This window comes from Marmota monax, unplaced genomic scaffold, assembly GCF_021218885.2.
Source record: "Marmota monax isolate L192 unplaced genomic scaffold, Marmota_monax_Labrador192_F-V1.1 WCK01_AAM20220418_F8-fsc00029, whole genome shotgun sequence".
NCBI classification, from domain to species: domain Eukaryota; kingdom Metazoa; phylum Chordata; class Mammalia; order Rodentia; family Sciuridae; genus Marmota; species Marmota monax.
Window position 1 is genome coordinate 2,765,042 of NW_026693024.1, and position 144,179 is coordinate 2,909,220.

At 40.1% G+C, this 144,179-nt stretch overlaps 2 protein-coding genes across 7 annotated transcripts; one reads left to right on the top strand and one right to left on the bottom strand.

Annotated features, from left to right (window-relative positions):
• Positions 1-8,192: 8,192 nt before the first annotated feature.
• Positions 8,193-83,638, bottom strand: Mylk4 (myosin light chain kinase family member 4). 4 transcript variants are annotated; one of them, XM_046453598.2, is made up of 14 exons: positions 83,434-83,638; positions 32,555-32,633; positions 31,771-32,218; positions 30,197-30,498; positions 28,612-28,717; positions 25,006-25,099; positions 24,800-24,909; positions 23,350-23,491; positions 20,687-20,757; positions 19,753-19,881; positions 18,998-19,150; positions 16,017-16,095; positions 11,763-11,832; positions 8,193-8,414 (listed from the first exon to the last, which is right to left on the bottom strand). In XM_046453598.2, exons 1-13 carry the CDS (start codon positions 83,626-83,628, stop codon positions 11,788-11,790), a joined length of 1,953 nt encoding a protein of 650 aa, XP_046309554.1. In that variant the 5' UTR covers positions 83,629-83,638; the 3' UTR covers positions 8,193-8,414; positions 11,763-11,787. The 4 variants fall into 4 exon arrangements, with proteins under 4 accessions (XP_046309554.1, XP_046309555.1, XP_046309556.1 ...); XM_046453599.2 differs by lacking the exon at positions 83,434-83,638 and adding an exon at positions 77,763-78,191; XM_046453600.2 differs by lacking the exons at positions 30,197-30,498; positions 31,771-32,218 and having other exon boundaries at positions 83,434-83,629.
• A 22,131-nt stretch (positions 83,639-105,769) lies between these two features.
• On the top strand, positions 105,770-126,702 carry Wrnip1 (WRN helicase interacting protein 1). Of its 3 annotated transcripts, none has more exons than XR_009227614.1 (7): positions 105,770-106,734; positions 108,934-109,125; positions 110,404-110,645; positions 119,899-120,128; positions 124,220-124,375; positions 124,687-125,212; positions 125,809-125,877. XR_009227614.1 is itself a non-coding variant. In XM_046453438.2 (7 exons), exons 1-7 carry the CDS (start codon positions 105,922-105,924, stop codon positions 126,082-126,084), a joined length of 1,989 nt encoding a protein of 662 aa, XP_046309394.1. In that variant the 5' UTR covers positions 105,770-105,921; the 3' UTR covers positions 126,085-126,702. The 3 variants fall into 3 exon arrangements, 2 of the variants coding, with proteins under 2 accessions (XP_046309394.1, XP_058438329.1); XM_046453438.2 differs by having other exon boundaries at positions 125,133-125,212; positions 125,809-126,702; XM_058582346.1 differs by lacking the exon at positions 124,687-125,212 and having other exon boundaries at positions 125,809-125,995.
• Positions 126,703-144,179: the final 17,477 nt, after the last annotated feature.

Consider the following 144,179-nt stretch of genomic DNA (forward strand, 5'->3'; position numbering starts at 1 on the left):
TCTAAGATGTCTAAGGTGCTGTCTTTCAACTAACTCTGTCCAAGGGAGAAGAACTTATATGGAAGCGATTTGTGGGTTTGGTCTTTGTCTAATGGAGTGAATCCCAGTAAAACTCACAGGAGATCTATGAAGTTTTTAAAAGGCTCATATTGTCAGACACACCACCGGCTTGGACTGAAACAGCCAGAGAGAGCAGAAAGAGGAAAGAGACCTTTGTATTCTCAAAGTAGGCTGAGAGACCCACACTAGTGCACACACAGACTAGCTTTCATGGAGAAGAATTAGAATGACTAAGGGGATTAAACCAGGAGCCAGAGGGTGGATCCAAGGGTCATGGAGATGACTCCTGGGAAGGAGTTCTAGACACAGAGATCCCAGTGTTTATCCCATTGAACTTAAGATTTGCTGTGGACTAGTGAATCTTGAGTATTTCCCTTTTCCTTCTTTTTGAATATGATTATTTTTAGTGGCTGTCTTATGCCTGTTCACCATTGTCTGATATGTGTATGCGATGGAGGAGGGATGATTTTCCCTTTAGTTTACATGTGTCTGGATCAAGATCTATATTCCAGGAACTAAACTTAAGGAACTTCACTGAAGAAGACTCATCCACAATTAGACTTGACACAGAAGATAAAAATTCTTGCTTCTGGGCTGAGGCTATCACAGGATGAGTGAGGGGACTTTGGAACAGGTGGGTGTGTCTTGCACGAGGAGGGACATGCATCAGTGGGAATGTAGAGGATGTCTTGTCTCTAACATAGGCCCAAATGATTCTCACTTTCTAATCCATCTTGCCCTTTGTAGTTCCTTTCCACATCAAATAGGGCATTTTGGAAATTAGGGAATATTACTGTTGAGATATTCTTCTTACTCACTTTTTGATTACTGACTTTGAGAAACCAGGTGTCCTGTGATCAGCCCTGTGGAGAAGTCCACCTAGCAAGGCACTAAGGCTCTCGTCAGAGCCTTTCCTAGCACTGCTTATGATAAAGAGAAATGAACTGCCGATTGTCTGAATCCTTTATTAATGTTCTAAAGGCCTTCTAATCCAAATTTTAGCAAACTATAATGTCCAAAATGATCCACATCTGGAGGCCAGTCTTGGATGGGGATGCCATATCACCAGAGACCTAGGAAATAGTCCCTGTAGGTTTAGAGGCCAGGGTGTGTGTGAGAAATCTCGCAAATGAGGTTGAAAAGCAACCCTGTGAATATATCCAGGTCTTAAAGAAGACACTCAGAATTTAAGAAAAAATTTCAGACTACTTTCTAATCTTAAAAGTGATCCGATTAGATCACTTTTTTTTTTTTTGTATTTTAAAAATAAAATGATCATCAATGTGAGGAGAAAAAGAGAGGATCTAAGGAGAACAATGATAAAACCTGGGGAGATCTCTGAAGTGAGTACCAGTTAATGCTCCCCAACAATAGAACTGAGGAGGAGGGAAGGAGAAGAGGGCAGCAGATGGCGATTTAAGGAAGGTTATGTCTATCACTAGTTCAACTCCCCACAGAAAACTGCAGGATTTCATTTTAAGAGGAACATAAACTCAGAAGGGCCATTCCCCTGGTGAGCGTAGCCCTAGAATCCTCTGGAAAAGCAAGAGTCTTCTCTGCTGCCTCATGTCCACTTTAGGGGCATGTTCCATCACACTGCCCCAAGGAAAGAAAATGCTCCTCCTTAATAACGCCTCAATGACTCACGAGCACCAGCTGGCTCTGGGGCACAGAGGTATAGAGATCATGGGCAGGGGCTCGGGGTGCAGCCGGGCCTGTGGGCTTTGTGAGATGTGTATTTTGGAGCAGCCCACGACTCCAAGGGAACAAAGAGAGAGGAGGAGAATCTGGTTCATTCCTGGGGACTTGCACGTTCCTCAACCAGCTCAATGAGGGATCCAGGGCAGAATCTGAAATTAAAGTTTTTTCCTAGAAAGGATGTGTAGTCCAGCAGTATGATCTTGTCTGTGACTTACTATAAAACACTGTGCTGCAGAAGTTAGTTAATATTGGAAGAATGTTGACCGAATCAAGAATATTCACTCCAGGGGTTGGGAGGTAGTGTTTTAAAATTAATATTGGAAGGCTGGGTTTTACAATCTTCTCCTCTTTCTCTATGTCTATTCAACACCATAAGTTTTAAGCTAGCATAACAGATACTAAACATGATTTTTAAATAATTAGTGAATTAAGTAGTGTTTTAAGTGTGTGGATCAATTGGAATTGTTGTACAGATATGTGCATCCTTAAATGGAGAATTAGAATCTAATAAAAGACTAAGAATATATATAATCCTTTTCTTTCTTTAGAACACATGATCTTTCTATGTTGCCCAGGATGGCCCCCAAATTTTGGGCTCATTAGACCCTCCAGCTTCAGCCTCCTGATTAGTTGGGATTATGGGCACATGCCACCATGCTGGTCTCATGTAATATCATTCTTAAATAATGATGCAAGAATCTAGCAAGCACAGGAGCCTGTCCTTGGAGAGTGGTTCTTAGTCCTTAGAATTCCATTGAGTCCTTTGAGGGTGTTGTCACCTGATCCAAAAAAGATAGTTAGATATTATCATCAGAATCACATGGTTTACTTAACACCGAAATCACATCAGTCTTGAGCAAACCTTTCAAGCAAGATACTTTCAGAGGGCCTAAAAGGCCAGAGAGCTGGGACTTCACCAAACTAACAAGTGGTTTGTCTACCTATGGCTGCATCTGCTACACATTTTTTGTATGTTCAGGAAGAATACAGCCTGAACTTTGTTCTCATTGTGCCAAATACCACCTAGCAGACAAGTGATGGGGCTTAGGGGGAGATCTATTGTCTTCACTTGTCTCTAACTACTGGCAAGTTTGAATAGCTCCCAAGAAGATCCTAATAGCTGATACGGTCCCGTTAGCTTGGGTTTGTTCAAGCACAAGGTATGAGGCTAATACTAGGCGACCATTCTTTTTTATTCTTCTTCATGATGGTGTGTGCTGTGTCAGTGTGATGGGAATCTTGGGAAGGATTTCTTACTGCTACTTTGAGGGCTAGCCTCTGGAGGGGTGCTCTGTGGCTACATCATTGTGGAGGAGTGGGGAAGAAGGAGGATGGTTGGTCAGGTGGTGCCCTTGGGTGGTGTCCTGCCAAAGAAAGCCTCTCTCCCAGACAGACTGGTTCCTAGTCTTGTGTAAGAATATTTTAGAGGTGAGCTTTGATGGGCTCAGAAGCCCCAAATCCTGCACTTGAGGCCATGAGACAGCTCAATACAGCATGGTATCTTTCATGTGACCCTATTTATATCTAGTGATATCTGAAGAAAAGATCATGAACTCTTGGGGAAACTTTATATGAGAAGGAGTAGAAAAAGTTACTGGAGGGAGGAGCCTCAGGAAGCACTCATCCTCCTAATGGGTCAGAATCATGAAATGGGGTTGGTGTCCCCTTCCCGACTCACCAGAGAGGAGGGGAAGTGGCGCAAGGGTCTCCGTGCTGTGCCCTCCTTTTGTGGTATGGTAAGGGAAATGGTCATAGCCCTCTTTGTCCCAAGAGAGGCAAGGTGAAGGGCCAGGGACAAACATGATGATTCTCAACTCTGAGTCACTGGTCCGAAAGTGGAGAATCTGTTCCTGAGAAAGGTTGGAGCCATCTGCTGAGATCTCTTTTTCATCCATACGGAGAGTCAATGAGGTTTCCTCCATTTGGAGACAAAATCAGAATGCCTTGCCTAGAGGTTCAAGGGAGAGACTGGATTGTTTGCAGGAGAATAAAAGGAGAACCCCTCGGTCCCCACTTGCAACTGAGGTGGTTCAAAGTCCAGTGGGTCTGTCTCAAGCCAGGGTGGTTGAGGGACTCTTGCCTCTGGGAGAGCTGATCACTGCTGGGGCACTGTTGACCTGGATCCAAATGTCACTAAGGTTCATGTGAACCTGGGAACTAAACAGTCCCATCTCCAGACTGGACGCTGAACCCAGAAAGGAACGCTGCTACCTTGGATAGAGCAGACGCTGTGGTAGTTTTTCCAAAGCAGCCAACGCCTGAGGAATAGTCTCTAAGCTACATTACAGGGATGAAATTGCTGCAAATTGCCTTCATCATTCACTACAGACTGTTCTGGCACTGGATGTTTTACATGTATCTCTGTCAATATTTTTATATTAATAGGAAACAAACTCAGAATCCATGTTGATACATCATAATCACCATGTTTTCAAATGGGCAGTTGCATTTCCCCAAAGGGATGGCTGGTATCCTGTGGACACCTCTGAGCCCCTATAATTATGGCCTCCTTTTAAGGTACTGTGGGTTCTTAATGTGGTGGGAATTGTCACATTGTCAGATCCTGTCATAAAGGAGAGAATCTGTGTTGTATATGACAAGTCTACTTTATTGAATAACTTAGTTCATTAACAAAGGATAAATAAGGTCCATGTTTGTTCTTTGGTATAATACAGACACATGTTATAGTACATCTTTATAAGGCAAAGAAATACAGTTGAATGCTCCTATGTTCAGAAATAAAACATACACATGATGTATGCAATCAGCACATTATGAATCCATTTTCAGTTCTTATCTACAGGGATAAACCTCATCAGAAGGACTTACTGACCTCTATCAGTTGGTCAAAATACACACACATCCAACATCTGCACAGTGGGGCCCAGATGTTTTCTGCTCTGTTGAATGGGCATTGTGGTTGGGTCATAAGCCTTCAAGGAAGGTGAAACTGCCCCAATTATACAAAACAGGCCTCACTTAAATGGAGCAGGGAGACATACACAACACATCTACTGTCAGAAGCTGCAGATTTCAAGGTATGTGAGGAAGTCATCTGAATCAGTTGCCTCTTGGAAATAAAATTTTCATCTCAAAAAGTTCTGGGTAGTGGTGGTGTCTGGGGTTGTAGTTCAGTAGTAGAGCATGTAGGAGGCCCTGGGTTTGATCTCCAATGCCTCCCTCCCAAAATTAATTAATTAAAAATAATAAATAAATGAACCAAAGGCCTTAGCGGTGTATCATGATAGAAAATATGGATTTGGGTTTTAACTTAAGTAAAAGAGAGAAAAAAATTTGAAGATGAAGCAAACACAAAGTAGGGAGAATTGGAGACAATGAGAAGCAAGACTCAGCCATGTTTCAGCCCCTGTGGATGGCAGAATTGCCAGGGACCACAGAGATGAACTGAATCTAACCATCACAGCCCACCAAGATCCCTGCCTGCCTCTTTCTGTCACTTACAATTTTACAAATGAATTTGCTAAAGGTGCTGGTCTACAGCCCAAACTAAAGAAGTGCAGGTAGGCAGACTGGCGCTCTTCGCCTAATCACTGGGTAAGGGCAGAGGCAGCATCAAGGGGAAAAAAGGAATAAAATGAAAAACAGGATATTCTTGTTCCTAACATAAAATCCATATTTTGATTCTAAAATGAGAAAAAAAGTATACTAATTTCCATAAAATGGATGAAAATGTAACTATTCACACATCTTTTAACACATACATCCAAATATGCCATGTCAATAGCACCATGCCTATTTACATTTTTTTTAAGGAAAGAAAGCAAATTAGTATTAAGTCGGAAAAAAAGCAACTAAAAACAAATCTACAGGACTCAACAGAGATATGTGATACCCAATTTCAACCTGGAAATCATTGTCCCAAGTTAACTCAGATGACAGTTCCTGCTAAAGTTCTTTTATGCAACAAATGGGAGCATGACATCTTTTCTCCTATTTTTAAATATCAACAGACTCTGGGTGAGGGTTTGATGTCTTCCAAATTACAAAACGTGGGGACTCTCTCTTCTTAATAATTTGTAGGTTTATTTCTCTCCAGACAGTGGGAAGTGCCACATCAGAGCTTAATTTCCTCCATTTGCTAAAGGAATGGGAGTAAGCAAAGTCACATTGTTCATTAAGAAGGTGGAGGAGAAATACGGCCTCTCAAATCCTGATGACTTCTTGGAAAAATTGATCACAATAGCCCCAGTCTAGCCAGACTTGGATTCTCTGGTCCACACTTGTGTCTGGTTTGATTCCCCGGCTTTGCAAAGCCCCCTTTCCCCCAACAGAGCAGTAATCTACCACGTTACAGGCTCTCGCTGGAGCAGCCATTCGTGGGTGTGGAGTGAAGGGACAGGATGAACACTAGACTGATAATCTCCCCATCATGGTAACCCTAGACTGCACTCACCGACTCTGCAACTATCCTCAGCTCTCCTATAAAAGGCGCCCTGCTGGCATGAGGATGGCTTCCCATCCAAGCATAGAAATTGAACTACAAATTCAAACAGCATTCATTCTCAAAGTAGAGTTTCCTTTCTAAACCTCAAAAACTAAAAAATATTTTTAAAGTTTAAAAAAAAAAACACATCCACAGGGTCATTGAATGGTTTAATTTGGCAAAGAAATTGTGCCTGTATTTGACCTGAGCTGTCCCTGCCATGTGTGGCAGGGCCTGGGGAAAGTGTATCTGCCAACGTGAGTCAGAATGGAAGCTGGATGTAAAATGCACATCCTGCAACAGACCTCCTGCTCAATCTGGTAGAGAATTCACGCCACAGGACCGCAGGACCACAGGACCACAAACGCCCTTCCACGCGGGGTTTCAAACCAGACCCTTGTGTCCTATTTAGCATTTGAGTGAGTGCCAGGTCTCTGCGGTCTAAGAGTATTAATGCATGCTCTGGCTTGTATTTTTCCAGACTCAATGAATAGCATCAGCTAAACATAGCACAGTAATGTAACACTGCAGTCACAGGACTGTGTGTGTGTGTGTGTCTTTGTGTTTCTTTTATTTTTTTAAAGAAAACATTTTAAACAAAATCACATAACAGGAATATAAGAGAAACCATCCTTAAATTAATATATAGGCTAAAAGAAAAAAGAAATGTTTTTAAATAATAAGAGCGAAGTCTAGAAAGAAGTTTTATACCTAGCACATGACCTTCAATGAATTGCACATTTCCCTCTACTTCTTCCTCCCCTTTACTTTAAACATGACAATAAGAATGTTGTACATTAATTATTTAAGGACGTGCTACAAGGATGCTTTAAGTGGAGGTGAGAGAGAATGGAGAACAGTGGGAATCAAATCTGCCCTCACTGATAGAACCACCAAGTTATTCTGATTGTGACAACAGAAGCCTACAAAGATTTATGGCTAAAAATAAGGGTATCTCAACCCAACACTTATTTGGATATGGAAAGTTCCCCAAGCTGAGTGGTGAGCAGAGTGCTGGTGTGCAAGGGGACTCCAGTGGTCTTGGCATTGTCTCTCCTTTGTAAGAAAATAATATGCACATTTTGTTGTTCACATCTCAGTGTCTTTCTGGGCCCTAAGTACCACATGCAGTAACACTTATGTCCCTTATTAAACAAGTGTCAGGAAATGGTTCACAAACTTGGGAATAAGAAGATTACAGCTGGAAATCATGGTCATGCCCAAAAAGTGAGAGAGAGAGCCCCCTCATCTTTGGTATCTGCTTTCTTTACAATCCCCAAATCCCATGAGATTCTGTGTAGGTGCTATTTGTTTGATGACACAGAGAGTGGACAGCTACTTCCTGGTCACTTCAATGTAGGAAGCCAGCACTGTCCTTCTCCAGAAAGCACAAGTCCAGCTATTCTCACGGACAGCCCCCATGACTGTCGAACTTCTTCCTAAAGGCTGTAGTTTTAGGACTAACCATAAGCAGATAACTTTCACATCGCCTCCCCAGATGAATGTACTTCAGGCAGATGAGCTGAGCATCACAGGAGAGCTGGGAGAGTGCTGCAAAAACACACTGCACCAATATGAAAACAGAAACAGCCATTTGGAAGACACTCACGCACTTGGGGGGAGACATCAGAATAAACAGAAGATATGATGTCTGCTGCCTCTTGCTTCAGAACTCTAAGAAAGCCAGCACATAGATTATTTAATCATTGACTTCACCTGATTTTGGAACAAATCAAAACAAGAAATGGAAATAATATTCAAGGGTCTGCCAAACAGTATTTTTTCTGAAAATATGATCACCGCTCAAGTGGCATTGTTTAGTTACTAGAAGCTGTTTGCTCCCTCTAAATGCATCCTGCAGGTTTTTAAATCTCAAATAAATCTCAAGACAATTGCTCTAGTAATCTGAGAAATAACGAACATAATGCACCTCCTGTCCCAGTAACTGACATCCAAAAATAAAAATAAAAACTCAAGAAGGCCGAGAAACATCTTCTCAACGTGTACTACATGGGATGTGGGGATCTCTCTGAGTCCCCTGAGAATGGGTGCCTGGTGCCCCCTCTATGTTCACAGAGGTACTCCAAGTTCAAGTTTAAGTTCAAGGGCTCCCCCTGCTATAGCCGCCAGTCATCATAGGGGTCAAGGCATCAGAACTGCTGGTTTTTTTCCAAGTCTTCTCAAAGCAGCAGCAACCACAGCAGTTTTCCTGCAAAGCAAACAAAATATGAATCTTGTTAATTCAGCAGGACTTTAAAAATTGTAATTAGTTGGTTGTGCCCCTTAGGAAAACCACACATGGCTTTTTTTTTTTTTTATAATGAATGTGTGTATGTGAAAGAGAGAGAGAGAAAAAAAGGGGGGGCAGCGGGGGGGTGGGGGAGAAAAGAAACCTCTTGATGGATTGCACTGCTTACCCGGGTTGTTTTTTTATTTTTAGCTTATGCAAGACATTTTAGCACTATTTGCAATATCGAGGGACAAAGCCGCTTTGTTTCATCTAGAGCTCAGCAGCTCCTGAACTGTTGCCACCAGGCCAGGTCAGCTTGATTCCAGCATCAAAGTGAGAATGCGGGTTACTACGTAGGGAATACAATTGTCTCTCAGTATCCATGGGGGATGGTTCCAGGACCCCCCATAGAGACCAGAATCTGCAGATGATCAAGTCCCTTATGTAAAGTGGCACAATATTTTCAAGGAACCTATCCACAACCTTCTGCATAATTTAAATCATCTCCAGATTATTTATGATACCTAGTATAATATAAATGCTATGTAAATCGTTGTTATCCTATGTTGTTTAGAGGAAAATAACAAGAAAAAAAAGTCCATATAGACACAGATGCAATTGTTTTATCCAAATATTTTCAACCCACAGTTGGTTAAATCTGAAGGCATGAACCTGTGGACATGGAGGGCGGATCGTATTTCCACTTAACTTTACAAACATCTCTGACCTAGGGCTTGCACACTGCTGCCCTAAATTATTCCTATGGATCTAAAGGGGGGTCCGAAATTTATATTTCAGAGGCTGGCAAAAGATGCAAGGGAGGAAACAAACCAAGTGCCGCCAGGTTGACTTTGGGACTGTTTCTTTGATGCATCAAGAAACCTCTAACAAATTGAAGGAGATTTATATGCCTCAATTTACATTGTGGATTATGCCTTATTCATAAGGCCTGGAACTTGTTCTTTTTCCACAGACATAATCTTTAACCACCAGATTTTTAAAATCAATATTATCTCAAACTTGGTTTCACTCATAATACATCTTGCCAAAAACCTCATCTCACCCTCCTGGCAGGGAATATTGTGAAGAGTGATTTAAAAACAAAACAAAACAAAACAAAAAACTTTTCAGATGCATTTGCTCCCAGAGTTCATATCTTAAGGTTTAATTTTTAAATAAGTAGGGGCTGGGGTGTAGCACAGTGGTAGAGCACTTGCTTAGTATGCTCGAGGCCCTGAGTTCAACTCCCAGCACCACAAAAGAAAAAAAAAAAAAAGTAAGAAAGTAAACTAGGAAGCATCTAGGTTCTGCGGATCTGAAGCGATTCTCCCTTGGCCTGAGGTGAGACCTAGGTGAATTTCTGTGGTCAAGTGGGGCGGAAGGCAGCCAGCCCATGTAGTCATCAGGAGGCAAACGTGACATGACTGAGTCCAGAGAGGTCTTCTCATCCAGTACCAGCAAAGGCTGTATCTAACTGTGCAGGGGACCAGCTTCCCTCTGTGTCCTGTCACTATTCAGGCTGACACTGTTTGCCATTGCATTGAAGTGCCAGCTTTGTCATGGAGGGGGTCTACGTCCTCTTACCACCACTCCTCCTCATTCTTTCCCTGCCAGGCCCTGGCGACAGGACAGTCTTGGAATGCACCCCCCTGTCACCCAGTGAATTTGTTCCCATCAGGCCTCGAAAGTGACTCCAGTATTTCTGGTGGGAAGGTGGTTTGTGGCAAACCCTTGGGGTTTGTGGTGACTGGGGACAAAACTGCTTCTGGGGGAGAGGGTGAGGGAGGAGAAAGGGAACAGACACAGGCCTGGCTGCTTTGAGCCCTGGGCTCTCAGGACTCATAGCAAATGCAGCTCTCAGAGTGCTGAAACCCATGCCTGGCACCTCCTACGAGTCCCAAAACTTTAATGCCTGTGCTATTTTTGACAAATAAGAAGGGTCCTTGTAAATTGAGAGCATGAACCTTCTGCTGACTGTTCATAGATTTCCAAATAAGTGACAGGCTCATAAGTAAGTGATCCTTACATGGAAAACCAAGTATTTTCTCAACACTGGTTTGTGACCTTGAGTACAATGCACTGAGTTATTCCTACCCCTTCTTATTTTACAAAAGATTTGAGGCAGTTTACAAGAGTATATTCAGTCAAAAGTAGATGAAAACCCTAGGCCCAGAAAAATACAGATTAGAATAAGGGATCCAGACCATGGAGTCTAAGATTAACTACTATGTACAGGCTCTGGGTTCAATTCCCAGCCCTGGAAAAAAAAAATGGGGGATGGTATTTAAGACCAGTGCACAGCAAGAACACAGACTTGTATATCTTAAGTCTTGTGCAGTTGTTAAAATTTAGCAACTGCACAAGATACTGTGGACTTGCTGCCTGAGATGAGGGAGATGACCTGCTAGAGGGTCAATGTCCCCCTTTGTAATCTTGGTATTTCTAAAAGTTCTTCTTTATCAGTGCAGTGTTACTTCTTCAGTCTTCTCCTCTAAGGCATACCTGGCTCTAGATTATGAATATAAAAGAAGGTATTCATGTACAAAACTATCCCTTAGTAATTCTGACAAAACTCTAAGTCAGAAGGGAATATATGTGAGTTTGTATGGAAGTGGCCTTTCTTGGGGCCAGAGAGTGGGGCCAAGTTCACAAACAAAGTAGTGGGGAATAACATGGGCTTTATCTTTCAAGACACCAGAAAAAAATCATGCTTTACCATTTCCTAGCTACCAGGCCTTGGGTGAGTTATTTATTTTCTGAGTCCCTAAAACCGAGTTTCTCCATCTATATCAAAGAAGGTACCACTTCCTCTAAGCTTACACGATGGTAAGAAAGAAAAGACCTGAGACAGTTTCTGTTCAGATACTGGAATCTCCTGAGCTTATTAGTGGGTAGGCACCAGTCCCCGTTCTCAGGTTTTTATTGAATTATCTCATCATAGCCCCCTAATGAGCTCAGCCAATGAGTGATACTGTCCCCAACCCACCCAACAGGGAACTGGGCTTGCTCCACCAGAAAATGACAAAATCAGGGTGCAAACACAGCAATCTCAATCTGGGACCCTCTATCACCCCACCCCCACCCCAACTGACATATGGCTCTGCTTCTCATAATGTCTGTGCAAGGAACATTGGATTTCTTTCTTATTATTCTTTTTGCTTACATCTTGAACAAATGCCTCTGTAGGAAGAGGCAGGCAGAGCACATTCTCAAGATTTCTTGAATCTGGGCTTTTCTGGATTGCCATCCTGATTAGCCCCAAATGAGTAATTTTCTTTGCTCTTAGAGTGAAAAAAAAAAGGGTGTGGGGGGGTACCTAAGACCAACCTTGCAGGTGGACGCCTTCCATGGACTATTTTGTCACGAGGTTCTGAGCATCAGAGCTGCGATTCCTTTTCTAGGAAAACCAGGAGACATTTGGGGGAAGCATTAGAACTGTTTTCATCAGTTCCTGACTTATGATATGAGGACATATAGAGAATCAGTAATCTCCTGCTGAGTGGGAAACAGCCTTTAAGAAGACATTCTTGAAGCCTAAGTTACTGACAACCTCCTGGCAGACACACAGTCCAGCTTGAGCACATGTCCACTCCTGTAACCCTCCACTATTACTTCCCTTCCTTCTTATTCAGAATCAGGATCAATACAATTTGTACCTACTTATGCTTTATTTTTACACTTGTGTGTTTTGTCAAAGCCCACTTTGACAAAGTGCAAGAGCCAGGACTTGTGATACTGGAACTGCACTGACTTCAAAGATGAATCAGACACTAGAGGTTTCTTCCAAAAGTGTTCTAACCTAGTCAAGGACCCAGGTGATGTAAGTGCCGCAGGGAGATTCAAGAAGACAGAGAGAACCTCCAGTCTGGGTATGTAGAAAAGCCATCATAAAGAAGATGGCATTTGATGTCAGCTTTAATCAGTAGGACTTGGACTGATCTGCAAGGAATAATGGAAACAAGTCCAGAAATAAGAAATAAGAGTTTAGGATGTATTGGAGCAGCTGTCATTCTAAGTGTGTTTGGTTTGGTGTGGATAATGGGGGAGGTGTGAGGATTTTTTTTTAACCAGGAATTGCTGTAGGTTAGATCTTAACTGCACCCCAAGGGACAGTGTGTTGAAGACTTGGTCTACAGGGTGGCATCATTGGGAAGTGGTGGGATCTTTAAGAGGTGGGGCCTAGTGGGAGGTCTTTAGGTCATTGAGGCAGGTTCTCAAAGGAGATTATGGGACTCTGCTTTTTCCTTTTTTTGTTTTCCAGCCAGGAGGTGAGGCTTTGTTCTACCATGAGCTCCCACAATGACGTGCTCCCACCACAGGTACAAAAGTGATGGAACCAATTGGTGATGGACTGAAACCTCCAAAACTGAGCCAAAATAACCTTTTTCTCTTTTTAAGTTGATTATTTCAGGTATTTGTTACAGTGATAGAAAACAGACTAATACCAGGAGTAATATGATCAAGGTTGTAATTAAGGAAATGATGGCTTGATGGACTAGGGAAAAGAGTGAATGGAGGTTGGCTATCAGCTAGCTCATAGATGCTTTATTAGTTCATTAAGAAAAGGGCGTGAACTAAGGTAGTAGCACAGAGAATAGGAAAAAGGTTAGAAAGTGTCTTACTTCTGGGAGAAAAGAAACTATGCCATATTTGTTCATATTTCCTTCCTCTGGCCCCAAAGCATTTAGGAGTTCTGTAGGAGGAACTCAGAGAGTCCTAATTGATTCAAGGTTTAGAGTGCTTTGTTCCACCCCAGGTGAGAGCTGTTTCTGATGGGAGACGGGATATGTTCATATAGTTGGGAACATAAGAAAAGATGCAACCACTGCATGTCATCTTGAGCATAAGACAGAAGGCAGAGAATTTCAGGACCTTAATTTCTAAGAAAAGAACATGCTTCTTAAATGACTGATGATAGGCTTACTCATCATTAGGCCTGATGATAGATGATTAAGGCCTATGCTATTAAGCATAAAACGATTAAAAGAAATAGATAAGAATGCATAAAATACAAGTAAAGTAGAATTTAAACTGATAAGTAGTTTGGGTCAGAAATGTTTGATATAAAGGTAAATTCTTAATTCAGAGACCATATCAAACCAAGATTATTGCAAAAATGAATCTTCTGAAAAAAATTGAGTCTCAGTACAGATTGAGCATTTCTAATCCAAAAATCTGAAATCAGAAGTGCTTCAAAGTTTGAAGATTTTCCAGTATCAACATGATATCACATGTGGAAAATCCTACATCTGATTTTATGTGATGGGTCACAGTCAAAAAGAAGATGCACTAAAAGTATCTTCAGGCTATATGTGTAAAATGTATATGAAATATAAGCAAGTTTTGTGTTTAGATTGAGTTCCATCCCCAACATATCTCATTCATATGCAAATATTCCAAAAAAATGTTTTTTTTAAAACCCCAAATTTGAAACATTTCTGGTCCTGAGCATTTCAGATAAGGGATACTCGCTTGTATTTCATTGGAAAACATAAAACATAATGTTTGTATATTGGCTTTTCATAACACCAAATATGTACAACCCAAGAATGATTCTGGAAACGTTGTGCACACCCCTTTTCCCTAGTAGGATGGTAGAGCAAGAAAGTTCAGCTCCAGACTCTAGAACTCACCCTCCCTTCCTCAGTGTTCACATCTACATAATGGGGATGAAAATGGTGCCTGTTTCATAGGGTTGGCATGAGGGTTTTTGTAAAGCGGTTAGGGCAGTCTCTGTCACAGAGCTGCATAATTATAATTTTAATGATGAGATTTATATTTTTTCTAAAATTGTCACTATTCTTGAAATATTTATTCACCTCAGGTGCTAGCAGTTGGATGAAATAACAAAAAAGGTGATTTTTTTTGTTGTTGTAATATGGTTTAAGAAATATTTTTAAACACTTTTTAGATCCTATAATGTCATTAATTCTCCACTGTGGTTTCTATATTGTCCTGCCACGTCAAAGTGTATTTGGACACCAATAAGCTTGGATAAAAATACACTAGTGGAAAATGGGCTCAAAATAAGTTGGTCACCCTAATAAGCAGTTTATGTAGTCTGGGTGAGGTACTGGCTAGGTAATAAGTCTATTTTTACTTGGCATCAGTACCAATTATCAAGGAAAGGTATATTCAGACACAAATAAAACTCAGTGCTGATGCTGAATTTAGAAGTAGAGTTAATTTCAATAAAAACTGGATGTGGAAAAAGTGAGTACCTGAAGCATAGTCATTCCAAGGTTTGTTGGTCAAGGGAAAAGTTCCATTCCAAAACCCCAGGGAGTGGGGAAGATGAGGAGAAAAGGTGGAGGAAATAAAAATGTGTCACACACACACACACACACACACACACACACACACCAGACTGGGGCAATGGCAGAAGCCACGCTAACTGATGCACATATCAGGCCTGTCACCTGGGAACCTGAAGCCATAGAATGCTTATTGTCCCTCTGTGCAACTTTTCTGGTTGAGCATCCTAAGTCCCAAGTAAAGTTACTTAAATATTATTCATCTGTTTCTGTGTTATTTCTAGAATCCACAATTATTTGGATGGAAACAGCATGAGGGAGTCAGAGAAGCCAGCCAGGAAGCTACTATAGCAATTCAGGAGACAAATGTCCCAGGCCAGGACAACCGCAGAGATGGAGAGAATTGCAGATTCCAGAGGTAATTGGGGAATATTATGTACATAACATGGAGGTAGTTAAATATGAGATGGGGAAATTGAGGGAGAGGGAGAAAACAAAGAAGATGCCTGAGGTCTAGTTGATGCCACTCAATGGACATTCTTTTCTGGAGGATGGTTGAAGATGAGATGAGGTAGGGAAAGGCAAGGGCTGAGAAGATCCAAGTAGAAGCATCTTGTACCTAGGTGCATATATGAATCTAAAGCTCAAAAAAGAAATCAATGCCAAAGAAATAGATGAAGGAATCAGAATATAAATGGTAAGGCAGTGGGAATAGAGAAAGATTTCACTATAAGAAGTAAGTCCAGAGCATGGGGTCAATTATTTGTAACAAATATTTCAGTCTTTAGTCTGTGGTACAAGTCTCCTTCACATATACTTATAGGGACATCTAGACCAAGCTGAATATCAGAGTTAAGATTTGGTGCCCAGAGTAGATTAAACCAGGTAAGCAAAGAATTTATAATACTGAATTGTTTTAAGGAGGGATTTATCCTGAACGTTTATCAGCATATCTTCTCCAAAACTTTATGTATGTATATAATATTTTAAACACACACACACACACACCAAATGGGGTGTGTGTGTATATACATAGAATTTTGATGTGATTTATTTAGTAAAGGATAAAATGATTTAATAATAAATAATTATGCTGAAAATAATACTCTATTAACCATATATAAACACCATAATTAACATTATTTTTTAAATGCAAAATACTCAATAAAAGAACCTTAAGCAAATTAACACTAGTACAAGATTTGAAGACTATGAGAAAAGGCATTAGAAGGAACATTATTTAAGGTTAAGGTGACAGTAGCATTATGTCCTCAAAACACAAGAAAATAGGAGGGAAAAAAAAGAAGAAAGGAAGAAACCTGGTTACCTGTGCCTTGAGTCTGGAGTGGAGCTTGTGGTCTGACAACCAGGGGTGTTTGAGAGCTTCACTGGCACTTATTCTCCAACTAAATGGAAAAAAACTCATTAGTAGGAACACACCAAACAAGGTCTACATTTGTCCCTCATCTTTGGTGCTGGTAGACCAGATGGCCAAATGTCAAATTCACAGTAAAGTGTATCTTTTCTAGAATTGTGTGCTGAGGATGAGGGCAGAGGTCACCATCACATCCAATCAGAGTAACAGCATTGGAAAAGCAAGCAAGACAAATGATCAAAATTCTTGTTAATAATTGAATACTTCCAAATATAAGAAATAGTTCTTGTGATATCTGAGTCTCATAAATTGAGTTCCTAACAGTTGAAGAATAAACCCATATTTATTATTATGAGAACAACAAACCACAATGATTATTGATTATTACAAAAGTAATTCAGGTATTATGTCTTTTGTATATGTATTACTAATGTTCAAACAAAGAAGTTTTGAAGAGTTAAATAGATAAGGAAATATGGTTAATATAATTATTCGAAGAAAGTAGGAATACTTTATGAAGAAACTATCTGCTTTTGCAGCTACAAAAAGAGGTTTATACAATTTTAGAAAATAATACTCTCTTAACCATATATAAACACCATAATAAAGATGATATCACATTCTAATTCTGAAATTTGTAACTTGTTTGGTGTACTAATATGGATCACATAAAAATAACTTTTCAAAATAAAAACTACAACTGAGTGCAATTTCTGAAAAATATCAAGTCAGTAGTTTCAAACAATCATAAAGCTTCAGTTTGTAGGATTAAGTCAATATAATTGCTTCATCAGATGCCAAATATTTAAGTATCAATTTGAAGAGGAAATATGTCTTTAGTGACATTATTGACAGCATCACCATTACAGGACCATAACCAGACCGAGGTTATTAATAAGAAAAAACTCCTCACCTCCTCCAACCACAGATGGAAATGTGATTGTGTTTAGTACCATAAATTTCCATTATTAGATGTCAGAGAATTGCAATAGTGGACAGTGCTGAAAAATGATTATTCCTGCACTGTCAGACTTTTAAAATCTTAACATTGAAGAGCTAATAATAACATTTTACTCATCATAAAACTTTTAATAACATTTCAGCTTTATCTTTGTACCCCAGAAATTTATGCTACCATGGTAATATGTGACATTATTTTATCCAACTATTGACTTCAAGACTAAACCAGTCGAACAAATGTTATGGGATGCATCATAGGTATTAAACAAAGCCCTTAGACTGCAGGGGTGAGCAAGGCATAGGCATTGGAGTCGCTGGTCCTGCTCAGGATCTGCTCTGCCTTAGCCCCAAGGCTTCATGACTCTCAGCCTCAGTTTCCTCATCTGTAAAGTACTGATGGTATGTCCATATACCACTGGATTTTCCAGAGGTTAAATAAGGTAATACATAAAAGGATAGATAGATCGATCGATCAAATATATTTATATAATATATATGTACAATAGGTTCACAGTAATTGTGGATTTCTCATCCCCCAAAGTTTCATAGGGTTGGCACTTTCTATCTGTCCACTGCCTATAGTACAATAATGTGCAAATAATAATAATAACCTTAGCTATTATTGTGCCCTTTCATTAAGGACAAAGAAAATCACAATACAAATTGTCCCTTCTCTTAGACTGATGCTCTTAGCCTGGCTAAGTCTTCACCCTTTAGGGACTCCATTCTGGTCTTATCTTTGTGTTGACCACATTTGTATTATTGATTTTTAAAAATAACTATCTCTTCTATTAGATCATGCATTTACTAAAGCAGGACTAGGTTTTGTACATCTAAGATGGATGCCCCAATTTGTTTGCTGGATTATGGTAGATGATCAGTGAAATACTTGAATGAAAGGATTTCCCATTAGGCCCCACATCAGACCCACTACCCATGCTGTTACCCTACTCCACACAGCATCCCTCAATCTATTGATTTGTGGTCATGCTTATTAATGGACCTAAAAGTCAAAAAGACAATAAGACAACAAACCAAGTATTACTGGCTCTGACAATCCTAAAGACCACCTACTGTTACATGGTTTGGGCATAAAGCCATCTGAAATAGTATGTTTGACAGGTTAATCACAATGTCCCTCTCCCTCTATTATTCTAAGATGCAAGTCCCTGTATTTCAATATTGTTCTTTATCCACTGAACTTTGAATGAATGTGGTTTTAGCATTAGAGAAACTAGAAGGCCATGTAATACACAGCAGCTCAGTGTGTGGCCTTGGAGGAAGGTCAACTTGTGTTTCAGTATCAGTTCTGCCCCTTAAAAGCCATGTGACTGTGGGCCAACTGCTTAGAGTCTCATCGATAAAATAGTAATAATCAGAGTTTCTACCTCTTGGAGGAGGAGGCAAGATGGTGACTAAAAGAGATAATATCTAACTGACTTTTAAATGACAGAACCCCAAAAAGCATCTGGCCCCCAATAGATTCTCAAATGAAATGGTGGTTATTCAGCTGCCCAGAGCCATGCATTTGGCTTAAATGGGTGAAAGGGATTAAAGATGAATAACTTGGGGCCTAACAGGAGACCATGATTGCTAGAGCTTTGTTGCAAAAGGCAGAAAGACATAAAATGATAATCCTAAATGCCTCATGAACACAGTAGCCCCAGATTTCAATAGACTTGCTAGATATCACTAGAGGGATGATTTTCTTTCTTGGGGTTTGAACTCAGAAGTGCTTTACCACTAAACTACATCCCCAGCCCTTCTCATTTTTTTTTAAATGTTTTGAGACAAGATTTTACCAAGTTGCTGAGGCTGACTTGACTGGCCTCCAACTTGCAATCCTCCTGCCTCAGCCTCCCCGTCACTGGGATTAGCCCAGCATCCGGGCTTTAGGGGAATGAATTCTAATAAGCCCAGTGGTACATATTGTTTCCCTACTTTTCCCAGAGCACAAGATGAACTTAGGTTACCTCTTCTCCTTGATCAGGAGCTTGGAGATGAATTCCCTGGCCTCCTCTGAGATGTCCTGAAATTCTTCATCCTCTAAGTCCCACCTGCATGCCAGGATGTTGTTCAGTGTCTCTGCATCATTATCACCCAGGAAAGGAGACAAACCGCTAAGTCTACAAGGTGCAGGATCCAGAGTGAGTATTTTTTAAATAGCCTCAAAACCTTTACAGACAGTTTGCTTTTTGGGGTTCTGTCATTTAAAAGTCAGAAGGGGAAAATAACCTAACAATGGAGAATAATAATTTTATAATATATCATTGCAAACAAGGAAATATTTACCTCCCCCACTGAACTCCTAATTCAACAAAGGCAACTGTGAAAGCTGCTGCTACACTCAAATATGAATTTTCAAAAGATAGTAATTCCTTGTTAAAGCATTTTGTAGCTAGAAAAGTACTGTTGTATACTCAGAAGACAAACACCAGGAGTGTCACCACCAAGTCTTTCTCTTTCTTTTTAATTCCTTTTAAAGCTTCAGGTGGTATCAGCACTCAAAGTGATTTGTGAAGACACACACATTCACTTTTTCAGATGAGGTGGGGGAGAATTCACTCTTTTCACCCACAAGATTCAACAGAACCTAAGAAGCCACAGAGTATGGTATGTTGTTATTTTTAAATGACCTAAATCGGGGCTGTTATTCAAAAATAGCTAAACCTCTTAGAATATGCACAGATTTAGGCCAAGCATACGAGAGACCTGCACAGGGACTTACAGCATGTAGGCGATGACCCCCACACTCCACATGTCAGTCGGAAAGGACACAAAATCATAGTTCACAACTTCAGGGGCAAGAAATTCTGGGGTTCCAAAGTTCACCTTCAGCTTCTCTCTGGGTTTGTATCTGAAATTGAGGAGACAGGATGGAAGGATGGAGAGTGTCAATCCAAACTCCAAAATCGGGATCACAGAAAAGAGATGCAGTCTATGAGACGGAATAACTTCAGCGATCCAGCAAATTCAAAATAAATAGACTTTAAAAGAAATCCTGTCTTTGTACCAGCGTCCAAAACTTGTGAAGAAGTCCCAGGGGTTTCAAGAGTCAAAATTTATACTACAAGACCGTAATAATCTGAAACAGTTTTGGCAAAAGTCACTCAGAATAATTAGAACATCTAAATTATAGAATATAATGTAAAATGATACAGTCCTTGACATGTACAGGCTTGAATAAGCCTGCATTGACGAATAAGGAAAAGACTGCAATAATTTACAACACCCATTTTATATGCATCGTTAATGTGCTGAATTGTTAATGTGTCCATGTAAACTTTTTATTCCCTTAAGAAGCATATATGTGCCAGAACCTTTGGCAATCTTGTTTAAATTATTAACATTTTAAAAGTAAATCTGCTTGTCACTGATGGAACAAATATAAAAGACCAAGACAAATTCTTAAAAATCTTAAACTAATGGCTTCTAACTTACTAAACTTCATTGTATTAGGTTTAAATTTATCATATTTTTATTACATGCATTATAGAGACTTTTAAAGACAAATCTCAAATTTGACAAGGTAAGAGAATGTAAATTTCATAAATTCTAAATGTGGACGTGAAACCAAGGAGTATATCAGATTTACTTTGCAAAGATTGATCATCGATCACGTCCCCTAATCCATTCCTACACCTATGTCCGAAGAGACATACCTTCTGGCCAATCCAAAATCAATAATTTTTATTTGTTTAGCATCCCGATTCACACACAGGATATTCTCAGGCTGCCAGGAGAAAGAGACACATTAGCAATGAAAACAACAATCCTTTACTCAAATTGTCCTTGAACCACAACTAAAAATACAACGATGCTCAGGAAAAACATATCAGGCCTTTCACTTGGGGGCTGGCTTGTCTGTGTGGGTATTTTCTCCTTTAATTATGTGGTGGATGAGGTTGCGGGGACACTGCCAACCTTGCATTACCCTGCCTGTCCCTCTCCACAGCTTTGCAGTTGACCATAATGCATGAGTTCAGGCAGAGGCCTCTTTGAGGGAAGGAGGAGGCTGTTTCAGGACTTCCCAAATGGACTGGTGGAGGCCAGCTAGATGTGACATTGGCCCCTCTAAAATTATTAAGTATGAATTTCCCCTGCTTGGAGGCATATTTCATCCAAAGATTTATGAGTTCCAAGAGAAATGGCCTGATTCGCTTAACCACCCAGAATATGCAATATAATGTGAACTCCCCTGACTTTTAGATTTTTCTTTTGCACTTTGTCTATGGGAAAGTCTCATGTTAAAGCAAAGCTGTTTCCTCCTACTCATTCTTCATTCTCAGAAATCCTAAGGTTTTGCTGAGTTTGGTCTCAATGCCTGAAGCCCTTGACTAATATTTCCTTTGAGTTAGATTCAGGTAAGACTTCACTCTGCTAAATTAACAGTCTGGGACAAAGTGGGAGAAAAACTGGTAAGTAGCACTACTGCCCAATGTCCCTAGAATGTCCTACAAAGGGACCTATATTTATTGGGATATGAAAAATGAGGTCTGGGAGAAATAAAGGACTTGATTTAAAGTCAAGATTATCTCTAAAAGAGAAATAACATTTTTAAAGGAGAGCTGAACACCCTCAAACTCTAGTCTCAACTCTTCTCGGAAAACTGAGGACAGGAACCAAGTCTTTGGATGCCAGGATTCCATTCCCCCATCCCTTAGGAGGGATCATAGCTCACCTCAGGGATCATAGCCTTGGGGGAAAAAATTTGATTTGCAGAATGTCAAGAAGGCACTTCAAAAAGTTAATTTTTCTGATTGTGAAATTAAAGAATATTCATTGGATATGATTTTTAGAGCAGAAAAATATAAAGGAGACCATTTTTAAGTTACTTCTCCTCTCCCCTATATAGTGACAGACATTCAATACTTTGGGCCCTTTTCCTTCCAAGGAGCTTTTGCAAAAGCTAGTCCTTAATGACCCATCCAGCTGTCACCTTTATTATCATCTCTATACACAAGGCATAACTAAAATGGCCTATTGCAAGTTCTCAATCAATGTTATGAAGCCACAGATGGAGTCATTTGACTTATGATAGGCCAGCTCCTGGCTCCGGTTGCCAATAAAATCCCTTTAGGGATATCTGCAGAATATCCACACTCAACGAAAATGCACCATGAAAATATGCATTATCATACTCAGTTCATGGCCAAGGGCTTTGCTAAGGATTTTTGACCTCTGACTTTGTCGTTTTATATACCACTTCCCCTGGCCCTCCTTCTGTGCACCAGTGAATGCGAAAGGCAAGGCACATAAATCAACAGCGAGGGAAGCCAAGCTGTAGAAGAGAGGCCCATGGAAAGCTATTTAAGGAGGCTAGATTTATTTAGCTGCACAATCCCTGGTGACTTGCAATAGATGGTATATTATATAGAATTCATACTTTATCTCACTGTCATGCTGTGCAAACAGGGAAATGAACAAATGATCTAGCCACACAAGATGGACTTTGACTCATAGCTGCAACATTTGGCTTGGTCAGTGTTATTCAGTCTCCATCTTTTGTTAGTTTGGAATTATGTACAGTTCAATTCTAGGGGCTTCATACTGAGAGAGATAAAAAAGGAAGGGGTAATAAATAATAGGAGAGGGGAAGTGGTTTGGCATCTTTTATGCATTCCACCATTTCCAGCATGGTGCCCCTCCCTGTCCTCTCTGCTCTTTGACTTTGGAGCCCTGCCCTCTGGCTGCCCTACATTCCCTTCTCCATAGTTTCTACTAGTGCTCAGGCAAGCCCTTAGGAAAGTAGATCCCAAAGTCCAGAGCTTCCTGAAACAGTTCAGGAGAGCGCGGGGGATTCTTAGAAACCTGGAAAGTGTAGTTACTACTAGGGAATTGTGAATTGTGGATTCGCCTACATATCCTGATAATGAGGAGGATATGATGAGAATACTGTGGTGGTGGTAGTGGCAGCTTTAATTCTAAATTTTTCAGGAAACTACCCCCACTGATGATTTCTTTAACACAAGCAAGTTACTAATGAACAGTAGCCTCTAAAAGGGGGCATAGTACCTAAAGATGGTGTCAGAAGCTGAGAATGAGATAAGAATCTAGATTTTCACCAGGTGTGTTAACACACTGATGTAGTCCCAGCTACTTGGGAGGCTAAGGCAGGAAGATCACTTGAGCCCAGGAGTTTGAGACCAGCCTGAGCAACACAGAAAGACTCCATACCAAAAAAAAAAAAAATTCCTGAAAATGTAACCAATGACACCACAAATTTCCTGAGCTGGAGTATATCTGGCAAGGCCCACAAATCAAGATGGGGTGGGGGTGGGGGTGGGAAGGCTTTAAATTTGGCAGAACAGAAAACATGCCCCACCTTCAGGTCCAAGTGGAGGATGTACATCTGGTGCATGTGCCTGATCCCCTCGCATATCTGCCTGATGAACAGGATGGTATCATACTCAGTCAAGTTGTAGTTTTCATCAATGATGCGGTCGAACAGCTCCCCGCCCTCCACACTACAGAGGGAAGAGAGGTGGCGTTAGTTCTGAGCCCTGGACCATCACATGCTTTTCTTGTGGCAATTTGGTGTGTAAGTTCCTCTAACTCTTAAAAAAAAAAAAAAAGCTGTGTGCACAGTTATTTCTCTGCCTTCTTTGCTATCTCAATTGGGTGGTTGCTCTTGTTGTATATACCTTCAATTTCACAAAGGGAAAACCTCGAAGACTCTTCTATCAGTGGCTACAGCTCAATGCTGGAGACAACGAGGACTCTAAGGACATAGTCCTCAGACCAATTGCAGGGACAAAGTGCTTCTATGGGAATGATACTTTACTATATAAGATACTTTATTGCACAACAAGAAGCAAAACCCAAAATGGCGGGGGCGGTGGGGGGGAGTAAATATTGATTCAGTGTTAGTTAGAACTCTTGGCCTACCTGCGTGCCTGCCTGACAGGCAGGCGAGTAGTTCTAACTTCTTTTTGTTCTTTCTCTCAATTTTTCTTTTGTGGTGCTATGGATCAAACCCAAGGCCTCACACATACTAGACAAGTGCTCTACTAACGAACTACACCCCCAGCCTGAAAAAAACTACTCATTTTCTAACCAACCAGTCATTAAGTTTTTACAAAGGTGATTAAATGGAAGCTTCTCACTCTATGCATCGAGCATTTTACATAAACTTTGTATTAATGAATCCAGTAATCCTGGCTTGGCCACAGTTTTGCTTTCTGGGGTTTTAGTTACCAACAGGAAACTGTGGACAGTGTAGTACAGTAAGATATTTTGAGAGAGAGATGACATTCCCATAATTATATTATAGCACATTATGTTTGTCCCATTTTATTATTAGTTACTGACAAATTAAACTTTATCATAGGTATGCAAGTATAAGAAAAATATAGTAGCTAGAGAGCTCAGTACTGTCCTTGGTTTCAAGCATCCACTCCGGGGACTTGGAACTTATTCTTGGAGGACAAAGGGGGGATGACAATACGTTGGAAATGAGATGTAATTCAAAAATCGCTTTCCTCTAGATTACCCAGGACAAAATGAAAGCTTGATTCGTGGTAATATAGCTTAGATACAAAGCTGTATCCATTTTGTCCTGCTTCATCTTATCCACACGTCGCATTGGGAGATGTATATTCTCTAAGTGGTCTGCCTTCTGAGACTGACACGACCATGTGACTCAGACAAATCAGATCCAAAGGTGCAATGGGTTTGATTCTGGCCCTGCTGAGGCAGAATGCAGCTGCAGACTCCTAGTTGTGAGTGGGGTAGAGGAGGCGGGTAAAGGGGGGTGGGCAGGAGGGGACACCTACTACTCCATGACCAGGACGATGTCATTCTTAGACTCAAAGGCGTCATAGAGCTGGATGAGGTTCACATGGTCCAGCTGATTCATGACGCTGATCTCGTTCTTCACTTCCTCCTGAGAGAGAGGAGACAGGGAGTTAGTGTGGTGGAGAACGGTTAGGAGGGTGGCTCCTGCACCCACCTCCCCCCATCCCCACCCCATGCCCTTCACCTTGTCCTTTGGGCCTCTGGTCTTGATGATTTTGGCAGCCAGCTTCAGGCCTGTGGCCTTCTCTTCGCACTTGTGAACCTGGCCAAAACGCCCCCTGCCAAAGGAGAGAACCGCACAGAATGAGACACTGCCAACCTGCCAGGGAACCCGGCAGTCACTGCCACACCAACAGTGCAGTTTCTCTGGGGCTTTTCTTCTTTGAACTTGAAGAGCAAACCTGTGTGTGCACCCACTGTATCCCCTGGACTTCTGAACAGCGCTAGTCAAGGTGTGGTTTAGGTCACTTGTGTCAGATCTCCCAGGAGGGAGCGTGTTAAGAATGTAGTATTCTGGACCCTACCCCAGAACTATGGAGGCCGGAATTCAGGGTAAGGCCCCAGAATCTGCATTTCACCCTTTCTCTGGATGATTCATGTGCACACTAAAATTCAGAATCACTAGTTGACAAGACAGAATCTTTCTGAATACATATGAATGTAACAAACTGGGCTGGGTAAGCATATGAATGATTCAGTCTGTGGGGCAGGTATATCAGAATCCATTTAGAAATTGCATATGAACTTAAAAGAGATGAAAAAATGATATCACATATAGGTACATATGATCTGAAGTACATACTGCCTTGTTGCCAATGGGTATTGTCTCAGTTTAGCTTGGGAGTCAATCCATATGTGCTTCTGATATGATATAGGTTGAGGGTGTGCCTCCAAGATTCATGTGTTGGGAGCTTGGTCCTCAGTATGGCAATGTTGGGGGATAATATGGAGATGTTTTAAGTGCTGGGACCTAATAAGAAGTAACAGAAGGAATTGATGTAGTGCTTATGGAATCCTGGTTAGTTCTTATGAAAGGGTTGTTATAAAAGAGCAAACCTAGTGTCTCTTCCTGTTTCATGGTGTGATCCCTAACTCTTCTACTTTCTCCTACTTTGATATTGTCTACCATGATGTGACCAACCAGGGAAACACTCATCAGAGGCAAGTCATGACAGGCATCATGCTCTTGAATCTTTGGAACTGTGAATTAAGTAAACCTTTTTCCTTAATAAAGGAGCCAGCCTCAGGTATTTAATTGAAGTAACAGAAAACAAACTAATATATCTTCATACCTTTGTGATCACATTCCAAAATGCACACTTGTGAGCAATTTCTAAACTTGATTTGCTTATTTTGATTGCTTATCTAGTAAGGTAAAATAGAACATGTGTCCCTGCTGTGTGCAATGGTGGCTGTCATGGCAAGGAATGAAAGGGAAGCCTCCCTAACTGCACAGTGAACTTGAACAAGGACACTTTCCTGGAGCCTGCAGAGATGATGATGATAGCAACACCTGACAGAGGCGGGGCAGTGACAGCCACCACATTCCAGTCAACTCAGCTTCCTACCCAGGGCAGAAGCAGGTGGAGCTTGGAGAATGATGTTGGATTACTATAAACATAGCCAGGGAGTAAGTGCAATTCCAACCACCATTCTACAGGAAACCTGTACTGGAGAATATGAATACAGCCCCAGGCACCTCCTCTGTAGTCATTGTTTAAGAAAGTACTTTTACCCCATCACTAGCAATGGCCTAGAACTGCCTAGCCCAGCAATGGTGAGCCACCACAGTTTGACACAAGGGTTATCTCCACTCTGTGGCTCTCTCACAAGATTTATTCTGCAAGGGCCTTGAATGATGAGTCCACCTCCCAGTAGTCAAGCTGGGGTCACCAGACTAATAACCTCATATTAACTAAACATGATCATCAGCATTAGTCATATTTTCAATGCTGTGACAAAATACCTAAGATAAAAAAAACTTAAAGGGGGCTAAGGTTGTGGTTCAGTGGTAGAGCGCTTGTCTCGCACATGTGAGGCACTGGGTTCGATCCTCAGCACCCCATAAAAATAAAGAAAGAAAGATATTGTGACCATGTATAGCTTCAAATTTTTTTTTTAAAATTAAAGGAAGCTGGTTTCAGAGGTTTCAGTGCATGGATGTTTGGCCTGTGGCTTTGGGCCTGTGGCAGCATAGTATGTCATAGGAGGAGTATGTGGCAGAGGAGTTGCTCCCTTCATGGTGGCAGAGAAGCAAAAAGGGAGAGAGAGGAAGGGACTGAGATCCCAATATCTCCTTCGAGGGCACCCCCCCCCAGGAACCTAACTTTCTCCCACCAGGCTCCTCCTCCTACAAGTTTTACCAGCTCTCAACAGGCTTATTAAACTAAGCCTTTAACACAAGGGCCTTTGGGAAATATTACAAATCCAAACTATAGCAGGGATATAAATATCCTAGAGGCCACAGGGCAGCAGACTAAAACAGGAAAAATTTTTGAAGATTCAATAATCCTTGGCATCTTATAGCATCTCTACCAAAAGGAAAAGGTCAGATGCTGAATCTTGACCCTCCTACCACAGAAAAGGAGGCCAGCACTCAATGATCCCTTCACATCTTGAAGGCAGCAACATGCACTCAACTAGTTTGCTGAGCAGATTGTGGCTGCCAGTGTTGAGTGGAGCCCAGAACAAGGGACGACCAGCTGCTGGTCTAGACTTCAGTGCAACCAAGCAGATCCAATGGTGCCCATAGGGGGCAGAAAGGAAGTTGAAGGGGCACTATTGACAAACCTTAGCCAGAAAAACAGCACAAACCCTGGGAATTGTTTCAAAATTTCTTTTGCAAATAACTATTCTCCTTCAGAGAAATTAGTTGCTGGCTTGCCACTGAAATCCCTGAAGACTCAAATACTTCAGACTTCCATGGCACCAGTTCATGCTGTGGAATCCTCATTTCTCCTCCGCCCATCCCCATGTCCCATGGGAAGTTCTCTCATGATCACCAAGGAAGACATTCAGGTGGTTCCATGTGGCAAGGGCAAAAGGAATATGGATGGGAAGAGGAAGAAAGGACCTCTTGAAATCAATGAATTACACCCCAGTAATTAATTGCAGAAATCTATTTCTCATGTGTTGGTAAGTAAATTTTGTATATATGTATGTAAATTTTCTGCTTTCCTCTTCCTTTTCTTTTCTTTTCTTTTTTTTTTTATACAAAGACATGCTGATGATAGCAAACCTTATAATTGAAGCTTTGAGTTACAAGATATCATAGAGGCAATTGTGAATGAAGTAGAAGAGGAAAAAACATCTCCCAGCCTAAATGTGCTCCCATTTTAATCTTTCTTCTTTAGGGAGAGAACATGCATTTCGGTGTCCCTCAAATAAGCTCTTCAGTGAGGAAAGCAATCAATTAGAATGGATAATAGTAACCAATACAGTAACAGTAGAAATGGAGAATGATACAAAAACTTTGCACATGCCACAAGAAAGACATGGCGGTGACTCATTTCTACGTTCTGTCTCCTGGGGTTTAAGCCATGGCTTTGAACAGCTTCAGAATCTTCTGGTGACTCACGTTGGGTTTTTCTTACTTTCAGACATTACAACATGGGAAGTAAAAGCAGATAATAAATGTGGAGTTTAGTGACCACATCAACCTTTCTGGCACCCGTGACAATTTTCAGAAATGGCTGAAATCTCTTGTCTGTCTATAAATGTTCTACTTCTCAGGAAAACGTTTCTGAAGCCCTCAGGTCTGTCTCTGCTGTTCCAATTGAGCATGACTTACCCTCCCAAAATCTCTGTTTTGCTCACGGTATATAAACTGTTGACCGCTGCTTGCCTGGCTGTCACAATTCGATGATCGAATGGGGCGGCAGGAGCAGGGATGTCATCTAGGAGGTGAGAGGAAAAAAGGGCTGTCTGTCAAGCAGTCTGACCTCTTTTTAGCATCTAGCATTGGACTTCATAATAAAAATGTGCTCATTTAATAATTAAATACCATGGGCTGTCTGTTTTATTCCTAATGATCCAGGAATATAAAGTTCCATTTCATATTATAATCTGCGATTAATAAAGGTAATATCTGACCTCTTTGAGAAAGAATGTCAGGACCATCCAACTATCATTCATACCATCTTCCGAACACTTTTCAGAAATGTCAAAAGTTAGTAGCAAATGTCCAAGCCCAGTCCAGTCCAAACAGGTAACGAACTTGGTGCAGTTTAGTGGCAGAGCACTTGCCTAATGTGCACAAGGCCCTGGGTTCCATTCCCAGCATCACAAAAAACATAAAAACAAATAATTCAAAATAAAAAATAATACTTCCAAGCTTGAGTGAGACCACTGTAATTCAAACATGAGGAATTATTTGATCCATTTTTTTAAAAAAGCGCCCCTTGATATATTCTGTTATTTTAATTAAAGCAGAGAGAAAAAAAAAGGAAAAATGAAACATTTCTTCATGTCACTGAAATGTTTGATGTTATATATTACTTTCCAAAACGTTTTAGGCTCTATTTAAGACACATTTAAGTCACAGAGATGAATTTTTCCTGGCTGGCTGGAAATAAAACACCCAATAAAACGAGGTAAGTGTGTATTCTACAACTATCGAATTTCTTCCACTTTCTACCTTCCATCTTGTGTATTTAAACTCTAGACCATATCAACATTAGTCCTAACATGCGTAATTACTCTATAATATTTCTCCCAATATTCTTTTTACTTCTCCATGACTGCTGCTGTTAAAATTTGCTCGTCATGAACCTGTTCATTCTCCATGTATTCATTTATCAAGCAGATATTATTGCATGCATTCAATGAGGGGAGTAGATAACAGCTTTGCTTTCAATACTTGATATTTGTTCAACATGCTTCTTGAGCACTTATCTTGTTTCAGGTCCTCTACTGAGTGTTAATACTTTGGGAGAGTTTTGTTTTGTTTTGAGACCAAGTCTCACTATGTTGCAAAAGCTGGCCTTAAATTCTTGATCCTCCTGACTCAGCTTCCTGAGTAGCTGGGATTACAGGCAAGCACACACTGCTCTTGGCTGATGCTTTTAATTTAAAATTAACTTAACTAATATGACATCTTTGTATTCAGTTAACATCTGAGAATCTGATTTGAGTGGATTTTCACTTCTTACACTATGAATATGCTGAAAAATGTTGTCAAGAGAGCATTCACTTGGTGGCAACTCATTGCTTCAGAGTTTTTCTTAAAAAAAAAAAAGTGCTCCAGTTAAACACACAAACAGCATCAATAGGGCTTAAGTCTCCTTCAGGCTGTTAGGATAATGAAACTTCATTTGGAATTCTTGCTGGAAAAGGTTAGGAAGTTTTAAAAGGCCAGTACAAAAGCCATTTCCTACCCAGTGGGGCCACCAGATCTTGCTCTCTGGAGGGTTTCATTCCCACAGACTCAGGGGGTTGACACTGTAAGCTCCTCTGGGCTTGACTGGCTTCCTGGGTCCCTTTAAATGTGTGCTCTTCACCTGCACCCACTAGATCTATTCTGCTCTTTTTGCTGTCCTCCTTGACGAAGCACTCCTCGGTCACTCTGCGCTTACTGCTGCCAATGGACTCCGATTGTTCAGCCTGCTGGAGAGTGCATCCTGTTGCTGGATTTCCCAGGACTCCTGGTGCAGATACCATCTTGGCACTGTTGATGCACCTGGAAAATAAAATCCAGTTGCAGCTCTCAAAGTTTCAAGGAGAAAATGTTCAGATGGTCAAAATTCTCAGAACTAAAGCTTTCCTACAACGGTGTCCTGGTGAAGAGGATGTGAGCTCCGAGACAGAGGTGACCATTTCAGTGCTTAGGGACCAAGGGAAGCAGTGGGCTCCCCCTTCGAATCTATGTAAATTACCAGGATGAAAAATCCCCAAGACCTTGTGGTTACCCCCAGGCACTTCACTGTCTCTTTATAAAAGTGGTCATTATGTGAAAACCTAATTTGTTTTCATTTTTCCCCACTTCCTTTCTTCATAGAGAAAAAAAAATGACCAATTTCATAATATAAGAAGCAATAATATCTCTAAACATTATCAGTCATAAGGGAACATGGGTGGATTTCTGGTTTAGGGGCAGTTCGTATAACTACTAAGCACATCTTTGCAGTGATGGACTTCAATAATCATCAGTGTTTATGTTTAATTTATGGAAAATTAGATTTATCCAAGATTAGGTTTAGGTTTCAAGGATATTATTTTAAAGTTAAACAAGAATTATGTCTTCAGTCCCTAAAAAGGACCACACAAGTATTTGGATACTCTTTGTTCCAAATAGATATCATGGGTCACCATAACCTAGAGCAATTAATTTCAATGGGTTTCAAAATTTCCTGAATTTATATATGAAACTTTGCAGTTAAGGAAGAGAATCATTCAATAATCTACTTCTTACAATACTTGGGTGTAAATAGCCAATTTTTGTGTATAATAAACTAGGTAAACTTTTTCAGATTTAGGTTCCTAACTTACAATTAAATCTAACTATTATTTAATTATTGCCCTTATGGAGAATATCTTCTCCGTTGCTAAACAAGAAAAAAGAACTTTTATTTGATCTTTTCAAAATGTTGATTACTGGAAATATTTATAAACTTTGTCATCATCTGTATGATGATAGAAGACTTAGGAAGCAAAAATATACGGATGGGAATGTAGCTTAGTGGTAGAATGCATATTTAGCATGAAAAAGGCCCTGGGTTTGATCCCCAGCATCCAAACAAAACAATAAAATGCCTGAAAGTATCAGAGACAAGAAGAAAAACAAGGGCAAGAAATATGACGGTGAAAAAAAAAATCTACATGATCTGGGAAACTGGGTTCTAAATCATTAATTCAAAAACTCTCTTCATTTTTCTTTCAATATGACCTTTAACTGTAATGGCAGATAGATCGCTAAGAAACATTAGTTGTGGGGGTGTAGTGTGCACCCTACCTTTCATGGGACTGATCACCGTTAGTTTTATCAACATGCTGCTTTTTATTGGAATTTTTGTCCAGCACGGGTGCTCCTGCTGTTGGAGACCGTCCTTCCTCCTCATCTTCTTGTCTTCTAGTATCTTCCTTAGAATTGAGCCCATTTGACTCCCCCTTGAGCGCTGGACAATCATTCTTATCCACAGTGGCTTGCTTATTATCTCCAACACTATTATTTTCTTTTCTCTTCAAGCTTTCTGTGCAAGAAGTACCTTTTCCATCTATACTCCCCCTTGGTTCTATGGAGTTTCTCGGGACAGAATCCTCTGCCTTATCTTGCCTTTCTGAATGACACACGGCAAAACTCCTCTGATCTACAGAGGCATTGGTCTTCTCGGAATTTTTCTTGTTGAGTTTATCAATCTTTTCTTTCTCAGAGGACAGTTGGTTCTTCTGGGTAGATCTCTCTAGAAGCCACCATAGGACACAAAATATTTTAATGGAGAATGCATGTGATCAGTATAATTTCAGCTTCATATAATGCCATCTATGCTCTGGTTTCTTTTTAAACAACAGACATACGTTTTGAGTAGCCAGGAAAAAGGAAAGAGAACCAACTGATTGACAATTGGATTTTAAGAGATTTTCTTTTTTGCAACTGATGGGACCAAAAATCAATCAGATAAAAGCATTCACAAAATAGAATTTCTCTCTAAACATGTAACTTCCTCTGTATGAGAAAAATAGCAGGATTTTCAAAGCAGATTCTCTGTCTGCAACTGCTAGTCTTCTAAGGATGTTACCTGTGAGGGCTGATGTCCTTTCGCCTTTGACAAGTGTCTTTTCCTTCAGGCCAGGGTTTGACCACACCTTCTCCTTAGCCTGTGGATATGAAAGTAAGTGAGATTACCTATTATATCCAGATTTCTCAAACTCAGCACTACCGACACTTGGGGCTGCATAAGTCTCTATGGTAAGAAACAGCATGAGAATTGTAGGATATTCAGCGACTTCCCTGATAATCTACCCAGAAGATGCCAGTAGTATCCTGCTTCCCAACTGTCATGACCAATTGCATCTCCAGGCATTTAAAACTTACTCTCTTAATTATTTTAAAATATACAACACATTATTATTCACTGTATTCATTCTGCATATAACAGATCTCAAAAATCTACTCTTCTTGTCTATCTGAAACTTTGTCAATCACAATAATATTAATAAAACAAAATGTACCCAGAGATTGCTAAATGTCCCCTAGGTATAAAAATGCTCCAGGTTAAGAATCATAATATTATATATTTCCAAAAGAAAAAAAAACAAAAATTAATAGACATTCACTGAACAGAAGAGTCTGAATTAATGAAATCCTGTATAGGCTAATCTTATGGTGGAATTTTATACCTGAAAACAAATTAACTTATTATTTTCAAAGAAATACTGTAGAATTCTATCATGATTCATAGGTTGTCCATTTTCATGAATAGATTAAAGAATGTTGATAATGTATGTGCCACCTTTGACCTCTGTTTAATTTGTCTTGATATGATTCATATAAAAATCAAGTAAAAATGAGAGTACATATGTGAATGGCTTTGCAAACAGAAAATTAAGGAAAATAAGCTTTTTATGAGTTTTTAGGTTGCTTAGAGCAAATATCTCTCCTCCTAAGTGGATAAACATTCTTCTCAAATCCCTTTCAAATACCATATAAAATGTAAACATTAGTCCAACCCAACCCACCCAAATTATCACAATTCTAAATTTATGTATTAGAAATTTAAGAAATTGTATGGAGGTCCAAAGAATCAATCTCTCTCTCTCTCTCTCTCTCTCTCTCTCTCTCTCTCTCTCTCTCTCTCTCTTGTTATGTGTGTGTGTGTGTGTGTGTGTGTGTGGCGGGGTGTATCTCCCTCCTATTTCTTGAAACAGAAACAATTTAACAGTTTGCCTCAGGGTGGTTTGCTAACCTGAAATACCATATAAGTCAGTGCATAGTCACCAAGACAAATTGCAATGTGTACTTTTAAATAATTTAAGGAACAGTTTCATAGGTTCAGAGTATTTCCATTTTTAAACCAGGGACCTCACAACACAGAGGCATGTTTAGTAAATCTATAGAAAGCCAGGGCTGTAGATTAGAGCAGTAATTCTCTTTTAAGTCTAAGTGCGGAGATGGAGGGGAACATGGTCTTCAGCTTCCTCAGGCAAAGCCAGCTGCTCCTCCTCTAAGCTTGCACAGAGCTTGACATGTGCTCCACCCTTGTTATCTCTTGCAACATTTCATTGACCCTTTTTCTCCTGTCAATTTCTCACTAGACTATGGGGTTTCTAAAGGTTTGACTGGTTCATGTGTGACTCCTGGTGCTTAGTCCAGGGACCGGCACATATTGATGAGGACAATGATGATGATGATGTTGATGATGATGATGCTGGCCATGACGATGATGGTGATAATGGCTAAAATTTATGGAACATGGGCAACGGGCCAGTTATTATTGAACCAATACATTATCAACTTGGTTGCTCCTTATAACAACCTTTTGGTATAGACTATCAGCTCTATTTTATAGATGAAGCCAGGATTTTAACTCAGTTGTGTAGCTCACTCTGTGCTCTTAGCAACTGCATTCACTCTACTATTCCTCTAGGAAAAAACAAAAAGACCATAGCTAAGCTACATTATTAATATTTATTGAGATCTACTACATAGTTGGAACCACAGAAGATGAGATTAAGAAAGAAGAGCATAAAATGAAAACAAATTATGAGAGCAGCGATGCGAATAATTTTTGGCCAAAAGATTCAAATTAACATAGTAAGGGGAGGGAATTTTTTTTTTTAAAAAAAGAGAGAGACACTATTTGATTTAATTTTGAAAATGCATATTCATCTTAGTCAAATAAGGAATATTACCAAATTGTGTTTATAAGATTTTACAAATTTGTCTTCCAAGGCTTCTCTGTTTTTTATTTTTGTTGTTGTTTGTTTGTTTGTTTGTTGAGACAAGGTCTTACTATATTGTCCAGGCTGGCCTCAAACTCACGATCTTTCTGCCTTAGTCTCCTGAGTAGCTGGGATTACAGGCATGAGCCACTACACTTGGTTTCAATGATTCACTATCTAAATGAAGATTCCTGGTATAGCAATAGACATTGTGCTTCTGGGCTTATCATGTGTGGCATAAACTCAATGGTAAAAAGCAAACGTGGACTTAAAAATAAAAACAGGTATCAGTCAATTTCAGTTCATCATAACATGCAAAATTGAGAATTTGGCTGTGCTACTCTGTGAAGCACTGATCACTCAGCATTTGCCCCAAAGACCATCTGTATGTCAGATGGTAAGTGTCCATATACTCTGTCAATATTCTTTAGGTGTGGAGTCCTATCTAATAAACAGGAGAAGCCCTTGGTCCTGAGGAATATAAGAAGTCAGTTTCCAAAAAAGGCTGTTTGTTCCTTTGGAAATTTTATATCACATATGTTTTACCTTTTAAATAATGGAAGAAGGTCCTCATTCAATGCCCCAAGCTATTATATTTTTATCTTCCTATGTAATACTGACATCTAGAGGAACTTTGAACTGAAGAATTTTCAATGAACACAAGTTGTATTTCTCCTTTTTTGTCCCCAGACCAAAACCTTATTGAACTTCAACTTTTTCCTTTGCATTTCTTTAGTTCTGTGTAGAAGCTGCTATAAAAAAGCACAGGTCTCTCTCTCTCTCTCTCTCTCTCTCTCTCTCTATGAAGCTTGTTTTCTATTTTTCTATTGACTAAAGAGGATTGATCCGTGCTGTTTAGCATGAAGTTCCTGAAACCATTTCAAACATCCCATTAATGGGATGAAAACATACCAGGGATTGTGTTCCTCTGCTGAATTTGCACAGATGGCTGAAATAAACCAAAGGAACTCACTTCATTCCAATTTCTTTATTCGTTCACTTAATTCTTTTGTATGTTCTCATATGGATGACGTTGTCACTATTAGCCAATTGCTTTTATAATAATTTCCTAGTGGATTTAGGATGACACAGGGAAGAAAGGGGATATGGCCCGCCCAGATGCCTCAATACTCCAAATGTAGCTTGGCTCTCTCCACTTGTCCAGTTCCCTGAATGTGTCCCCTAAGCACATGCATGTACCCAGGGATTATCCACAGCCATCCTTTGGGGAACATGAAAGAAATGTTAGAACTCATTTCTATTTATTTCATATCTTATGGACTGTGTGTTTGTGTTCCTCTGAAATTTGTATGTTGAAAATCTAATCCCCACTGCGGTAGCCTAAAAGAATCTGGCTGTAGAACTCAACAGAATGCTGATGTCCATGTGAGTGGAGTCTTTGGAAGGTGATTGGATCATGAAGGTGGAGCCCTCTTCGATGGGATTAGTGCCTTTATGGGAAGAAACATGAGAACTCGCTCACTCTGTACTTTCCAACATGTGAGAACCTGAGAAGATGGCCATCTTCAACCCAAGATACAGGCCATCACCCACCATTGGATCTGCTGGTATCCTGATCTCGAACTCTCAGCCTCCAGAACTGTGAGAAATAAATGCTTCTTATTTTAAGCCACACAGATTATGGTAATTTGTTACAGCAGCCTGTACTAACACATTCTTTTAAAATTTATATTTAATATATGCTTGAAGATGTACACAAATAAAATTGGACATGCATATAATTTTATAAGTTTTTATAATATACTAAATGTTAATTATAAAATCAAATATACATGTATTGGTTATCAACATGTATATGAGAATAAATATGTAAGCATATAAGAATGTGCTTAAAAATATTTTACTGAGGGACTGGGGTTGTGGCTTAGCAGTAGAGTGCTTGCCTTGCTCCTGTGAGGCCCTGGGTTCAATCCTCAGCACCACATAAAAATAAATAAACAAAATAAAGGTATCGTGTCCATTTACAACTAAAAAAAATTTTAAATAATTTTTTACTGAAAGCAGTATGAAATCAAAATGCCACTAGATAACTATATTTATCACCTTCTAACTTGCTGAAATATGTGTTTTGGAGAACCATGTTAATTAGATTCAAGAACAAGTACAACATTGCAACAGTCAGCTCAATTCTTGCAAATTATTTTTTCTCCTATAACATACAGGATTCATTACTCAAATGCCTATTTTGACTATTTAACCAATTGTAAGTATGCATGCACTTTATATTCTTGACTCCATTTGAAGTTTCACTTGTCATCTTAGGGTCCAGCCCTGAACAGGTGGGCAGCATCTGTCCATGGCTATGCACCTGGTTGCCTGGGCATGAGTTCCCTTTTACCCTGTACTACACACCTGCCCCAGTACTACATTAAAACTTCTTTTCCTCAAAGTGATGGAATAACCAAAATGGAAATTAATTTAACTGGGCAATTTTACTTCTTATTTCATTGCCATTCAATAAAAATCAGTTTTTTTAAAAAAACAATTCCACGATGGATTTAATCTAAAGAACATCAAAGCTGAGAGAGTAGCTTCCTTCACTGGACCTTAACAGCACTGTGATTGTTTTCTGAGATTGTGCCATTAGGTGATGGCCCTGTCCCATGACTGGAATATGGAGTCTTCTCCTCACCTTTGTTTTTCCAGTGTCAAACAAGGGGGTGAGGGTTCCAAAAACGCTTGGTGAAGGATTGTGAAATGAAGGTAAGAAGTGCTTACAGGTATGGTGCTCTCATTATGAGAACACTTTGTCATCAGGCTGCCCTGGGGACTATCTCAAATCCATTCCTACTGATAATCCCCATATTCTTTGCTCCACTTAAGCAACATTAAGTGAGATCCACAGTCCTGCATTTGAAGATTATAGTTTCTATGGAATACTGTGTTTTATAACATCACATACGGGTCATAACCAGATTGTGCACCCTGATTAGTGGCTTCACACATCAACTGCATACAAATGTGCCAGGATGACACTTTGTAGTTATTTTAACCTCATACCTAGATACACCAAAACAAAATCGTAAGGATTTATGATGACTTTGTTAAATTTTGACTAGCCTTCTAATGGAGGACAGGAAATTAAATAAATCCTAAAAGAAACAAATAAAATAGTTTTCACAAGAAAGGTCAACTACATTTCCTTTCCTGAATGTGAAAGAGCTTTAGAGATCATTTGTAAAAATAAATAAATAAATAAATAAATCTATTTCGGTTCGTCCTCATCACACTCTCAAATTCTCTGTGCAGTCAGTGAGAAAATGCCCCAAAGTCATAGATGGATAAAAGGAAATTCTCACAAAGCACAACCTGTTTTGAGGTCTGTGGGGACTGGCATGGCATGAGCTAGGACAGCTTCTGACTGACCAAATCCAGGAAGGAAAGTGTTTCCCTTGACCTCAGAACTCAGTGAGTGGCTCCTCTCCGGGCTGTCCATGACATCAAGTGGAATCGGTCACCTGAGAAAATAACCCTGCCAGGAAAATGAATGCTTTGGAAGCATCTGCAATTCTGTGAACAGTGCTTCATTCAAGAACCAAGTCAATAGGACTCTTCAAGGGCCTGAAGTTAGAGGTGCCAATTCAGGAAGTCTAATAGGAACAGCTGTCAAGTGAAGACATATGGATAACTTACTTCATTATAATAAGGATTGAGCAGCACATATTTTTTTAAAAGTGCACTGCAGCATTTCATAGCCTCCACCAGCAAGAAAAAAACCAAGCAGAGCACACAACATCGGTCAATTTCACTTCTTACTTTATTCCTTATTAACAACAGGCCTTTTTTTCTTCTTCTAGGGACTGAACCCAGGCCTTGATGCATGCCAGGCCAGTGCAAAGACCAAACAAATGACATGTTCTAAGGGGTTTGAAAAGATCAGTGATTGAGGCTGGCCACAGAAGGCAGAGATGGAGAACAAACTGGCCGGTCCCCCCTCACATCTGCCCTGCTGCCATCAAGGTCGAGGCTAGGGATCACAGTTACAAATAACTATAAATATTTGTTCTCTTCCATGCTTCTATCCAGCCTGTCTCTGTCAATTTTAAAACAAACCAGTTAAAATGAACACATTAAACATCTTCACCTAATATTTAGTTACATTGGATGCCAGAAGCCATCCATGACCCATATGTGAACTGGCCTGTGTGAAAACTGAGCAATGTTGAGGCCATAAGGCAGAGAAGCCTGGTTTCAAGAACTCCCAGTCAGAATCCACTGACTTGAGAATGCCTGATCCACGTGGCATCCTGTTCTAGCTCCTGCTCAAGTTCTAGCATAGTTCCATACATGAGGTGACCCACTAGAGCCACACAGACTCTTGGAGATGGGTGTGGCTTGCCAAAATGCCAATCAGCCTGTTTACAGCAAGACTCCTGTTACCTGGAGAAGCAAGCACCAAACCAAGACTCCTCCCACTGAAACCTTATCCCTGCCTTTACCTTATCCCTGCCTTTGATGGACTCCCCATTAACTAAAGAATCAAATTGGACCCTTTTTCAGTTGCTCAGTTTTAGCTCCTATCAGGACTGGGAGACCCATCAGGCACTCCCCTTATTATATCTAATTTCTGACTCTGTCTTTATTTCTTACTGATTATTTCAGACTTTTCTTTTTCCCAGGTGGCTCACATCTCCTGGGCAGGAACCTACTCTGTCAGGGTGCTGGCCACCTCATTATAATTGGGTACTTTGATGATACAGATTTTATTTTTCCTGCATCTTATCCTGAATGACTAAACTGGCCTAAGGCATTTTATAACAGTCATATTTTTTACTTCCTTCTCACTGCCATCTTACCAGTCCTCCTCCCCGAACAGGAAGAGCTGAATCCTCTCACCTTACCTGCTCTTTTTTCTCAAACTACCAATACGACTTTTCCTTCTGCCTGCCATGCCAGACCCAAAACAAGGTCTGCCTTGTTTTGACCAAAATTCCTTTGCTTATCGATGCCTGAGTGTCCCACTCCTGAAGATTCTGATAAAATTGGTCTTCAGTGGGTCCTGGACAGTTTGTTTTTTATTTTTGTTTTTGTTTTAAACTCCACTCACAACCAAGTGTTTAAAGTATTTAATGTTCTACAAACACTGGGAACCCCTATCTCTGCCAGCTCTGGTCACGCTGATCTTTGTTCCAAGTTCCTCTTTCAAGCCAGGCCCAGTTCAGAATGACAGTGCCAACACTGGAATTCCTGTTCTCCCCACACACCAGCCCAGGTCTTTGATCCCATCCAGGAAAAGTTATCCAGCAAACCACTGGCCTTTCCTCACCCCAGACTCAGAGATACGTACATGGAAATCAGTGTAAGGGGCTGACTGATTGGTAGCCCCAAACCTCCCCTCCAAAAGGGATCTCTGGGGCATCCAAGAAAACCTGCAAAGAAGAAAGCCAGAGCTCCCAATTGTATCTCTAGTCCTTTGCCTGAAATCCCCCTGCCTTGTTTCTTGGTCACAATGTAATAAACAGAGGCCAGTTGTTGGGGGAAGTGTGGAGAAAAGTCACCTTAGACAGCATGGAATTACTTATAGCACTTTACACAAAAGTCTATCTGAAAACCATACATCATGTCATACTTTTGCTTCCTTGGGATTCTGTCACCCTAGAAGCAGCTGAGCATGTCAGAAGTTGCAGTGAGGCTACTAAGAAATTGTGAGTGTGTGTGTGTGTGTGTGTTAACAACCAAATTCAAACAGAATTATAGTTCCTTTATGTTCATTTGATTAAATTGAGTCTTACTTAGTAAAATTCCTCTTCTGTCCTAATACAAGACCAAACCTTGGAATGTTTTCATATGAAGTTTACAGTGTTTTTTCATCACCCAATAAATCCTTTGATTTCTTCCCACCACAGTTTTAAGAGTATTCATTTTGCCTGGAGCTCTTGGTATGCTTTTTAATTTTTATTTTAGGCTTATTTTTATCACCCTCTCACTCTGTGTCCTGTCTCCTACTCTGAGCAAGAGTTCAGTTAGACCTCTCCCAACAGCCTGGCTCCTTGCAGTGGTGCGTGCTGGCAGAAGACAGGGAGGGGTTCAGAGAGTCCTCTTGTGAGGAGAGTGGTCCTGTGGGTTGTGGGGATGTTCAGAGATCTGAACTGAGACTCACTGAGCAAAATATTTAAACTCCTAATGGTTTCCTGTGCACAGAAAATGCTATAAACATACTGCAGAGCAGAGTAAAAATCAAAAAGCTACCTCTGAAAAGCAATGAGAACCTACAAACTTCTACAAATGTCTCTGCAGTTGGAATATGCAATACAGACTCTAGGTAAAAACTAATAATTTCTGACTACCCTCAAACAGTGTGGTCCTGTCCATTCTGCTTAATGCACGACCATGGATCAGCTGCAACAGTTTCACCTAGGAGCTTATGAGAAAGGCAGAATCTTGGGCTGAGGGTGTATCTCAGTGGTGGAGCACGTGCTTAGTATGGTGAGTCCCTAGGCTCAATTCCAAGCACCACAAGAAACAAAAAAAGCAGAATTTCAGCACCTCCCCTCCACCTGCCTGTACCTTAAGCAATCCCCTGGTGGTTTCCATGCACATTAAAATTTGAGAAGCATGGATCTAGTAATAAATTGGAGTGAAAAAAATATCTCACAAAACATTTGTCTTGGCCTTGTATGTTTACTTAAATGTTACCTCCATCCACAAAGGTTCTAAAAAGTGAAAATTAGGGCTGGGTTTGTGGCTCAGTGGTAAAGCATTTTGCCTAGAATGTGTGAGGCACTCGGTTCGATTCTCAGCACTGCACATAAATAAATGAATGAATTAAAGGTCCATCAGAAACTAAAAAAACAATTTTTAAAAATTATACTTGAGATAAACTCAGGAAAAAAGTAAGAAACGAGAAAGGATCACAGACAATTCTTGGATGGTCTTGATGTCCACTGGCCTTGAAGGGAATCATCCACAGAAACCCAGCACTGTGTAGAACATCAGTGAGCTTCTCAGAATGTCCAGACCCTGACATCTGCCCAAGACTCCCAGCAGGGGCTCAGAGAAGACAGCTCATGTCTGGATATTTGGTGTGTAGAACATTCCTCTAATCTCTGGGTCTACAGATTGACCAAATTCTAGGCCCAGAGAAAAGCAACCATGCCAAGAGTGAGCTCTAGGATACAATGATCCCTGGTATCTGCAGGGGATGGAGTCCAGGACCTCTGTGGTTTTCTTAGTGCTCTGACAGGTGAGAAACTGTCAACTCCCAGCAATTAAACAAAGTGCTGACCAAGGAAAAGAAATAGAATGTGACAGCACATAGCTAAGGGTCATGTACTTTTCAATATTTAAATAAAAGCTTTTTATTGTGTTTATACCATCCCTGCAAGTTAGGGAAGCGGGAAGTGTGCTTTGAAAGTCAAGAAGAGAGTCACAGATGATGTGTGAAGAAGTAGGAGAGTTACTGACAGCAACATCTTTGCCAACTCTAGACCTTGGGACAATGGCCCTGCAATTATAAAGCTTCTTCCCTTATCTTCCCCAGTTAGTCCAGGTTGGAGTCTGAGAATGTTTTTCACAAGTCCTGTAAATGTGAGTAGTACAGGTAACATGCTTTGAGAGAACATACGGAGTGCCTACTCATTATTCAAGACCTCACTCAGGAAAGTTTCCCTTTGTGGATTCTTTCTTGAAACACTCCCCTCCCATGTCCTAATACTGAAAGAGAAATCAACCTTTTCTCCATCTTTGTTGACTATGCATCTTTCATATATGTATCAGGCTGTGTTGAAATTACTCGCCTGCGTGTCTCACCCTGGCTAGGCATCTCAATATCTCTAGCATCTGACTCAGAGTATGGCATATGACAGACAAACACCAACTGATTGATTGATTCATTCATTCATTCATTAGGAAAAGGGGAAAACTGACTGCTATAATCAACTTTATAAGGAAAATGTGTGGTATCCAGGATTAACCCGGGGGTGTTTAATTACTGAGCGACATTGCCAGTCCTTTTCATTTTTTTTAGTTTGAGACAGGGTCTTGCTAAATTGCTTAGGGCCTTACTAAGTTGCTGAGACTGGCTTTGAGCCCATGATTCTCCTGTCTCAGCCCTCCAAGTTGCTGGGATTAATAGGCATGTGCCATCACATCTGGCATAGGTTTATTTTGGCTCACAGTGTTGGAGTTCTGTGTCCATTATCAGTTGGTCCCATTGCCTTGGGCCTGTGGTAGCACCATATAGAGGGAGTAAATGGCAAAATCATCCACTACATGGCCAGGGTGTGAGAGAAATAGGAAGGGTCCTGGATACTACAATCCCCTGCAGGGGAATGTTCCCAATGACCTAAGGACCACCCAGTAGGCCCCACTTCTTAAAGGTTCCATGATCTCCCAATAGTGCCATGGACTAAATACCAAGCCTTGAACTCATGGGCCTTTGGGGGACATTTAGGATCCAAACTGTAATAGCACCAGTGCTAAGTATCTAGTATTTAGCCTCAGCCTTTACAGTACATGGGAACCAGGAGGGCTGCCTTATTTCCTTGACTTGAGGAAATCTCCACTTGGAATTCTGCATGGAAGTAAAGAAGATCCATCTAATACAAGGCATGGGTTCATAGGAAGCCAAGAGCAGTGCAGACTTGCTCTTCTTTTTTGGAGACTGTCTATAAATGCCTGCAATGAGTTGTCAGCTGGCCTTTGCAGAAGAAATGCACAATCTCAGATGGAAAGTTCAATTATGGGTATTTCAAGAGCAGAAGTCTGTTTCCAGTTAGAAGCCTTATATAAAACTGTGCTCCATCTGTGTTTACTACATGCAGCTGCACCTTTCTCAAAGCTCTTAATGAACTTTTTCTTCTTTCTGAACACAGCCTTACGCACAGAGGTAACAATCTGAAGGAAATATCAAGAGCAAAATACCTGTTTAAAACAACGTGGGATCACATGTTTGCTCTTCCTCTATTAACTGGGAGGTACTACAAACTTCATGCATCCTCAGATATTTCATCAAATAGCAGAAAATAAATCTATATTATGAAATAAGAAACTGCTAAAAAGTACAAGTAACTTTTTCCAGCTATTCTAGTCATATCTCATTATTTTCACGTATTAAAATTTAGGTAGTAGTCTAAATATACTTGAGTTTCACATATAATGAGATCAGTTCAATTTGGCATTTAACAATCATTATAAAATATTTCATTTTGATTTAATTCAGTAATATAGCAATATATTTTTCAACCTGATCTCATTATTGGTGGAACACATTTACACAAATATGTGTATAACTTACTATAGCAACATCAGTCAAATCTGAACACAGAAAGTTCTCCATATGCAATTACTTGCAGTTGTTCATTTTTTATTTCATCTCCACAAAATTAGTCACATTGGCATGGACTTCTCCTATCTAATAGAAAGTAGTGTTATTTGAAAATAAGTAAGTTCAGTTTCCAGGTAGATGCTATGAAAGTGTTAAGCACATTTTATAAATTCTACTTTTAGCTTGTATCACCTCAAAAATTTTCTCTACTAACAGTTGTGACAATAGACATCAAATTGCAGTTTTTCTTTTGAATTTTAAAGAAAATTAACCAAAATAGGATTTTACTCCTATGAAAATCCACATTTTTATAAAATGGGAACTCCAGTTGCAAAATAATCAACTTCATCATCATCATCATCATCATCCTTAATTCAAAATACTAAAGTCTATTTTTTCAAGTGATTAAATAACTAAAGGTAGCTTATTATATAAAATGGGTACATATTTTAATGAAATTACATACCAGTCATATGCATCATATTTTTATTGAAATATTGGTTCCATCAATACTGATTTAACCAAATTCATGTTTACAGAGTATACATAACCTTTGCCTCCTAGGTGATCTAATATCGTATTAAAATTTAAAAATAGGCATTTTGATAGTATTAATCTCAATCTTACATTGAAACATATTTTCTTTAAAACATATTTTATTGGAATAATGTTAAAGAAATTACTAAATTTAAAAAAATAACCAAAGAACACCAGCTCCAAAATAAACAGCAATTCCAAATTAAAAGCTGAGAAAGTTAAAAGTGAATTTACAAACATACATGTACCTAGAAATATAAAATGGTATACTTATGATGAATATCCTTTGATGAAACCCCATTTTTAAAAAATTTTCCTTTGAGCATTATATTTTGCTACACTCTCTTCCAAAGTTTTCGTGAATGGTTTTTTTTTTTCCAGAGTATACAAAGAGCTGATCTTTGTTCATCAAAGTTCAAGGTCAAAAATTTGTCATACAGTGTAGCCTTCTTTGTCATTTTGGCTATGGGAGAAAAAAAACAATTCATGGCTCACATTTCTATTTCCTCTGCTAACAAAACAGAGGGAATTATCCTGTATCAAAAAATCATATTTACTTTGACTTAAGCTATTCATCTCATTAGTCTCAGGCAGCCCAGAAGTAAATCAGCTAATAGGTTTAGGAATTCTGGCAGCTCTGAATTGCTCACAAGGGTAGTTGTTTTGGTTACCCAGGACGATATGTCCCAGCCTACTCAACCTTTTGGCTTGTTAGGTTGGACTCCACCTCATAACTAAAAGTTCTGGTTCTCATGAAGGAACATGGTCACTTTGATGCAGAAATCTTTATATTATAAGAAGACCTGTTTTCATCTTCTGGCTTACACATTTTGGTATATTTTCCTGCACAACTCCTATCCTTGAAAATACTATCTAATTTCTTCATAAATGAGATAAGTTACTTTAAAAAAAACAACTAAAAAGTTTAACTCCCCTTCTCAAGCCATGAAATTGTTAGATTTCAGATTGTGCCCATTCTCTTAGAAGATACTTTTGACTTCTTTGATTTGACTTCTTTGAGAATATAAATGAATCAGGCTGCCATACATTTTTCTTTTTCTGGTAGTTGCTCAATCAGAAACCAAGAGTTATTTGACATTTCTCATAACATGCTACCAGTTCTCTCATCTACTAGTCTATTTGACATCTATGAACATTAAACAGATTTACCTCTTGGAAAATTCATCAGCCCTCTCAACTCAATTTCACATCAATCATTCCAAAATTCTGTCTTTATTCTTATAATACTAGATCTTAACATTGGTATAGATTTCAAACTCTACACATCAAAAAGGAAACATCATCTTACATCAATATCTTACACCACAAATTGACTTGATGCTATAGTTTGGATCTGAAATACCCTACAATCCATGTGTTAAAGGCTTGGTCCCCAACCTGTGGCTCTATTGGGAGGTGGTGGAACCTTTCAGAGGTAAGGCCTAAGGGAGGCCTTAGGTCACTGGGGGCAAGTGCTTGAAGGATATATTGGGATAACAGCCCCTTTCTCTATTTCCAGGCTTCCAGGAGGTGAATGACGGCTCCACCACCCTCTCCCTGCCATGATTTGCCAAAGGCCCAAAACAATGTCTCTGCCCAACCATAGGCTGAAATCTTCAAAACTGTGAGCCAAAATAAACCTTTCCTCTTTTAAGTTTATTTTTTCTCAGCTACTTTGTTACAGTAATGGAAGGCTAACATGCTTGCTTTCCTCTTGAACCAGTTTCTATTGATAGTGCTATGAGAGTGTGTCTTCTTTGTGTATCTGCCAGTAGGATATAAAGTCCCACCCAAAACAAGTCAGAGCCATGTCTGTGCCTTCTACACAGATCTGTGCCTTGTACCCCAGTGGTAATAGGTCATGAAGGATGTTGACCCACCTAAGAGTTCAAGGACTTGTAAGCCCCAGGAACCCCTAATGATACCAGACATACTAATGATGCCAAGAATCCAACAAATGGGAATTCAGAGAAACATTACACTGAAACTCCATTTTAAGAAGTGTTCGTATATTTTTCTCTGGCAATCAATATGATTTTAATGTTCAGTCAAGGATTTAGAACATCACTCTAGGGTAAGCTTGCTAACTGCTATCTCTCTAATCTGAAAAACTTTTCTAAGTAGAAAGTAAATTCTGTAGCTCTAGCCAGATTCCTCTTTAGCTTTGGTTACCAAGGGTCAAATTCATTGAACTTTAACAGTGTGTGTTGGGAAGTGCTAGAATTTTACAATAGAGAAATAAAATACTGTCCCTGCCTTCAAGAAATAACATTACAAAGCTGAATAAAATCTTCCACCTTTGAATACCTATTCCGTTAAAATAATAAGTAATTTCTTTGTAATATTAAAATATCTAACTAAGTACTAATTGGTCATGTTGAGATTTCTTCGTAAGAGGAAAGTCCAGATGGAGTGAGACAGACAGATAAAACCTCTTCAGGTGGGTGTATCAAAAATAGATTCTTAAAAATCAACATTTACATACTAACTTCAGGCTTCCCTCATCTACAAGATTTCTGACACTAAAATGCCACTTCCTGTTTTGAGTGAGACCCCCCCCCCCCCCCCGTCCTGCAGATGGCTTTCAGCTTTGGTGTCTAAGAGCTCTCAAGCTATGTGCCCCACTGTGATATTAGAAACATTAGCTTTCAGTATTCTTTAAAAAGTTGATGTTAAAAAGTTGATGTTAAAAAGTTTGCACAGGATGAAGCCAAGGGACAAGGGCTGGTCATAAGCATATTGTCTTAAAATTGCTTAGAGTGTCTTCATTGGTGGAAATGGGCAGAGGTGGACGTGTGGCCAGGGTGCTGCATTATGTGTGACTGTTTCCAGCCTGGGAAAGGAGCTCTGATGAAAACACTATCTTTCATGAGTGACACCACAGAAGTCACACAAGTCAAGAACCACAGCTCCAGGTTCTTCTCAGTCTAGTAAGGCATGTTGAGTACGGTTCCTTAGCTAGCCACACTTCAGCCAGCTCTTACTATTTCATGAGCATGCCTCTGGATTCCACACAAGCACACAGTAAGAAACTTAAAATCCAAAGTTAATTTAAACTATGGTGTTACTCTCATCAGCTAATGTAGTAACCAAGAAGCAAAGACAATGAGACAAGGGTAGCATGTCGTTTTCTCAAGGAACACATGTCATAAATTTTTGTTAGGGTTTTTGGATGTTAGTATCCCCCTACCTTCATGATCAGGTGGTTCTGTGTCTTCCATATTTGTAGCTATGGCCACTTTCAAATTTTCTCATGAAATTATTCTGCTTATGGACCCATGAAGATGAAATGAAATGGGGACAAGACTTTTGATTTTCAAACTTTTCTTTACTTTGACCCAGGAGGACAATTTTCTGTGATTCCTGCATTAACTTTGCCGTGGACTGCCAGCCGCGTGGAATGGACAAGATTGCACATGAGCCATCTTTAAAGGCGGCACTATCCGAGAAGCTACGAGGTGCAAAGATGCTTTGGAAGGGCATCTGAGACATGCATTTAATACCTAACATTTAATACCTAACATTATCCACTAATTGAAAACAACTTTGAAATTTAAAAAAAAACAAAGCTGAAGTTGGATATCTTTGGATTTAAAAAAAAAGGAGGGGGGCAGCAAATTTTGAGGTACATAATTTTAATGTAGGCTCTGAAAATTTCATCCCAATGAGCAACATACAAGGTAAATGTTTCTCAGAGTAACCAAAGCTCTTTCCTCCAATCATGGCATCCTTGGCCATAGGTACTTTTGCAAAGATATAAATAATAAAAATACAAACTGTACATTACACAGTTAAATATATATCAGAATTTATATTAGAGTTGGCCATTCAAAGGAAGGTTTTCTTATCTTTTGTTTTGAAAGCCAAAGAGAGACTTCTGTTAACAGATGGTTTATTTAAAGAAACCATCACCGTGTTCCCACTAATACTCACCGTAACCTAAAACCCACAAGCACTGATCTTTCTCTTTCTACAAACGACAGCTTCATCATGCTCTGGGGCTCATATTCAGCAGAGGCTACCTGAGCCAATGGATGACCTCTGTGGAGAAAAGCCGTAAATCTCAGCTGGTTCCCTTTTGTCTATCAACAGCATCCATCAGCTGTGCTTGTGGGCATCCATGTGCTCTCTCTGACACGCAGGTCCTAGTTAGCAAATTCCAGAAGACAGACTGCAAAAGGGTAGCTTATCCAGATCTGTATGTACACTTCAGGTCATTTAAACCTAAGTAGAAAACCAGCATTCATTCAAAGGACACGGCCAGGGATGGAACATTTCAACTGATCTTTGACTTGTGCTAAGCAGAGCAACAATCACAAGTCCAGGGAATGCATCAGTCTGTGACATTTGTATTTTGAGAAGCTGATTTTAGTGATCATGATAGTCATAACCCAGAGTTTTTTAAATGGAAGCTAAGCAGGATCAACTAAATCCAATATCTAATGGTTTTGAGGGGTGCCCCATTGATAATCCACTGAAGTTAAGAAGACCAAGCTGAGCTATATCTCTCTTTACAGAACTAGACTTCAGACACAGAAATGCACTAGACTGCAACACACTGAGACTTCGTGGGGAAAGGGCTAGACACATGGGAGTATTTTTTGCTACCACTCAACAGAGCAAGTTGCCCCAAACCCTAGAAAGTCTGAAAGAAGACAGACTATTCAAATCCATGACATGTTCACTCCTAGGTGGCATTGTCCCCATCAAACCCGATTATCGGTCTAGAACTGGACGCTGGGTTCTATGGTTTGGATAAGAGTCTCCCCAAGCCCCATGTGTATGTGTTAAAGGTTTGGTCACCAGCCTGTGGTGCTATTGGAAAGTGGTGGAAACTGCAAAAGGTGGGGACTACTGAGAGGTCTTTAGGTCATGGGGGTGTGTCCTTGAAGGGACCTTGGCCCATCCTCTTCCTTTTCTTTTGCTTCCTAGCCACTATCAGGTGAACAGGCCTACTCTGCCATGTGCTCCACCATTATGAACTGTGCTGCCACAGACCCAAAGCAATGGGACCCATTGATCATGGACTGAGACCTCTGATATCATGAGCCTAAATAAACCTTTCCTTCTTACATGTTGATTATCTCAGGTGTTTTTTGTTTGGTTGGTTGTTGTTTTTTGTCACAATAAATAGAACACTAACAGCCCCATTTCTGCTGATTGGAAAAAGAAAGGCACCAAAAACACTAACCCAGTTTCATCTTTTCTTGACCAAGTGATTTTGATTTCAAGATCTGCACAAACAGCACAGTGCAATGACTACCTCCTCTCCTGCCAAGAGAAGGTTCTCTGTATGACTGGGTGTTGAGTCTTTGTCACCACTGCTGAAACAGGAGGAGTGTCCATGCTTGACCCTGACATTTGGAAGAAGATTCTCCCTTTTGCATAACAGCTAGCATAAAGCTGCCACTGGTATTATACTAGAGAGAGCACATTCTTCACCCCAAGAGTCAGCACAGGATTTAATTGCCTGGAATTCCCTGGGGAGGTCACTAAGGACCAATAGAACTGGGTGCTGCAGCCAGGACCCTTTTATCCTTTCTTTCTTTCTTTCTCTCCCTCTTTTTTTGTTTACCTTTGTAGTATATTGATATATACATAAAAATGTAATTTGGTCAATTCCATACTCCAATACCTCCCCCAAGGAACCAGTATCTTTCAAAAGTCAAATCGCATATTTAGCCCTAGGCATAAGCTGGCAAATGTGTTTTGAGCTGTGTTTCACTAGAGAATCTGACTTTATAAAAGAAACTCCTCTTCAAATCACAAAGAAGTCGTAGCTACTCCCATCCAAACCCAGTATGAAAAATGATTTTTCTTGGGTAAAAAAAATAAAAGCCCAAACCACAATGAGATACCATCTTGCACCATCAGGATGACTACTGTCAGGGATTTTTTTTAAAAAAAGTATAGGTAAAAATGTGGAAAAGTTGGAACCTTTGTGCACGCTGTTAGTGGAAATGCAAAACGGTGCCATTGCTGTGGTAATCAGTATGGAGGCTCCTCAAAAGATTAAATATAAAATTACTACATGATCCAGCAATTGCACTTCTGGGTAAATACCCACAAAAATTGAAAGCAGGAACCTGAAGAGTTATTTTTATATTCCTGTCCACAGCAGCATTATCCATGATAACTAAACAGTAGAAACAACCTAAGCCTCCATTGATAGTGAATGAACAGACAAAATGTGATGTACAGATACAAGGAATATCTATTCAGCCTCACAAAGGAAGGAAATTCTCACACTTGCTACAACATGGACAAACTTGGAGAACATTATGCCTAGTCACAAAAGGATAAATACTGCATAATTGCACTCTAGGAGGAAGTTAGAGTAGTCAAATTCATAGTCGAAAAGTAGAATGGTGTTTTCCAGGGACTGGAGAGAGGATGAACGGAGAGTTGTTTAATGGGTATGGAGTTTCACTTTGGAAAAGTGAAAAGAATTCTGGACATGGATGATGGTGTTGGTTGCACAACCACGTGAATACACTTAGTACTATTAAGCTGTGTACTTAAAGATGGTTATAATGGTGAATTTTATGCTATGTGTATTTTGCCACATTTTTTAGAATTTTGATTTTATTGGTGCATTATAGTTATACATAAGAGTAGGGTCCATTTTGACATGATCATACAAGCATGGAATATAATTTACTTCACTTCAGTGCCCAGGACTTCCTCTTGCCCTTCCATTCTCCCTCCCCTGATCCCTTTCTCCTATGCCACTGGTCTTTTCCCTATTTATTTATAGTTTTTTAAAGTTAGTGTTTTACAGAAAAAGCTTGCACATTTTAGTGCAATTTTTTTCAATTTTTTTTTATCCTTAGGTTGAATTCTTGGTGCAGAATTCATACATACAGAGGGACAACTGTGTCTCTTTCCTCATTCTTCCCCTATTTTCCAAAGGATTTTAGTGAGTACTACATGCTTAGAACAATAACTTTTTTCTCTGTCCACATTTTTTATTGGTGCATTATATTTCCACATAACAATAGGATTTCTTGCTACATATTCATACATACACAATATAACAATGTAATTTGGTCAGTATCACTCCCCAGCACCTCCTCCCTCACTTCCCAACTTTCACTTCCGGGTCCCTGTCCTCTACTAGTCTCCCTTTGATTTTTGTGAGATCCTCCCCTACACCTTTCTTTTCTTTTTTCCTCTCTAGCTTTCACATATCAGAGAAAACATATGACCCCTGACCTTCTGAGTTGACTTATTTGACTTAACATATGGTTGCTAGTTCTATTCATTTTCCTGCAAATGACATAATTTCAATTTTCTTTTTAGCTGAATAAAATTCCATTTTGTATATATGCCAATTCATTAATAGACACCTAGGCTGGCTCCATAGTTTGGCTATTGTGAATGGTGCTGCTATACACATGGGTATTCATGTATTACCATAGTATGAGTATTTTAATTATTTAGGATAAATACCCAGGAGCTGGGTTCTATGGTGGTTCTTTTGAGGAACCCCCATACTGATTTCAATAGTGGTTAGAATAATTATTTTGATGGACACAAATCAACGGAATTTTCAACGTATCATAATTGACTGAAATATTATGAATCATTCCCTCATTGGGTTTTCATTTTTTATAGGTTGAAAATAATCTCCTTTAGACCTATCTGAATGTACTTAGGCTAGGAACAGAACGTGTTAAAGTATGACCTTGTTTGAATAAATCCTTTAGGGCATGTATATCTGTGCTGGTATGTGCATCAAAACTTCCAGAAGAAATGAGAAAAAGCTATTAACAGTGTTGAATGTAGCGGCAGAAATTCGATTTGGGGCCATATGTATTTTATTTAGAGTTTTCTGTAGTTTGTGTTACATAAACATGAGTGTGTGTTTGTGTGTGTGTGTATGTGTGTGCGTGCGTGCATGCGTATGTGTGTATTCATTCATTCAAAATAAAATGCTAAGGGGCTGGGGGTGTAGTTCGCAAGTAGACCACATGCTTACCCTGCACGAGGTCCTGGGTTCAATCCCCAGCACCAAAAATAAATAAAATTAAATAAATAAACAACATAAAATAAAATGCTGGGTATGCTCAGAGGAGTAAGATGCAGCCCTGATGACAATTCCTTGTAACCTAGGAGGGAAAACTGATCCATACATTATTAAAATGGCGGCCCATGTATCTTCTAATTGGTTAGGAACCTAGGTTCAGATCCTGACTTGGCCATTTCTTAACCATGTAATGGTCTCAGGTAAGCCACTTAAGCTTTCTGTGCCTTAACATTCATCTATAAAATGAAGGTAATGGCAGTTCCCACTGAGAGACTTTTCACAACTATTAACTGAATGAGCACATGGGAAGCAACCAACAGGTAAGCTCTCAATGAATGTTTGATATTACTAAAGATCTGAGACAAGCCCTGCATCAGAAGAGCTAGGATTTCTTCTGCCTGGGTTTCTGGGTACTGAGGCTCAGAAGTGGAGGAGCTTGCACTGGGCCTAGAAAAATCGGCAAGTTTTTACCAAGTGAAGGGAGGGAACAGACACTTCAGGAGCAGGGAACAACATGAGTGAGGGGAGGCTGTGCGACTGCCCGGTCATCAGCCACGCAGGCACCATGAGCTCCTGAACCCGCCTTCCAGGAGTGTTGCAAGGAAATTAAAAAGAAAGAGCAACTTTGTTCATTTTTAAAGTCCAGTACGTAATTCGTGTAAAGTCTAACCCTTCGTATGGCTTTTCAGACTCACTTGTTAAATTTCTTTTTTATGGTCTTCTTGGTAGAAGTTCACACCTGATCAAACATCTGTAAATGAGCCAGTATAAAAAAAATGAAAATCCTGAAATATGAGGCAGATCCCCAAGCAGACCTCCAGAGCACAGATGTGCAGTGTACTTCAGCCCTCCCACCTTTGGAAATCCAATTGACACCTGCTGCGGGGGGCCTGGGAATTTACTCCATGGTTTGTTGATGGGAGGTGACCTATGACCTGTCTGGCTCAGCACCCACTAAGTGGGATTCAGAGGTAAGGGTCCAACTGCTCACATTTTCCCAACTACCTCCAAAGTTGAGTTAGATCATGACCCTGGGTTTCTCAACTTCCAAAGTCATGTTTGAGACTCTGCACAAAGATGCTATTATCCAAGAAGCCTGTGGATAGACATCATTACAATATGAAATGTGAAGTGCTCCAAGATCTGAAACATTTTGAGTACCATTAACACATCACAAGTGGAAAACTCCACACCTGACCTAATGTGACAAGACCTAGTTCATTTTTTTTAGCAGGTGCACTAAAAATATAGAAAATGATTATTGGGCTATGTGTATGAGGTGCATATGGAATATAAATCAATTTCTTGTTTAAATTTAACTCCCATCCCCAAGATATCTCATTGGGTATTTGTGAATATTCCAGGCATTTCAGATAAGGGATACTTAACTGGTATTTCTTTTCTTTTCTTTTTTTTTTCCTTTTCTTTTCTTTATTTGGTAGGGGAAAACAGTTTCTGAGAAATCAAACAATTTGCCTGCATTCCTGATTAGGATCTGGATCCACACTTTTGGACTCCACATTCAGTACTCTTTTCACTGTCACTTGGGGTCTTCTCTGAGAAATGCCTGAAACTCAGCACACCAGGTATCAGACAGACTCAGAACTCTGGAGATGTAAGAAGTCCTGAACTCCTAGCCCTGCAATCTCCAACCCATACGCTGAGAATCCCTGCCATGTCTGTGATCACAGACACACCAGCATCATCTATCAACTAAACAAGTCACAGGTTGCTAGGAGCCTATCCAATATTCTTCTCCCATCTTCCATTCAAACAGATACCTGGATAATGTGCTCTGCTGAAAACCTTTGCCCTTCAACCCCTTTGACAGATAAGACAAGCATAAAAGAATAATAAAGCTATCAAGAAGAATTTTCTGCTTTTCTATTACCCTTCCTTGTTCAAGCCACAGGAAAAGCAGATATGATTGGTAAGAGCCCCAACAGCTACCTAGAAACCATGAAAAAAATGCAGAAAATTTCAGAGACCTCAGTTATAAACCAATACTCCCAAACTTTTTTTATTGTGAGGACCTAAATCTTCATGTATTTAATAGTTAATGCTCCATTTCTAGGAGCTGTATACAATTCCTAATTGATACACCAAGCATTAGCATGACCAAATATATGATGATTGTTCCAATGTTTCCTTATACTGGAGTGTTTGGTGAGACTCAAATTTACTTGAAAGAATAACTGAATAAATATAACTGTTCATCATGTATGCTTTTCAACAGGAAATAACAAAAGTACAGCTGCTATTATAAAGAAGTCTATAAATTTGTTATTCTTTTTACATTAAAACAAAGATGTGGTGATTTTTACTTTTGATAAGGTGAAAACTCACTGATTTCATTTAACACTTTAACTGATTTTCTGAGGCCAGTTCTCTGGACTCTGGATGTGGTTCTCTTTCTAGCATCCTTCTGACTGCTCTTACAGACAGACTGTATAAGCAAGGAGTGAGAGAAAAGGGGAGGCTCATTTTGAACAAAAGTCCCAGGACCTAGGGAAAGCCAGCATCCTAAAGGAAAAAGACTCATCAAAGGGCAGGATGTGCAACCAACTCTTGTATTACACTCTTGAGTTACATCCACCCACACATGGGAAAAACCCCTCCAGTCTGCTTCACAGATAAGAGAGGCCCACTGAATGTCTATCAAGGAGAGAGGAGAAAGAAGGGCGAGAGAGAAGGAAAGGCAAAGAGAGAGGGAGGAAAGAGGAGACGGGTGGGTAGTATTACAAAAAAATGAACCAACACTTCTGTGAACTGGAAGTCAGAGGCACAATTTGCCCCCATGATTTATAACAGTTCGTGAAAGAATCGAAAGAGAGCCACCATTTCCCAGGAAACATTGTGAATTTGAAAGCAATTAAATGTACAGTCACTTCCCACCCAGCTACAGAATTGACTGTGCTGAATAATTTAGTATTAATTGGCTGCGAAAATGCATGGCATTTTTTAGCCCTTGAATTTCTTGCCTGTGTTTAGTGATTTGTTAATTATAAACAACACATTATATTTCACAGTCTGTCTTTCTGTTATTTTCGTGAGAGTAAACCCTCAACAATTTCAATTTCAGGCAGAAGAGAAACCTGTAATATATATGATATAAAAATTTTATTTCAAAATAAGCCTGTTGATTCAGTAGTGCAAATTAACAGCTAGCTACTGAGCAGCCCAAGTATATATTATGTCAAGACTCACATCCACAAACAGAATATGATAGGAAGAACTACTTTGTCTTTCAACCTATAAATTCTAGTCATATCCTTGAGTATGACTATTCTAAATATTCTAAAGGGCTAAATATTCTCTCTTATGCAGGTCAATAACCAATCTGCAATCTTGTTAACACTAATTTGTGTGTGTGTGTGTGTGTATGTGTGTGGTGCTGGGGATAGAACCCAGGGCCTTGTGCATGCAAGGCAAGCACTCTACCAACTGAACTATATCCCCAGGCTAACACTAATTTTTATTTTACTTTTTTTCGTAGTGTTGGAAATCAAACCCAGGGTCTCATGCATGATAGTCAACAGCTGCAGCCTCCAGCACAACAGGTGACACATTCATACATGGCTTTTCATTTTGAACTTTCAGAAAATCAGGGGCAGATAAAGGTTTCACAAGCTGCTAGAGAGAACAAATATAGAACACGGGCAAAGGATCAGAATCTGAATTAATTTGGATGTTTCAACAGCAATGTGAGAGCTAGGAGATAATGGAGAAAGTCTTTATATTCTGAAAAGAAATGATTTTCAACCTAGATAGATAGAGCCAAATAAACTATTAGCCAAGTGTCTATGTAAAATAAAAACATTTTCAGAAATGTAAGATCTCAAAAATATTATTATCCTCCTTCATTTTTCAGGAAACTACTGGAAGATATATTCCATTTAAACAAGGAGTAAAACAAGAAAGAACAGCAAAGGCTGTCCAACATAGGAGACAGGGTCTCTCCAGGCTTAAGAGGAGTTGCTAGGGTAGCAGGGCCTAGAGGGTAACAACTATAGAGTGAAATAAAGTCAAGAATGGTAAGAAGTATCTTGGATAAATTTCTTCAAGAAGAAAAATTGGTAGAATAATACATCTGAAGGTATATAGAGAGGATTTAGACAACTACAATATAGTTTGGCTTTGAACTCCTGGAAAAAGGAGGATCAAAAAGCAAGAAATATAATTTTCCAATAATGTGTTATATTATTTGCAGTAATGACTCACATTTTTAAGATCACAATAATTGAAACAACTAAATTTTTACCAAACATTATAATATAATTATTTTGGGAGAATGGGACCAGGAAGCAGGACCCTAAAGTGGTGCATTTGTGTGAGATTTTAAGCATGTGTATTAGGGGTGGAAGATGAAAGAGATCTAACTCATCTCCTCTTTACAGAAGTGAGTTTTGAAAACCTAAAAGTGAAAAGCAAAAAGAATATATGCATGTTATTTAACCCTATGAAGATATGGCTAAATAAAACAAACGAGTCTGATAAAACAAATGACAATGTTTACTTCTGTTGAAGGGGAAATGGAGAAAGGAGGATTAGGGAACCTCTGTTCTCACCAAAAGCTGTGTAGAACTTTATGACCCTTGAAATCATATTAATGCATAATGATTATTAATAAATAAAGATGATTATGTAAAATATTGTATACATTCCACACATACGATATTTTAATTATAAATGTGTTGCCCCAATTTACAGCATGACAATTTGAAACCCTATTGTATCACCTCAATAATCTGAATCTTCTTAATGATAAAGAAGCTTCTCATATTCATACTCCTTTAATTAAAAGAGAAAAAAACTATGGGGATGCTGATAATTATTAAGATAATTAAGTAAGATTTGAAGTACAACCTTTCTGTTTCCTGTCCCTGTGGAACATCAGGAAGAGTTTAATTAAAAGCTCTAATTTGAAACAGATTTGTTCAAGTAATTCAGCATTCAGATATTTGGAAATACAGAATAAGCAAAGATCTCACAAAATGACTGGGTGATCTCCCTTGCCCTGAATTCCCGTGAGGTTCTTCCACCCTCTCTGGCATCCCAGGGTCTATTTGTTCTTTCACTTAGCATCAATTTTCTATATTTCCTCTTCACCCATGGCCCAGATGGAGCACCTCATTAACTTATGGTTTTGGCTTTTTACACCCACAATCAGATCTTAGGTGGAAGTAGTCAGGCTGTAGGTAGCTCTGACTCCAGTCATCTCTGGCAAGACGGATGCCTTCATGAGGTCATTAACTCTGCACAGAAGTCTCACTATTTCTGGGCTCTCAGACAGCTTAGTTGTCTTCTATACCAAGTTATTTTGTCAGTTTTGAACACTCTTTACAGTGGCTCTATTAATTGATCATTTTAAAGATGACCTTGTCCTCCTTTGGTCCTCTTGTAGCCAAGAATGGCATCTCCTCTCCACATCCAGCACCTGCTACAGATGAAGTAGCCACATAAAGGACATTCCAGTAACTGCTTAGTCATGACACCCAAAACCCAAGTCCCCTGATGCTCCTGCTCTACATTTCCAGCAGGATTTGCACTGGGTGGAGGCATGGTTAAGGAGCAAGAGACATTCCAGAGGGTTCCAATCTAAAGAAGCTATGAAAAGGTACAACTTTGATCCAGCTAATGAGAAACCAAGTCCTGACTCATGCAGAAAGGCATTCAGCAATCTTTTGTACTCTGTGCTGAAGAAAGAAAGCATGAAATGTTAATGAAAGCCATGGGTGAAACAGTGGCAAAGAATAAATAAACAAACAAACAACTAAATAAATAAAATACTTTTTCTTTCTAATTTTTTTCCTTCTTTTCTTTTCTCCTCCTCTTCCTCCTCCTCCTCCTCCTCCTCCTGCTTTTTCAAGTGCTATCTATAGTTTGGATCTCAAGTGTCCCCTGAAGGTCCATGTGTTAAAGACTCGGTCCCCAGTGTGACTCTCTATTGGGGGACAGAGCTTTTAGGAGATGGGGCCTGCTGGGAAGTCTTTAGGTCATTGGGGGCATACACCCCACCAGGATGGTGGGACCTTGGTCCATTCCTCACTCTCTTTCACTTCCTGGCCTCCTGGCCATGAGAGCAATTTTGTTCCTCTGCCATGCTTTCCAGCCTTGATGTGATCCCCACCCCTGTACTCCTCCCACAGGTCTAAAAGAAACAGAACTTATTTTTTAAATTGAATCTTACTAAGCAGAGCATTTTTTAAAAAATAACTTCACCTGTCCTGGAGGTATAGATGTTAAAACTCAAAATACATTGGAATTCAACATTTTTTTTTTTTAAATCAAAGAATCTTGCAATTTACAGGGGCCACGTGAATGCATCTCATTCTATCTTCCTTCATGATATCTCATCTAACCACGAGCTGTCTACTTCATGAGACTGTTCCTGTGTGGAATGATCTCAGAATTTGGAAGGTATATTTTCATATACCAAATGAGCACTCCTGGTCTTTTATCTTTCAAACATTAATTTTGAGGGACTTACCAAAGAACAAGCCATGGCCACTGGCATGGAGCCGTCCCCTTGTCTTGGCTCATTTTCTCATTATCAATTGTGCATATTACCAAACACATCATGGGATTAAGGGACATTAAAACACTTCTTTATAAAGCTATGAAATAATCCACATGTCCAATATGTCTAGGAAATATATACTTCTTGTGAAAGTTCAAAAATAGAATCAAGACTCTCAATAATGGCAGAATTGTAAAAGAGTAAAATGCTCCTGGTTACAGACAGATGTAATAAAAAGCAGAGAAGATTTGGTAAGTGAGAGGAAGGGAGGCGCTCTGGGTACACAAAGCCACAGCCATTTCACCAGGAAATGGTTTTCTGAGTTTTTAGATGGTAGGCAAGTATTGGCATGAAACCAGATCTGTGTCAGGCGTTTGCTTAAGTCAATTTGGTCCTTGATGCACTGTCCTTTCAGCCACTGAGAAAATTACTCCCTCCAACTCGGAGGAGACAAAAGCCATGCCCAGAGTTGCTAGGTCATTACCAAAGATGAGAGAGCATGGTGAAAATTAGAAACGGTTCAAAGGAACTCCAAACCAAAGCAGCCCCTTAACCTCCCGGCTTGCCTACTGTATAATTAACCAAATGATAACCCAGGCTAACACAAATTTCTATGTAAATATCTTTCCTACCTCACAGCAGGAAAGACCAATTTCGTGATACCTAATACTTTCAAATTGCAAACGTGTCGGGTTCTGTGATCTAAAAGGTGGTCCTCGTAAAGCCCACCGTGTGGTTTCAGAGGGGAGAGGTGCAGGAAGAACGGGTGGGACCCAAATGAGGAAATTTGCTCTTTCTGGTCTCTTTGTCAATCTTCATGATTCCCCAAGAACTGGCTCCATTAACTAAGTCAAAGTCGAAGGCTGTTACCTTTTAAAACAAAATTAAGCCACTGTCAGCCTCAAACATAAAAATACTTTCCACTACTCTAAGATTCTGGCCACAAGGAGAGAGCAAGACTCTGGAAAGCCCTACAGAGCTTTTAGCATTAAATGGAAGTTGAGGAGGGTGGGAGGAATGCCAGGAAAAAGGGGCTGCCCGTGAACTTGGGGGCAGGGGGAACCAGAAAGCCTCGCCTTTTCCCCTAGAGTCTCAAGTGCATCCACTACCCCTGGGGTTGGTGAGTAGGAAGCCCCCCAAGGACAACCATTGTTTCAGAGAAAATAAAAGTCGCACTGACTTTGTGGGGTTGCACTTAAATGTGAGGATCAGAGATTTTGATTCCATATGTCAGGACTGGGGCTTCAAAAAGAACCATGGTAGGTTCCTATGTCCGTGTTATTACCATTTTAATAGCTATCATTCACAAAGGGTTTACTCTGGGGCTGGCACAGTCCTAATTTAATGCTCACCTCTACTTGGTGTGTGCTCAATTTCCTCCCTTTCTATACCTAAGTAGTCTGGGACACAGGTACTACAGTTTGGCATCTGACACTGGGCAGCTCTTCCCTTTGTAGTACATTTGGTTTCTTCATGTTTGTTTTAAGATATTTTCATACGTTAAGACGTGCAGTGTAGTGAAACCCTTCCCTTCTTTGGCAGAATGAGAAGTGTTTGCCCCTCTAGAGCAGCCACTTCTGTGTGTTTATTTAATACCTCATGTATTTGTTGTCTGAAGAAAGAAATATTTTTAAAAGTTGGATCATGCTCAGCCTTGGGGAGAATCAAGCTCTTTTAATCAGGTTCTCTGTTGTCTCGAGCCTACCAGAATTTCCATCATCCTCTTATGTACCATCCTGTCTGGTGACACTGCAGGTTGGCCCCTGCATGCCCTCCTGTCTGTGACTCCTCATCTCCCTCACTCCACTGGCTCCCTATTCACGTGCACTCTGGAGGAACCCCCTGGAGGTCCACAGAGTGCATTTCTCTTCTGTTCTGATCATCTTAGTAGCCCCAATGTACCCTGCACCTGGCAGACTCCTTCCCAGTGTGGAAATCAAGTAATTCCACATCTGCTTTTTCTTGATCTTCTAACCACTTGTCAGACCCCTGCTTCCCAATTGGCAGACTTTCTGGCACCTTAGTCTTGCTTGGTCTGAACCACTCATGACCAATCCTAAAAAGCTAGCCCTAAGGGAAAGAAACTGGAGAGCATCAGCAGTGCCCCACAGGTCCTGCCGTTTGGCACTTCCACCTTTTTTGCTGCCTACCATTTTTCACCATCACAGTACCCAGTAGCAGAATGAAGTCTCTGCTGGTTGCTATTTGCATGTACAATATGATGCTTCAAAGGATGCTCCCTTTCCCTCCTGTGTTACAATCCATCAAGTGAGCTCATGCTCAAGACTCCTGAGGCTCCATTTCTTTGGCTTACTCTGTGCAAAGCCAGTCAAAAAGCACACTTCATGCACCAGCCTTACCTACAGGCCAGGCCCCATCACTATGCATATAAAATACAGGATGCCCAGTTCTGTTTGAAGTTCATATAAGCAACGAATGTCTTTTTAGTACTTATAAGTAGGTCCCAAATATTCACTGGATATACTTATACTAAAAATGATCCATTATTTATCTGACATTCAGATTTTATCAGGGGGCCTATATTTTCTTTGGTAACTCTAATAAGCCTACAGCAGGGGTCAAGGGCCCCCTCCAAGGACAGCCTCATGGGATGCTTTCCAAGCTCATCAGATGTGTTTTAATAACTTTAAGCCTCTTGGGGAGGAGTGAAGATCTTGTATCATTTCTCTCTAGGGTGCCCCTCATCAGGGATATCTTCAGCATTAATATACCAACACTATAGAGAGAAAACTTTCTGATAAACACAAACAACACTATGTATCTCAGAGGCAATATCATCCGTGATTTTTTTTTCCACTTATACAATCAAGAAGGGCCACTCAAACAGTTCCTTTCAGCAGGATCACTGGGCCCCAAATAACTTCATGCCTCCATACAGAAAGACAGTTGTCAATCTTCAAATGCTGGCTTTTCTCCCTAAGGCATTGCTTACCGAAAAACCCACTACACCCTCTTCACAACTGCATTACCTGAGATCTTCCCAATAAAATGTCCACAGTTCAGCAAGAAGGAATGGACAACTAGCTAAGACCGAAGTGCTGGGGATGTGTTCCAGCAAGACGTCCACCTGTGACATGTAGGTCACTCACTGAACGCAGCTGCCATTTGGGGAAGCATGCTTGCTGAAAGTCAGCTTGTGTTCCCTTGGATAATCCCAGTGAGGGAATAACATTTTTCTTCTCCCATAATCATTGTCAATTGGCCAAGACACGAGTCCACAGCGCACGTAGAAGGATGTCCCTGTCAATCTACTGCCCCAGAGGGAGCATCTTTTTTAATTTTGCAGAAATTCGCTTTGCTGGCTTAGAGTAACTCTGTGTTCCAGGAGCATCACCCAGCATAGTGGGAAAAGAGGATTCAAAAAGCACAGGTCAGGTGTTAAGTCTCAAAAACCCAGTTTTCCTTCATTGCACTATTGAATAAGAGAGTCAAAGAGCCGTGAGAGCAGAGGAGGGCTCTATGTGGTTAAAGGCTCGGGCGTTCACTTAAGAACCTAATTTTCAAGCAACATTCTCTTACTCAGCACTTTTAATCCAAATAATCAACCCAGTGTCTGAGGAGAAACAGGGAATGAATAGGGCAGTGTAGGAATCCCTTGTTGCTAATGAAGTATTTTAAAATTTAAGACAGTAATGGCCTGTATTATTTCATACAGAGGAGACCCTTACCATGGACCTGCATACCCTGTTTTATTTTCCCTTATGTGCAAGAGGAAAAAAAATACAACTTATGCACCTTAAGAAAACATTAAGTGAAAAATTATCCATCAGCATAGTAAAGACTCATTTCCAGGAAACGGATTTTAAAAGAAAATTCTTGATGTCCTGAGGTTGAAACCAGAAGGTGTCATGACTTTGAACATGAAGGATGAAAGGACCCTGTGTCCAGGTGCGGGTCAGGCTGGCCATGTTTCAGCTGTTACAGAAGGCTGCTTAAATCCCTGGTTGTGGTCCAAGAATATCCTGGCAGTTAGTATCCCACATTAAAATTTATAAACCACGAAAGACCTTTTCTCACAGAAAAAGTTAATTCAGGCTGGATAGCCTTTTTAAAAAAAGTCTTTAAAAGAAGGTAGTCATCAGAAGAGGTTATATGGAAAACTAGAGTTAAGTAATGCTTTTCACTGCCTCAAAACATACTAAAAATATAGTAACAGGAATTTCAGGAGGAAGAGAAGTGGTACCGGGCATAAATTTATTTCTAAGAAGTCCCAGGAATGAGCCCTAGAATTGCCAGAATTAACTTTTAAAGGTGACCAAAAATGGGAAGAATATTGGCAGGAAATGGGACCTGTCCAGAGGATGGTTGCACTTTGGTGTCCTGGGCCTGGGCTGGCTCAGAGGTTCCACTCTCTCTATATTCCAGTTAGACGGGTCTGAAAAGGGCCCTGACCACTAACCCAAAGCCCCCGACGCTCTTCTCTCTCTGCCTGGCCACTTTCTTTCACTCTCTTGTGGACCCTCACAGAGTATTTCCTCTCGGCCATCCTAGGTTTAGACATGGTGATCCTTCTGATGCAACTGAAACTGCACTTACTCGAAAGGCTTTTCTTAATGCCTGGAGGTCAGATAAAAACCTCCAGCTCTGGAGTCCTCCAGCACCTGTTCTTATCTTAACCTGTAGCAGCCTTTTCAATCACCTGACTTCTCCATAAGATTTGAAGGTGGTGCTAATTCTTTTTTTCACCACCATCTCCAACCTCCCTCCACTCATCCACTCAACCCTGGGTGATCAACAACGCTGGGGAAACGGATGCATGTCATTCTCTATGATTCCAGTTTTAAATGTTATATAGGTCAGCTTTCTGTTGCTATAATAAACACCTGAGATAGTCAACTTATAAAGATGGAGGGTTTATTTTGGCTTATAGTCTTGGAGATTCCAGACCAATATTGATTGGTCCCATTGCTTTGGGGCCTGTGGCAAGGCAGTACATCATGGTGGGATTGTGTGGCAGAGCAAAACTGCTTGTCCCATGATGAAGGAAGTGAAAAATAGGAAGAGGAGGGGCTAGGTCTTACAATCCCCTTCAAGGGCACACTCTAATGACTTGAAGACCTCCTTCTAGGCCCCACCTCTCAAAGGTTCTACCAACCTCCAAGAGCACCAAACTGATGACCAAATCTTTAATACATGCACGTTTGGGGGAGCATTCCAGATCTAAACTATAGCATATACCCAGTTTATCTTTTATTTGAAAAGGGCCTGGAGATTTGTCTCTGAAGTTGGAGTTTTAAGGAGTTTGTTAAAGAAGATAAAATGGCAGAAAGAAGAGCGCAACCATTAAAATAGATGGCCACAACACCGTCCCTCTACACTGTGGTGAGGTCAATAGGCAGGCATGCTGATGCGTGTGGGGGACACCACTTCTGCAGAAGTTTAAGTGAGAGTAGAAAAAGCCCTAAACAGACCTAGGGTCAGTGAGGAACAGCCTCCTCTGCACCTGCAGAACACATCTAGCAGATTAGTCCCCAAGACCCATGCTAGAGTTGGCCCAGTCTTCTTTTCTTCCTGTTTCACATAATCTGACATTTCAACCTCAAGAAAATAATAAAATTCTAGATTAACAGTAAAAATACTATTAATAGTGCTTTTAGCTGCCATTTATTAAGTGCTGACTTTGTACCCTGTTGACCCTCCACAAGAGCCAGTTGAGGGCAGTGGCACTAACGCCATGTTTCACATACCTACCCAGCAAGCCAAAGAAAAGTAATATAGCTTCAACGGCTAATCATTACGGGCACAAGAAACCCCATTTCTTTGGCCTTCCCTGTAGAACACAGAGGCTATCTGGACGCTCAGGAAGTACTTAATAAATCCTTTTGCCTCTGCCCTGAGCAGAGTAGAACAAGTCCTTGTATTTCTGCTTACAGATGCTTCCACCTGGGCCCACACATTAAGACACGGAGTCGGCCTGAGTGGACCCCGGTCTTGACAGAGCCTGTCAACCAGCTCTGAAGTGACCCTAGGAATGCCATCCTCTGCCAGACCACGCTGAGTGAACTCTGAGGATGGCGAAGCTGATGGGGTCTCGAGACAGTGTGGGATCAACATTCTGGAAGGTTGCCAAGTCCTCACTAAGGCTATAATACTGAAAATCTAGAAGGTTTAGCAGGAAAGGCCAAAGGGGCTGGACGGGTGCCTTGGTTCTCCTGAGAGTGACCCCGTGTTGCATAAAGTTTGGGCTTCCCTCCATCCAGTCTTGGCTGTTCTTCCCCCAAGTCTTGGCTGAGTTCCTTCACCTGCAACCTTCCTTGATCTCTGTCCCCATTTGCTCCCTCCACCTATTTGCAGACATGTCTACGGCTATGAATGTGGAGTTGGATTCCATTCAACTTCTCAAGTGGATTCCAGGAAGGTTTGCTTTATTATAATTATTCAGAGAAAGGCCCTTTTACCTGTTTTCACCTAGAGCAAAGGGATTCTCACTCCAATTCCTCTTTACACGGTCCTAGTAGATGCTCTTTTTCTTCTTGAATTATTTTTAATCTGTTGGTTTTATCCTGCACAAATCCCCTTCTGCCACCTCAGCTACACATTAGGTCTCTTATCACAATTTGTGAAAGAAGCTAGCCTTCTAGCAGAGAAAGGTTTCTTACTCAACAGGGTATAAGAGAGAGATATCTTTAATCCTGTGACACATATTTTTTAGTCCAGTCTTGATGAAGCTCATGCAAACACAGATTTAGGGGCTCAGAGGTAGAGCACCTGCTTACCACGTACTAAGTCCTAGATTCAATCCACAGCACAAAACAAAAACACAGGACCAGTGTTTTGGTGAAAATGGAAATAGGTACACAGGACTATAAATCCCATAATTTTCCATGAGTCCACAAACCCCAGACACCAACAGACCTCCAAGTCATGTAGCATTTACTCAGAACAAAGAACCATCTAAGAAGTGTGGGCTGTCCTCAGTCTCATTCTAAAGTCAAAGAAACTTAAGTTGTCACAAGACTTACTCAACTCTAAGAGGTTCAGAGATGAGCAGTCAGCCTGGAAAGAGGTCAAATATTTTAATGTATTTTTTATAGTCTAACTAGCCTCCAACGGTGACACAATACCATCTTCTTTGCCCTTCTCTGTGGGTCATTGTGCATACTTGGACACTCAGGAAGTACTTAATAAATCCTTTTGACTCTTGCCTGTTGGCATCTCCTGACAGGAGCAAATATAAAGGGAAGATGAGGGGCAGTGAGCCCTGTGCTCATCCAGATGCTTTCCCTGGGTCTGTGCTAACCTCGCTTCTCATGTGAACCCCTGGAGGGTCTTTAAAGACATAGATCCCCAAGACCCACCTGAGCAGTTTCCACTTCAGGAACTGGAGTGGGGACTGGGAATCTATATATTTGCTTATTTCCAGTGGTTTTCATCCCTAATAAACAACAAATACCACAGCCTCCCATCACTTGCTCAAAGTCAAGGTCACTCATCTAATGTGAGTGGCAAAACCCAGATGAATCAACCCCAAGCTCCAGACGGTAGTGACCTTTCCACTTGAACCTGGAAACTGTGAACAGAAAGCCACTCTAATACTGTGGTGACAATGGAATGCAGTGGAATTCAGAGGCTCCTGGCCACATGCCCTCTTGTTTACAAACCCGTGCCAGTAGCACCTGGCAGGAGTGACTCGGTGACAAGAGAGAATCTCACAGACTGTTCCTCCATTCGGCACATACAAGGCTTTCAATTAAACCACCCGCTGCCCTGCCGGCAAGGGCAGGCCAAGGAATTTCCATGATGCACATTCTCTCGGTGTCCCCTCACAGGGCCACCTCCTCTCAGACGGGTGAGGAACTCGGTGTCCAGAGCCACCGCCCAGGGGACAGACGAGGGTGACCCTTCCAGGGAAGGCAGAGTGTGCTGCCACTGCTCATGTCCCCTCACCCCAGCATATGTGACTGGCCAAGGGACAAGTGCTGTGTTTGGTCTGCCTGGGAAACCTAATGGAAAGAACTATTAATAGACATATTTATTTTATCAGGGAAAATATGCTCTTAAAATGTTCAAGAAAGGATATTGCCTGGTTCCCAAGGAAAAGCTGGAGAGACCCCTGGGAGAACACACACACACACACACACACAGAGTGAGACACTACACACACGAATGCTCTTGATACACATGTATGTGCATATATATGACTACACATATGTATGTTACTTAGGTAAGCTTATATTCACAACTACAATACTGAATATTAAACTTTATTTTTCTTTTACCAGTTTTTTTTTTTAGTGAACTTTAACCCTTCATTTTCATTTTCCACTTGCAATAGGTGACAAATGTTCTAAGGCTGGTCGAACTTGTGCACCAAAATCGTCATAAGGGACCTTTTTAAGATGCAGCTTCCTATTCAGCAGGTGTGGGATGGGGTCTGAGACTCTACATTTGTAACAAGTCCCCAGGCTGTGCCAATGCTACCCTGACAGCCACAGGATACTGCTTGAGTAATAAGATTGTAGTTCATGGTGAATAACCTTCTTTGCATCACACATACAATAGCAACTGTCAAAGATTAGGATGTGTAAAACAAACAAATTGTATTTTAATAAAGCCATTCCTTGTAAGGATGATCTCAAAAGGGACTTCAGAATCTAGGCTAGGACTTTGGGCTATCATTATAAAAAAATTTCCCCATATAAGAGCCATTTCTGAGTAAAAGTTAACAGACCCATTTTGACTTAAGGGAATCAGATTGTCTTATTCTTCAGAAGGAAACAGAAAGCACACAGGACTATAGGCATTTTCCTTATTGCTGACACTGTGATCTGAGGGTAGGTGGAGTAAGCTGAGGCACATCAGATCACACTGACCTCTCATAATTTGTTTTGCCAGTCTAGAAATGACTAAAATTCCACTCAAATATATCCTCTTGGAAGGTCTTGGGGAAAATATGCAAACCCAGTGTTATTCCAAACATCGTGCTCTATGGAACCTGGTGCTATGCATCACTTTGTCTGAACATTTGAAATAAGTATATTGATCATGGCTCTCACTTCTAAGATTTCAAATATGAAATCATACCTAAATGTATTCATAACTAGTATACAAATGAGAATGGGCATATCTCATGGGAAGGATACAAAGAAATACAGGAATGATCCTCTGCGGAGGGAACTCCAGCTATTTAAGAATGGAGGAATTTACCTGTGAAATAATGATTACCATAAAGGGCCACACATGGTACAGGGTATTTGAAGAAGGACATAAACCAAAGAAACTAGGGAACTCAGATTAGAATTGAGCATGGTGGGATCTGAATCTGAACTTGAATGATTTTGAAAGCCATAGAATAGAGGAGGGGACAATAAAGATGTGTGGAAAAATAAAGAGAGAGGAAATGAAATTGGGAGGCCACATCTCTGTGCCAGGCATAGAGCTATTTGCTAATTCCCTAATTTATCCCTCCCCCACCAATAATCCTGCAAGGTTGGCATTATTAGCCAACTTGATGAACCCAGAACTGAAACTCAGAGAACTTAAGTGACTAAGGTCACACAGCTGGTAAGTGGTCCTACAGGGATTTGGATTGTAGTCTATGTGACACCAAAGCCAATAATCAGTCCATACTAAACCTGCATTCCCCCAAATCCATCTCATAGCTCTGTAACATGTGAATCATGAGCCAGTTAACAAAATAATTTTTTGGCCAAATAACTTTTGAAAGCTATTAGAATAAATAACACTAATAATGTTACAGATATGAGTTAACATTTATAAACTGCTTCCTATGTACCTGGTTTAAAAGGGTTTTGTTTTAGTTGCAGTTATTTTTTTTTATGGAAAACTCCTAAAGTCTTTAGTAATTTAACTTGCACTGAAAATGTCTAATATTATGTATTGTGGAAATAATATTAATAATCCTTCATAGGATAATAGTGGTCATAAAAAAAACATAATATTAAAGTAAAATAGTTGGATATAGACCCTAATGGGCTTCAATTATGTGCCTTTATCTTATGGGCTCCTGTATGGCTATGAACATGAATAAGATGGCCAACTAGTACCAAAATCATAAATGTGAACATACTTTAGAAATCAAAAGCATTAAATGAATTTTGCATGGGGGGATCTTGTTATTTGATGTGCAAAAGAACCTAGAAGCAGAGGCTGCATAGAACGTGAGACAGAAGTCTCATTCTTTTATTGGACCCACACTACTCAATATGGCACAGGAGCCAGATACTGCATGACTATTCTAATTTAAACACTAGACATTATGCCTGGTAACTTTCTATTTTTCCTTTTACCCCTGGCTAATTTCATTAGAATGTACAGCTCTGTAACTACTATAGTGGCCTCCTGAGCTTGGGACTAGTCATAGGTCTCAGGGAACAAAGAGAACAGAAGGTGGAAAAGATAGCTTTTACTGTGCTGTCCCCCAAGTAAGCAAGTCAGGACTGGCCATTCACTATTTGAAATATCGAAGGACAAACGTTCTAGACAGGACACCAAAGGAATGTGTCCTGCCACTTTTGTTATGTAATGATGGTAAAGTTTTAAATTTTTAAAACTATCTGTATCAGGTTTGAACTAGTGGTGTATTACCTGTGTGTTACCTGGCTCTCGAAGCATATGGAATAGTGTGTGTCCAATAAAATAATGAATCTCTGCCTTGCTGATTCCTCCATACAGCATTTACCTAATGCTTTAGAGTTTCTAAGGCATGTTCACATCTATAATCTTATCCAAACTGGGCTGGATAGAGTTCCTTTCTCGCTCTTCACAGTCTCTGATGACCACTTATCTGTGCATGCCCTTAGATGATGGTGGAGGAAAATAACACATTTTGCCATCATTCTAGTGGTAATAACAAAAAGAGATCCAAGACACATTTCAAGAATTCACATGCAGAATTGGTGTCTGACAGGAGGTCAGCACAGCATCAAGATATGTAAGAAGTCCAGCCTAGCTGCCTGGGAAACTGGCAGAATCCACCCATTGAAAGAAAGGCATGAAAAGACATGAAAGGAGTTGAAAAGACAGAAGAAATATCCCTCAAGAAAGTAAATCTGAGAGTCAGAGAAGGAAAGAGATCAGGCCCTACAGAAAAGATGCCCAGAGCTGGGCAAAAGTTTAGTTGCCCTGAATTGTAAAATCTGGGGCTGGGAACCGGGTAGCTCAGTGGTAGGCGCCTGCTCAGCTAGCTTCTGATGCCATATGTTTGGTCTCCCAGCACAGGAAGAAAAAAAAAGATTAGCCTCAACCTGCAACGTCACTGAGACCGCACTAGAAGTTACAACTTCTACCCACTGGAGGGCGATGTTAACTCGTAGTTTCAGAGAAAAACTTCAGTCAGCTGGGCAGAGACTGAACTTTAATGTCTGGCTGTATTTGCATAAAGAAATTGAACAGACAACCGAAACAATCAACGAATTTGAAACACTTCAAATGATGTGAAAACTCTACTGTCCTTGGAAAATTCACCAGTAATAACAGCTTGTTTTCAAATACACTTTTTAATTTATTAAATACAAATTTAAATCACTATAAAAACGGTGGACACCGTCATTAGATGTTTATTCAAACCGGTAGAATGTACATAACACCAATAGTGAACCCTAATTTAATGTAGGACTGTTGATTGTAATAAATATCCCACTTCCAAGAGGTATGTTGTTAGTGGAGGCTATGCATATGTGGGGACAGAGGGTACATTGGAATATCTCAGTACTTTACTCTCAATTTTGCTGTGAACCTAAAAGTGCGCTAAAAAATTATATTTAAAAAAAAAAAAACTCTTGTTAAAAATTTCTACAAATGAACCTAAGAACCTGTTTCATTTGTTGAGCAAGCTAATCCAGAAAAGTTCAGAAACAAATAATGTCGTCAATATCATTGCATAACTTTGGGCAAGTTCCTAACTCGTTAAGCCTCAGCTGACTTATCTGTGGAACAGAGGTAATAATTCTACCAACTTCATAGGCCATTGCAGGGATTAACACACATTGCATGAAAAGTACTTAACAAAGTGCCAGGAACACAATAAATACAACATAAGTGCTAGTGGTCATCATTGTTATCCATGGAGCCAAATATGGGAGCACCTACTTCCTGAGGCTGTGACAAGGGTTTTGTTCTGTTTTGTTGGGGGGGGGGGGGGGTGTTTGCTTGTTTTTTGCTGTGCTGGGATTTGAACCTGGGCCCCCCATGGAGCTACATTCCCATTTTAAAAGTACTTTGAACAAAGTGTGTCACATAGTGAGGACCATCTACATATTTTTCAAATAACATAAGTAAATAAATATAACTAGGTTAAAAGCTTATCCTAAAGACCTAAACACAGTTTTAAAAATGTAAAAGCTGGGGCTGGTGGTATAGGGCACAGTTTAGCATAGCTGAGTTCTATCCCCCACACCAGGGGATGGATATTATATCATTTCAGCATGCTTATTCTAGAAGATTGGAAAGAAATGAAACCTAACACTTGTCATTATCAGTTTTTTAAGTTTCTGAATACTTTGGGCTTGCCAAATTGTCTAATGGTGCCCCCTAACATAAAAATCTCTACTTAAAGGAAAAGAGTACTTCACAAATGGGATCCACATTCTATGTTGACCTTTTAAAGAAATGCTCTTGCTGGGCACTGTGATACACACTTGTAATTCCAGCAGCTCGGGAGGCTGAGGTAGGAGGATTGCAAGTTCCAAGCCAGCCTCAGCAACTTAGCAAGGCCCTAAGCAACTTAGTGAGATCATATCTCAAAATAAAAATTAAAAGGGCTAGGGATGTGGTCAGTGGTTAATCATCCCTGGGTTCAATCCCTAGTTAAAAGAAAAAAGAAAAAGAAAAAGAAAAAGAAAAGAAAGAGAGAGATGATCTCATTTCATTAGATTCTACCTCTTTTTAAAACCATCAGTGATCATTAAGTGAAATTGCTTGTGTCTGTGAGTTTCATATATTTGCCCTTTAAATTAAAGTCATTATTTGGCAGCTATTATCAGCATCTGAACATAATCTACACACTGTCTCACAAATAGTAAGGCTTGGTAATTATCTGTTGAATACATTGATAGAGAATCGAGGGATAAAGATTTAGATAAATACTTAGACTCTTATATGGGCTGATTAAATATATTTGTGAATAAAAGTTTTATTTTTATTTTTTTAAATTTATTTTTTTATTTTTTTATGAGATCAGCTTCTTTATTTTTTTTAATTGGTTGTTCAAAACATTTAAAATTCATTTTTAGGCTTATTCTGTATCCCAATTTCATTAATTAGCATGAACCTTAAACCTATAAGACGTGTAAGAACAGGCCTAGTTTGTATCCTTGTTCACAGTGCACGTGTGGAACACAAATACTAGACATGAAAGGATGACTGGACAAGTCAGAGCTTGGGCTCACACACTCCTGGCTTCTGGTTTGGTAATTACCTTTTTTTTAGAATTTCCTGACACCTGGGCCACTGAAAACTTATTAAATTTGCACCTGTCACAGCCGGACTCTTCTAATGGGGCTCCCTGCAGCTCAGAATCCAACTCTGAAATTTAAGCATTGGGGAATTGCCTGCAACCAGCGCTCCTTAGAAGTGGAGCCTGGGGACCTATGGGAACTAAGCAGCAGGGATACAGGTGCAAAGCTAGAGAGAGGTGGAGCCAAGGTGTGAGCCCAGATAGCTAAGCATCCCAAGAGCTGGCCTGCAGGGAGGGGTCTGAGTAGATGGATCCCAAGCCTGGCCCATCAATTACTCTGCCAAGCCCCAGGGTGGGAAAGGGTCTGTGGGAGAACCTTGACAGCAACCACAGAATGAACTTTCTACATGTTCTACAAAGAAGACTCGCTTTGCCCAAACACATAAAAAGCAGCATAGAAGGCTTGGTTGAAAGAAAATTCTAACTTTCAGAAAAAGTAGTGGCTTGTAATGAATCTCAGACAAGTCCATTTCTCCTCTCTAGGACTTTAAATTTCCCCTTCAAAGAATAATTTGGATAAGCTGATCCCAAAATTCACTCAAGATCTAATCCTATGTCCCTCATCTGTGTGTGTGTGTATGTGTGTATGTGTGTGTGTGTGTTGCTGAGCACCGAACCTGGGACCTTGCACATGCTAAGAACATGTTCTACCACCAAGCCATGCTCCCAGCCCCACAGTTCCTAATCTTTGAGCCACAGTTTCTATACCCACAGCACGGGTCTGTAGTGTTCCCTTAGCTATGGAAATGCCAGTAACCTGCAGGCATCCAAATTTCCAAGTGGGTAAAACCATGAGCCATGACTTATACAATAGCTTTGTTGTATAAGTGGACATTTATATGGACATCCAAATGAGCAAATATCATTCTAACACCATCAATGGACCAGCAGATAAGATATTTTTCCCCTATTAAAATTGAAAATGAGGATGAAAGAATCACTATAATGAATATAAAATGCAAGGTGGCATCACAGGTTCCAAGGCTGTCACTGTAGGTAAGCAGACAAGGACCTGTGGATACTTAAGCAAGTAAGAGAACAAGGTACTGATGATTATAACAAGTACAGCCTTTATATTTTACAAAGCACTTTCATACATACTGCATTACTTTATTTGGCCCCAAAAGCAACTGTGTGTAGCAAATGGGGCTGCTATGCAAAGAATTTAAAGAATTCCCCTGAGGAGGAAGAGTTGGGCCTGCAAGCTGCATCAGACCCCAGTGGTCTATCTTTAACAGAATATGTAATTGTGAAGTGCAAAGTTGGGCATGGTGGGGGCAATCAGTGGTGGTTTAGAGAGCAACCATTGAGTTAAAAGTTCAGGTCCACCTCTTACTGCTCCTGGACATTGGGTAAGGTAATTAACCCTCAGTTGTCTGTAGAGATAACACCTACCTCAAAGGCTGACAGACTTTGAATGCATCAGAATTCACACACACACATACACACACACACTCGCCCTCCATGCCCGTCTTTGCTTGGGCTGTTGCCAGATCCATATAGGAGTAGAAAGACACTTCAACCCAGAGCCAATGCATCTCCTCTTCTCCCCTGGGTTCTCTGTCATTGCAGCAAGATTCTCGTGGGAACCAACACATATGCACAGGCAACTGAAAATACCAGCAGGTAGTTATCCTTGATCAGTGGGGATGGGTCCTGGGGGATCAGCACCCCCTTCAGTCCTGGGTCATCCTTCCTATGGTGGTCACTTAGGCATGACCTGGTTGGGGCTTCCCTTCTTCCCTGATTTATATACCCCAGTCCCATGACTGCTCCTGGGAGCCAATTCCCAAAAGAAGGACCTACACAAATGCTCTGGCCTCAGATTCTGCTTTCTGGTGACATGATGGAGACACAGACTAGGCACACAAGAACTCTAAGTGAACTTTTCCTAATATCAACATTCTGTACTAAATGCTTTCTATTATCAATTTTCTCTGTCTTCTCTCTAGACAGAAGGTTCCACTGCTGCCTGCTTACCACCATTTCCCTGATCTTTGTTACTGTCATCACATGGTAGACAGAAAATGAGAAATAGAGGTGAAAGGGTCAAATGCCACAGAGCAAAGTTCTGAAAATAGTTCCTGAATCTGGGTGTCCTCCTGATTTGACTGATATGGGACCACCTTATGGCAGGGGATTTTAGGTGATTTAAGGTCAGAAACTAACAGACCATTTATAATTTTATGTTGTATGTATATATTGTTGTGCATTAGAAAAATCTCTAGTTAGCACAATAAAGCTATGATCTCACTCTGTTTTTGCTTTTGTTAAAAATTTTATAAATGAGGGCTGGGGCTGGGGCTGGGACTGGGGCTCAGTGGCAGAGTGCTTGCCTAGCATGTGGAAGGCACTGGGTTCTATCCTCAGCACCACATAAAAATAAAGAAATAAAATAAAGGTATTGTGTGTCTACAACTAAGAATATTTTTAAAAAATGTTTTAAATGACTTGATATTTGAAAAATATTAATAGGAGTAAGGATTGCAGGAAAATAGAGTCATCCTTCATATCCTTAAGAGATTAGCTCCAGGACTTCATCCAAAGTCCTTTATATAAAATGGTGCGGTAGTTATGTATAACATACACATTTCCTCCTGTATGTTTTAAATCATCCTGTATACTTTAAAACACTAACATAATGTAAATGCTAAGCAAATATTCTGTCTTGGTAGGAAATAATGACAAGGAAAGAATCTGTAGATGTTCATTACAGACATGATTTTTTTCTTTCTTTTCTTTTTTCCCTTTTTTTTTTTTCAATGGTACCAGGATTGAACTCAGGGGCATTGATCCCTAAGCCACATCCTCAGCCTTATTTTGTATTTTATTTAAGAGACAGGGTCTCACTGAGTTGCTTGGCGCCTCGCCATTGCTGAAGCTGGCTTTGAACTCTTGATCCTCCTGCCTCAGACTGCCAAGCTTCTGGTATTACAGGTGTGAGCCATCATGACTGGCTTTTCTAACATTTTTGATTCGTGTTTGGTTGAATCTGCAAATGAAGAACCCATGGATATGGAGAACCAACTGTACAACGAAAATCATTAAGGTAGTCTGTGAAAAGTTGAAGTCTGGAAAACACTAATAAATAAATGTAAATTTTACAACCATTGTGGTTTTGGAAAGTGGATAGAAGTAGAGTTTGACTGACTGTATTTAAGAATTTTATTATCAAGTGTGGTTACCTCTTCTCTTACCTAGGAATACAGATTTGATTTGTAACATTTATAATTTTGATTATCCTGTTTTAACTTTTAGAAAAAATGAAAATATTTTTCTCCTATTGCAACAAGTAACAGAAATAGCATAAAACTATCATAATTTTAATTATTCTGAGAGGCTAAAACAACACAAAGCTAAAACAACATAAACATAAATATGGCTCACCTGTTTTTAGTCAAGGACACCAGGAGCTCTACAAGTGTAGGGATCTACATACAGGGCATTGGAAACCCTTTTCATTACTATATGTCTTCAGTGGGAACAAAGCTTATTAATATCATAAACAGAATTATTTGATACCTTTACAAAAGACTAAAACTTCTGTGCTTGTAGAAATTTCCAAGATAATAGTTGCCTACATTTCTAAATAATCACTAGCAATGGAAAAAAAAAAACTAAAAGGATATGTTGTAAAAATCTCATTTAAGAGAGATTTTCTTTACAGTTGAAGAGTTAAAAAAGAAATCTTTAGAATTATATACCCACAGTGCTCCTAAATACTTGTTGACCTCTTCATTGGGAAAAGCCAGAGGCCCACATTCTCATAGGTGGAGTGAATAGCACATTATTTTTCACATGGGAATTGGAAGCCCCATTGCATTCTCCATAGAAGAAACATAGTCCCCTGATACCTCTGTAGGAGATATGTGAAACAACTGAAAATGACTGACACATGGATAGTAGGGACTGCAATGGAAAAATGTAGACTTAATCATGATGTTAGGTTGCACCTAAAGAGAGGTATGATATTTTATGATATCCTACTTTTTTTAAAAAAAATTCTACTGCTTTCTCCCAATACATTTATCTGGTCCTCAACTGACATAGATCAGATGATAGATAAACCATTCCAAGATTTGGCAATTCTTCTGGCAGTGAACTTGGCTCAGGGAAGCCAATTCCTAGAGCTCTGTCCTCCTCTGTCATCAAGAGGCAAAGTTGGTGATTTCTCATGGGATGTAAATGAGGCCTGTATACACAGGAATATACACCCACCCTCACACCTGAAATCTTTTTTTAAACTGTAAGTCATGCATTGTCAATGGGGGCGATAGTCCACAGGGGCTTAAAATTGGTTCTTTGTGGAGAGGGGATGAAGCACACATACACATGCAATACAGCTGAGCTGTTTATCTATGCTATGAAAATTTCATGAGGAGGGAGCAGGTATAGCTCATCAGCAGAGCATTTACTTGCCAGCAAGTGAAAGGTTCCAGGTTCGATTCCCAGCACCACAAAAAAGAAAATGCTTTTTTTAAAGTAAATAGATAAATTTCATGGGAGGGTTTAATCAGAGGGAAAACAAAGTTTGAGGATAAGATTAAATGATAATGAAAAAAAGATGGAGAAACTACCCTGAATATACCTTCAAGTAGGAACACTCTTTGCTGTCAAATTTTCTAAATTGCCTAGTATCATCTAAAAAAATAATTCATCGCATGCTAATTGATAAAAGAATTAAGAAGGTGGTAAGATCTGTACCCCAGACAGGAATACCACCTCTTGGAAAGTGCCTAGATGCTTAAAATAGTAAATCCTCCTCCTCCTCCTTCTTGCAGAATTCTACTGTTTTCCTGACTGAATTCCATTCTTGGAATAGCTGGAGTATCACAAGAAAAGCAGTATGGGTTCAAAGGAGAATGCATAGAAGGAGGAGCTCAGAAGGGCTTATACTCTTTCAGAGCTGTATTTGCAATAAACTTCTTAAAAAGAGAAAAAGCAGTTTTGCTTTTTTTTTTTCTTTTTACAATGAAGGCACATAAGAAGGAGAAAAATGACATCATTTTAGGCTCTCACACTCCAAAGTGATCACCGAATAATAAATACCAGGCATAGCTGGTGGTGCAATTGTTGGAAATGTTGGAAGGTGCCACTTGCCACTATTATTAACCCTCCCTTTCTAAGACGGTAGCCCTGGGCAAGGATTCAACAGGGCATGCATTCCATTGCCTCTGTTAAGCAACACTCAGGGGCTGGAAACATTCGCACAGAAGACAAAATGAATCTGTCGTGGTTAAAAGGGAGTTTGCTACCTGTGTGTCCCCAAGAGCAGGAGCCTGTCTGTGGCCTCCCCGTGTCATCGCCGCCCGGAATAGGCGCCAGAGGACTGAAGACGACAGAAGGCACACGCTACCTACGATCCAGACGCTTTTTCTTCTAAGTGTTGAGTCCATTCTCTGGGAGCAGCTGTGAAGTTCCTTGGCTCACAGGCGCCTTCCCTCCCCTGATCTAGCTCAAGCACTTTCCAAGCACTGTTGCTCCCTGCTCTGCTCTGCTCTGAGGAGTGGGTATCCCGAATTGCTGAGGATTCCTGCAGAGTCTGCCATGAGCGTCTCCAATTACACCATCTACAAGTATTCTGCCTCTTTAAAAGGAAAATATGATGACTTTGAGTGACAGATCCAAAACAGGTGCAGGGGCTGAGGGAGACCTGCTGGCTATAAGGAATGCCGACGCGCATGCGTTTGTCCCCAGTTCAAGGACTAGTAGCTGCACTGTAACTCCTGTCGGCTGCCTAAGCTGGGCCACCGCCAGCCAGGCGGCTTTCTCTTGCCCTTGTGGGGTGAGGAGCAAAGAATAGGGGTGGAGAGAGGCAACTTTCGAAAATCACAAAACTTCCACCCTCAGTTGTGCTATTTCGAGATCTAAGTTACAGCCACTCTGGACGCTGTTGGTGGTTCAATTTCATAGCAGTTGGTCAGGAAATGCCACCTAGTATTAAACCCACCATCTGCAATCAAAATAGGGAGATTCATGCTTTGCTTCAACCCACTCTATCCTTTTGCACATCCTGTTGATAAATATTTTATTCCGTTTGGTCTTTGGAGCATTGGTACCAGGCCTTTTAAACATTCCAGGGATTACAAGGTCTGCTTGTGTTAGGGTTGTCCTTATTTTCTACCCCCACCCTGCCCCCACCCCTAGATGGGATATGGAAGAATTTAAACCTGGTTTTAAAAGAAGAATTATTCCTAATTAAGGAAGACTTTTAGCACAAATCAATCAGGGTTAAGGTAATTTTTTAAAAGTTGACTTAGAAGAGTAGATTAGACAAAGGGGAATGAAGGGAATGGGAATCGAAAAGACAGTGGAATGAATCTGACATAACTTTCCTATGTTCATATGTGAATACACGACCAGTGAAACACATCATGTACAACCACGATAATAGGATCCTAATTAGAATAGGTCATACTCCGTGTGTATATAATATGTCAAAATACACTCTACTGTCATGCATATCTAAAAAGAACAAATAAAACAATAAGAGTCCTATAAGCACAGTTGTGGAACCATGGTCCATGGTGATGTATTTTTGTAGAAGGGCCATCCTCACTCTGGCATCCCACAGTTTTTGTACTTGGGACCATGCATTTTGGGTGGAGGACAAGAAACTAGGGATATCCAGGAAGGTCGAGAAAACCAAAGGACAAGGAGGTGGGCACAGACCACATAGACCATCTTGGGTATAAAAAGCAGGTAGATGGACTGAGGTTGAAGTTCAGTGGTAAAATGTTTGTTTAGCAAGCACAAGGCCCTGGGTTCCATCCCCAGCACTGGGAAAACAAACAAACAAACAAAAACAAAAGAAAGCAGGATGCATGTAGTATACCTGGGAAGGTAGTGAAAAGTAGGCAGAGCTGAATGATTGTCTAAGAACATTATTTGACACTTTTGTTTTTTAGTGAGCAAGTAGGGATGCCAATAGGGATGTGTGTGTGCTGTGTGTGTGTGTGAGGAGGGAGCGATATTACATTAAATCTGAGAGCTATTTATATAGGCACTAGAGAACTGACAAAATTAAATCTTGGGGATAGGGTATAGCTCAGTGGTACTTAGCATGCTTAAAGTGTATACTTAGCATGCTTAAAGCCCTGAGTTCGATGCCCAGCACAAAAGTAAATAAGTGAATAATTTTTTTAAAATCCCTGGATCTGATTGAATAAAAGCAATACTAATTATAGTTATTAGAACCATATATCATTTTTAAGGTAACGGTATATACACAGTGGCTGTCCTCATCTTTCACATATGTCAGTATATTGCTTTTTTAGTTTTACTTGATTTTTTTACTTGTATGTTGACATACACAATGAATGCTTCAATCTGGTTTATTATTAGTGCTAAAAGTCTTCCTTAGTTAGGAGTTGATTTGTGCTAAAAGTCTTTGTTAGTTAGGCTGAAAATTTTTTGAAAAATCCAGCCACTTATTCAACTTCCTCACGTGCAAGACCTTCTTTTGAAGGAGAATTGTGGAGGCCCTCCAAGGAGGGAAGGCAGGACTACGAGTCAGCCTGGAGGTGATGCAGTAGTGATGACTGTGGGTGCTGGTGGTGATATTTAATGTTGAGTGCACGTAGGTTTGGAGGACGGCAGAGCTCATGCTGTGGGGTGGAGGGAGAGGGGGAAATCACCAGTATGTGAGGGAGGGAAGCTCTGCTGTGGCTTCATTCTTGGGGCAGGTGATCCAGGAGGATGACCATCACTCTCTATCTATCCCTGCATCCTCTCTTGGGGAGGGGCCTTTACCATCCTCCAAAGTTTTTAATTTTGAGTCATCATGGAAGTCAGAAAGGAAGGAGAAAAACAGAAACAAAGTCTTTAGGGCAGAGAGCTAGATGCCCCTCTCTGAGTAGTAAATGCTTTTAAAATTCTACACTAGATGTATAAATTAGGTGACTTTGAACATCCTTTGAAAAGTAACAGAATAAGAACAGTCATTAGAAAACAGAATGAAAAGAAAGCAGAAAAATTAAAAGAACAAAATTAAAATTGCAAAAAGAATTTTTTAAGTAGAAAGAAGTAGAATATATTAGTATTTAATAAATTCAACCAAAAAAGTAGAAGAAGAGAAAGAAGAGAGTTAAAAATAAAGTCAGTGGAGGAAAAATAAATGAAATAGAAAAATCTGGTTAAGAGCAGAAAAAGAAATGAATCCAAGTTTTATCCAACTATTTTAACATAGGTTGCTAAATTTATACATAATTTTTCCACTGTTGGTTCTGCAGATAAAGTCTATTCTAGAAAGTAAATGTACTCTAAGCTTCCAGAACAAAAGCTTTCATGTCACCAGAGTGTCTGAAATTCAGAGCAAATTCTTTTCAGCAAAACCACTGAATGTTTCTACTATGATTAGTAGTGTTAATCCTTTCAGAGAAAGAAGGGATAAGAGAGAAAGAGGAAGAAAGTTGACAAGCATTTTTTTTTTTTTTAAATAGTCCCTGGAGAGAAAAGAGTGGTATGGTAAAGATTTACCGCAGCTGGAGAGAAAAGAGTGGTATGGTAAAGATTTACTGCAGTCTAGCAGAAGATGGAAATGTGTTAATCCAGCTCTGTCTACATACCTGAAGACATCTGAGATGCTGGAATGGCCTTCTCCTCCCACCCACTGCCAGGCCTGCCACCCTGCACCACCCGGATAGGGCCTTGGCTACCGCAGGAAGGAGAAGAGCTCTGAGCCTCCGACACATGTACCCATCCATTTTCCACATGGCAAGAGAGAGAGACTGGGAAATTTACTGCTGACATCTCTGGGCTTGTCTCCATTTACAAATAAGAAACTGAATGGGATATAGAGAATTCCTTGTCACTTCTTCCCACCTTTCACACAGTATCAACTGCAGGACAGAAGCCAACAGGCCTGAGCCACAAAAGGGAGAGAAGACTTCTTTTAGGGTTTCTGCAGATTCAACGTTTTCAATCTTTCTCTCAAAAATATCTCTCAAAAAATATACAACTGCCCCATCATTGATTTCTAACATTCTAGAACCATTGTTAATCATAAAAGTAAATCTTCCTAAAAATGTTTATGGTCCAACTTACCAGTATCTCTTACTTTTTAAAGACAGTTACTTATTTTTAAAATTTAGATAACAGAACTTGGAGAAAAGCTGAACATGAAAAATAATCAGACTCATATAAACTATTGCATCTACTTGATGGTTTCAGAGTTATGCAAAGTTATACGAATACACTTTATCTTTCATGTCTTGTAGAAATTAATGAACAGAAAAAAAATTCATGCTTATTTATTTGTACAATTAACAGCCCTGATCAGAAAGACTTTCATTTATCACTTAAATTTTGCTTGTGGAAATTTCTTCTTGCTCTATATTGAGCAAGATATTAACTAGCCTGGCACAGTGACACACACCTGAAGTCCCAGACACTTGGAGGCTAAGGTAGGAGGATCATTTGAACCCTAGAGATTGGGGCCAGCCTGTGTAACATAGTGAGATCCCATTTCAAAATTTAAAAAAAAAAAAAAAAGATATTATCTCACGGGGAAAATAGAGTTCTCAAAGAAATCTGCTTTACTATTATTCATTTCTTCCTTCCTGCACATTTTACTGTTCTTAACTCACAGTAAAATAACTCCTAGGGCTGTTATATACAATATCTCTATTTCATCCACTGTTTTGTTGTTCAAAATGCCCTTCCCACCTGAATAGTGTTTTTTGGAATAATAGCTGAGCAAAGAAGGATGTTTTCCAAACCTGTCTAACAAGAATCACTTGCTCTGATTATTAGCAACAATGATTCCAGGCCCTCATCCAGAATGCAGAATTCACTTGAATAGACCTGTTTGTTCCTCTAACATTTTTGGTGCTTATTATGTCTCCACAACTGGGTAAATAAGTGGCTGGGATGCAAAATGTGGTCCCAACCTTCAGGATCCCTGTCTGGGAAAGACGATAAATACATTCAAAAGCCTTGCGGGTGCTAAGAGAAGCACAGGCAAAATGCAATGAAGCCCACGCTGGACCAGAGCTGCACTTCAAGGGATGATGAATGGAAGTGACTAAGATAAGGGAAGGGAGGAAATTGCTTCTGCTGCTGCTGCTGCTGTTGCTGGCTAACATTTATTAAATGTTTACCGTGTAGCTCAGGGGTAGAGTGTGTGATTCGAATGCTCAAGGCCCTGGGTTTGCTTCCCAGCACCACCAAAACAAAACAAAACAAAAAGGAAAACAAAGAAGTGCTTGTGATAGTGTCAGGTATTTTGCTGAGGAGTTATTCCACTTAATTTTCACAAAAGCTATCATCTCATTTTTCAGATGGGGCAGCTCCTTGTTTGAATTTAGTAACTAACCAAAGAACACTCTGCACCCTTGTTCTGCACAGCAGAGGACACAGGGTTCCACAATCATGCCATCAGCAAGTCCTGCTTGTCCCTTCTCTGGTCTTCACTATCAATAGCTCTACCCCTTGGGGAACTCAAGGTCTTCAGGAAATTAGAACCTTCATCTGTAGAACAATTGTGGTCCTCACAGCGCTTCCCTGAATCTCAAGCCCAAATCCATCATTTTAAAGGATTCTTCCTCAAAGTGTGTTTCCACAGGCTCCATTAATGTATATACTTGGCAGGGGGTTGCTGGGGATGGAACCCAGGCACCTGGGCATGCTAAGTGCTCTCTCTACCACCAAGTTATGGTCCAGCCCCCAAAGCTGCTAAGCCGCTTACCACAAGGTAAAAATATATCTTCAAAGACTTCCTGATTGTTAACCAAACTCAACTTCATTGTTTAACAGCATTCTCAATGAAACAAAACAGGAAATTGCCTGTCGAAACCTTTCCTTAATTCTCTATATAAGTGACAAAATAGAATTTGAAAAGGGTCAAATAAATGGCTCCACCTGATATATTAAAAGAAAAAAGATAAAACTGGTAATATTTAGAAGACTACATCAGCACATAATTACCTCATTCTTCCCAGATCTTGGATGCTCTTCACTGGCTTTTTCTTCCAGAAAGCATTTCACTTTCTCAACCTCTTCCATGCACTTTAAAAAGGCCATTTTCTCCAGCCCGTTGCTGCTGTAACATGTGTTGATTTCTTCCAGTCTCTTCACTTTTAGCATCTTGGTGGTGAGTCCAATTAAGCTACTGCCTGGCATGTGGCTCTCGCCTCCCTCTGTCTCCGATTTGTAAATCAAGACACAATCATGACTTTTTAGTGTTCCCTTCTCTTGACTGTTAAAAAAAAAAAAAAAGGAAACCAAGAAAATTCTCATCATTTAATCACATATTGACTTTCTCAACAACTAATCAATGAGAATTTGGAAGTCTCTTCTATTTAAAGAGAGAAGATCCAAAATTGGGAAGAAGAATGTTAATATTCATATTGAACTTCCACCACTGGAACTTTTAAAGGAAAATATTTTTTGTTTTGTTTTGTTTTTACTTTTCCTACAAAGAGTAAGAAGCCATCTCAAGTTCAATTGGATGTTTATGTTACCGCTCTCACTGTGTGAAATAAGGTGCATATTAAGGACAGTAAAATACCTCACCCAGATGTTTTCTTGGCATATTTTGAGTTGGTTATTCAGGAAAAAGTGCACATGTCTGTAAACATGGAAAAATGCTGTGAAAAGCTCTCCTTTTATAAAAAGGAATGTACTGCTATCTGTATCAGTAAAGAGCAAATCCAGACAATAAATTCTGATACCTTCCCCTTTCTGCCCAGCAAAGATCTATCCACAGGAAGAAGAGATAGAGACTCTGACACCTGGCGCATGTGGAGATGACCACAGGTGAATGTTACCTGAGAGACTCCACCTGCATCACAAGACAACCCTGGCTTGCTGTGCAGGTCTCCCTCCAGTCTTCAGCAGACTGACCCACTTCCCTTCACCCCAGAAGCCCAAGTCCCTATCCTTTTAAACTCCAAGTATTAAGTCACACCCTTTGAGTCCCAATTTTGCATGCTCTAGGCATGTAATAAATTTTGTATGTTCTTTTTTTCTGCTCTTATCAGTTTATTTCATAAACTAAAATTATCAAATTTATGTTATCAAAAGTATTCTTTTCAGAGGAAACAGAGTAAATGTATAACTTCCCTATAATATTGAATGGCCAGTTTAAATATAGAGTATAAAGGATCTTGGACTTAATTGGGAGAGAGGTTTTGCTCCTCATGTTCCTGAAGAAGGACTTACTAAATAAGGGGTTTCTCCTGCTTCCTCTGGAATTTTTTTCCTCCTTCTCAGGAGAGATTTCCACCAAATAAATCCCTTTTCAGAGCTCTTCTCTGCCTGTGTCTTTTTTTTTTTTTTTTAATAATGCCAGGGATCCAACCCAGGGCCCCACACATGCTAAACAAAAGCTCTACCTCTGAGTTACACTGGTTACACCCCTTTTTCCTCTGTCTGCACCTTTAAATGTTTGGTGTTTATTTTTAAAAAGAAGTTAATTTCCATACAGCACTCCAGTAGAGAAGGTACTCAGAAACCTTTCTTTGCATCTTCATTAATGGTTATTCTCTGAGTAGTTCAGAGTTCTTGTGATTTTTTAAAAAAATACTTTCCATACAAATTAAGTAATGTACACATTACAATATTGCTGTCACTCTAGACACATAATTGTATGTATATATCTACATACCCCCTGATTATATATAGAGAGAGAAATAAAGAGATTTGAATTTGTAGTGGTTTCCCATGGCTAACTCCGGAGGCCCCCTACTGGAAATTTGAAAATTGCTTCTTCCAGCTTTTTGGTCAACCTAAAAAGCATCTGTAATTTCCCCCGTGAAACTTTGTCTTTCATTTTTGCAACTCATACAGTAAAATAATAAACTGGAGTTCCAAAGTATTTTCAATTCAGTACTCTACAAAACTTGATGCATGACTGTTCTAAGACAAAACTATAACTAAAAGATAATTTTAATTGCAGAAGTTACTAAAGCTGGAGTAGAAAGCCATATAAAAATTAACACATTAAAGGAAAAGCTTAGGTTCCAGATATTGTCATTTTGCAAAGAAATATTACACATTTAGCTCTATATGCAGTTTAGTACCTCTTGTTATTTAAAGCAACATAGAAGAGATTCAAGAGATAACAATAAACAAAAACAATTACCATTTATAGGAAGACATCATAGAGTTTGAACCACTCCAAGCCCAGAATGCAAGTTCCACCAGATAAAGGGAAGCTTTTTAGACTTCAGATTGACCACAGAAGCCTCTGGTAAAAGCCTTTCCTCTCAGTCAGTGGAAGTCTTCTAAAAAGACAAGTGTCCACTACGAGAGGAAGTATCCTCTCTCTCAAATGCCACTTTGAGCCCCTGTTTAAACTAATATGGTCCTTGATCTCATGTTGCTCAGCTGTTGGCTTCTTAGTCAGATGGGGAAGAATATTAATTTTAGACACCAGGCTTTTCAAAGCCAATGGCTCCATTTCAGAGGTCAGGTAAGGAGAGGATGGAACTGGGAACACTGGATGAAATAACACCTTCACCTTTCCCTCTCCCCGGTGTGGCAATACTCTCAGAATTACAAAGCTGGATTTGTCCTTGGCGATCATATGCCCCTTTCAGACTCATGATTAAGTGCTTGTTCCCAGCTGGCAGGACTCTAGGTGTGGGAACACGCAGCCACATGCATATTCATTATGGTAACTGTGAACATGCCCGACTTCAACATAGGCTCTTCTAAAAACATATGGCAAGTTTCATTTAATGTTCTCAGTCCTTAAAGGTGTTTGTGATATCCATAACTGTTCATGCTCTAGGGGAAGGCCAAAGACACAGGCATCTAGGTATGAAGAACAGGGATAAGCTTTTTCATAAACTCTCCTGACAAGTGACACTATAACTCTCTCATTTTCTGCTGCCCACTAAGAAGAGGGAGTTAGTGTGAGAACTACCTGCCAGGATGTAATGTACTTCTAGATTTATTTAAGTGGCATAAAACTTTGATTCCCTAGTAACTGGAATTAGTGTTACAGATAATCATCCAGTTCTTTGGGGCACAAGGCAATTGTCACCTTTTATTTGTAGCCTTTGCTGACCACCAGCCTCTGGCACTCTTCCTTTTTTAAAAAAAAAAAAGTTTTCCTTTCTAATTCAGATCAACTGTAAAATAAAATAAATCAACGTAAAATAAAATAAATCAATGTAAAATAAAAATAGATTTTTTTTTCATTTTAAGAAATTTTAAAGAATTATAGCAGAATCATTTCTTTAAAAAAATCGTTAATATTTTCTAGGAATTAAAAAAAAAACAAAAAACATGTTCCCATCTACTGCTTGGCATTCAAACCAGCTGGATAATGCTAGTAGTTTCTGTTACTAAGTTAGAAGCATATATTTGTAAATAATAAGTTATTTCCACAAAATTATTGTGAAAAGATGAAACAGATTTGAGGTTACCAATGTTTATATGTGTTATTAAATTATGCAATGTGACAAATTTCCCTACCAGAAGAAAGATATATGTGGCCACAGCCTCTGCCCAGACCATCAAAACAACAAAAATCAGACTTCCCATCTTCCTTGGCTCTAGCAAACTAGCCACAGGCTCCAATTAGCCAGAGCACAGTAGAATCTGTTCCTTTGCTTGCTTTTAAAAACAAACTTTTTATTTTAAAGTAGTTATAGAGCTACAGAAAAGGTAATTCAGAGAGTTCAGAGTGGCCCAGAGAGTTTCCCTATGACTTGTGTGTGTTTTCCGTATTTTCAGCATCTTATATTGGCCTAGTATAATTGTCCCCTTAATGAATCAATGTTGATACATTACTATTAAGTAAACTCAATACTTCATTTTCTTTTTCTTTTTTTCCTCCTACTGTCTCTTTTCTGTTTCAGAATCCCACACAGTCCTCCACATCACATTTAGAATCACTAGGATTTGTGATGGATTGGATGTGGGGTATGAAAGGAGGACAGTGGACAAGGATGTTTATGAATTTCTCCTGGAGCACTTGAAGGATAAAGTTGACATTAACTGAGATGGAGAAGGCCATGGGAAGAACAAATTTTGGAGGAAGGTCAGAAACTCAGTTTTGACAAGCCCACTAAAACTTCAAGATGAATAGGTGTGGAAATAGAAATCTGGAGCTCAGGGAGATAAATTTGGAATGTCATCCATATATTGATATTTCCACACACAATATGTACTCAATAAACATTTGTTGATTAATTGCTAGAAAGGATGATCTTTGAATATGTATATTTGTCCTAACAAAAAAAGCCACAATTGAAAAAATTCATGTTACTTGAATTCAGTGGCAATAGTCTGGTACTGCTATATCACACTATTCCCAGATTCTGATGGCCTGGAGGATAAGCTGCCTGATACAATATTTTACCATGAAACCACCCAGGCATTGCATGCATGCTTATCTCAGGACTATCTGCCTAATCTCAGGACTCCAAACACCTATCCATAAAAGACTCTGAACGCATCAAAAAGTTCTTATGCCTAGAAAAAAAATTATAGTAAGGCTATAAGTGGGCCCAGTGAGACTTTTCCACTATTTCCATGATATTTTGAAGTTATACATGTTTTGTAAATACTAACAAATAGCCTTTAGAGAGCCATGGAAAGAATCCCTTGATTCTTTTCAAAGGACATTTCCATTAGCTGATTAAGACACCACACTGTCAAAGGAGCCACACAAATAGGAGTGGCTGACAGCTCATCTACTGCTTGGCATTCAAACCAGCTGGATAATGCTAATAGTTTCTGTTTATGCACTGCTTGCTGAAAGTTTCCAGAACAACAAAGACCTCTGAGCATTTACTCATAAAAGTAGAGCAATTGTCACAAATACCCAAATGCAAACGAAAGGCTAATGCATCCCCGTCATCCACATTCCAATTGACTTTTCTTCTTTCCATAAAGTACAACTGAGTATGACCCAGAAAAACAAAAATTAATAAACAGCACTTTAACATTATTCAAAATGTTTGCTCTTCTAAGGACATTATTGGGAAAATGTAAAGACCAGCTACAGATTTGGAGAAAATACTTGGAAACTGCATATTTGGTGAAGAACCTGTATCCAGAATATACCATGAATTCTTCCAACTCAGTAACAGGATGACAAACATCCCAATTTTAAAAGTAGACAAAAGATTTGAACAGACATCTCACCAAAGAAAATAGACACATGGATAATAAGCCCATGAAATAAATGCTCAAAAGCAGTCATCAGCGAGATGCAAGTTAAAATGACAATGAAATAGCATTTCACACACCCTAGAAGACTTAGAATAAAAAAGCAAAGAGAAAAAGCAAATGTTGAGAGGGATTTGAAGAAATCAGACAGGTTGACAGGAATGTAAATTTGTACAGCTGTTTTGAAAACTGGTTTGGCAGTTTCTTACAAAGCTATTCCCTGTATGATCCAACAATCCTTTTCCTGGGCATCTACCTGAGAAATGTGAACACACAAAACCTTGTACTTGAATATTCATAGAAGCATTATTCACAACAGCCCCAAACTAGAAACCATTCAAAATTCTAGCAGTTTGGTAAATGGGCAAACAACATGCTATATCAGTACAAATAGAATACTACTCAGCAAGAAGAATGAATGAGATACTGATGCTTTCTACAGCATGAACAGAAACATGGTTTTAAGTAGAAAAGGCAAGGTACAAAGACCTCATGCTGTATGATTCCGTTTGTTTGAGAATGTCCAGAAAAGGCAAGTCTAAAGACAGACAAAGTAGATTGGCAGCTGTCTGGGGCTGCGAGTAGGAACAGGGATTAACTGTAAACAGAATCTTATTGGGTGATGTACTATGATAACAATTATACAACTCATGAAGTGCCTTAAACCTTGCTAAATTGCTAAAATGTACACTTAAGATAGCTGGATTTTATGGCTTATAAGCTACTCTTCAATAACGGCACTAAGAAGAAAAAAAAACCCCTCAATAATACGACTAATAAAAGTTAGTAAACTTGTTAAAAGAAAAAAATAGTGCTACTGAGCAGTTTGCAGCCAACTTTTCCAGGTGACTGAGGCTGGGATCCAGGGAGACATAAATTATACCCCATACTTACCAGGTCACCTGAGGCTGAAGAGTAGGAATAGGAAATAGTGAGTGGCAGAGTTAAGATTCTCATATCTTTCTTCTAATATAAGTACCATGTAGTGCAAAATTTTATAATTAATAGAAAAATTAATGGCAACTTATTTTTATTTTTATTTTTAACTGCTATAATCTTATTATCTGCTTGCAGATGAGATACTCTGAGCAAGGAGGACATGATGTCATAGAATATCCAGACAGTCACATTTGATATTAGACCTTCAACATTTCCAAGTGACAGCGAGTAAGTAGCTAAATGCTGGATTATAAAAAATGAGGAGTCCAAAACTCTCACAAGGGTTGAGGATGTAGCTCAGTAGTAGAGTGCCGCAGTCTGGCTGGGCACACAATCACGAGCCACCACACAGCTTGTAGATTCAAACAGCAACTCTTTATTCCCGAACTCACACCAGCAGTCTACAAACACGTTCTGGGGAAATCCACGTTCTCTGCCCAAATCCACCTCCACTGGGCTTCTATATCCAAAATATACTGTCTGAATCCCGTGAGAACTCAAGGGGAACTTAGGCAGCAGGATACGCCCTATTCCCAGCAGGAATAATCTTAAACCTTAAACCTGGAACCTAAACCGGGAACGCCCTAATCTGCCTTGGTCCTTGAGCAAGGTCACCTACATTCAATGTCACTGCAACATGGGGTACGCTGGCAAGGAAATTGTCATACCTACTTGGCTAATGTCTCCCAGCAGTAGAGTGCTTGCCCAGCAAGCTCAAGGCCCTGAGCTCCCTCCCAGCATGGAAATAAACAAACCAATAAATGAATTCCCATGCTTTAGGCAGGTAGTAAATTTGGGATCTGTTCCTTTTCCTGTTTAAAAAAAGAAAATAAAAAAGAAGGGTTTTTTTTAACAACATAAAAATAATAAAAGTATGGATGTGATCATTTTAAAATTAAAATTCAAAAATATGAAATAATGTTTTAGTTCATTATTTCCATAAGTGATTGCATTCATTGTTTACTTTAATATAGAATATAAATACTGGCCGATGAGTTAATATAATATTTAGAAAACAGCATATGATATTTCAATAGGAACAAAGTACATTATGAAAATACTACTCACAGATAAATGCGTAAAAAATTTCCAATGTGCTTACATGAGTTTTATATTATTTTGGTTGAAAATTTTCTCTTCCTCCACCTTTTTTTAAAAAAGCAAAACTTTAGGGCTGTGGAGAGTGTAGAGAGCTTGCCTGGCATGCATAAAACCCTGGGTTCTAGCCTAAGCATTGGCCAAACAAAAAATGAAATATCAAAACAAAAAACTAAACAAAACAATAAAACCCCAAAATCCTTCAGGGCTGAGGGAGCAGCCCAGTGTAGAGTGCTTATCTAGCTTTTGGTTTGATTCCCAGCACCAGAGTAAATAAATAAAGTTTAAAAAAATAAAAATAAAAACCTCAAGCATAAAATCTGCAAGAATAGTGCAATGAATATCCATATACTCTTCATCTAGATTCACCAAATGTTAGTGTTTTCCTCATTTGCCATCTCTCTTTTTTTTCTGAACGTTGCAGATTTCATTAAACTTTTCCTCTAAATGCATAAGCGTATGTCTCATGAGAACGAAGACACTTCCTCAATATCGAGATCCAATAAAAAATCTGATAGTACATTTAATCATCCTGCCTTTTGTTTTTAATTTCCTTCTATATATTTAGGGAACAGTCACCCCAGTCTTCTTTCTTTTATTCTTCCTGACATTGGTATTTTTGCAGATTCCAGACAAACTGCCTCACATAATATTTCTTAATTGGACCTGTCTGATTGTATCTTCATGTCTGGAAGCAGGTTATACCTGTAGCCAGAAAACCACATAAGTGATGTTATGTCTTTCTCAGAACATCACAAGAGGTGACACAGGTTGTCAGCTTGTGTTATTATTAGTGATGCTAAATTTGGTAATCTGATTCTGGTGGTGTCTTCCAGATTTATCCAATATAAAATTACTATTTGCTCTTTACAATTGACAGATATCTTTTGGCGATTTGCAGGTATCCTGCCTGAATTTTTTTTTTTCTTTCTTTCTTTCTTTTTTTTTTGGTACTGGGGATTGTACCCAGGGACACTTAACCACTGAGCCACATCCCAGACCTTTTATTTTGAGACAGGGTATCGCTAAATTACCTAGAACCTCACTAAGTTGCTCAGTCTGGCTTTGGACCTTTGATCCTCTTGCCTTTGTCCTTAGAGTCACTGGGATAATAGGTGTGCACCACTGCACCTGGCTCCTGCCTGAGTTATTACCACAATGATTATAAAATGGTGATTTTCTAATTCTAAAATTTCTTCAACACTTATTAATTTATATTCTTCTCAAAAGAAGAGTTTTTCTTTTTCGTCCTGAGCCCCTCAATTGTAGTATCAATATAAAGCTATGAATTTTAAAAAATGAATGCACACTCCCTATATTCATTTGATACTCAAATTGTTCCAGATTTGGCCAAACGGAGTACCTTTGAGCTGGCTTATATGTACTTTTGGCATGCTACTCTTATTATTATTTTAATATTTCCCTACTTTCTCTACTTTTACATCTTATTTCTGCAATCTGCCATTTCTGCAAGGAACTTTGGTTCCTTTTAGAGAAGAATGGTATTCCCTTTACTACCAGAGTGCCATTGTTTCTAGCACCTTCAGTGAACAGAGCTAGGATATGTATATATATACACACACACACATATACACACACACACACATACATATATACATGTATATATGTATATGTATATACACACAATTTAAATATATGTTCATACTCACATTTATAATTCTATTCCAATGCCATAAGATTCTTTCTGCTCTTTCTTTTATTATCCATATGTACTTCCCTCTCTTTGATTCTTTTTTTTTTTTTTTTGTAGTTGTAGATAAACAGAATGCCTTTATTTTATTTGTTATGTGGTGCTGAGGATTGAACCCAGTGCCTCACACTTGCTAGGCAAGTGTTCTACCACTAAGCCATGCTCCTCCCTTTGATTCTTTTTTTTTTTTTTTTAGAGAGAGAGAGAGAGAGAGAGAGAGAGAGAGAGAGAGAGAGAGAGAATTTTAATATTTATTGTTTAGTTTTTGGTGGACACAACATCTTTGTTTGTATGTGGTGCTGAGGATCGAACCTGGGCCGCACACATGCCAGGCGAGCGCGCTACCGCTTGAGCCACATCTGCAGCCCCTCCCTTTGATTCTTTAAGCCTTAAAATGAGAGAACAAAATAAAATGGTTGCTACGAGGTAATATTCATGCTACAGTTGTGGCCATCCATTCTAAAGAATTGGAGAAGTCCTAGAGGGTTCATACCCAATTTTTAAAAATCCCATTCCACAGCATGAATCATCATTTTCTAGTTTTAGGAACTGGAAGAAGAGTATGTTTATAATTACATTCTTGAGAATGCTTTTCTACCTTCTAAATTGGAAGTGGATTTCAGGAGCTAGAAGAAGCTTATGATAGTAACAAGGAATGAAATTACAGAAGTGCAAAGCTCAAGTCATGCTCTTCTGACCAAATGCTGGCCTGCTTCTCCCAAAGAGGGTAAGGTTCAGGGGAGAAATTTTCCACAGGGAAAAACACTGCAGTAGAGAGCACAATAATGGTTGATGAGAACCTGGGTGAAAACCTCCTATACTTTCTAGTATGTGTGATTCACTCTGAAAGGTAAAATTGTATTTTCAGGCAGAAAATAAATCAGGCTATTACATAATGGTTCGTAGTTAGTTGTTACCTTTTATTTCATATGTTCAAAAATATCAAAGAATTTAAGATGCAAAAGGACTGTTGCAGCTGGTAAAATGTTTAAAGGCATTATAAATCCCAGTTCTTATACAGAGAATATTTTCAGTGTGAATGAAACTTGGGGGCAGGGGATAGGAAGGACGGTATTCTCACACAACTGTTAAGAAGGCACACTGTGCTAGTCTTTATAGAAGGCAATTTAATCATGACCTTTGACCCTCCAATTGCATTTCTAAGAGTTTTACCTCAAAGAAATCAAGTTGTACCAAGACATTTAATTTTGAAGATATCATCATAACACTATTTGTTATATTTAAAACACTGAAATAGAACCAAAATATGACAGTTGATTAAACAGACATGGCATTCTCATACTAAAGAATGCTATGTGTCCATTAGTTATATGTAGAAAAATACTTAACAACATGAGAAAAAAACCAATGTTATTGTTAAGGGTAAAAAGTGCATATTATAAAATAATATTTGCACTCAGTTTGAATTTAAAAAAAAAATCCTGCCAATATATTGGATGGATAACACATACTTAGAAAAATGTCGCAGTAGATTGTTACACCAAATATGTTTTATGCTTTTCTAGAGCTATCAATTTTCTAAAATAAACATATATTTATTTTTTGATCTGAAAAATGCCATTAAAACAAATTTATAGATGCATAATAAGAGACTAGCCTAAAATATGGCATTTGCTGGTAAATGGATGCAGCTAGAGAATATCATGCTAAGTGAAATAAGCCAATCCCCCCAAACCAAAGACCAAATGTTTTCTCTGATATGCAGATGCTAATTCACAATAAGGGGAGGGGGTACCTAGGGAAGAATAGTTTTAGGTTAGGTAGAGGGGAGTAAAGGGATGGGGGCTAGGGGAGCAGGAAGGATAGTAGAATGAATCAGACATTATTATTCTGTGTACATATATGACTACATGACCAGTGGGATTCTACATCATGTACAACCAGAAGAATGAGAAATTATATTCCATTTATGTATTATGTGTTATAGTGCATTCTACTGTCATGTATAACTAATTAGAACAGATTTTAAAAAGAGAGAGAGAATAGCCTAGTGGAAAACTCACGAGAATTAGAGACAGCTTAGGTTTGAATTTGAGATTCACTAGCTGTGTAAATTCAAAACCGTTGCTCAGTATTCTAAGCCTCAGTTTTTCTCATTTGTTAAATAAGGATGATAACATTTACCTTATGGAATAGATGAGGACTAAGAAATGAGATAAAAATTATTGATGCATCAGAGTGATTGGATATATGGCCATCTTTATGGTTATTATTGATACTATTATTGTTATTAATGTTAACAAATAGCACCAAATATGAAAGATTATAAACTGCAAACTTTCATCTAGATTCTAAAGAAGAAAAATATTCCTGAGTATCTCAATTTCTTTCATCCACAGTGCAAGATGACTTACTGTTAAAATATTGTTTCTGGGGCTGGGGTTGTGGCTCAGTGTAGAGTGCTCGCCTAACATGCATGAGGCACTGGGTTTGATCCCCAGAACCACATAAATGTAAAATAAAGATATTGTGTCCACCTAAAAAAACTAAAGAATAAATGTTTAAAAAAGTATTGTCTTTATCATTGAGATATATACATATGGAAAATGCATGAACTATAAGCATAGTTGGAGAAATAATTAAAAACACCCATAAAGTCAACACCAGATTACGAATTGGAACACCGAGAGCACCCCAAATCCCATCCGTTGGTCATTCTCCTTGAGTTAACTACAAATCTGAATTTTTATAATAATTTCCTTGATTTTCTTTGCAGTTTTAACTGTTACATGTGTACTCTAAATCTATAGCTTCATTTTGCCAGTTTGGAATTTGTATGTGAATGTATTCATACTGTTGGTATTATTTTATATCTTTTTCTGTCTTAATTCTCTTTGATTCACCATATTGTTGTGTCTAACTATACGTGTTTATTACTAACATTCCACTTTACAAATATTTCTAAATATATATATATACATATATATATATGTATATATATATATATTCATATTTTACTACTGATGGCCATTTTGGTTGTCTTCAGTGTGGGGCTGCTACAAATATTATTGTGCACGCAAGATGTATATTTAAATGTACATAACAATGTACACTCCCGTCAGCACTACAGGAAATGTCTTGTTGCTCTGTATCTTTAACAACACTTTAATCTTTCAGAATCTAGTGGATGTGCAATAATATATCATATTTAAATTTAAATTACAGTACTCTGCTAAATGGTTAAACATTTTCTTAGATATGTGCGGGTACACACACATATGCGCACAGCACACATCACATTGGTCTGTTGGTCTTTGATTTTTATGAAGTACATATTTAAGTTCTTCTTCTTTTTTTGGTAAATATTCTATCATTTTCCTTATCACTATTTAGGAGTTTTAATACACTCTAAATGTTATGCTTGACAGTAATGTGTACTGTGGATGGCTTCTTTCGCCGTGTCTTATATTTTCACTCTTTTTATGATATTTTCTGATAGAAAAGCAGAAGCTGTTCATTTTTATATAGTAAGATATAGTAATTTTTCCTTTATGATTGGTGCTTTTTAGGTGGTGTCTTTTTGAAGAAGCCTTTCTCCTCTTCTCCACCTTGAGATCATAATGAAATTGTATTTATTTTCTAAATACCTTAGAGTTTGGCTTTCATATTTAGAAGGTAATTTTATTTATTATGGTATAAAATAATTTTACTAATTTTATTTTTTTACATACTCTCCCAGCAACACTTACTGAAAAGTCTATCTTTTCCTCACTAATTTTCAAGACTACCTCTTTCAGATATCCATGTTTATTATATTTTCTGTTCCAATGTCCATGTGCCAGTCCTGGTGTTAGTATTTGTGGTGTCTTTTTTTAAATTTATTTACTTATTCTAACTTGTTATACACGATAGCAGGATGCATTTCAATTCATAGTACACATACAGAGCACAATGTTTCATGTCTCTGTTGTTCACAAAGTAGAGTCACACCATTTGTGTCTTCATATATGTACTTATGGTAATAATGTCCAGCTCATTCCACCATCTTTCCTATCTCCATGCCTCCTCTCTCCCTTCCCCACCCTCCTCTTTGTCCTATCTAAATTTCCTCCATTCCTCCCAAAACCCTCCAACCCCCATTATGAGTCAGCATTCACAAATCACAGAAAACATTCAACCTTTGGTTTTCTGGGATTGGTTTACTTCACTAAGCATGATGCTCTCCAACTCCATCCATGTACCTGCAAATGCCATGATTTTATTCTCTTTTAATACTGAGTAATATTCCATTGTGTGTGTATCACAATTTCTTTATACATTCATCTATTGAAGGGCATGTATGTTGGTTCCACAATTTAGCTGTTGTGAATTGTGCTGCTAAAAACATTGATATGGCTGCATCACCGTCGTGTGCTGTTTTTAAGTCCTTTGTGTATAAACTGAGGAATGGGATAGCTGGGTCAAATGGTGGTTCCATTCCAAGTCTTCCAAGGAATTTCTACACTGCTTTCCAGATTGGTTGCATAAATTTGCAGTTCCACCAGCAATGTATGAGTATGCCTTTTCCCCCACATCCTCACCAACATTTATTGTTCTTTGTATTCTTAATAGCTGCCATTCTGACTGGAGTGAGATGAAATCTTAGAGTAGTTTTGATTTGCATTTCTCTAATTGATAGATATGTTGAACATTTTTTTCATATTTTATTTATTGATTGTATATCATCTTCTAAGATGATATACATTTATCAATAAATATCCCATTTATTGATTGGGTTATTTGGTTTTTTTGGTGTTAATTTTTTTAGTTCTTTATGTATCCTAAAGAATTTCTGTTGTCTTTGTATTAAGATGTCTCCCCTGTTCAAAAGTACATTGGCTATTCTTTTTTATATATATTTATTTCTTAGTTGTACACAATACCTTTATTTTGTTTATTTATTTTTATGTGGTGCTGAGGATCGAACCCAGGGCCTCACACATGCTAGGCGAGCGCTCTACCACTTAGCCACAACTCCAGCCCCACATGGCTATTCTTGACACACTGAGAATATTTCCAGAATCAGTTTGTCAAGTTACACACACACACACACACACACACACACACACACACACTGGAATATAGATTGGGATTGCACTGAATCTGTAAATAAGTGTGGAAAGAGTTTTCTTTGTTATATTACTGAGTGGTTAGATCTGCAAACATGGCATATCATTCCACTTATTTAGGTCTTCTTTACTTTAAAACTATGCAGTTATCTTTCTCTGAAGAGATCTCTCACATCTTTTATCAGATTTATTCTTAGTACTTCTTATTTTTGATGCCATTTAATATTTCATTTTAAAATTCCTTTTCTGTCTGCTCCTATGTATTGTGCTGAATATTTTTAGCAGATAACTTGTTAACCTGTTATCAGTTCAAAAAGTTTATCTATACATAGTCTTAATTTTCCTTATACACAATTATATAACCTACAAATATAGTTTTTACTTCCTTTCCAACCCTCATACATTTTACTTATTGTTCTTATGTTATAAGGGCTTCTAGTATCATTTTGAAGATAAATGGTTGAATGTTTGATTTTATTAATTAATTTAAATTTAATATTGTCTTTTTGCTTTCAGTCTTTTCTAGTTGGAGTCTAATAACATCTCATTGTGGTTTTAATTTGCATTTCTCTATGCATGTCTCATGTGTGGTTTTTTGGGCTCTCCAGATATCTTCTTTTGTGAGATATTCTTTTGCCGAGGTGTTTTGTTCTATTATTGAGTCTTAAAGATTTTTTACATATTCTAGCTACAAGATTCATACAAATATTTTCTCTCAGTCTGTGTGCGGTCTTTTCATTTTCCTAAAGATGTCTTTTGAAGAGCAGTGTATCTAAGCTTTGATGAAATCAAATTGACCTCTCTCTCTCATGACTTCTGCTATTTGTGTCTTAAGAAACCATCTATCCCAAGCCCTTACAGATATTCTTCTATGTTGGCTTGTGGAAGTTTCATAGTATTAGCTGTTCACTGAGGCCTGTAGTCCATTTTAATTCATTTTCTGCATGTGGGATACAGTAGAGGCTGAAGTTTACTTTTTCTCTTTTGGATATTCAGATTTTGATATTTCCATATGAACTTTAAATGCTTTTTTTTTTTTTTTTTTTTTTTGTATCAGGTTTTAAACCCAGAGGTGCTTAACTACAGAGCCACATCCCCAGCCCTTTGTATTATTTATTTATTTATTTAAATTTTGAGACAGGCTTTTGCTAAGTTGCTTAGGGCTTCGCTAAGATGCTGAGGCTGGCTTTGAACTTGCTCCTCTACTGGGATTTCAGGCATGCACACAGTTTCAAATGCCTTTATAACATTGTTTATACTCTCCCCATTCTAGCAAGTAGTCACTGGACAGCTACAATGTATCCCCTACATATGTCTGGGAATTCCTCAAAGAATTATTTGAATATGCTACACTCTGTTGGCTGTAGCCCAGGTTTCTGTCTGCAAGTTTCTGTTGCCTGTATTCTGTGAAAGCTATTGTTGAAGATCTCTGTGTTGAATATTCTCCATGAAGAAGGCCGCGGACACAGGCACCACTGTGGATGCCCATGTGCAGTAATAAGATCTGTGTCACGGGCGCTTCCTGTGGGTATCCCTCAGCTGTCCATCCTGCTGGATCTCCAGATCCAGAAGCAGCACCAGTTACAGCCAGATCACCCAGATTCCCATGAATGGGCTGTCTGTCTTCTGGTCTTAAGCCCTTTCATCATTAGGCTTCAAGTCCATTCTAAAGAAAGAGAAGGAAACAGATGCCACAGCATCCCCTCCACCTTCTCCTCTTTCCACAATCCCAAATCCATCTTTCCCAAAAGCAACCCAGTCCTCTTCCTAGAGGCAACTCTCCATTTTTCTTGGGTGACTACTTTATTCTCATTTTGGGGGTGGTTTAGGTTTCTTTTCTCCTCTTTCTGGAATGGTTCTCCAAATAGCTCCAAATCAGTAGAAAGTCTTCATCTAACTTTCCCAGGACAAAAAGCTCCATTCAGGTGGTTTTCCCAGAAGAAAAAGAATGTCCCAACATGAGGCTTAGGAGGAATGAGTTAAGCCTGTACTTCAGGCCTGCCTAGTTGTTTTCACTCGTTGATTTCATTTAAGCACGTGCCCATGACATCTCAGGCACAGTACCTGCCACTGACAGATCAGGTGAAAAACTCTGTCCTCTAATGGAGGTTGGCAGGAGGAGTGGAAATAGACATGGAAACTGGGAATTGGGATACTGCAGGTAACTGTAATAGATAGGTTATCAAATAAGCTCATGGCCCAGGCACCAAACCAGCTGGAGGGTCAGGGAGGAGGATAAGAAGGACATCTCTACACTGAAAAGTAAATGGTATTCCAGACATGGTGGAGGGCTGGAAAGATATTCTGGGGTGAGGGAGCATGATATGCAAAGGTGGGGAGGTGAAAGAATATGAAAACCCCCTTAATATTTTTGTTTTGATTTGTTTTACCATGAAACATAATAATGGATGCTGGTTGAGGGGGAAAATCATGTTAAGAAGGTATCTTTCTGTTTTATTAGTTTTTTTAAAGTCTAATTGAAGTAGAATTTTTAAAATGTCACTTCACATTCTACTTTGTAAGATAAGACCTTTTTCCAATAATTTGACAATGCACAATATTAGAATGGAAGAGGCAAAAGTATTGTTCTAACACTAACTGTCCCTGCAATTCAATCCTGACACTAAACTACGAGTTAGTACAGATCCTACAGGTTAACAGCAATGTCTTCCACATGACAGTTGATACTTCAGAACCAGACAAAAGCAGAACATGGGTGGGTGGGGGGGAGGGTGCATGCCTGTAATTCAAGTGGCTCAGGAGGCTGAGGCAGGAGGATCACAAGTTCAAGTCCAGCCTCAGCAACTTAGTGAGGCCCTAAGCAACTTAGCAAGACCCTGTCTCAAAATAAAGTATATATTTAAAAAAGAAAAAAAAAGTCTGGGGATGTGGCTCCATGGTTAAACATCCATGGGTTCAATCCCTGGTACCAAAAAAAAAAAAAAAAAAGAATGCATTTCTTTTATACCAAAGAAGACCAGTGAGAAACTAGAATAAATAAAAGCTCTAATTTACAAAACAATGTACAGAGGATATTAGAATTAATAAGAAATATGACACAGTATTGATAATAACAGGGAAAAGTCAGGAAAAGGAAGGAGCTTCCTTAGTTTAGGGGAAAGGAATAATAGAACAAGAACAAGTGACCACAGGGCTAACTTTTAGATGGTGACTAAAGATGGCAGGGTTGTTTGTCATGTGGGATTAACTGGACTCAAATGCTCAACATACCTTGGATATGAATTCAGGGTGGAAGACAATGCCCAGAGGTTTGATAAGAATAAGAGGCTTTTAATATACTTGTGCTTAGGCACTACAGCCAGGCTAGGACTCCAACTGTGGTCACTAAACAGAGGGCTATTTGAGACAACATTGACTCCATCATCCCCATTCTGACTCTGGGGAAGAAAAACAGGGAATATTGTTACAAGGCTCAAAGTAAACCTTCAAATTCAGCTGAAAACAATTAAGCACTAAGCTCTTAAAGGAGAAAAATTTAAACCTAGGATTTTTGCTTTGCATTGATTTCATTTCCTGTGACCTTATAATCTAGTTTACATTTACTTGTATTTATGATGATTCAAAAAGAAAGTTTAAATTTGGTTAGGCAAAGCAATAAATAAGAGGAGGCGTGATTAAAGGTCCTCACTGGTGTGGTTTACTTATTTATTTTTCTACCATCACCATCTAGTGGAGAAAACCTTGAACTTCAGACTGAAGACTGGGGTTCAGGAATGAAAAGAAAAAAAAAAAAAAATGGAGGGCCTATTAAATAGCAGGCACTAAACAAAATACTTACACATTTTCAGTCCATCTAATTCTCACAACATACTGTGAGACAGGCATTATTACTCCTCTTTCAGATTTGGAAACTGAGCCTGAGAAGTTAAGTATCTTTCCCAAGGTTAGATTTTGGCCACCTTAAATCCAGATCCTTGAAGTCAAGTCTAGTACCAGTTTTACCTCAGAGTATATCAAAATAGATTGATTCTACTCATGTGTGAGGCTTTGGGAGCAAATTATACACACATATATGGAGAATTGTCTTTTTATTTTTATATATGAGCAAAGCACATGTCTAAAAATAATAGAATGAGGCTGCAGGCAGAGTATACAATGAGTATGTTGAGATATGTACTTCACAGTTAGTATCAACCCAGCACCACAGGAAGAAAGAAAAGAGAGGGAGGGAAGGAGGAAAAGAAATAGAATTGTAATACACAATTTTTTTAATCTTTTAATTTTTACTCCAAATTGTACAATGAATATTTTTCAATGACAATAAATATTTTTGAAGACATACTATGGAACAATAAGATATAGAATTATACCTATATGTAAGTTCATAGCATAAACTTTACATACATTTAGAGACTGGGAAAAGGTGCTAAAATACTAACTAGGATTATCCATGAGCAGATTTTCCATAAGTCTGTGTTATTTTTTAAAAAAAGGGGCAGGCCTTATATCAAGTAAAAGAAAAGATGTTTAAGAAACTTCACAGTTGTCTAATTTTTTTGTCATTATTTAAAAATATGTTGAATAAATTAAAGGTGACTACTTGTCCATATACTTCTTAAAAATGTTTAAAATCAGTGCACATTTAATAGCACTTAAAAAAAAAAAAAAACTTGTTTGAAGACAACCCTAGAAACTATTTTCAAAGTAGCTTCTTTGCTGTTCCTGTGATAGTCACTTTGGAGGACAAATAAAATTTCATGATCCTCTATTTTTTGCAGTTTCAAATTATATTATGGTCAAAGAAATAATGATTCTTTTCTTAACCCACATTTCTTTATCTTTTCTATTAATTTTATTTTTGAGCCTAACATTTCTAGTCAGAAAATCTCTTAAGAAAAAAATCGGATTTCACTCAGATTTTGTACAGGAGGTTGGAATACATACTTCAGTTAATATCAACTGGGAGGAAAAAAAGGTATCCCGTGCCTTTTCATATCATACAGTACTCATTCAATGACAATGAGAGAGAGATAAATATCATGCCCCAAATACATTTCTTTGGTATATTTTATGAGTTGAATATTCAGAGAAAACTCTGCAGACACAAGATGGCTGTGACAATCTGTCCTTTTGTAAAAAGAAGTCTACATCTATCTACATTAATAAAAGATGCAGGCACATGCATTTTGACTTGATAACCCTACCCTTTTGTGCCTAGGAAAGATCTAGAATGGCTTTAGGCCTGAGGCTAAGCAACTCCATTTTAAAAACTACAGTTTGAAACCTGTAGTCTCAGCAGGCACACCCACAGAGCCCTCCAGTATGGCCTCAAACAAATTACTTCCACTCACCCTGATAAAGAGAGTGAAGCCCCTGGCAGACTGTCCTCACCTGATAAGAGGGAAAGGCAAGAAGATCAGGGTGGAGACCACCAGACTAGATGTTTCTGACCCCAGGGTAAATGATGTCCTGGAGAATTCCAGTGGTAGCTGATAAGGATTCAAAGGGGGGGTCAAACCCCCCAAAATTTAGTATAAATAATAGAGCTGATGAACAGGAATTCAGCCAGCTGAAACAAGGATGCACTCGAGCTGGAGAGCCTGATGAGGACCTGACATCCCATCACTTGTCATCATTCTTGAGCCTCTGCTCTCAAACTCTACTGCCTCCTCTGGACTTTGGTGAGAGCTGCAACCCCTCCCTACAACCCCCTCCTCAACTGATGGTCCACTCCATGCCAGAAAAAGCCTTTTTGGTTCCAGACATGATCACTTCTGAGTGAGTGTGCATCTGCAGAGCATAAAGCCTAAGGCTTGAGACTTTTGTACTTCGCATGCAGAGGGAATGTCTGTCACTAGCCTGTCATGATTGTGTTTTTCAGTGCTTAGAATTAATTTAGAATTGTTTGCTGTGAATTATGTCTATTGCAGTGCCTAGCATTAAGGATTGTCGTTTTCTTGATTAAGAACCCATAGAGTGAAATTGCATTGAGTAAGTTGAGTGAATAAAGCATTGAAAAGGGCAGAAACATGTGGACATTCTTTATTTCTCCCCTCGACTGCATACAATTTTGCCCCCTTGAGACACACCTGGTCCAGACAGAGATGAGCACACGCACCTGTTACCTGTAAGTTTTCATCTGCTTAAACAAGACAACCCTGGCTTACTGGGCACGTCTTCCCAACCTTCCAGAAACTGTACCTGCAAAGCCCAAGCCCCTATCTATCCCTTTAAGCTCTATGTAAGACTGGACCATCTTGGAGTCCCATATTTTAGGCATGTAATAGAATCTGTATGCTTCTCTTTCTGTTAGCTATTGTCAGTTTATATCATAAATTTATCATTTTCAGAGAGAAAACAGTAGATTTAAAACCTTCCTATGATAACTTTCAAGGAGAGGTTCTTATGTGGTAGATGACTTTTGTCAAATTTCAGAAAAGTTTTCATTTTCCCTCACTTCATTTACTTTTTTTTCTTCTTTTTTTTTTTTTTCTAGTTGTAGATGGACACAACACTTTTATTTTGTTTATTTACACGGTGCTGAGGATTGAACCCAGTGCCTCACACATGCTAGGTGAGTGCTCTACCACTGAGCCACAGCCCCTCATTTACTTTTTTCTGATTACCAAAAATGCATGTTTAAGCCGTGCATGGTGGCACGTCTGAAATCTCAGCAACTCAAGAGATGGAGTCAGGAAGATAGGAAGTTCAAGGTCAGCATCAGCAATTCAGCAAGACTCTCAGTAACTTAGCAAGAACCTGACTAGAAATATAAACAAACAAACAAACCCGGGGATGTGACTCAATAATAAAGTACCTCTGGTTTCAACCCCTAGTATTTCCCCCACCAAAATGCATGTTCAAGATACATGTTTAAGATATATTTTTTAAATGCATATTAAGGACTGGGGTGTGGCTCAAGCCATAGCACGCATGCCAAGCCTGGCATGCATGCGGCTAGCGTTCGATCCTCAGCACCACGTACAAACAAAGATGTTGTGTCCGCCGAAAACTAAAAAAATAAATATTAAAATTCTCTCTCTCTCTCTCTCTCAAATAAATAAATAAATGCATATTAAGATACATTTTTTTCTTTAGTCATGGAGACTGAGGAAAGAGGACTGCAAGTTAAGGCAAATCTAAGCAACATAGCCTGACACCCCACCCAAGAAAGATATTTTTTTTCAGAAGAGTAGGTTTACAGAAAAACAGAATCCAAAATCACAGGAAATTGTAGTACTTTGAAAGATGTAGAATACTGCAACTTACATTTTAATCAGCTTTTTATGTGTGCATACACTGTAATTTTAAAAAGCTGACTGTTCTGTTACCTTTGCAGTCGCTGTGACCAAAATACCTGACAAGAACAATTTAGAAGGTTTATTTGGGACTTACAATGCCTGGTCAGCTGACTCCATTGCTTTGGGCCAGTGGTGAGGCAGAACATCATGATGCAAGGGCTTGGCAGTGGAAAGCTACCCAGCTCAGGGCAGCCTGGCGGGGGGCGGGGGGGGGGGCGCGGAACCAGCCAGGGAGGAACAGCCCTAATCACTGCCTAAAAGCCCACCTCTGTATCTTGCTGCTTTGGGGATCACACATTTCAGATACTGCACATTCCAGATCCAAGCAGTCACACCAGTCCTTACTTTGTTGTAGTGGGAGTTAGAATGCTCGAGTTAGTTTCCAACTTGCAATTAAATTGCAAATTTGTTGCTAAAAAACTAACAAATCTAATAGGGTAGGGAAGCACCTTTATTTGCATTTCTTTGACTCCTACTGGGGTGAACTTTTTTAAATCACCCATGCATATAAGTTTTTTTCTGCTGTTCAGTTTCTTTCTCCAGTTTTCTATCTGTAATATTTGGGTCCCTCCACCCCTCCCCCCATTTCCGCTTTTTTACAAACAACTTCCGTGACCTCCCACGGACAGGCTCCGCTTCCGATGCATAAAAAGCCTGCAATGCGCCACCCCCATGTCCCCAGACACTAATCTACTTCAGAATGCCCCCAGGCTTCCCGCGCCTCAAAGGGCCAAAGGAACGCCGCTTCCGCCACAGCGCAGTCTTGCGCAGGCGCACCACACCAGCCCTAGAGACACCCCTCACAAAGGCGGTTCGCGAAGCCGGAAGTAAACGAGCAGCGGCTGGGGCTAACGGTAGAGGACTACATTTCCCAACGTGCCGCGCGAGGTATAGCCTGCATCTGGGTAAGCAGCCCTGGACTACATTTCCCGAAGGGCCACGCGAGGCGATGCCCCCGGCGGGACAAACGGTCGTGGACTACACATCCCGACGCGCCGCGAGAGGCGTTACCAGCGGCCGGCCGAGGGCGGGCCGATGCGGGAGCTCCGGACGTGAGGCATGAGCGGCGCCCTCCCTCGGCCCGTGCGCGTTCTGCCGCCTCCCCGATCGAGGGTCGCGCGGCACGGGGCCTAGCGGCGGGCATCTGAGGCCTCGGCGTTCTCAGGGGCAGGTGTGGCCGCGCCGGGCGCCGGGGAGGGCGGCGGCCGCCATGGAGGTGAGCGGGCCGGAAGACGACCCCTTCCTATCGCAGCTGCACCAGGTGCAGTGCCCCGTGTGCCAGCAGATGATGCCCGCCGCGCACATCAACTCACACCTGGACCGCTGTCTGCTGCTCCACCCCGCGGGGCACGCGGAGCCTGCCGCCGGGCCGCACCGCGCAGGGGAGCGGGCCAAAGGGCCCTCGCCACCTGGCGCCAAGCGGCGGCGGCTGTCGGAGAGCTCGGCGCTGAAACAGCCGGCCACCCCGACGGCCGCCGAGAGCAGCGAGGGCGAGGGCGAGGAGGGCGACGACGGTGGTGAGACCGAGAGCCGGGAGAGCTACGACGCGCCGCCCACGCCCAGTGGCGCCCGCCTGATCCCCGACTTCCCGGTGGCCCGTTCCAGCAGCCCCGCGAGGAAGGGGGCGGGCAAGAGGCCGGCTGCCGCGGCCGCAGCGGCGGGGAGCGCGTCTCCGCGCAGCTGGGATGAGGCGGAGGCGCAGGAGGAGGAAGAGGCGGGGGGCGACGGCGATGGCGACGCGGACGCGGACGGCGAGGACGACCCGGGGCACTGGGACGCTGACGCCGCAGACGCCGCCTTCGGGGCCAGCGGCGGGGGCCGCCCGCATTCGCGGGCGCTGGCGGCTGAGGAAATCCGGCAGATGCTGGAGGGCAAGCCGCTGGCGGACAAGATGCGACCTGACGCGCTGCAGGACTACATCGGGCAGAGCCGGGCGGTGGGGCAGGAGACCCTGCTGCGCTCGCTCCTGGAGACCAACGAAATCCCCTCGCTCATCCTGTGGGGACCGCCAGGCTGCGGCAAGGTGAGTGCCGTCCTGGCCGCGCGCCCGGCGCGTGGATGGCGCCAGCGGGCTGTGGGTTATGTCCTCCAGGAACTCGCCCGGCTCGCGGATGGTGTGGCCTAGGGGCCCCAGGCGCGGTCTGAGCTAGGGCACTGCTAGGTCCACAAGTGGAGTCTATGATGGGCGTGAAAAAGTAACACGCACCAGATTCTTTTAAGACACATTTGCTGGACGTTTTCAGAAGGAAGATGTCTACGAATTTCTAGGTTCACAGCAAGAGTGGGACTCGGATTGGAATTTGCTTTACGTTGCATCAGCTCCCCTGCCTTCTGATTTTTAGTGACCCAATTCTTTAGGAAACAGCATGCAACAAAAATTGTGAAGGGACATTTCTATATTACACTTGTATGTATATGGGTTCGGCTCTGAAAAAGTAATTAAATTTTTAAATTTCTGTTGTGCTTCCTTTCCCTTCCACTAGTTGTTGGTTTGACAGTGATTATCAGAGCAAATATGAAAAACTTTCTTCTCTCTGCATATCATTTTCACCAAGAATTTTCCATAACTATGCTTATAATGCTTTGCTTATATTGCTTTGCTTATACTGTTTAAGAGAAAAAGCATCAGTGCCTTTGGTGTTCGATTCCATGTGCCTTCATTAGGGATAAGCAGAAGTGCAGAGGAGGGCGCTTAGGATATTGTGGGTCTAGAGAACACGTCATTGGAAGAACATTTGAGAAAAAAGTTATGAATGCGGTAACCCTGGTAAAAGAGAAGCTAAGAGGTGCTTAAGGATAATGAGTACCAGTGAATGACAGGTAGAATTTGGGAATCAGAAGAGGTCTCCTAGTTTTGAGGTTCAGACTCCTTCTTATACAGGATATTCCTGATTTTTTTTTCAAGCTTCATCTCACACAACCACACCTGTCATTACTCCAGTTCCTGGAATGCAACTTGCTCTTTTTGTGTCTTATTTGTATCATGCTTTCCCTTTGGCCAGGCAAATGTATTTCAAATAACATTGTTTTTTGGGCCTTGGCATGTAAGCATATGCTCTATCACTGACCTACAGTACCAGCCTCCAGATACATTTTATGATGATGGTAGAATCATTGATAAATCTCCCCATGGATTTAGTTGTTAGACCACTTAGAGGATAGAGCAGTAACATTTTTAGTAATTGTTAAGTTTTTACATCAGATCATGAGAAGGGATTATCAGTTATTGAAGGTCCCAGACAGTAAGAAAAAGGTCTTCAAGGAGATGAGTGAGTCATAGAAGATTTTAGTGCAAGAGATTTACTGGGCCAGGCTGCTCAGTAAGGTAATTGGTGATCAACTCCAAGCCTATGTTACATAAGAGCTTGATTCCAAGATGCAGGTTGGCTGGAATTTGGTAAGAAGCCCACAGTGTCTAATGTGCAGTACAACTTTCAGAAAATAAGTGCCACTTTTCCAGTCAGGAGCAAATTTGTCCCTTTAATTAAACAATCTTCTCTTTTTCTTTATTCCCATTCTTAGTACTAAAGTGCTAACAACAACAAAACTTATAATAGCATATACATATTTATTGAGCACCCAGTAAGTGCCAGATACTGAATGAACAACACTTTCCTTGGAGCTTTCCTTTGCTTTCTGGTAAGTGCTAACAGTATCAATGCTGTTGTTAATGTCCAGAGTAGACATTCAGAAGTGGTATGCATTCACCTCAGATACTAAGTGTTTTGTCAGTGGTCTCTCAACTCAAAGACTCTTTCACTTTGCTTTTCTCAACCACTTCACTGAGCTACCACTAGTTGTAGTTCTGGGATCAGTTCTACACCTAGTTCTTCAGCTGTAATACTTTTGACTGGAGGAGGGAGAATTTTCTCTTTCCTTTGGTAAGGGGTCACAGCTGTCACCCAGGCTCTTCTAAATCTAGACAGCTGCTCTTTACTCGGATTCCAGAGTTCCCAAAACAGGGATCAAAAGGGGCAAGGAACAAAGAAAAAAAGGTCAGGATTAGCCTAAGTTTTAGCTACTTTCCTGTTTTATTTGAATGTTGGTTTATTTATTTATTTATTTTTAATTTAAGACTTGGCTCTGTTTTTTCAAATGGTGTCTGTGTCTCTGAGCATTCTTAAGAGTTCAACTTGCTTGGTAATGCTCATGCTGCTTGTAGTACCCATGAGTGCTGTCCTCTCTGATTAGCTTTTCAAACTGTGTGTATTGTCTTTTCTAGACCACCCTGGCTCATATCATAGCCAACAACAGCAAGAAACATAGCATAAGGTTTGTGACATTGTCTGCAACAAATGCCAAGACAAATGATGTGCGAGATGTCATTAAACAAGCTCAAAATGAAAAGAGCTTTTTCAAAAGGAAAACCATCCTTTTTATTGATGAGATTCATCGGTTCAATAAATCTCAGCAGGTATATTAACTTCTTTTCTCTTTCGGTCACTGTGTATATCAAGTAAAATAAAAAGTATCAGATCACTTTTGAAAGTATAAGATACTATACAAATGCTAGGGAATGTTACCATTATTAACTGTCTAGGAAGAAGCATAGGCTTGTCAACCCATCTCCTTCCACCCTGTATCCCCATGCTTTTTCTTACTATGTTTTGAAAACAAGAAAATGATATCTGATATATGATTAGTGTATCCCTAAGCTGTCCATATCAGAAAAGCCATTTTGGATCCAGTTTTTAATTTAAGAAAATTTAATCTAAAGTATTAGGAATCATTGTAGACAAATTTGATTTTAAGATCATTGTCCCTTTTTTGGTCTTTATATTTTTATTTTCAAAATGAAAGAGTATGTTTTCTGTGCCTTTAAGCTGTCACCGAGTCCCCTTGATCAAGATTACTATTTCTTTCTTTTTTTTTTTTTTTAAATTTTTTTATTAGTTGCTCAAAACATTACAATGATCTTGACATATCATACATTTGATTCAAATGGGGTGCATAATCTTATTTTTCCACGTGTAAGATTACTATTTATTTCAATGGATTTTAGAAGTGAAAGGTTACAATTTATTTTTATAACAAAGCCACTTTTTGTGAATAGACATGAAAATATTTTCCAGACATACTTTTTCCTGACTTATGTTGTTATAGCTTTTTACTTATAATTAGAAATATTTCACAAAATCCAAAAATGTTTTCTGACCCCCCCCCCCCCCGAGTCTTTTGAGTAGTAGACCTTTTAGAGTTCTGTCTAGATACTAGCTTTTCAAGTTTCATATGGGACATTGACACATCTCAGTGTTTCTGTGTAAGACTGTCTGGTGGTTATATATTCACCAAACTTATTAGGAAGAATAACAATCTGAGTCCCACAGTGGAAGAGGATTTTGGAAATATTAATGTTTTCGTATTTTCTTACTTTGCTGTAAATAAATAGCTGATATAATAAAGCATATGTCAATTCAGCCATACTTTTATAAGTAGAGAATTTTTTTATGTTAAATCTGTATTAGAATTCTACCAGGCAGAGACCAGCCTTAGACTCTGGCATCCCACTGATTTTTAAGTTTTGGACTTAAAAACTGAGAGTTGTACTTTCCACAAGTATTTTATCCATACTTAGTGTACATGCTGTAAAAGTAAAATTAGAAAAATGAGAAAATGGATAGTTAACTTACGTAGGATTCCTCAACTGGCTATTGACTGGAATCACTGTCTTCTGTTTTCCTCCCATGATTAGGATACTTTCCTTCCTCACGTGGAATGTGGGACGATCACCCTGATTGGGGCCACCACTGAAAACCCTTCCTTCCAGGTCAATGCAGCTCTTCTGAGCCGCTGTCGAGTGATTGTTCTTGAGAAACTTCCAGTAGAGGCAATGGTGACTATTTTAATGAGAGCAATCAACTCACTGGGAATTCATGTCCTAGACTCTAGCCGTCCCACTGACCCTCTGAGCCACAGCAGCAACAGCAGCTCTGAGTAAGTTGACAGTGTGAAGTGTCCTGGGGACTCATACTTCCCAGAGAATCTCTTGGCAGGGGGCCAGAAAGGGCTGGGTCTCAGCCAGGAGAGAGGTGGGGACCAAGAAGAATGTTGATCTGCCAGTAAGGGGGGCAAAAAAAAAAAAGGAGAGAAGTGTTCATATCATACTAACAGTATCTCTATAAACGTACCCTTTCTTTTAAGATGTATTTCCTAGCCTCACAGGGTATATCCATAATTGTTTAGGCTTTAATATTGCTTTGTTATTTTAGTTCTTGGGTGTTTGTTTTGTAGTAAGGGTTCTTTTCCTAGCTCACTGTTTTAAAAGCTTGGAAGACTATAGAAAACCTTGTTGATTAAAAAGATTTGTCCTTCATTTAATGGAACAAATAGATATATACATCTTACACCTACTTTCAAAACTTTGGAGATTCTGCTAGATTCAAATTTCCTTTTTTCCTTGCAATTTGTTATTTTTTAAAAGTAAAAATGTAACTGTAGCCTTATAATTATTTAATTTTTCACACTCGAAAAGCCAAACTCATTTCATTCCATGAAAGTAAAGGAATTTTAACTGAAATCGACATATCAGAAGCTGTTTTGTTCCTGTTGGCAATCAGTTTCTGCATCATGAACACCATGTTAGTTTATTAATACACAGGGCGTATGTATTATGGATAATCAGTTTTATTTCTTGGGTAAGAGATTTTATTTATTTGCAGTAGAACATATTCTTCAGAAGTATTTGTGTATGTGTTGGCTAAACTAATGCAATGAAGCGTAATCCGGTCAGAGGAGAGGCTATTACCCACCTCCTTATGCTTGGACTACACAGCTGCTCCTGTTGCCCTGAGGCCAAGTTCTGGAGCCACTTTTCTGTGAGGATTAAAGTACAAGGCATAGTTGTACATTCATGGTTTAGGTTTCAACAGTCTCTCCCTATGTGTCTTGTCTCTCCCATTTGCTCCTGCCTCAGATGTGGCTGTGTCATATGAAAGCCTTGAAACATTTGGCCATGGACTCCTGGGCAGAATGAAGTGACTTCATTTTGTAGTGTAGTTGTGATGGAATGGCCGATACAACTGTGGCTACAAAATATGGACCTGCTGGTATCCATCAGATGTGCTCATACTCAGGAGCCCTTTGTGGGCTGGACACTTATAAGGGTTTCAGTGGTATTTTGCCACTTTATTGGATCTAGTACAGTTGTCTCAGCATCTGCAGGGAATTGGTTACAGGATCCCCCTGCAGATACCAAAATTCACAGATGCTCAAATCTTATGTAAAAATGTTTAGTATTTTCATAAAACATACACACATTCTACTATATACTTTAACTCTTCTTTAGATTACTTTAAAAAAAATGTTTTAAAATTATTTTGCAATGCTGGAGATTGAACCCAGTGTGTGAATCACTGAATTACACTCTCAACCCCTCTAGGTTATTTATAATACCTAATACAATATAAATGTTGTGCAGATAGATGTTATTCTATATTGTTTGGGGAATAATGACAAGGGAAAAGTCTGAACATGTTCAATACAGGTACATTTTAAAAAATATCTTCAATCCAAGATTTGTTGGATTTGAGGATTCAGAACCCATGGATATGAAGGGCCAACTCTTTAGCTTTTTTTTTTATTAAAATTACAGTAATAGACTCTCATCAGTGTTTGAAAGACAAATTGAAAAAGAAAGGTAAAATTTTTTTAACATTTTTTTTTTTTTGCATACTGGTTATCATGATGTATCTACAATTTTCTTTTACATAGGGTAGTTTTTATTTTATTTCATCATTTCATGGGATTGAGTTATTCAGAGAACTTCAAGTTTTCCCCTCTCTTCAGTAACTGCTGTGCCATAATTTAAGTAAATTGAGAAGGTCAGTAGAGATATAGAGCTCATCCTCATAAAAAGGATTTCTATATTTTAAAAAATTTCCAAGTGACTTCCAAGCATTTTAAAGTTTAAGAGGATCCAGTGAAAGAATTAAAATTTCTTTGAGTTGCTGAAACTGAAAGAGATATAACAATGAATCAGTTATTCTGAATCTGCTAAAATTGTATAGCAGTCAGAAAACCTTTTCCCCTGTCATACGTGTAGAACTGATCCTAGTTATGACTTCCTTTCACTCTTATTTGCTTTCCATGTCCCCTGCCTTCTTTGGAGAGATGGGAAGATAGAAATTTGTCCTTGTTTATATTTGTAGCACTATGTCTAGCATATATTATGCTCTTGGTAAATGGTTGATGAATAAATAAACCCTAGCTTTCAATATGAGAAAAGTAGTTGCATTGGGAGGGAGGGTAATAGTCCAATATAAGGAATAGTTGCCCATGTATCAAGAACTTTTTTTTATGCTTGTAACTTTTTAGTATCAGCAAGCATAGTTTAATGAAAGCAAATTAAGCTTAGATCCATTAATTGATCTGTTTGTAGCAATTCTGAGAAGAAGTTGGGAGATGCCATAGACCAAAGAAAAAATACATTATAAGTGATTTTTCTGAAAGAAGTATCTGCCTCCCTGATTGTCATGGACAATTAATAGTGGATTGTGTTGTCTTTCAGTTATTATAGGTAAAATTTTACTTTCAAATCCCTGTGGATTGGCATCAGCTGCATATTCATCTTTGTGCAGATAAATCAGATTTGGTTACACTAATCTAGCTGCAAGAAAAGACTCTTAACCCCTCCCCCTCATAATTACTTTCTCTTTCTGAGAAGCTATGAGTGTGCATTTGTATTCTTATGTCATGTTTTGGTGCCCTAGATAGCAACTAAAACATGTACAGAGAAATCCTAGGCTTTTGAAGACTGTGTGTGAGAAGAGGTGAGCAGGGTACTGATTCCAAAACTAATAAAGCTGCTACTTGACTATTCTTGATTGTACTTGAGGAATTATAAGATTGTAAGTTCTTAAGACAGTTATACACATGTTCATTCCCATTATAGTGAGATAAAAATATTCTTTTTTGTCAGGGTTGCTGGGGATTGAACAAAGACCTCACACATGCTAAGTGTGCACTTTACGACTAAGATACATCTCTAGCCCATGTGTTCTTTTGAAAAAAATTTCCCTCCTGTATTTATTTATTCAGTATAATTCAAAGGTTCTGTATTTGCTAGTCATGGCTAGGTGTTGAAAAGTACATTAATGTGCCTGTAGAGAACATGATAAAGGCCAGGTGAGCAAATCGGCTTATAGTGCCATGCTATGATCAAGCTGTACACAAGGCATGGGGGGGTATAGAGAAGAGATGTCTAAAGTATGCGAAAGCAAACATTTTACCTCCTGGATGAGGAGATGCTGAGTTGAGTTTTAAAGGACAATCAGAATTTAACCAGATGAAATAACGCTCCTTATCTGTGCCACAGTTCTCTGGTTTGTTTGGCTAATTAACAGTTTCCATGTATTTTGCTCTCAAAGAATTTGGTCACATGATGAAGTGAAGTGTGCTATCTGAGCTGGGTTAATTTTGGAGGCAGGAAAAAAAACAAAAAAAAAAAAACTATGGTCTCTGGTATGAGGAGCTTGTGATGCTGAAGATGAAAAAGTAAAGCGGCATTTAATCATTCTGCACTACTTGCTGCAGTAAGAATTGTAGGTTCCCAGATCATAGGACACAAACATATTCAGAACTTCTCTTCTGAAGAAGTAATTTGTTTGTGGTCCAGAGAAACACATCTCTGTGGACATGAAGAGGGTGAAGTGAGAAGCCATAATTGCCCTTTGGCTCTATAGATACGCAGGTCCAAATTGAAGTAGCATCTATCCCTTCATAGGGTGCTGGGGTTTGTCTCTTAGTTGGGGCTTTTCTTTAATCACCTGGAGAGAGGAGCCCTCAAACAAGATGACTATAGAGTTTTTTACATTGTTTGTTTTTTCAACAAAGGTTTAAATTGTTTTGCCTACCTCTAAAGTAATCTTTTCTGCTGCAGAATAGAAAAAAAAGATGATAGAACACTGGCATAGAAGATACTGTCCAGAGTGGATTGTGGGTATAGAATAGATTTTAATAATTTTTTATAAAAATATTTTACTATAAGGTAAATAAGTATGTCAGTATAATTGTGTTAATCTAAAGAAAAATATTAATAAAAAGAAAAATTTGGGGGGCTGGGGCTGCAGCTCAGTAGCAGAGCGCTTGCCTAGCATGTGTGAGGCACTGGGTTCAATCCTTAGCACCACATAAAAATAAACAAATAAAATAAAAGTATTCTGTTAATCTATAACTTCAAAAAATGTTAATATAAAGAAAAATATAAGTTAAAATGGTACTTTTAAAAACATCAGCAACGAGCTAGGTGCGGTGGCACATGCCTGTAATCCCAGCAATTTGGGAGGTTGAGGCAGGAGGATCATGAATTTAAAGCCAGCCTCGGGAATTTAGTGAGGTCTAAGCAACTTAATGAGACACTGTCTCAAAATTTATAAAGTAAATAAATAAAAAGGACTGGGGATGTGATTCAGTGGTTAATTGCCCCTGGGTTCACTACCTGATACAAAAAAAAAAAAAAGTAGCAACCTTGTATTAGTTCACTGTGGTTGCTGTACCACAAACTGACTGGCTTAGAACAACAGAACTTAACTCTCCTGGTTCTGGAAGTTAGGACCAAAATCAAGGTGTCAGCAGGGCCATAATGCTCCAGAGGCTTCCTTCAAGCATCTGGTATCTCCTAGCATCCCTTAACTTCTGGTTGCCATCTCTGCTTCCATCTTCGTATGACCTCTATGTCCTTGTGTCTTCTTTTCCTCTTGTAAGAATGTTTGTCATTGGCTTTAAGATACACCCTAAATCCAGGGTGGTTTCATCTTGAGATTCTCATATCTGCAAAGACCCTATTTTCAAATAAGGTCACATCCATGTGTTCCAAGGATTAGGACTTAACATCTTTTGAGGGTCACTATTCAACCCTCTGTAGAACTCTGCCAGGTATGTGGTATATAATTTGGAAAGACATAGGATTATAGAAAAAGATGACATTATCTGTGAAATGTATGTTCTGTCTTTATGAAGAAAGTAAGTTTTGTTTCAGTTTAACTCAGGTTATCATGGAAACATCAGAGTTTGGGGCTCTGCTTTGAAGATTTACAATTCTAGAGAGCATGCTATTGAATATCTAATTCAAATGATAATAACAATAGCTAACATTTATGGAGTACTCCTGATGTGGTAGACAGTACTCTTGAGCATTCTGCATGTCTTGTTTAATCCTCAGTATAGCTTTGCAAATTAGGTATCAGCTTTTTTTTTTTTATTAGAAGAGGAAACTGAGGCAGAACAAGGTTAAGAAATATGCTCACGATCATTCAGCTTGAATGACATGGAACCAATTTTAAAGGAATGTTGCCAATTATTAAGCAACCTCAGTTGCTGGAAGGATCCTAGGTACCAAGATGAAAGGGGATGAATGCTGACAGTGAACATTACCATCCTAACCTTTCTGTGTGTTTTTTATTTAAGGGCAACTCTGTATTAATTTGTAAAGGAGTCAGTACAAAAGATCCCACCTAAAATGTAGCAGGTATGCCTTTTAACCAGATATGCATATCACACTTACTTGGGATGTATTTTGTGCCTGGGGTCTGACCCTAGAGTTTTGGGAATCAGTAAATCAATAGTATGGTATCCACATCTGTATTTGAGGAAAGTTCTCTAATCTGATGCATATCCCTGGTTGAGAACCACTTTTTAGCAGTTGTTACACTGACCATATAATGTTCAGTTTCCTTAGTGAAGAGATTCAAGGAGTTTGTTTTATAATTTAGGGAGGGAGAGCTTAATAAACCCATCTTATTCTTTTGTTCTGCGGTGAAATAACAGGGACATTTTCACTTTCTTTACTCCTCCTACTTAAACATCCAGCCATATAAGTAGTATTCTCCAAATCCCAGTATCCTTTACCAGAAGAACACTGTGCAGGATCCAGGCCACTGGAAAAGAAAGGGGAAGGAGGAAGAAGCTTTCCATATTCTGTTAAGATCAGAGTGTTTCTCTTAGCTCTGTGTTTCATCTCTAAATTGTATTAACCAGAATATAATCTTTTCCTCTCATTTTGAAAATGGTTTTTACTACCTTATAACAACATAATTTACTGTCTATTGCTTATTTCTTTGTAGGATGCTATGAAAGTTTGGATACTATCCCCAAAGTAGATTTCATCTCATTTAATTCTATGCTACCTTTGAAGGTTATTTCCAAATGCAGAATATTTCGTAAGTTTATACTTAAATTTAAAAATAATGTTAAATTCTCTAACCTAGAGAAACTCTATCAAGATAATTTAGTAGTTACTGTTTGTCTCAAGATAATTTCGTAGTTACTGTTTGCTGAGTGGTTTTGCAAATATCAATGATTAACTTTAGTTCTGTCATCTCTTTCCCATTTTAAGATCTCAGAGTATTTTATTGTATTTTATTACTACTTTTCAGAATTTAAAATAAAGAGGGATTTAGGACATATTAGATGGTAGTTAAATCACACCCCTTCATGCATGGTGTTCATAACAGTGAATTTACATTTTGTAATTTCCTTACATGACTATAGTGAGTGCAGTGAGTGCCCCCTTTTATTGCTTGAACAGTTGATGAGAAATTCATTTTGGGTTTAAAAGTACACTCTCCTTTTGGATGGGATGAACTTTAAACTGTGGATGATACCCAAGGGGAAGAAGGAGTGGTGGGAGCTTGGGTGGCTTTTGTTGTGGCAGCAACTTCATTCCCATGAATGCAAACCAAAACAACAGAATGATTTATATACTTTGGTTAGGAGTACAAATCAAAGGACCATATTTCCCAATTAGACAAATACATGTCCATTTTCAAAGCCTTATTCACAGCAGGCTGTTTATAAATCTATGGAGCAAAAATGGACTAATTCATAGAAAAGAGATATATACCAAAATACTAATTTTAGGATAGTCTAGCAGTAGTGATTTTTCTCTCTTTGACTATTTTTAAAATAGAAAAATTCAGAAGTTTGAGTAGCTTGTTTTTCAAACCATTATTAAATTTTTAGGAATGTGAAACTGTTCATAGTGTGGTCTAAGTTTTGCTTTAAAAATTACATGTAAGGTTAGTGGTTACATGGCTGGTTGAATCATAAAGAAAATTAAATAAATGACATCATCATACCGGTTATTGTCTTAGGTGATGAAGGTAGGATTCTGTTTTGTTTTCTATATTTTTATATGATTTCTTTTAAATTAAAAAGTATTACTCTGAAATAATGAGAAAATTGAAGTTAGCCTATTCACTGTGCAGTAATTATCTGTTATCCACTAGGCACTAGAAATACAAAGAACTAGTGGAACCTTATTCCTGTCCTTGTGCTCAACATTTAGTGGGGGTGGAGAGATGACACGGGAATGAGCAACCCAACTCATGGTGTGGGATATAGAATAGTTCAGTATGTTGGAACTGATTAGGGCTTCTACTTTTACTCCTTTTCTTCCCTCAGTTGTCCTGAAAACTTTTTGTTGCTAGGAAGTTTCCCAAGGAAGTGGAAAAGAGGTGTTTGGTCAGTTTTACCTCCACACTCGCCCCAGGTACTATGCCCTTGATCTTAGAGACATCATAGGCAGCTGGGCCTCTTTGATGCTGGTTCTTCCTTTCTACCTCTTTAGTATATGCTCTATTGTTTTCTTCTAAATCATCTTTCAGAAAATCCAGCTTCTGGTTGAGAAATGATCCATCGACTTTCCAAAGTGCCAATAATATGATCCTGGTAATATGTTTTGGGTGATCTGTTGTTCACTGCTGAGAAGAGTTAACTGCTGAGAAGATGCTGCTCTCAGAAGGAAGGGAGATGAGTCTCTGGGCTATACCTAAGGGTCTGAGGCCAGACAGTTTTCTTGAGTCTGAGGAGACAGTGTTCTTTTAGAAAGAAAAGTCAAGCCAGGTATCTTATATGTGATGAGGCCCACAGTGAGTAACTAAATCCTGGCCACTGTTAGTAGGTAAGGGAATGAGATGGGACAGTCTTCATGACTTTAGAGACACATCTTTGAGTGAAATGCAGATTGAGCTTACTCAGGTTGTTTTCTGGGCAAAGTTGTAGGTGGGTGTAGGAGAAGAAATTCTGTATTAGAAATTTTATGTTGACCCCAGCATACAAGCTGGATTCTGCTCCAGAACCCTCCCTTAGCCCATCCCAGTTAGCACCTGTTGTACAACTTATGGTGTACAAGCACTGTGTGTTGTTTTCCAAGTAGCTGATTTGGAAGGACAATCTTGATGAACTTATTAATTACTGTGTAGATATTTTCAGTTGAAGGATAATAATGACATGGGTGAACTATATATCCAAAAAATTATATTTTTTGCAGCTCAATCAGGAAATAATAAGACTCTTGTAAGTAATGAAATGTGTTAGATAGTCAAGATGGAAATCAGACCTGAAAACTGATTATAGTTAGATCTTGTTTATGAAGATACAGACTTTGGAATGTGTTTGTAAATTTTGGTTCTCACATTTGGAGAGAGGTTAGGTGATTAACTCAAAGTCCCACAACTAAGTTCTGGCAGTCTTTTGATAATTTTCCAGGGTAGTGACCTCTCTGCTACCCCAGGTAGATTTTGTATGAGTAATACCCACTCTGAAATGACGTACTGCTCTCTGAAATTGTCCTAGGCCAAAATTAGAGAGAACTTCTAGGTCCTGCTGTGTCCGGGGAACTGAGGATCTTGTTTATTGTTTGTAAAATGAGGGAATTGAACTGCCTGATCTGGACCCTTTTAGAGCAAATAATGTGATGTGGTCTCTTGCCTGTGTGGAAGGTAGTCTGAGCATTTTTGTGTCATCCAGATGGGGGTTGCCATATGCTATAATGAGGTGCTAATGTTTCTGATAAAGTGTTCACTGTTCTTTAGGGCAGAACCAGAGAGCCCACTTGTCAACTATAACTTTCCAGGACATTCAATTTCTGTTTCACACAAGCTTCAATGAGTGAACTTACAGTAAGATACCCTGGTGGCTCATAAAATAACAAAGTAGTATTCTCCCAACTCTTGGGACACAGTGAGATGCCCTTGTAACTTTTAAGATCTCAATAATGCTTGTGACTTTTTAAGATCTCAGCAGTGCTTAACCATATTAACTGTGTGAGTTCAAAACAAGGGTCAAAAGCCTTGAACTAAGGTGGTTTTTTTCACTGACTTTACTAGAAGTACAAGTTCACTAAGGTATGCTGCAGAATGAGAAATATGTTACCTGAGTGTGACAATAACTAATGCTGGTTGTGTTCCAGACCCTCCGTGTTTATAGAAGATAAAGCAGTAGATACTCTTGCTTATCTCAGTGATGGGGATGCCCGAGCTGGCTTGAATGGACTGCAGCTGGCAGTGCTGGCCAGGTTAAGCTCTAGGAAGATGTTCTGTAAGAAGAGTGGGCAAACCTATTCTCCCAGTAGAGTTCTCATCACTGAGAATGATGTGAAGGAAGGTCTCCAGCGATCCCACATTTTATATGACCGGGCAGGTAAGTAACTGAGTAACTGGAATGTAGAAAAAGTAACACTATAGAGAAATAAGTGTGCACAACTGCTCATTGCCAGGCATCAAAAGGAGTTCAGGTGTTTGAAATTACAGGCTCCTCCTTCATTTTATAAAATCGTTAGATATTTTCTCATTACTTTCTGGTAGCAACTTATGGTGTACAAGCACTTTTGAAAGCCTATGTATTTAGTTGACAGTGAGTAATTCCTGTAATTTGCAAAGGCAGTAAGTAGCAAGAGGACTTTTGCAATAAGTGACTTATTTAGTACTTTACTTGAGTGTTAAAAATCCTTAATTTCTGGGGGCTGGGGTTGTGGCTCAGTGGTAGACCGCTTGCCTTGCACATGTGAGGTACTGGGTTCAATCCTCAGCACTATTCAAAATAAATAAATATATTGTGTCCATTTACAATTAAAAGAATATTTTTAAAAAATCCTTACTTTTTGGAGTTTAACCTAAACATTGAGTTTATATGGCTCTTGATGCTTTTATTTTGTAGTGGGTTCTTAGAAAAATTCAAATCTGATTTTTCAGTGTGCACTTAACTGTTTACAGAGAACCACATTTAGAGATAACAGATAATGTCAGCTTTTATTAAATCTGTGAACGGGTAGTATTAAATATAAGCATAGCACATTTGTATCTTTTTATAAAAAAAGGTCAGAGATGAAGATAGCTTACTGCAGATTAGGCTGAACTCCTGTGATGGAACATTTGTGTGACTCTGAACATAGTCATATTATAGTAACTATGGAATAGAATTTCTACACCTTTAAAAGTTCTCCCAGAAAAGGAAGCTGATAATTGAAATTCCACATCTCATGTTGGCTGTGCCACATCTCTGATATTTCCTGATGACGAGAGTCCTTCTTATTGGCTGGGGAAGGGGTGGAGGGGCTTAAGAATGACTTTGGTTGCAGGCAGAGTCTCTTAGTAAAGGTGCTCACTACACAACCTTGGGAGAGTGACTGAAGCTTTTTGGCCTAGTGCCCCTTAGCTGATGGTAATGTGGGTGTCAGTGCTAAGGACACATTGGACATGTGAAACACACAGTCCCATCTGCATTTTGATGTTTACCTGCCTCCCAGCAGGAGCTTTCTCACATGGCTATCTCTCCCTTACGTGAGTGTCATGTCAGTGCTTAACAAATCTGAAAAGTTGAATATCTAGATATAGAGCTTTGCTTTGCTTTTAGTCAGAAACAAAAAGTTTTTCAAAAGTGAAGGAATTACTACGTGGTGGATTCTCCCTTGCTTCTGGGGGGTCCAACAGCTGTGATTTTTCTCCCTTTTTGTAAGTGTCCCAAGGGGGGCTTCATTTTGACTAGATCAGTCTTTCATATTTAATCAGACTATCAGTTAATATCCAAGTAACATGAAATTTTCCAAATAACCTTAGAAGGTACTTTATTAATATCCTCATTTTGCAGATAACAAAACTCGGCTTGCCTCATAAAGCTTGTGGTAAAACTGATCCTCAAATTAAGGTCCGACTGGTTCCCAATATCATTTCCTTTACCACTGCTCCTGCTTCCATTTCAGGCCTGCTGTGCAGTCACTGAGCTTGCCCTAGAGCACATTCCCTGCAAGGAATCACATTTGGAAGTGTCTGGTCCCAGGGAACCATGAACCATGGGGATTACCTTGTCGCTAGTTCTTTGCTTCCTTAGGAAGAGCTAGGGGCAGTGGAGGCCTCCTGATGCCACGTCCAGCAGCCTTGAGAACTCTACAGTCTGTCTTTCTAATATCAATGAGCCCCCTCTACCCACATGCAACTCTATTATAGAGTGTCTGCTACACAGAGGATCCACAACAGGTGTAAATAGAATTCATGAACTTGAGAAATGTTCTCATATAGGCTGTTCCATAAATAGGGATTATAGAAGCATTGTCCTGAAAACCTGTTATCTTAGACTTTTATAACTGATAAGAAAAGAATCTATCCCATAATTTTTATTATTTTAGTGTTGCTCACTAGTATATAGTACCCATAGTAGGATCCAGTAAATAGTTCAGATGGTATGCATCAAATTAAATAAGTATCCAGATGAGAATAAATTTTCTTTCATGTCTTGACATCAAGGTATTATAAACAATTGTGTTCTGGTAGAACACAATCTTATTGTTCATATGGGCTTGTGTCAACTTTTTAGAGCAGTGTATAATAAAAGCAGAAGCATAGAATAATAATAGAATCTAAAATACAGTGTTTCTTTTTTTTTTTTTTTTTTTTTTTTTTTAAAGAGAGAGTGAGAGAGAGAGGGAGAGAAAGAGAGAATTTTAATATTTATTTTTTTAGTATTTGGCGGACACAACATCTTTGTTTGTATGTGGTGCTGAGGATCGAACCCGGGCCGCACACATGCCAGGCGAGCGCGCTACCGCTTGAGCCACATCCCCAGCCCAAAATACAGTGTTTCTATAGTGCATGCTTGCTATGTGCCAGGCATGTATTTAATACAAGCTATGAAGTGAGTGGTCTTGGCATCCCAATTTTTAAGATGAAAACCTTGAGACAGAGAGGATCAGGAATATACCCTTGGCTGAGTGTCTGGTAAGTTTAGGTTTCAAGCCCAAGCTGCCTGGCCCAAGAGCCCATGTTCTGGCCCACGTACCTGTGGTATTACCTCTCACATTGACCCAGTAAAACTTGGAGGAGATGAGTAACCTGCATTCGGGGAAGTGTAAACTAGACAGAATGTGAACTAGAGGTGGTTTCTTTCATCCTTCCATACCCATGTGTTTGACTAGATCTACCCTAGTCTTCCCCACCTCTAAGTTTTGGCCCACAGAGGAGCAAAGCACAGGTGTGAGAGGGAGCCAGAACCATGAGGATCACTTAGGATACTTTCCCAGCCAGTATCTGTAGCTGACTTCACTAGGGAAACCCTGGTACAGTGGACACTCAGTTTGTCTATAGAAATCCAATAATGTTGACATGTTGATCTGCCCAAACCTCCTTGAAAACTGGATTTGCTCAGATTCTGCCATCAACCTTTTGGGACTTTCCCCTTTGGTAGGCCAGGGGAGTTTCTTGTTGCTTTCTTTCATCTCCATCTGAAGACCAAGTGTTGTCTTAGCAGACTGATCAGCTACTGGGATTTGTTCCCGGGGCCCAAAAACTGTCTGGAAGAACACAGTCTTATTGTTCATATGGGCTCGTGATGAAGAGAAGCACTAGGTGCTTCTCTAGAAGAACTCCAGAACACCCCCAGACACCCCTCTTCCTCATAAGGGGAATGTTCTATCCCTGAACTTAAGAAAAAAAGGATGGACAGGAAATTGTGAAATGTGTACAGGTACCACTGCCTTTTATTTATTTAAAAAATGATTGAGCTATGATTTCCTGCCTTTCTATGTGTTTTTTCTAAAGCACATTTCACTGATTTGTTTTTCTTGTGAATCCAGGCCAAAAAATGGAATAAGACCAAATGTTGAGGGTGAGTCTTACCCATTCAGAGTGAGATCTATTAGTGCCAGTTCTCTGGGATCATGCCACACAGGTGTCTGTACACCAGGGCTGTGGTTTAAATGACCACAGGCTTCAGATATCAGGAAGACAGCTGGAAACAACATTGAGGAACAAATGGGCCATGACAGCTGCCCTTGACACTTGACTCTCCATCCTGATGGCTACAAGCAGCCCCATGGTCTGTTTTCCTTAAATAGACTGCAGGGGGATAAGATGGAGTCAGAATGTGAGACTGTCCCTACCTCCCCTCTTGTCTCTGGCAAATCCACTGTGGTAGAGATTACTTTTCAGAGTGAGTGTCCCCACCCTGTTCACCTTTTTGTGTACACACTCAATGGGAACACTCTCTTCATGTTTTTCAAGTAGCATCCTCTTCCTTTGAACAGGACTTAGCCACCAAACAAGTGCCCCACCTCCAAGGAGGACTGCACTGGGGCATGCTGCAGGTTTGCATCCCCCCACCTAGTATAGTTTGAGGATAGCCGTCAACCCCACTCTTCTCAGCTTCCCTGGGACCTCTGTTAGTGCAGCCTTCCTTAAATCAGCCTGTCACAAAGCTGGCTGGGGGACCCCTCTGAGTGGGTGCCTTTCTGTGGTATACAGGAGAGGAGCACTACAACTGCATCTCCGCCTTGCACAAGGCCATGCGAGGCTCGGACCAGAATGCTTCCCTCTACTGGCTGGCACGCATGCTCGAGGGAGGAGAGGACCCACTCTATGTGGCAAGGAGGCTGGTGAGGTTTGCCAGTGAGGACATCGGTGAGTGTGTCTGAGGGTCCCAGAGCCCCAATTCATATTGGGAGTGGGGCACGTGGCATGAGGGAGGGAATGTGACTTCTTTTGGCCTAAGGATGTCATGGAATCGTGTAAAAGGCAAGAGAAGAGAAGACTTTCTGCAGGAGCTTAGTTGTCTATTTCTTGGTGTGTGTGTGTGTGTGTGTGTGTGTGTGCTTTTGAATGTATTAAAAAGTCACCATTTTCTATTTCCTCTTCGGGAATGTTCTTTAGGATATGAGTAGTTTATTCAGAATGTTGAAATAAAAGAGATACTTTTCAATTTGCTTTTGCAGCCAGGTGTTGAGGTTTTCGTTGGACAGTTCCTGAGGTAGAAATGGAAGACTGTGGACACCATTTAAAGACAAAGAACAGCTTTTTTTTTTTTTTTCTGCCTTTGTAAATGTTTTGTTTTTAATGTACCCATACATGTGAATGTCTTCATGGCCTTTGGTCCTCTCAGTATTTGTTATAGTCTCTTGTTTTTCCTACTACTAGATATAAAATTTTTACCCACAAGGAGCCAGTTCTGGACACCACAGTTATCACTCAGTAAATATTTCTTGAATAAGTTAATGTGATCAATGATCAGAGATAAGTTCCATTTCTTTTGCTAAATGGGACTATTTTTGTCACCAAGTTTATAAGCAGTTATTGTCTCTGGTTGCGGCAACACGCGGACAAGTGGGGATGATAGTGTGTGTTGTGACTTAACTCCTTTGTCTCTCTGTGTGTGTGACAGGTCTGGCAGACCCGTCTGCATTAACACAAGCAGTTGCTGCCTACCAAGGCTGTCATTTTATAGGCATGCCTGAATGTGAGGTAAAGTAAACAGCTCCCATCTTTACAAATCCATTCCTTTTTCCTGTGTTCCAACCTTTGGTGGATTTGAATATATGTGGTACCTTCACTATTGATGTGTTGGGCCTGCTAGATTGGGCTCAACTTTTGAAGTCCCATTGTTTAGAATTCTAGGCTCTAGAGAGAGATCAGACCTTTGGTGTGGATGAAGTTATTATTTCAAACTCTCCTTAGGAATCTCAGGGTTCAGAGAAGGTGCTGAAGTCTTCCTGGGTGACAGAAAGGTTGTGAAGGAGCTAAGGAGGAAGCCCCTGTGGGTTTGCCTCCCAAACAGCAGCTTCCTGTTCATCTGTTTTATATCTTGAGGGTTTAAAAAAAATTTCATTTTGCAAAATGTTCTTCAGTTGTTTTTTTTTTTTAAAAAAGGAGAAGCACTGGCCTGGCTTGTCTCTCATTCATAGGGATTTATTCTCTAGTTATCCAGACTAGGCACAAAATGGAGATTAAAAAAGCATGATGGGAATCTTTTTAAAAAGTTAACTGGAGGTATCTTAAAGCACTCTGCCAAACAGAACCTTTCTGGCACCTCCTTGGTAATGTGTCCTTCTGTATCCTAGGTGCTTCTGGCTCAGTGTGTGGTCTATTTTGCGAGAGCCCCAAAGTCCATTGAGGTGTACAGCGCTTATAATAATGTCAAAGCCTGCCTGAGGAACCACCAGGGCCCTCTGCCCCCGGTGCCCCTGCACCTGAGGAACGCACCAACCAGGCTGATGAAGGATCTGGGCTACGGCAAAGGCTACAAGTACAATCCCATGTACAGTGAGCCTGTGGATCAGGAATACCTGCCCGAGGAATTGAGAGGAGTCGATTTCTTCAAGCAGAGGCGGTGCTGACTCTTAGGCAGTGACAGCAGAAGGATGCTCTTTATTGAAGGGAAAGAGTAACTGGATTGTGAAGTTGGTTGCCTGGTGGAAGTTAAAACAGACCAACATTTTGTGCCAGAAATTTAAGAGTTCCATAGGTGAAGGAGATTACTTCAACTAAATGTGTAACGTTGAAATTGTGTTCATTTGCACTCTGTGCAATGGTTATGCTTATGAAAATATCTGGCAGCTTTGTGCAATGAATTAATGTTATAAGGAATTATCTATTTTGTCATAGTATTTAAGTCATAATGTCATTTCAGAATTCAGTTCAGTAGGATTTTTTTCCTTTAAAAATGTATATTCTGGGTAGTTCCGATTGTTAAAAAAAAATGTAATTGTGATTTAATACTGCATAGTGTTTTGGGTATTTTTTTTATATGCAAAGGTCTTATGAGCCAATAAAACTATTTCAAAGTACTCTTCAGTTCTTAAATGTTTTTCCCACCTAGGATGGTGGGTACCAATATTTGTCACCATTGCATTTCAATAGATAGATACTGTAAATCATCATAGATAAGATTGGAAAGCTTGGGAGAAGTCAATCTGTCTTTCTGAAAATAAATTTTAATTTTTTAAAGAACTGCATACTCATAGTTTTAAATGATTCATAAGATCCAGTTGTCCCTGACCCATTCCTCCCCACCTCCTCCTTGCAGCCCTGTATTTCTAAATAATAATTCCTATTTTACTTTGTGTTTCTTGAAGTTAAAATGTCATTGCCCTCAGCTTCATGTTCATCGTATCTATTGATAATTTTGTCTCAGTCACCATTTTGTGTAGATTTTAATGGGGATGGTCCCTTCAATTAGTGGGTTACTTACTTCTCTTTTCCCCCTTGGTGTGGTCTTTCTTGGGGAATGCCCCTGCACTGGAATAGCTGCCAGCCTTCACCCTGGGGCTTTTTTTGCCTTCCCCCTGTTTTCTGGGTGTGATATCCTGTTTATTGGTTTATTCTACTACTTTGGTGCAACACATCAGCCTAAAAAGCACATTGCAGAGGCTTTGCAACCTGTGGGCCTCCGCAGTGCAGTCTTGACTTGCCAAGCTTTAGTCATCCCAAGACTATCCTTTCATTGTCACTTTGGAGGTTTCCTTTGCTCCAACCTGCGTCATGTATCTGGATTACAGGATCCTGTGCTTTTTTCTTACTTGCTTGGGTGCACACATTCTTTAGTGACTTTATGGAGCAAGGATGCCTGGGAGGGAAGTGTTTTCAGACCTTGAGAGATGGAAAATGGTTTTTTATCACCCTCAGGCTTGTTCGACAGTTTGGCTGGGAATAAATTCTAAGTCAGAAATTACTTGTCCACTGTCTTCCAATGATGCTATAAGATGGCTCGAAGACATTCTCTTCATGATCTTTTGTTTGTAACTTCTGCAAGCTTATAGAATTGACTGGCTTTGACCCTGGAAATTTTGGAAGTTCACAGTGGTTTTCCTGGTAAACCCTTTCAATCTGGAAACTCCTGCCTTCAGATTCTGGGGAATTTGTTCATTCAGTAAGTATTAAGTGTCAGCTTCATGCTAAGCACTCCTGGTGTTGGAAACAATTTTTGTTGATGAAACAACAAAAAATTCATGTTAGTCTATTAAATAATGATTAGTGCTATGCTGAAGAAAAAGTAATGAGTCAAGGAATGGAGACAGGATGGGGAGGTGTGATCAATTGGTGTAGCTAGGGGTAGACCACTATGGAGGTTGTATTTGAGCTTTCAGGGAAGTGAATGTGCTATTCAGGTACATGGGAAAAGATCATTCCAGAAAACTGCATGTGCGAAGTTTCTGTGGGAGGAAGGTGTTTGGCAGGCTTAATATCCAGTAAAGAGGCCAGTGTAACTGGAGAGGAGGAGTAGATGGCAAGATGGAAGGAGTTCAAACCATGTGGGACCTTTTGGATCTTGCACTTTTACTCAGAATTGCCAGTGAAAGAGTGCGAGATCAGACTTAAATTGCCTAAGGAACACTTCTGCTGCAATGTTGAAACTAGAAGGAGGGAGGGTACGGGTTGAAGATGGTGAATCAGGATTTTCAGTAGTGCATGGGGAGGTGATAGATGAGACCAGGATGATATTAGTGGTGCTAGTGAGAGGTGATTTGAAGTGGTTGACAGATTGCATATAGGTCATATATGTGAAAGGGGAGTCGATGGCTGTCATTAAGAATGTAATATGCACCAGCTTGGTTCTAAGCATTTCATGTGAACTAGTTATTTGAATCCTCAATAAGTCAGTAAGCTAAGTACCATTATTTACATCCTCAAGATAAGAAGACTTGGAGGTAACTCCCCTAGGACCACCCAGCTAATAAGGTGGGGCGAAGGTTTGGACCTAGGCAGTAGGACCCAGCCCATGGGCTCACCTGTAGACACCTGGAGATTCCGGTTTTTTTGGTCCCTCTTCTTGGTACTCCTGGTGGGGATGCCAACCCTCTTGAACTAGTCCTTGGATATCCTGCTGCTTTCCCTTTTATTTTCCATCTTTTTATCTTTTGCTCTAGTTTCTGAGAGATTTCCTCAACTTTATTTTCACTCCTTCATTGCTACCATCCTGTTTTAAATTTCTAAGAGCTTGTTTTTGTTCTCTTTAATGTTCCTTCCCTTTCCTCTCCCGTCCCCTCTTTCTTTTTTCAGTAGCTTGTGTTTAATCTGTTTTTTTTTTTTTTCAATGACTGCTTATCTTACCTCCCTGAAGATATTTGTTTTTGAAAAATTTGCTTCCTGCTGCCTCTTTTTTCCTGGTGTGTGTGTGTGTGTGTGTTTTCCTGTTTGTTTTGATTTCTCATTTTACTGTTCCTTAAATTTAGGCATGAAAAATTGAGGACCAGGTTGGAATCTCTGAGCATGTGACGAGGGTGTAGTGTTGACTGTGGTCCTTGCTGAGCCATTTGCTGGGACTCCTCAAAGTCAGTCTTTAGGACTTTCCTCTTGGACTGCTTCCCATAGAAACACTTCTGTTTTACCCAGTACTTCACGGCGGCATGGCTTTCTGCACTGGGGTGCCAAGCAGGAAAAGAGCAGTTGTCCTACATCCTTCAATCAATCAGTGTGTGCATGACCTTGACTTCTGACTATGAAATGGAGCCCAGGCCCTGGGTTCATGCAGTTCATAGATCCTCCAGTGGCCAGGAGGAGGACAGGATATCCTGGAGGTTCTGTCTCCTTTTTAACTTCCCTACCCATAGCCACCTCCTGAGCCTTTGAGACACCTTCCTTGTAGGTCAGTTTCCTCACTGATTTCCCTCTCATCGTTCCACCCTCCCACACTGTTGCTATTATCTCATTTGTTCTTCCCGTGTTAAAGTGTTGATGACTTTTTCTTTTTATTTTAGGGTTTTTAAAGATCCCCTCACTGTAGTTTTGGTGAGACTTAGGAGCACATGAAGTCAGATGTGGGATCATTCTATCAGCTTTACTTCATTAAGAAATTTACAAACTCAATTTTTTCTTGATTTTTTTTTTCCTGTACTAAGAATTGAACCCAGGGGATGCTTTACCACTGAGCTACATCCCCAGCTCCTTTATTTTTTGAAACAGGGTCTTGCTAAGTTGTCCCTGCTGGCCTTGGACATGGGATCCTCCTGCCTCAGTCTCCCGAGTCACTGGTATGGGTCACCAAGCCTGGCAACCAATTTTTCCTTGATTTTGCTCTTTAAACATTATTAAGTAATGGAGTCACTGCCACATAGGAAGCATGTTTTTGATACAAACTGGAGGTGACAGTAACTCAGTCCTGGCTTTTTTGCTCTGGCCTGTTTCCCCGGGCTGAGTTAGGCACTGGCATGGGAATAGGTGTTGAGTGTGCCATGGGATGCTGAGCATTGGTCCTCAAGCCAATGAGCAATTAGAGCTATTTGAGATCATTTTATTAGACATTGACCCCGAATATCATCATGTCTGAAACAGATGGTGCCTTTCCTCACACGGGATGATATTGGGGAGAAATGAAAGTGTGATTCCGGAAATGTCCTCGACAGGGTGGGCCTAGTAACCAACTTTACGGAGTTTTGTTCATGAAAGCACAAAATCAAGTTTGAAAGGAAGTGGGTTTTTTTTGTGTTTCAACAAACAGTTGTCACTCATCTTTTGCAGATAACAAATCTTCAAACCTGGACACTGTATTATCCATCCAAATGAGAAGCACCTTTTAATAGTAATGCTGTTTAAAACATAAATTTTTTCCTATACTTTTATATAAATGCCCTGGATATCTTACATTTTTATGAGTTAACATTTGTGCAATAAGTTTAGAAGCACTCTGTAATGTGTGAATAAATGGAATTCCAAACAGTTCAAGCCCTCAGGGGCATTAAATCTTAAGCAGAAATATTTTTGATAGCTGGGTTAACAACAAATATCATGAAAGCAGTCATTTTAAAACCAATATTTTTCAGCACTTGAAGACATTCCTATTAAAACTCAGAAGAAGAAATGGACACCTGATGTCCCATTGTGTAAATGGTAGCCAACACCAACATTTGTTTTGGTACTGGGAATTGAACCCAGGGACTCTTTACCACTGAGCTACATCTCTAGTCCTTTTTATTTTGAGACAGGGTCTTGCTAGGTTGCTTAGGATCTCGTTAAATTGCTGAGGCTGGCCTCAAATTCCATACTCTGTCTCAGCCTCTTTAGTTGCTGGGATTACAGGTGTTGGCCACCACCAGCCAGATGGCTTAATCAAAGGGATCACTGAGAATCATTTAATCACGGATTACAGGTTACAAAGGTGTGGCAAGGGCTCCGAAACCCAGCACCAGGTGGGATGAAGTTTCCCCTCCAGGCCAGAGGAGGCAGCAGGGGAGCCTCTGGAGAGCAGGAGTCAGGAGCCAACACTGTGGCCTGGTGTGGAAGGGGCAGGATTTAGCAGCCATGCACATCTAAAAGAGCTGTGGTGTGGGTGTGGGGGCCAGAGAAGGAAGTGAGGAGTCTGACCTCCTGCTCCCGCCTCTTGTCTTTTCCTGGTGTCTTCCATTGATAGAACAGCAGAAGTTTCCCTGATTAAAAATCAGGACACAACAAAGGTGGAAAGTGGATCTGAAGGGACAAGTGGAGAATGCCCAGTGTTATCAGGTCTCTGAGCTAAGAAATAAAACTATCTTTTAGAAGAAAAAATTCTGCAAGATTGCATAGCTTGAGAACCAGAGAGAATAATCCAAACAACTAATAACCTAGTTCAGTAAAGTGACCAGATGTAAGCAGGACATGCAAATCAGTGGCTTCTGGACTACTAATTGCAATCAGAGAACATACCCCACCTTCAATGGCAGCCTAGAAACAACAGTAACTGAGAAGCACAGTGAATGTTTTCTTACTGAAACAAGAAAACAGCAAAAGTAGAGAGAAGCCCTCTTCCTAAACAGGCTCCATCTTAAATTTATATTTGTATGATGCTTGGCATGTAGGATATGACAAGTACATGTTTGTTGAGTGACAGAATGAATGGATAAACTTTCATTGAGATACACTTTAACATAGAATTTAGTCCTTGACATTCTGTCCACTAGGAGTCAGACTTGACTGAACCCATAGTGAAATCGTGTCTTGGCAAGGTCCCATATGGTGTAAGTGACAAACTCAGGCCAAGACTGAGCTTCAATATTTGCAATTAACCTGACAGATTAGTAGCAGTTTTAAAATAGAGCTTATCTGTCTGATTATTAAAGCAATATGTGATCATTGCAAAAAGGCATGAGAGGGATGAGAAAAAGGAAAAAATCCCCCCCCACCACACACAAAAACAGCTTTAACATTTCTTCTCAGTATACCACTATAAACACTTAGTTATGTCCTGTGGGTATTTTTTCAATGTGTGTGTTTACAAAAATTCCTATTTTGTTGATGAGGCATTGAATTAAAATGTACATTCTTACATCCATCCTACATCATCTGTGTCATAGCTTGCTCTTTCTCGCTATATCACATGATTTTCCATATTCTGAATTAGTCTCCTCATCTATGACTTAATGGCTGCGTACAAAGCCACCAGGGGGCCACAGAGCTCGTGTTCTGCACAGCTCCAGCCTCGTCATCCATATTAGGTATCACACAATGAAAATCATAAGAACCATATTTACTAAGAGGAGTGGGGAACCTGGCACCTCTCTCCTGCCCTCCCTGTCCTTAGTCTCCCACCCACATGGTTTTGTCAGTTCTATGGCCTGATGAGGAATGTGGGCCCATGAGCAAGTTGGCTTGGCTTCAAATCCTCTCTGGGCCACTTCTCCGCTATGTGAGATAGGACCAGGTTACCATCTTTGTTTCTCACCTTCCTCATCTGTAAAAAGGGTATCCAAATATTACTCAATTACAATGGGAATTACATGATTACATTGTTGCTTAGGATAATGCCTGGCACATAGAGTTGAAAGAGTTACTCATTCTTCCAATCTCAGCTCAAATACCACTTTTCTAGGGAAGCCTTCTTTGTCCACTCAGGCTGAGACAAGCTCCCATTCCACGAGCCCTTGGCCCAGTAAACACTCTACAGACCCAGGATTGTGGCTCTATGACTATGAGCAATATTCCAGGGCCTAGGTAGCTGAGGTTGGACATTGCTCTCTTCCTCTGTGCTTTCTTTAGAAGTCAGTCTGCATCCTCTCTAATTTCCTTCTCTGAGGGGCCAGGTTGAACAGGGGAGGCTTGCCTGGGAACAGAAAAGAATGCCATCTTCAAGCACACTTGATCTTAATGGGCATTGATAACTGCAAACACACACTCACAATGCCTGTTGTATGCTGGGCACCATTCAAATGTTTTCCATATATGATAATTTCTAAAATGACCCTATAAACCAGTATTGCCACTGTGCCTATTTTATATATTTGAAGAAGACCTTGGGACTTAAGACAGTCAAGTCACATACGGAGATAATGGAACTAGGTCTAAAACCCACAAAACTTTATCTGCCCAGCCACATTGCCAAGTGGTTCTCAGACTCATGTGTTTCAGGATCACCTGGAGGGCTTGTAAACATCCCAGGATTTCTATTTCAGCCTCTCTTCTAATAAGTCCCTAGTTAATGCTGATTCTCAAGAGACCACACTATACGATGTGACCTGCCATCAATACCTTAAGAAGTTTTCAATGACAAACAGGCTGTTCTCAGGTCCAAGCTAAAATTGCAAAATACTCATATTCGTCATTTATCTTTTCTTCTTGGTCCAAAAATCTGATGTCTTATAAGCCTTGAGTCTTATCCAGAGCCCTGCACCACCTCCCTTCTCCCAACCCCTTTCATTTCTTGGCCCCTTCTGAGGGCAGCTGCTGGTATTAAGTGGTCCACACCTGAAATGGCTACCTGGGTGGGGAACTTGCTGCTTAGTGTCTTGCTGAGGCCATGCAAGGTGTGTCTGGCTGAGGGCCAATGACATGCAGGCTGACATCCAGAGGGAGGGGCATCTTTTTCTAAGACATAAAGGCACCAAGTGGGCTGGCTGCATTCTAGGGCAGAGAAAGATATTTGGGCAAGTTGCTCTGTGCCTCTTACCTATTTTGATTAACTTTCAGCCTTCTGAAAAAAGTAACCGTCTTTCTTACTTGATTCCTTACCGAGTAATAAAATATGTGGATTTCATTCTGCAGCCTTCACATCCTCTACCTGCCTCATCACCTCCTCACTGTCACAGGTGGTTGGACAAGTGCAGTGAGGACGGAAGGTCTATTCTTTGCCACTACCATGGAGATCTCATCCTGCTGCATGAATATGGGAAACTTGAGTCACAAAGGCACACACAGGGTGGGAGGCTCTGATCACTCATTGGTGGTGCTCTAATTAAAGCTGGCTCTGAGAAGGGCATGGCCATCTGGTTGAACGATCTGCAAAGCTCTGAATCTGCTATATCTTCACTTTGCATGGAAGTCACACAAGTGCCATCCTTACAAGCCCTCAACTTTGTTCTGAAGCACAACATGTTTGAGTTGGAACCATACTTTTTTCCCATTCTCCATTTTTGAAATTCTGCCCCAATAATTATAAAAAATATGAAGTGTTCACTAACTCATCCAGTTAGAAAAAAATAGCTGCTTTCTCTGCTTACATCATACCTGACAGCTAAAATTGCATGGATTCTGACTTTTGAACTCTGGACTAAGCTTCCTGAGGGCAATCGGATCTGTAGTCATGTTAACACCACAATGTCTGGCTTCTAGGTAGGTTCTCATGAGCATTTGTTCAGTTGCCTCTCCTTGCTGGAAAGGATGGTAATCTTCACAAATAGATGTACCCTATCTCAGATAGTGCATGAACTTCCCTGGCTCAGACAACACATTGGTCATGTATTGAGATCCTTTTCCATGGTCTGGATTGCAGACTGGAATAACTGGTATAGTTTAGGATACGATATGAATTTTCTACTTCTGTGTGGTGAGCCGCTTCTGCCATTTCTGCAGATTATGGTCGCCATTACAAGATGACGCTGGCTCCGATGTGGTCTGTGACAAACAACTCCTTATCTGGGAGAGTTGGCACATGATTTTTCACCACCCTGTGAGAAAGCTCCACGCGGCAGCTTTGCATTGGGGCTTGGGATGCTTTATTAAGGCTGGGAGGGGCATCAGAGAGAGAGAAGAAGAAATATCCAGGGCCTGATTAAACTGTTGAAAGAAGATTCCCGAGTTGCGTCTTCCTTGCGGGCAAGGGGTCGCGACACTTCTGCACTAAAAAGAGGATCCACATTCCTCATGCAATATTTTTTGCACTTAAGCAACAACCTGATTGCAAATTTAATGTTACTGTTTCTTCAACGAAACAGTTTGAAAACAGAACATGCTTAATGCCATAAGTCATGAAACAGTTTGCAGACCACTTCTGGAACCAACACATTAGTCTCTAATTTAGCCTTCAGTTTCCTTATCTCTTAAGGAAGCACAGATTACAATAATCTCTAAAAACTCATGCAATTTATCTACATGATAATAGCTACTTAAAAGAAATTTCCCATTTTGTTGATGAGTCATCAAACTAAAATGTACATTTTTTTATCTCCATCCAACATTTTTTTAGAATATTTTTTAGTTGTCGGTGGGCCTTCATTGTATTTATTTGTTTGCTGTGCTGAGAATCAAACCCAACGCCTCATACATGATAGGCAAGCGCTCTACCACTGAGCCATAACCCAGCACCCATTCAACAATCTTTCATGTTGGGACAACTAGGTTTTTAGGTCCTTGTCCTGTATCCAACAAATCTCTCATTGGTGCCTCACTTTTCTCAACTTTAAACAGAGATAATAGCATTTAGGTTCCATTTTATTAATTCATTCATTCATTTTTTGCTAAAACTACTTTTATATTGGAAGTTTTGTAGGTAAATCAAGTAAGATAATACAGGGAAACATACTTTAACACCTGTCAAATGCTATGAAAAGGTAAGGCATTATTATTTTTTTGACTACGCATGAAGGCATTAAGAAATATCGGCAACCATCAGATGCCATAGGACTTGGAATTTTTTCCTTAGTTTGCTTGGTAATTCAACAGGAATGGAGTGAGCAGCATGGAAAAGTGATGTGTCCTCACCTCCCTCTCTCCATATCGCTCTTTTCTCCCTCCAATCTTGGCTCCTTCTTCCTTTGGGGGAAAGCAGCCCTGGATTGCCACTTATGTGGATGGAGTCACTGCCATCTGTTGCTGGAGCTGTGTTACCCTTGTTGGGGGATCTAGAATGATCTTTTATACCCTGTTTTCTCACCCTGCCTGCCCATTCTTATAGATAAAAAACAGGCTCAATTGAGAAGCTGGATTTAAGGAATATAGGATATTCAAAGAAAACTGTCAAACTTGAAATCATGAAATATCAGGCAAGGTTATCTCAGGAACCTCCTTCCTAGTTTTTTTCTATCCTGTGGATTGTCACTTAATGAAGACTGAAGAGAGATTAGAGAAGGCTTCAAACATCAAGCTTATGAAATCATTGCAGAAGTTTTCCCAATCTGTGGTTGAACTGGGGGTATTGTCTGACCTCAACAAATCTTCTAAGACTAGGCAGGACAATCAGCTCTGTCTTCTCAGCCATTGCTGGACAAGGTGGGGTCCCACACCAAGAGCATCAGCAGTATGCAGGAGCCCATGAAAAATGCACAACGTGGGGCCCCAACCTGGACCCACTCAGTCAGAATTTCTAAGGCATGGAGCCCTGGAACCTGTGTTTGAACAAGGTCTTCAGAGACTTTTCTGTCTGCAAGATGTTAAAAGAAACAATGTTCCATATTATAGTAACACTCTTTAGTGTCACAATGTCAAGGAAATTGATCAGGGTTCAGTAACAGACAGATAACACCAAAATAGCAGACACCTCCCCGTACCATTCCCTCTTCTCAGATGCTTCATAGGGATTTTCCTTCTTTTTGTATAGAAGGAAGCCACAGATTCCACAAGGTCCAGCTCAACTTCTTAAAGTTCCAGAACATTTTCAGGGCAGCCCTAGGCATTTTAAAGAGTGAGGAGGAGGAAAGAACAGACCTCACCTTTACTTCCCTTATGCCACCTCCACCACCAGCCAAAAGTCTCATCTCGAGAGACCAAATCCAGTCCCCTCGCATCTCCCTCTTTTTTTCTCCTCCCAAGTCTTGTCCTAGAAGGAAATGTCAAAGACATGTTAAGGCTCGGTGTCCCTCTGCTGAGAAGACTCTTACTTAACTCTGCTGCCCGTATGTCCAAAGCCCACCTTATCACAGTCCTGTGCTGCTTAGCTAGAGGGACAGGTTTTCAGAGATGCATTGTTGGATGATTTACTCACAGTGTGACCATTCTGGGACATGCACAAACCTAGGTGCCCTAGATATTCGCTCCATCTGGCCTCTTGATGCAATCAAGAGAGGCAGTAAACCCTAGATGTCTGAAGCTTCTTTGGTCAGGATGCTCAGAAATTTTGAAAACGGGTTTTCCGCTAGATGAAGAAATCCAGATGAGGAACCGGGGGAAAGAAACAGCCAAGAGGAGAAAGCAGCCCTGGGGCACTGGACCATAGTGTCAGAAATCTCTGAGACCGGCTGGCTGCACCCCCACCATTTCTGTTGTGGATTGAAGTTTCCAATAATTCCTCCTTATTTCCTCTTAATCCAGTTTGAATTGGGTTTCAATCACTGGCATCCAGGAGTTCTCATTGATTGCTGGCTAGGACCACGGTGGGGGTCAGAGCTGGGATAGGTGGGTTCTAGCAAAGAGAGGAGTCTGTGGTTAAGTCCTTGGCTCCATCAGAATGGGTGGAGGGCAGAGCAGAGGGTAGTACTTGAGCATTCACATGCTTTGGGGCATCTTTGTTTATTGGAGCTCTAGTTTGTGTAACTCAAAGGTTCATGTGCTGGGAGCTTGGTCCCCAGCGTGGGGGTGGTGGTGAGGTTATGGAACCTGGAAGAGGTGGAGCCTCGTGGGAAGTGATTAGGCATCAGGTGTATGGACCTCAGAAGAGATAGTGTAGTCCTTGAGGGCCTCTCATTGGTTCCTGTGAGATTCAGTCATTACAAAATGAGTGAATCTGACCCCTGAATCTCTCAGGCTCCCTGTTTTGCCATATTGATCTCTCCTTCTCACATGTTCTACCACCATGTGAGCATCCACCATGATGGGATGTATCCAAAAGGTCCTCACTAGAGTGGAGTTGTTGCTGACACCATGCTCTTGAATCTCCAGAGCTGAGAGCTAAGTAAATCTCTTTTCTTCATATGTTACCCAATCTCATGTATTTTGTTGTAGCAACAGAAAAAAAATGACTAACACTATTGCCATCTAATCAAGCTGGCAATGTATGCTGGGTTCACAAAATCTGACTACATCCATAACCGAGAAAACGGCGAAGAAAGCACGCAAGCACATAAAAATAACTTTCCAAAATCTGGGTCTGCTCTCAACTTTAGGGGTTAATTGGAAAGAGAGCCACCTGAATTCTTTATTCTTAAATAGAGAGGATACACAGGGAGAGGTTTGATGGAATGTTCTTTCCAAATCAGTTGAGGGGTCCAGTTCCAGGGGGTTGAGTCTAGCTTCGTGATGTCTTGTGCTCAGTAGATTGATTGACATCTTGGCAAGTCACACCCATCTCAGGTGCTGTGTGGGATCAAAAGGCAGAGTGAGTGAAAAGGACACATACATGCACAGTCCAGGCAGAGCAGCAACGTCAGTCCACTCCATTCATGTGCTCAAAATGTTCACAGCTCACAAACAAAGCCCATGGCTGGCCTGTGACTTGAGTCCAATGGGAACATCTTTCTATTCCCATTTTTTTTTTTTTTGAGATCACCATCAAAGGCAGCCAGGGTTGGCTGCTGCTCCTCACACCTGTCCTCCTCCCTCAGAACCTGTCTATCCATCCCTACTCCATTCTCTGATACCACAATTGGTCACAAAGGTGTACAGAAGAATGCAGGTGAGCATATGGGCCTTGCAGTCAAACCAGTCAATTTCAGCTCATTACATCTACATTCTGAACCTATGTCTCTTCTTTTGTAAAATTAAGCTAATGATACTTAAGGCTAGAGAAGAGCCAAAAATAATGATTAAAAAAAAAGTGCCTGGCACATAGAAAGTGCTTCAGTACAGATCTTGAAAGCCCTGTATGTAGTAGCTCTTTCTGGTCAAAGCGAACATATTTCTCTCTGGGTCATGGGTATTTTTAGAAGTGGGCAGCATTATTTTGCTGTGCAGGCATCCATTCAGATGTAATGGTTCTGACAACTTGCCACGTCAGGTGGCCCAAACACTCATTCTATATTTTACGTCTGAGGGTCTTTCCACTTGTGTTGTTCAAACAACACTCTGAATCATCTCTAAGATTAGATCACTTGTAGATAATCAAGTGCTGTCCCCCATAGTATCACAGGATAAGAAAGGAACTTCTGAGTCATTTAATCCAATTTCTACCATGTGACAGTAACTTGACCATGGTAGAAAAACAAAGATAAAAAGATCATAGATATTTACACAAAAAGTATATTTGTTCATTACTTTTACCTATATTGGTATAACTCATTTAAAAAATACAAACCAAGCCATAATCTAATCAACTGCTAATACTTTGCCTGCAAACACAAATAAAGCACCTGAAATAGCAAGTTGTGGATAGAGAGACGTCAATGTGAGGAACGGCTTCTTTCCTAAGCAGGTATTAGGAAATCATTGGTTCCTCTAACGACTCTATGCACTTTAAACTCCCATGATCTTAATTCAGTCCTCTCAAGGTTTCTATACATGTCCACTAGAGAAAAATCCAGAAAGGTTTTGCAACGTAGTTTTACTGTGCACTGGTTACCCATGGGTCTGAATTCAGTGAGATAAAACACACTCAAATGGAACAAGTTACATTAAGTGGATTTATTGCTTACAGATAGGCAGCGAGTGACAACAGAAGCCTAGAATCCATTGGAAGTTAGTCCTCCAGGGCTCAGGAAAGCTGCCCAGAGTGGAAGGAGCTTCAACTGTGCAAATTTCAATTGTACCACAGCTGAGAGATCCCAGAAAGCAGACGACCTGGGTTTTACACACCAAGGCACAAAGGCACACTGAGCTAAAGCACCCACAGACTTTGTGTTTCTGAAAACAATCCCTCCCACCTTGGGATGTTTCATTCCAAGTGTTCTATGTTTGTTTTTTAGAATAAGCAAGAAAGCAGAGAGAACTGTTCAAGGCTAGCTGAGAAACAGTCCTGCAATCCACCCCCAGTTTTATTACCCTATTTAGCAAAGGGAATCCATTTTGTATGCCATTTTACTTCCAAATCTGGAGGTGGAAGCTTGTCTTCTCAGACCAATATACACCTTGAGTGACACAATCTCAGTGCGCCCTCAGTGAAACAAAGCCAGAGTACATTTTACTTGTCCCAGGGAGATCGCTACTACAAGCAGGGTAATCAGGCCTATCTAGAATAAGGATCCCCAAAACCTAGGTAAGAAATTGTTAAAGATCAAGAAGGATACTTCAGGTTGCCCCACTGTTATAGTTTAAATCTAAATTGTTCCCCAAATGCCCATATTTTGAAGGTTTGGTCATCAGCTTATGGCACTATTTAAAGATGGTGGAACCTTTAAGAGGTGGGGCCTAGTGGGAGGAAGTTAGGTCATTGGGAATGGTGCTCTTGAAGGGGATATTGGGACCTCAGTCTCTCCTCTCTCTGTTTCTCTTGCCTCCTCTGCCATGCACTCCCGCCATGATGTACTATGCCACCACAGAGCCAAGTGACCATGTACTGAAACCTCTGGAATTTTGAGCCCAAATAAATCTCTTTACTTGTTAAGTTTATTTTCTTAGGTATGTTTGTCATAGCAGTGGAAAGCTGATTAACTTGTCTGCTCTATCTTATATTTCTATGATACCTGTGGTATTAATCCAGGTGTAGCAGAAGATGTTAACAACAGCATGCACTATTCCAATTGGACAAAAGAAGTCTAGAGCAATTCTTTTGTCTAAAACAATCTTCCTGAGGGAGTTGAGGGATGTCTACTTGACTGCCAGGCAGTGAATGGGGAGGAGGAATATCTTTCATGGTCAGAGGTAGGTTTCTTTTTTCTTTATCTTTTCATGGGCACTACCTCCAATGTTTGGTACCAAAGGTCTCATAAAGGACATAAACCCAGAGTCAGTTACACCTCCCACAGGAAGGCTTGTTGATGATAAGCTGATGCCCCAATGTGCTTCACTTTCCAAGGGTGATATCTAGGGAGTGCCCCCAGAATGCCAAACATGCAGGGTCCCAGCCACCAATGATCCAGGCATGAAATTGCATATCCCATACTTGGGGGCCCCTAGGCCACCCAAAGAGAATGATGGCGCCCCTAGGTTACCTCTAGACCATCCACAAGGAAAGATGAAGCCCTTGAATACACGGCACCCCCTCCCCCATTTCATAGTTCTGAGACCCATCCTGGATATGGAGGCATTGGTGTTGACCTGCAGAGGCTCACACATGGCCTGATTGCATGGGCTCATTTTATCCCACACAACTTTGCTCCTGAAGTCTCAATACACAGGGCTAGCAATAGTCCAATCCTTGTTTCCTTCATTGCCACCAGGACACCTCTCATCCATGTAACCAAAGGAACCCTGTGTGCCAAAGCACCAGCCCACCGAGGTTTTTATTAGTTGTGTTCTTGACGTTTGGCCACAGAATCCATTAATACAGGGCCCCTTTGGCTCCCTTCTGGCGTCAACTATGCCAGGGCTCAGGTTCTGGGCATCAGGAATGTGGGTGCAGTTAGCCACTGATAGGACAAGAAAGTTGTTCTGGTTAGTGACAAAGCAAGGTCCAGAATGACAGAGCCAGGCTTTGTCAGGCTAGCTGCAGTGGCCACAGCTTGGGAGGACATAGCATAAATGTTGTAAGTGCAGACCTCTGCTCCTACGTGCTTGTGGAAAAAGAAGAGACAGGTTAGTGCTCCACCCCTACCCCTTCCAGGGTCCCAGGTAGGGGTGGAGCACTAACCTGTCTCTTCTTTTGTTGTTGGGCTCAGTTGAAGTGTTGGGCTCAGTTGAAGCTAGTGTAGCCACCAAGTCTCTCTGTTGCTATCCCGAGTCTACTACCTCTGTGGCACCCGTTGTCTTTGATGCTTGACTGAGACTTTTCAGCCCCAATAATCCAGTCCAGGAAGGGACATCACATTCCATACATATCTGACACGTCTGATAAGGTGGCTCACCCAGCTGGAAGGATCAGGTCCCTGGTGACACTAGAGGGATTGTAGCACCCAGCATTCTATGGTCCCATCTCTCACTCTGCATGATCCCATAGAGAGAAGGCACCCAGGATTAGAAGCAGGGGACCCTGTCTGGGTCACTGTGGTGGCCTGAACCACAAACCACTCCCAGGATGTGCATACTAAAGGGAAAAAAGAAAGAGTGGTGGGGAACGCTGAGGTTGGGATTTTAATTCTTCAGTTGCTGTGCAGGTTGCCTGTTTCATCCTTCAATAATTCCATCCCTCTGCAGACGGCAGGATGCAGGGAGAGGCCATCATATTCCAGGAGAGTGCACACATTGCTGGATTGCTTGTGCACTGAAGGGGGATCTGGGTTCCAGTAAGTTCCCTTGAGATATTCAAACACACTCTGTAAGTTCGTTTTGCTGGTGGTCCTAGCAGTCCTGACACCACATGAGTCACCTGTATGTGTATCTTTTAGGGAGGAAGCTATTGCCAGAGACTGACCCAACACTGAGAGTCTTTTGACAGTCCAGTCACTCAGTAGCTATTTTCCTGACTAGATGGCTTGGTGAGAATGGACTAGATGTGGTGGTGGAGGTGGCCTGTGTGGCTGTCAGCACCACATGCAGTTTGGCTCATGGAGTCAAATGTCCTTGTCCAGTCTCAGTCAAAATGGCAGCAAATGGCAGCTCCAGCCTGGTGGACCCCATCTGCTTTTACGGAGCTGTCAGTAAGCCATGCTATACCATAAGTAGGTGTATCTCTGAAACCTGTGGGTTCTTGGTCCCTTCTGGCAAACCAGCCATTTGTTCGTGGAACCAGCTGGTCCCTTGTAGTCCTTGCTGGGCCTGATCTTGAAAGTACTATTTCCCTTTAACAGTTGAGCTCTGTTGAGCCTGTCCAATTTTATAGGTGGGGTTTATGAGCTCCCAGGTGAGTCCAAGCAGTCAGAAGGCAGCATGACACATGGTGTTGCAGCCAAAAGATGCTCAGCCCCTACTGGTGCCTAATAGCAAGCAAGATGCATCTAGTGGCTGCCTCAACCAAATTACCTGTCCAAAATCTGAGAAGCTGGTACACTCCAGGGGTAGTTTCCCATTGCCAGAGACTGCATTAGGATTCCTGTGATTCCATCAGGTTAGCAGGCACCAAGTGTTTTAAAGGCAGTGCCTGGGCCACCACTTGTTAATTGACTTCTAAGACCTGCTGTTGTAAATGGCCCCATTCAGGCTGGGGATGGAGCTCAGTGAATGCATTCTTGACTAGCATGCATGGAGCCCTGGGTTTGATCCTTAGCAACACACACACACACACACACACACACACACACAGTATCTAGTACCGTCTAAAGGGCCCTATTCAAAGTTGGTGACTTTGTGAGCCACCTTGACTAAGGGAGCCAAAAGAACACCAGGGTGGGTATACATCTAACTCTGGTACCAAATGAGGGCAGCCTCCTTTTTATCAGTGGGTGCTGCCAAGGGCCAACAATTTTTGCTTGATAGTATCTGGGATGTTTCTTTGGCTTCCCACCCATAAGACCATGGCAGTCGGTCTTCAACTGTCCATTGTTCATCTTCATGCCCTGAAGGCTTTCTCGGCCAGCCAAAGTTGGCTGTCACATTGCAACAGGGTGATTTGTAAGAATTTTGTCTGAGTTAGCAAAAATGTTCTATTCTCTACTTATCAGGACCACTGATTTTGCTGAGTAACCCACTGGGGTTTGGGTAGCTTAGGTGGGAGGCAGGAGCAGATATGCCCCACGTTTATGAATCCAATTTTTGGCAGATGGAGTTGATATTCTGTGCCACAACCAGCCAAAATATCAGTGCCTGAAATGTACTCAGTGGAGGGCATCATGGTCACCAGCACCCAGAGGGTTTGAAGGGCACCATCACAAATAATAAGATAAACACTGTGGGTCACCACATATGGCCTAAAACTTTCTGGGCTCAGTTTAATTACCCCCTTTTGTCTCCTTATATCTTGACAGGAGTATAGGGCCAAGGGACTACAGGGGGGGCCTAGAGACCTTGGTTCCACCTGGAATTGTGTCATTCCTTTTGGGACAGCAAACATTTTATCAACAATCATCAACTACCCCAGATAGTAAGGCAACATGTCTCCTCCTGGATTTCTCTCATAACTTTCCCTGAGATCCTGTCTCCCTTTCTTTGAAGGCCTGCACTGCAAGTGTTGGTTCCCTCTCAGATGACTCAGGGACCGAGGACTTATTTCCTGTTCCAAGATGCCTCAGGGTTCACTAGCTATCCATTTCCAGAGCTCTCTGGCCTCATGAATGAGTGATCCTATACATTCCCAACACCAGGGGTCATGCGCTACACTCCTGTTGTTTCTGAATCCCTTTTTCTCTACATCAGTCCACGGAACCAGATTGTTCACATTTCTGTATGGAAAAGGGGTGACCTATGTCCCAAT

Bases quoted from the DNA above. Each gene is read 5' to 3' on its own strand.
- Mylk4 (XM_046453598.2), bottom strand. From the start codon at position 83,628: ATGCCAGGCAGTAGCTTAATTGGACTCACCACCAAGATGCTAAAAGTG. The intron at 23,492-24,799 runs GTAGGTGTCCCC...TTCCCTCTGTAG, and splicing joins ATCGTCCTGGTCATGGAGTA to TGTGGAGGGCGGGGAGCTGT. The intron at 16,096-18,997 runs GTAACCTAAGTT...TTTTCCATTTAG, and splicing joins CTCCTGATCAAGGAGAAGAG to TTGGAGAATAAGTGCCAGTG.
- Wrnip1 (XM_046453438.2), top strand. From the start codon at position 105,922: ATGGAGGTGAGCGGGCCGGAAGACGACCCCTTCCTATCGCAGCTGCAC. The intron at 106,735-108,933 runs GTGAGTGCCGTC...TGTCTTTTCTAG, and splicing joins GACCGCCAGGCTGCGGCAAG to ACCACCCTGGCTCATATCAT. The intron at 110,646-119,898 runs GTAAGTTGACAG...GTTGTGTTCCAG, and splicing joins AGCAGCAACAGCAGCTCTGA to ACCCTCCGTGTTTATAGAAG.